The following is a 143,613-nucleotide window of genomic DNA, read 5'->3' on the forward strand; positions in this document are numbered from 1 at the left end:
TCTTTGATTATGTGCTGGATATCATATTATAAAAGCTGATGATAAACATGATTTGAGGTTTATGGGTAATTTTCTCCAAAATATGATTTTTGTTTGCTTCTGCAATGTGCCCATGGGTAGCAGCAAACCAGGATGAAAATAATCTACTTCTAGGGATTGGAAAGTTCTGGGCTGTCCAGTGACTTATAGCAGGGCTGCATTCTGAGCTGACTCTGTCATACTCACAGGGCATAGCTCTTAGGATGCCAAAGAAAAGCAGAGGCAGTATAATGGGGCCCCCCGCTCTTGACAGGCTCAAACTCTGTCTACCACTTCTCATTTCCCTCTTCTGGACTGGCAGATGGCCCTGGGGCAGAAGTAGCCCCAATTTCCAGATTCACCTTTCTGAATTTCCCATTTGTTCTGGATCTTGGCCCAATAATTCTTTATGTTCAGATTAGCCCTCCCTTGCCTTTGGGCTGATGCTTGTTTTATTTGTTTGGTTTTTATTTGTCTTCAGAGGCCTGAGGTAACGATTTCACCATTACGTAAATTAGATGCTCTCCACATAAAATACGAATTGGATTCAAGTCTCTGCCCAGGAACTCACCAATTGTTTTAACCTTCAACAATTTACTCATAGCCTATAGGACTGTTCCCTCATATATAACTTGAGCAGGCTCACTTGGGCCCCTACAATTCAGTTTCTACACAATTAACATGATTTACTCCAAATCAGAGTGGATTTTAGGATGAGGAACCAAAAGAGAAGACTTACAGAAGGCAGTGTTTTTCCTGTAAGTGAGAAAACCTGGAATATGGTAAGTATTTTAAGAAAGGCGGCCAGGCGCGGTGGCTCACGCCTGTAATCCCAGCACTTTGGGAGGCCAAGGCAGGCAGATCACGAGGTCAGGAGATCGAGACCATCCTGGCTAACGCAGTGAAACCCCGTCTCTACTAAAAATACAAAAAAATTAGCCGGGCGTGGTGGCGGGCGCCTGTAGTCCCAGCTACTCGGAGGCTGAAGTAGGAGAATGGCGTGAACCCGGGAGGCAGAGCTTGCAGTGAGCCGAGATCGCGCCACTGCACTCCAGCCTGGGTGACTGAGCGAGACTCCGTCTCAAAAAAAAAAAAAGGGGGTGGGGCGGGGGAAGAAAGTTTGTTGGCAAAAGAGTTGCTAAAATTTTGTTGTTAACATGTGGAATTCCTCTCTACCAACGATGTTGTAAGGCCAAGAATCCCCACTTGTAGTCTTAACCTGTCTAGGATAGGGGAGCAATAAGAAGAGGCCTGAGACCAGTCTGGCTTGCAGAATCCTAGGAGGTTTTATTAATTCATGATGCCCACTATCCTTGTGGAAGCAAGAAAATGCAGCGTTTCAGGCCCCATTCAAAGAACTACATTTGACAAAGTTTTATATTAGTCCAAGAGCCCCCACCCCATCTCCCCACACAGCCTTGCACAATGCTATCTTATTGGCATAACAACCTGTAGGGATGAAGGAAGTCAAGAGCCATAATCAGAAAACATGTGAGAAGGCCAGGCACAGTAGCTCACGCCTGTAATCCCAGCACTTTGGGAGGCCAAGGTGGGAAGATCACCTGAATCAGGAGTTCAGGAGCAGCCTGGCCAACATGGCAAAACCCCATCTCTACTAAAAATACAAAAATTAGCCAGGCCTAGTAGTGCATGCCTGTAATCCCAGCTACTCAGGAGGCTGATGCAAGAGAATCACTTGAACCCAGGAGGCAGAGGTTGCAGTGAGCCGAGATTGTGCCACTGCATTCCAGCCTGGGTAACAGCAAGACTCTGTCTCAAAAAAAAAAAAGAAAAGAAAAGAAAGAAAAAAGAAAATCCATGAGAAGGTGGCTAACAGTAAAACTTTTGTTCAGCAGTTTATCTTACTACATGGTTATTTTTGTAGACTCTTGGCATCTTTTATCCTAAGACACCCAGTGACACATGAACTATATATTATACATAAAGAAGAACAAAAAAGGGAATGCAGGTTATAACCATTGGCCCTTTAATTGAAGAGTCTAAAAACTAGAGGGCTGTAACAGAATACTAATTCTGCAGAACAACGGACAGAAACGTCAGGCAAGGCAAGTTTATCTTCATAACCTGGGCTCTCAGTTGGGGTGCTCTCTTATATTTCAATTGAATATCTGTTCTTAAACCTCCCTTCAACAGTCAGGGTGTCTGTCTATTTCATGGCTTCTAAAATTCTAACTGCAAAATAAATGACCATCTTATCATGTTTTCCCATGGCTATCAGGAGGATACAGCAATTTTATAGATTACTACATGGTCAAGAATCTACACATCTGATGTATTCCTTTCTTCTTCTTTACTTGATGCATTCAAAAGCAACCACTGGATTTTTTCAATGTAAAAAAATAAAAATAGATACCCGTGCCAAAATTCATGGGTGTAAACAGCCAACAGAGCCAAACTTACAAAGAAAATGAAAGATTTGTTTCTGGATAGTGGTTTTATTGGTAAAGATATAAGAAATATTGGCTGTATTAAAAACTCAGGTAATAAAGCACTAAGCTTGATTTTTGTATTGCTACAGTCTCTTTCTTCTAAGGGGAAGAAAATCTGCCCAAGAACAGGATGCTACCTGAGGAATTGTGCCGAATAAAGAAAAGGAATGGATGGTCGGCAGTGAAATTTTCCTCGGGCATCAACATGCAGAAAGTGGCGATGCCTGCTGTGGCAGCTGCTGCCTCTGTTCCCTCTTCATTCACTTCCACAAATGACTTGTGGACAATTTTTGATATAAAAATATCTCTGGCTCCTGACATGCCAGACAGATCAGCCTTGCTACTGTTAAAGAGATCCTGCACACCTAGGCGGGCGAGGTGGGAGTTGAGGGTGTAACTCTCTTCCAGTTTGAACCTGGGCAAGCTGACATTAACTTCAATGAAATCGAGATTCTCAGGTTTAGTCCACTCATGCAGCTTTTCCAAAGTCAACTGTTCCTCAATCTGCAATTAAAATAAGGTGAAAGAAGAAGTGATATCAATTTTACTTAAGTAAGGCAATAAAGTATTATTTGAATCAATGGACCCATAATATCAGTTGCTAGTTAGTTTCCTTCATGTTTTGTGCCAAAACAGTTTCCATTTGGAGCATTTTATTTCATTCTGGCAATTGATGAAATAGGGCAGAGGTGGTGTTCCAAGTCATCAAAGGTTCAAGGGACTTTGTACATTGGGTCCATCATCCACTCACCCACCCATCCACCCATTCACCCATTCAGCCACTCCATCCATCCATCCATCCATCCATCCATCCATCCATCCAGCTACCCAGCAACACAGCCACCCATCCATACATCCATTTATTCACCTATCCACCCACCCACCCATCCAACCATCTATCCACCTATTCATCATCCATCTACCCATCCACCCATCCATCCATCCATTCCCCTATCCACCCACCCACCCATCCAACAATCTGTCCACCTATCTATCATCCATCCACCCATTTACTCATCCTCCACCCATCCATCTACCCATTCATCCATCCATCCATTCATCCAGGGTTTACTAAACCCCTATCACAATGGATTACTGTGATAGGCCATGACAGCTGCTATTACTTCCGGGTTGAGTAGTGCTAGAAGAAATTTAAAATATTTCTTCTATTTAGTCTGAATCCAACTGAAGCTTAAGTAATATCTAATAACTTTAGCTCCTAGGTAAAAATTTAAAAGGAAGATTATGCACTGGATCTAGTTCCTCATCTGCAACGTGATGTGGACATTACTTACATCTACCTTATAGACTGTTGAGAGCATTAAATGAAATGATGTATATAAAGTGCTTGGCCCATAGTGCTACACAAATGTCAGCTATTATCATTACCATTGTTATAGCTATTGGACTGGAACAGAACCATCACTCTACTTGTTCTAATGGTGCTGATAATTCCTTTTTTGAGGCTAGAGATTTTCACTTTACAATCTGGAAAAAAACTAATGCAAAAATACAACCGAAAGAAAGACCACATTGGTTTTTATACAATGTATTAAAAGTCTGTACATGGAAGTGATTAATATTAGACCCCCCTTCCTGATAGCAAGTTTAGTTGGGGAGGAGACAGACAGCACAGAGCAGGCTAGAGTCCCTACATATAATGGAAGCCCCATACAAAGATCATATTAGTAAATAGGCCTAACGTGTCACATGAGGCTTTTTCTGTCCTGTACCCATTGAAAATTTAATTCACTATCTATATGAATTGTGATGAGAACGAACAGTGTAATAATAGAATTTCATAGTACATGATGAAGATATATGCTACACTATTTGGTGCTTTTCAATCTTTTTCCTCAGTAAAACAATCCTCATCTTACTGTAATTTCCTCTAAAGTTAATTCAAGAGCCTTTCCATGGGCTGCTACTAACAAGTATTATATTTAGTATAGATCTTTGATGACCCCATCACAAGTGTCCACTGAAAGTAGCTGGCCATCTTTCTCGAAAAATGAAATGTTAGCCGGGCACAGTGGCTCACAGCTGTAGTCCCAGCTACTCAGGAGGCTGAGGCAGGAGGATCGCTGGAAGCCAGGAGGTCAAGACCAGCCTAGACAACATAGTGAGACCTTGTCTCTATAAGTAAATTAAAAAAAAACAAAATTAACTCTGGGCTTTAGTGTAGTAAGTGTCGATGGGCTACATTTACAAAGGAATGACAAACTACTGGAAAATGCACCATCAGTGAACACTTAACAAGCACCTACCTACCACGCGACACACACACAGGAGGAACCACAAAGCATGAAGCCCAGGAGCCATACCTTCTTCAGGCCCGTGGACTCGTCCTCAATGTCATCTGGCAGCAGGATGACCATGCTGAGCTCCTTGCCTTGGTAAGGCAGTTCCAGCACACGGCACTTAAGGTCCTCGATGTAGCCATATGCAAATTTTTTCTTCTGATACATCATTTTCACAGTTTTTCTGTCTTTCTGAACAGTTTTAAAAAATCACTGAAATTATTCTCTGCATTCTTTTAGAGCAATGCATGACTCTGTACAGTTACCTCACCTCACCTTATTCAATCTGAATGGCGCATCCGTCGTGGCTTCTTTCATGAATTTATCCTGCCAGTTTCCCTTGAAATAGATGGCATTTATTAGCACGAGTTTAGTCATGTTATCAACCATGCCCGAAGCCAACAGTTCCGGAATTTTCCCTAAAAAAAATCAAGTTAGCGTAAAAAAAATACAAATTGGAATTCCAAATTTGAACTGACAACATACTAGCACGGAAATGCAATTCAAATATATACTTTCTACTTAATTTTCATTTAACAAGATATTAACTTAGGAAAGCCCTACTCACTAACATGTCTCTACTTTAAATATAACAACCTGTGGGACAGACCAGGATGACACACAAATTTCCCACAAAGGACTTGATATTTTAAACAAGTCAAATGTGCCGAAAGACTAAAGACAGGAAAAGTCTCATTTTCTGGACTGTATGATAAACAATGAGCCTTATTTTGTAACAACTATTCTTTTTTAGAAAAAAAAAATTCTTAATGAAGATATCTTTAGTCATCAGTAAATCACTTCATCAAATTGCTGAGTAGATGCCTACTCTCACAAAAAAAGGTTTAAACTATATCCAAAAGGCAGAACAAGACCAAGCATGGTGGCGCACACCTGCAATCCCAGTGCTTTGGGAGGTGGAGATAAGATTCCTTGAGCCCAGGAAGTCAAGGCTGTGGTGAGCCACGATCGCACCACTGCACTCAAGCCTGGGCGACAGAGCAAGACTCTGTCTCTTAAAAACAAAAAAACAAACACACAAACAAAGAAACCAGCAGAACATACTCCTTGGAAATAAAGGTCACCTTGGTGACCACAAGTATGGCCGGGAACAGTTCCCATAATGGAGGACAGGCCTTCTGGAGTGGGTTGACTAATACAGGACTATGCAAGAAGAGAGATGTAGTAAAGAAATAAATTGCACCCTAAGAGCAAGTCAGTCCCCACCTACCACAACTTTTTTAATGGACAAGATGTTGGCAAAAAATTTATGACCACGTAGTTTGTGAATATTGATTTCAGATATTTCCATGAAATTCCAGGACATTCCTTTCCATATGAGTATTAGGTAACTTTTGGCAGGCTGGATTCTCCTCAAAATTTTAATTCCTTTTTTGCTGTATTCAGCATTGGTTTTAACTTTATTTTTTATTTTTTATTATTTTTATTATTTTTTTTATGACGGAGTCTCGCTCTGTTGCCTAGGCTGGAGTACAGTGGCATGATCTTGGTTTACTGTAACCTCCACCTTCCGGGTTCAAGAGATTCTCCTGCCTCAGCCTCCAGAGTAGCTGGGATTACAGGTGTGTGCTACCACACCCGGGTAATTTTTTTTGTATTTTTAGTAGAGACAGGGTTTCATCATGTTGGCCAAGCTGGTCTTGAACTCCTGACCTCAAATGATCTACCCGCCTTGGGCTCCTAAAGTGCTGGGATTACAGGCATGAGCCACTGCGCCTGCCAATGTTGGTTTTAACTTTGAAATGTAACTTTAAAAGTTTTGGGGAGCTGATGAGAAAAAAGGATTTAGCTGTTTGAGTTAAATCATGTTTAAGTTTCCACTCTGGTGAACTTCTAACATTTGAGAGCTGTCCAGCAACGTGCAGTGCAGAGTTCACGCACCGGCAGCGTCCTCTGACTGTAACCACGATGTGCACCAGGACTGTGGGAGCTGGGGAGGGAATAACTGCAGGTGGGAAAGGTGGACTGAGGAAACGAATGACATGACCAGCGTTCCATTCTGCCCAGGCTCTCACCTTCTGTCTGTCCTTTGACCCACTGGTTTATGGTCTTCCTTGCGTCTTCAGAGGCATGCTGAAAATCCACACTGGCCAGGTCAGCACCATATGTTTTCTGAGTCGAAGCCAAGAACTCCTATTTAAAAAAAAGAAAAAGGAAACATATATAACTCCTACTACATATAGAAATTGTTTTCTAAAATCCCGAAAAGCAACAGAAATTGTCCTAAAAGGCTACAATTCCATGTAACACAAAATTTCTAACTCTTATAGTTTTTCTTATAGTAGTAAAAATCATTTAACATTAAATTTACTATCTTAGCCACTTTTAACTGTGCATTCCAGTAGTGGTAAGCCTAACCCTTATACTGTTGTTGTTACATAAAATTACCAATCTTTTCTGAACTTTGACTAAGATTTCACAAATACTGATTGTCCTCTTGCTTCAGTAAAACCTCCAGGAGCTATCTTTTCACTAAAAAGACTGTAACACAAAATCGCCATGTCAATTAAAGTTTGCATTCTGCCATGTTTGCCTTCTGTATTGTTTTTCTGAAAGTTTACAAATATTAAAAGTGACTTCCATGACTTGATTGTGCTGGAAAATATCTGCACTGTCTAGTGGGGTTTTAGAATGTGAAGGGTGAAGTACTTACAGGGAGGAAATTGTAAGTTTTCTCTCCATATAATCTATTAGCAAGTTTCAGAATATAAGACGCTCCACGTTTGTTGATATCAGCGTTCAGACTCTGGAATCTTGAATGAACCTCTTCAACCGTGTTGAAATGAAAAGTCTAAAATAAAGAAAACCTTCTTTCTACAACCATTTATTTTGAAACTATAAAGTGATTCCTTGGTGTTTCCTTCTATCAAATTAAATTAATGTGTTTTATTACTAATTATTGATGATCTCAAACCCAATACTTTATTAATTTGTCATTGCAGAACAAACAATAGGAAATCCAAAATTTATGGCTTTGTGAGACAGAATGATTACAACTTTAGACATTGCTTTTACATCACTCTTTGTTATACTTGCAGTTCCACAAATGTGGGTGGTTAATACACTAAATATTTATATATAAGACTGCCTTTTCCAAAGAAAATAATAAATGGTATGTTCATATTTATATTCTGTATCAAATATAATTTTACTGAAAGTTCTCAGAAATGAGCAGTAAAAATAGGACTCATCCTCTATTCAGAACCACAAAGATAGTACAGACTGAGGCTTTTAAAATTTTATTACCCTATTAACATCAGTAACTCACTTATTTTAAAATAACTTCCTTAAACTTAACATTCTGTCAAAAGTTTAATTCCCCATGTGTCAGTTACAAATCAAGAGGCCCTTTGTGATTTTATGAGACCTAGGCTGGTTCCTTTATGATTAAGACACAAAGAACAAAATTGCATAGGGTACAAAGTCCACATTACTCACCGGGATATGGAATGTTTGCACTGTGCCTATGCTCCAACTGCTTTAATGGAAATGCGGGAGGAGTCCTTAAAACTATTATTTGCTGAGGTTTTAAAGTCCCTGGAAAGCCTCAAGCTGGGAACTTATATAACCCAGCAAGAAGCAACTAACAATTAGCAATAGAGGTTTTTTTTTCTAAATGGATTTTAAAAAAATCTTTAAAATGCTTTCATATCTAAAGCAATGAGTAATAGAAGCTTCGCAGCCCCTTTAACTTGGATCCTGGGCTGCACCTTGCCAAGGAACAGGTGCAGTGTAATTTGCGGCAGGTATGTTAGAAGAGCCTCCACTTTTACTACTCCTTTCTGCTGGGCTTTGAGAGAGAGAGCTAGAGTTCTCTTCTCAGAATTAAAGAGTACCAAGCACAGAAGTCCCCTTTATGTCCATTAAGGACAAGAAGGAAGGCTGGGCATGAGAGTGACCTGTCACATCGCCAAGGGCTGGGTCCTGCTCCTGAAGCTGCTGGGTCTCCCCCTTGCCTCTCCTGCAGGGCGTGCTGTGCCACAGCCCACTGAGCCATGCTCTGCACCCTGGGACTATAGAACCACAGGGTCACTTTTTCTCTTTTCCTTGCAAAAAAGCAATGCCACTCTCTCCACTATAATGCATTCCCTATGTCTTATTCCTCTCATTATGCTTGAAAGTAGTGTTATGTAACAGGAAATATTTATGAGTTGCATATCATATGCAAAGCAAAAACTGGAAGCTGCTAGCTCAGGAGGATGTAGTATGGCTTTCAGGAAAGCTGTCAGATTCATCCACTGGAACAGAAGCCTCGCCCTACAGGGATTTTTGTCAGCTTTGCTTACTGCTGTCTCCTCAGCAATACGAAAAACAGTTCCTGGTATGTGGTAAGTACTTAGGAAAAACCTGATGATGAATGAAAGCCTGCATACAAGTGTGACTTTTCTGAAAGTCTGATCTCATAAAAATGCGGTTTTGAAAACACACTGTAAGAGCTCAAAGGCACAACCTTTCCCTACAGACTGTCCATTCGTACGGAGATGGGAGGAAAGCAGACCCTTTTTGTTGTTTCTGCTGACCTTGGACAGCTGTGCTGCCGTGTTACCTCTGGTCCCCAGAAAAACCATGGCCATAGCAGATGAGATGCTGAAGGGAGAGATGAAGATGTTTCCAGCCGGATTGTTCTCACTCAACGTCAGGAACAGGTCCAAGGCGAAGCGGGTGTTTGCTGAGCTCAGCTGCTCCATGGTGAAAACTGCAACACAGAACAGGGTCCCCATGGTGCCCACTGCCCATGCCAGCAGATTAGGCAGCACTATTTCTCCAGAAGCTTCCTCAATTTCTGCCAACCGCCCTGTGGCATCCTGGATCTTGTACTTTCTCCCCGCTTTTTTATTCCAGCAGGGCAAGAACACTTTCCCAGGCCCACAAATGTGGGACCATTCTAGCCAAGGACTCAGCAGTTACAGGGGATTTTAGGGCACCCAGGGTGCCCTAAAGGGCTCTGACCCTTGCATACAGGTGAGTCTGGGGGTGGGGTGAGGGTAGGACAAGCCCCAGCCACCCCACCTTTGGCATAGCCACCGAGCCCTGGGTCCTCCCAACCTATGTGTGGGAGCGCACGTGCTTCTGAGCCTTTGATTCAAGTCTCTGATTCATTGGGCAATGAATCCATTGCCTACCCTCACCTGAACTAACAGCATTCTATCAGAGACTCAGCTACCTACTGTGCATTAAAACTCCAGCAAAGGTATCACTGTAATTATTATAATAATATAATTCTTCCTTATTTTTGAGATTCAAAAGGTATAAGAGGTCCGGTGCCCAGAGCCGGTGTAGGATGTGCCAGTTTGGAAACCCACCACAGTCCAGGGTCTGGCGGTGCAGCATCCCATCCGCCACCCACTAGCCCATCTTGATCTCCACTCTCAGAGCCCTAACTTCCCCCAAGGACAGGCAAAGAAGAACTGTGCTGGCTGCTCGGCATGTAAGTACAAAGCTGATTTCTCCTTGTTGTGAAATCGTCTCTAGAATCGCACGGGGTTCCTCCTCTCTCTCCCTGCAGCTGCAGATAGAGGAGCCGCGGCTTGGCCCTGGGCTGCCTGGAAACTGTCACAAACAGCTCTGGGAGGAAGGGAATTCAGCGAGAAGGGACAACATTCTGATCTCAGGTTTCAGTCTTGCCTTCCGCCTGCATCTGTCGTCCTCCCTCCCTCCCTCGCAGGCTGGCCCGGCCTGTACCCAGGCAAGGGCGGGAGATCAGAGGTCGTCTGTCTCAGACGGCGCGCCCGGAAGGGATGGGGGCGCGAAGCTGGGAGGGAGGAGGGTGCAGGGAGCTGCGGGTCTGATGGGCCTGAGCCCGGGGGGTGGGGCCCGCTGGGCTGGAAGCTGAGCGAGGGAGCCTGGCCTCTCCCACTAGCCCGCCCCGCGCCACCGGTCCGAGGCCCGGACTTACCCGATAGGCCGCCGAGGCAGGCTCCAGGCTCCGGGCTCCGAGCTGGGTGCGGGGTCTGGCAGGAAGCACCAAGGGCCGCTGCCCTTATAGCAAGCGGAAGTGTCACCCGGGCCAGCAGCCGCGGGCGTGGCGGCGGCCCTGCCCTGTGACTGCCAGGCAGTCAGAGCAGCCGAGGTTGCCTAAGTGGAAGCAGAAGTGAGCGTGTCTTCCGGGCAGCGCCCTCCTCAGGGCAGCGGCGCCTTTCTCAGCTCAAAGCCTTTCCTCGAGACTCTGGCAAGGACCTGAAAAGCTTTTTTTTTACTAAGGTGTGAATGACTGAGACGACATATTGTGACACCTCTTAGAGGGCAAATGACTCCTTTTGAGTCCCATCTATATTGGGAGCCCCTTTAACTTGAATCCTGGGGATCTTGCACAGGGTAAAAAGAGGGGCCCCCAGAATCAGATAAAACAGAACCAGTTCCAAACACCTGCCCTCTGTTTCCAAGATGACAGCTTGCTGCTGCATCCTCAATGGTGGAAAGTGGACGGGCGAAAGGCGCCAAATCTCATGTGAAGTCTCTTGTATAAGGGACTAATCCCCCTCTTGGGGAAGGTGCCCTCATGATCCAATCACCTCCTAAAGGCACCGCCTCTTAGTATTGCATTGAGGATTGTTTCAGCATGAATTTTGAAGGGAACACAGCCATTCAAAGCATAGCATTCTGCCCCAGCCCTCCAAATGCATGCCCTTCTCACATACAAAATGCATGCATTGTATCCCAGTGGCCCCCAGAGTTCCAGTATCAACTTTAAAATGTAAGTCCAAACTCTCACCTACATATCTTCTAAATTAGAAAGGCATAAGATTCAAAGTACAATTCATCCTAAGCGAAATTCCCCTCCAGCTATGAGCCCGTGAAATCAAATAGGTTACATGCCTTCAAAATATAGTGGTGAGACAGGCATAGGATGGACATTCCCATTCCCAAAGGGAGAAACAGGCAAGAAGAAAGGAGTATCTGGTCCCAAGTAAGTCCAAACCCGACAAGGCAAACAGCATTAAATCTTGGGGCTTCAGAATAATCTTCTTGGATGCTGTGTCCCCCATTCCAAGCACATGGGGGTGGGGACTGGGTCCCCTAGGCTCCAGGGGATCCACTCCCATGGATTTGCTAGGTGCAACCCATGCAGCCGCTCTCACAGGTTGAGGTCTAGGTTCTCACAGGATAGACTTGCATGCTGGTGGCTGTACAGTTCTGGGTTCTCAGGGACAGCCCTGTTCCCACAACTCCACTAGATATTACCCTAGTTGGGGCTCTCTGCAGTGGCCCCAATCCCACTGCTCCACTAAACATTGCCCTAGTGAGGGCTTTCTGCAGCAGCCTCACCTCAGCGACAATTCTCTGACTGGGCCCCCGGGCTCCCCTAGACATCCTTTGAAATCTAGGTGGAGGTGGCCGTGTCTCCATGGTTCATGCACTCTGTGCACCTGCAGAGTTAGCATCATGTGGACACTGCCGAGGCTTACAGGAAGGGTGGCCTGACAAGGGCCTGCATAAGCCACACCTGGGATGGTGGCCAAAGAGTGATGGTGGGGCGGGGGTGGGGGCAGAGACTTGAAGCAGCCCTAGGCAGCAAGCCCCAAGGTTCCATGGTGTCCTGAGTCCTCCCTTAAAACCATTCTGCCCCCAGGGTCCTGGCACTCTGGGACGGGGATGGGAATCCAGCACCAGTAACCTCAGAAATGCCTTTGGGCTCATTCTTCCATTGTCTTGATAAATAGCATCTGGCTTCCTTCTATACATACTCATCTCATTACCAAATGTGAGCCTGGCCACACTCTTGGTGTTCTCTCCCAAACATGCCTTTTCATTCTTTACATGGCCAGGCTGAGAATTTTCCAAAACTTTAAGCTCTGCTTCCCTCTTGATTATAAACTTCGTCTTTAATTCATTCTCTTTGCCTACATTTTACTATAAGCAGTCAAGAGAAGCCATGCTGCACTCTCAACTCTTTGCTCAGAGATTTCTTCCACCAAATATCCTAGTTTATTGTCTTGAAGTTCTGCCATTCGGAAAACACTGGGACACAGACACAATTCAGCCAAGTTCATTGCCACTGTGTAACAAGGATGACCTGTCCTCCAGTTTCCTTTTAAGATCTCATCAAAACTGTCTTTATCATGTATACTTCTAACTGCATTCTGATCGTGACCACTTAATTAATCTCTAAGAAGATTTAGGCTCTCCCTACAGCTCTCCTTGTCTCCTGAGCCCTCACCCTTAATTTCCCTTAATTATGTTCATGTCTATATAGGCTTTTTCCAGCATGCATCTCCAAATTCTTCCAGCCTCTACCCATTACTCAGTTTCAAAGCTGTTTCCACATATTTAGGTATTAGTTATAGCAACATCCCACTTCTCAGTATCAATTTCTGTCATAGTCCATTTGGGCTGCTATAAATAAATACCTGTGATTGGGCAATTTATTAAAAACAGAAATGTATTGCTCACAGTTCTGGAGGCTGGGAAGTCCAAGAATAAGGGCACCAACATATTTGGTGACTGGTGTGGGCTGCTCTCTGCTTCCAAAATGGCACCTTGTTGCTGCATCTAAGGGGAAAATATACTGTATCTTCACGTGGTGGTGGGAGGGATGGAAAGGGATGAATGCACTCCCTCAAGGGCCCAAATACCACCCATGAGGGTTCTGCCCTCATGACTGAATCACTTCTTAAGGCTCTACCTCTTAATACTATCACATTGCTGATAAAGTTTCAACATATGAATTTTGGGGAGACACATTCAGCCCATAACATCTCTTCTGCCACGTGAGGACACAACATTTGTCCCTTCTGCCTTTCCCATGAAATGAGAACACCGCAAGAAAATGCCCTCATCAGACACTGAGTCTGCACCTGCAGATCTTGAACTTCCCAGCCTTGGACTTCCCAGCCTCCAGAACTGTAAGAAATAGATGTCTAATGTTTACGAGATGTTTTGATAAAGCAGCAGGAAAAGACTGAGACGGGGGCTCTTCTTGAGAAGCTGGCCTTGTTCTTATCCCTCCTGTCTAGGAGAAATGTGTGGACACTGCCACATTACTGCCCCCTGAGTCTTCCTAGCCCATCTCATCCTAGAATAATATGGAGAAGTGTCAGTCTCCTAAGCGTTTTTCCTTATTCTCCTCCACCTTGAATTATTCCTGAATTATTCCTCCTGCCTCCAGCTCCTGAAAGTAGAACTTAGACTTTTTCTGGCTGTTCAAACAAGCTGCTACTATCACCCAGAACTCTCAGAAGCATCTTGAGAAATTTTTTCTTCACTCTTCAAGTCATTTTGAATTAGCTTGTTTTCTTGTTCAGTTTAAGAAACTGCTATTAAGTGAATAGTGACACTTTTAATAAACTTGCAGCATGGTGAAATTAAAAATCTCACAATAGCGTTTTGTAAATATGTTAAATATAATTCTTGTGGGTAAATTATTTCCATGTAGTGCTCACTGGGTAATATATTTTGTTTTAGGTACTCACTTCCTCGAAAGATAAAATGTATAGTAATCCACTAGCAGTTCAGCAATTGGAAACATTTTAAACTCAAAAAAAGCAATTTTTGTGTGCCATAGCCTATATTTACTATAGCAAAGGAGAAATATGAAAATAATAATTACACTTGTTTTTAATAAATAATTTTTTCAGCCTGGGCAACATAGGGAGACCCTATCTCTAAGAAATTTTAAAAATTAGCTGGGTGTGGTGGTACACACCTGTGGTCCCAGCTACTTGGGAGGTTGAGGTGAGAGGATCACTTGAGCCCAGGAGTTGCGTGAGGCTGCAGTGAGCTATGATCGCGCCGCTGCACTCCAACCTGGGTGACAAAGTGAGAACCTGTTTCAAAAATAAAAAAAAAAAAACACCAAAAAACTAATTTGTAACTTATAGACACAGCTAGAAAAATAACACAAAATCATTTTACAGATAACGTTTTCTTATAATAGTCTGAGAATTTTGGGTGAGACTAATTTCATGACAGTGAATAATTTTGGCCCCTGGACAGTGGTTGCAGATAACAAGACGCTTCCAGGAAAATCTAAAATCATTTACATTTTCCTATCTTAGGCAGCTTACGTGATTGAAATGAGAGAAACAGATAAAATAATCTCTCAGGGTTTCTTCTTTTTCTTTTTTTTTGAAACGGAGTCTCTTTGTGTTACCCACACTGGACTGCAGTGGCGTGATCTTGACTCTGCTCACTGCAACCTCCGCCTCCCAGGTTCAAGCGATTCTCCTGCCTTGGCCTCCTGAGTAGTTAGGACTACAGCTGTGCCTCACCACGCCCAGCTATTTTTTTTGTATTTTTAGTAGAGACAGGGTTTCACGATGTTGGCCAAGCTGGTCTCGAACTCCTGACCTCAAGCAATCTGCCCTCCTCAGCCTCCCAAAGTGCTGGGATTACAAGCAAGCCACCGCGCCTGGCCAAGGTTTCTTTTAAGTCTTTTATTTTCTGCCAAATAATGGAAGAAATCTAGCATTAAAATTTCAGCTGTGCAACACAGCTTCATCCTCCAGAGGGCAGAATTCCATCATTTACAAAATACAAATCACTGGCTTCCGCTGAGACAAATGCCAGGACATCATGTAATTTCTCCTCTTCAGTCAAGCTTAGTCCTCCTCACTGGGGTAGCTAGAATGTCTGTAATTTAATTTTCTCTTGCAAATATCCATGTAAGCAGTCCGCTGGGGACTTCCTCTGACCTCCTCTTTCCCCCTCATTTCACCAGCTTCCTTTCAGTGCCTCACCTTAGGAGGCTCATTTTCTTTCAGGTCTGTCCCTGATATTGCCTCTTTCTAGACGACTCACCCCTTCTTCTAATTCTGATCTCGGCTCAATGCCACCTCTTCCCTGAGACCTTCCCTGGTTTCTGTTCTCATTCCGAGTTACTTTCTGTTTGCTTTGTAGCCTCAGTCACCATCAGAAACTGGTTGTCTATCTCCTTCAATAGAACACAACAGCAGGAGAATAAGGCTTTGACCCAGTTGTTCACTGCTGCATCCCCCAGTGTCTAAAACACCTGGCATATAATAGTTGTTTAGGAAATTTTGCTGAATAAGTGAATGAAGGTTATATCTCAGAACAAACTAAGTCCTGTGGACAGATGATATGGCATTGCTCAGTTCAGTTTCTTGATGAATGATAAGGAGAATAAAAAGCTCTCTAAACTGTATGGATAGAATAACTATAATGTGAATGAAAATGGAGCCCCAACAAGAAGAATTCAGGTCCCAGTATAAATAGCAAGATACAGGAAACAAAGTACATGACAGAAACGATCTGCATGGCATAATCACGGTGCAAAAAAGTTTGCCTGGGAATTCAGAACAAAGAAAGAGGCGTTTACCGAAGCCTCCAATTATTACTCTGAGGACAAGATAAACAAGAGTAAGCTGATATTATAATAAAGGATTGGCCGGGCGCAGTGGCCCACGCCTGTAATCCCAGCACTTTGGGAGGCTGAGGCAGGTGGATCACCTGAGGTCAGGAGTTCAAGACCAGCCTGGCCAACATGGAGAAACCCCGTCTCTACTAAAAATACAAAATTAGCCAGGTGTGGTGGTGTGCACCTGTAATCCCAGCTACTCAGGAGGCTGAGGCTCGAGAATCGCTTGAACCTGGGAGGCAGAGGTTGCGGTGAGCCAAGATTGCGCCACTGCATTCCAGCCTGGACAACAAGAATGAAACTCCGTCTCAAAAAAAAAGGGATTCTTAGCTGGCTATAGAAATGACCTAAAATTGCCAGGTGCAGTGGCTCATGCCTGTAATCCCAGCACTTTGGGAGGCTGAGGCGGGTGGATCATCTGAGGTCAGGAGTTCGAGACCAGGCTGGCCAACATGGTAAAACCCTGTCTCTACTAAAAATACAAAAATTACCTGGGCATGGTGGCGTATGCCTGTAATCCCAGCTACTCCAGAGGCTGAGGCAGGAGAATCGCTGGAACCCGGGAGGCGGAGTTTGTAGAGAGTTGAGACTGTGCTACTGCACTCCAGCCTGGGCAACAGAGTGAGACTCTGTCTCGAAAAAAAAGAAATGACCTAAAACTGTGGCTCACTTGGGAGGGAGGTCTCTCAAGGTATACCACAGGGCTCTGCCTGTGTGTGGTCCTGTCTCACCCTCTCACAAACAACTTTGATGGAAGCATAGAGGGCCACAAAGAAGAAATTTTCAAATGGCACAAGCCTATTGCAGTGGATGACAGAATTGAGATTTGAAAGAACTCTGCTAGCTGAAATGTCATCCCAGACCAATATGAAGAAATGTAATAATGACGATATAGATGTTTTAAATTTAGATTAAAAGAAATCAATTCTGCCAATGCCAGAAGTGGGAGGCCTATTTTAGTAGCACTTCACATGAAGAAAAATCTGAAATTTTAACTGACCACAAACTCAATATTCACCAATATGGTGAGGAAGGTTTTAGCACTGATAGAAGCATAGCAGCCACATCCAGTAAGGGGGTAGGGGTCATGCCCCACACTCTGGCCTGACCTGTTTAGAGAAGGCTTTCAGATGTGGGTGCCACCTATAGTCAGAGGGAGATGAGGGTGATATTCTGTGGGGGAATTTCGGAAGGAATTGGATTTGCTTCACTCAGAGGGTAAGACTCTGAAATGAGAGAAAGCCATCAGGTAGATCTGGACAATACAACACGGAAATTCGAAGGAAGCTTTCGTGGCAAGAGGACCTGGGTCTGAATCCCAGTGCTGCCTCTTACTGGTTGGGTCCTTGAGGCGAATTTTCATATCCTCACAGACCCAGCTGCATCATCTATGACTGGGGATAGTAATGGCAATCTCCTAAGGTTTTTGGGTGGATTAAACGAAGTGTCTGTAAAGGTTAGGATCAATCTAGATACAGTCCAGAAGGCGGTTAAGAGCACTTGCCTCATCTGTAGTGCACGTGCAGTACAACTGGTTGTTGGAGCTCAGGCTGCCTAAGTGTGTTTCAGGTGTGGCAACAGGAAGCCGAATGCAAATGAGAGCATGTCGTAGGAGCCACAACCTCTAGCTCGACCCACTAGCGACACACAGCACAGTTCATGACAGACACTTACCAAGCAGTAAGACTTGGCGAGCCTCTGCCCTTCTGGGTGAGGGACAGACCAGAATGTTTGTTCCAACACAGCTGGGTGGGGAACACCTAGTCAACCTTCCATAAGTGTAGATGCTGTCGCATGGAGCACTGTGTCACGGACAGCAGGCTCCTTCTGCATGGCTCTGGGGACTAATGATGGATGTGTCGGAAGCAGTGTGATGTCCAGAACTTTCTCGTACACAGACGGGAAGCCCTCCATAGAAACGCGATGCTCGTTTTTGTCACCGAAGCCAACTTGATAATCTACCCAAGGATAGTAAAGAGGAAATTTCTACTTTGGACCAAAGAGTGCATGAGTTAACATCAAAGTTCTAAATGTTCTTCTTAATTCTAAAGTGTCTATGAATTCAAGTTGGGCTACGTTTTTGTAAGGAACCCGCAACAACCCAGCACTCTGGACAGGTTCAAGGGACAAAGCAGTGGCAGAGGCATCTGCTTTTTAAAAGCATCTGGGGCCAGGCACAGTGGCTCACGCCTGTAATCCCAGCACTTTGTGAGGTCGAGGCAGGTGGATCATCTGAGGTCAGGAGTTCGAGACCAGGTTGGCCAACATGGTGAGACCCCCCGCCGCCGCCCGTCTCTACTAAAAATACAAAAAGTTAGCCGGACGTAGTGGTGCACGCCTGTAATCCCAGCTACTTGGGAGAGGAGAATCGCTTGAACCCAGGAGGCAGAGGTTGCAGTGAGCTGAGATCATGCCCCTGCACTCCAGCCTGGGCAATAGTGTAAGACTCCGTCTCAAAAAAATAAATTAATTAATTTAAAAATTATATATATATATATGTATATGCATCTGGGAGCCTTGATGTAGGACTCTGTGTAACAGCTGCATTGTAGGGATGGCTCAGACCTGAGCTCCACACCAGGGTGCTCAGTTCCCACCCCAAGTGTTGACCTGGGGATCTGCTGGGGGACAGCCTTCGGGACCATTTCCCCATCTCTTCTGACATTTCCTTTACAGGAAAAGCAGAGCAGAATATGTAACTCATTTCATTTCCTTAAGCACTCTCTCCTCAGTATATGTTTTTTAATCGTTTTTAATTTTTATTTTAGTTTTTTGAGACCAAGTCTCTCTCTGTTGCCCAGGCTGGAATGCAGTGGCGCGATCTCAGCTCACTGCAACCTCCGTCTCCCAGGTTCTAGCAATTGTCCTGCCTCAGCCTCCCAAGTAGCTGGGATAATTTTTTGTGTTTTTTAGTAGAGACAGAGTTTCGCCATGTTGCCCAGGCTGGTCTCGAACTCCGGACCTCAGATGATCCACCCACCTCGGCCTCCCAAAGTGCTGGGATTAGAGGCATGAGCCACCGCACCCAGCCTGTTTATGATACTATGAATTTCAAGGCTACTTAGAGTTTCAGTAAGTTCTAGCTAAAATGTAAAAATTTAAGTCTTTTTTTTTTTTCTTTTTGGAGACAGAGTCTTGCTCTGTCACTCAGGCTGGAGTGCAGTGGTGCCATCATAGCTCTCGCTATAGCCTGGACCTCCTGGGCTCAAGTGATCCTTCTGCCTTAGCCTCCTGAGTAGCTGGGACTACAGGTGTACATGCCACTGTGCCTGGTTAATTTTTTTTTTTTTTTTTTTTTGTAGAGACAGTGTCTTGCTATGTTGCCCCTGCTGGTCTCAAATTCCTGGGCTCACGTGATCCTCCCACTTCGGCCTCCCAAAGCACTAGGATTACAGGTGTGTGTCAGCCGCTGTTTTGGGTCCCTATACGCATTTAAAAAAAGACAGAGAGAGAGAGGGACAAATAAAATTTAGCCATGTAACCAGGAATGAACCTCTCCCGTCTGCAGAGGTCGGGTGGGGCTGAACGTTCTAGCCCTTTAAATATGGACTTGATCTCTCCAGCATGGCCAGCCCCTCTTTTGAAGCTCTCTAAAGGCCCACTTTGAGGCACCTCATTGGCATAAGCTCAGGCATGGTCGGAAGGAGCTCTTTACAAATAAACAGACACCCTTATCACTCGGGAAATTCCAGGAATTTTTGAAGCTCTGTGCCAGGAACCAAGGGCTAAGACCAAATATATTTTTATTTTTATTTTATTTGTTATTTATTTATTTATTTATTTATTTTGAGATGGAGTTTCGCTCCTGTTGCCCAGGCTGGAGTGCAATGGTGTGATCTCTGCTCACTGCAACCTCCACCTCCCAGGTTCAAGGGATTCTTGTGCCTCAGCTTCCTGAGTAGCTGAGATTACAGGCACCTGCCACCACGTCCAGATAAGTTGTTGTTTTTTGTTTTTGTTTTTGTTTTTTTGAGAGATGGAGTCTTGCTCTGTCACCCAGGCTGTAGTGCAGTGGCGCTATCTCGGCTCACTGCAACCTCCACCTCCCGAGTTTGAGCGATTCTCCTGCCTCAGCTTCCCAAGTAGCTGGGACCACAGACGTTTGCCACCACTCCCAGTTAATTTTTGTATTTTTTTAGTAGAATTGGGGTTTCACTATATGTTGGCCAGCCTGGTCTCAAACTCCTGACCTCAGGTGATCTGCCCACCTCGGCCTCCCAAAGTGTTGGGATTATAGGCGTGAGCTACCGCGCCTGGCCAATTTTTTGTATTTTTTGTAGAGACAGGGTTTCACCATGTTGGCCAGGCTGGTCTTGAATTCCTGGCCTCAGGTTATCTGCCTGCCTGGGCCTCCCAAAGTGCTGGATTACAGGCATGACCCACCACACCCAGCCCAAATATATTTATATATTTATATATATATATTTTAATATCCCACACCTACAATCCGGGATAACTCAGCTCTTACAGGCACTAATCATGGGTCAGACCAGCCATTATCCAGTTCAGCCCATTTCATTTGACAGACACCTGGTGAATAGAGAACTGCAGGGACTCTTGTCCACATTTGCCCAGTTGGCTGATAGCACAGTGTACAAAGTCTGTCTGCAGCAGGTCATAATTTCACAGCTCTGCCACATGCATGTATATCACTGTGTCAAGCATGTTCACATGGTATTGTGCTGACACATGTTGACGAGGTGTGGTACAGACCCTGCGTGTGAAGCGTGTTCACACAGTGCGGTGCTGACTCTCTGTGTGAAGCGTGTTGACACGGTGTGGTGCTGACTCTCTGTGTGAAGCATGTTCACACAGTGTGATGCTGACCCTCTGTATGAAGCGTGTTCACACGGTGCAGTGCTGACTCTCTGTATGAAGCATGTTCATGTAGTGCAGTGCTGACCTGTATGAAGCAAGTTCACACAGTGCGTGTGAAACCAGAACTGATAGCAAACCCAAGCAGGAGTCTTGACCAAGAACTTCCCTCCTGGGAATGCACCACGGTATCACCACACCAAAGGCCAGGCTGGCAAACAGGGACATTTAAGTGACATTTAAGCTCGTGGTGGCCCTATGAGGAGTCATTGCTGACTGAGATGAGATTTTAAGGTGTTGCCTGCCTGTGTGTTCTCAGAAGCCCTCTCCTGAAGCCCTGCCCCTTCCCCTGATCCTCTCCTGGGACCCCCTCCCCTTTCCCTGACCCTCTCCTGGAGCCCCCTCCCCTCTCCCTGTCCCTCTCCTGAAGTCCCCTCCCCTGACCCTATCCTGGGATCCCCTCCCCTTTCCCTGACCCTCTCCTGGGACCCCTTCCCCTTTCCCTGACCCTCTCCTGGAGCCCCCTCCCCTCTCCCTGTCCCTCTCCTGAAGTCCCCTCCCCTGACCCTGTCCTGGGATCCCCTCCCCTTTCCCTGACCCACTCCTGGGCCCCCCTCCCCTTTCCCTGACCCTCTCCTGGGACCCCCTCCCCTTTCCCTGACCCTCTCCTGGGACCCCATCTCCTAGAGCCCCCTCCCCTCTCCCTGTCCCTCTCCTGAAGTCCCCTCCCCTGACCCTCTCCTGGGACGCCCTCCCCTTTCCCTGACCCTCTCCTGGGACCCCCTCCCCTTTCCCTGACCCTCTCCTGAAACGCCCTGCCTGCACCATTGTCTTATATTTTTCTCATGGTTAGACTGGGGTTATGGTTTTTTTGGGGAAAGGCCACAGAGGTAAAGTGCCATCTCATTGTGTCATATCCAGGGTACATGCCATCAACATGACTAATCAGCACTGACGCGGTGATGACCTGGGGGACGCAGTGTTGCTCAGGTTCCCCCACTGCGCCTCCGCAACTCCGGTAGTGACAAACTGCTCTACCCCCCGCCATCCATTTTCTTAATTGTTCAATTGCTAGTATCACATTTCATCAAGAGACGCCTAGCAGAGTCCAACCAAGACTTCATTATAGAGAAACCAGGCAAGAAATACTGTCTCGTCGCAACTTGAGGAGACAATATTTCTTGCCTGGTTTCTCTATCATGGGAACTGAAAGCCCCGAGTCCCACACAGTTTCGTTTCCTCAATCGAGCTAATTACTGAGGTTGCTTAGCAGCCTCCGGAGTGAGCATAGCAGAAACTATCATTAGGGAACTTGGAACGTTTCTCTGAAATGCCAACAGTAAATGTTTCGGCATTTTCAAAACATTTAGAAAATTCCCTGTTCAGTTACAAAAGTGAATCCAAACCTTACCCTACAGAAGTTAAACTGCTCCCTCCTCCGGATAAAATTACCTTTGTAATTTCTTTTTATAACCTACGGCCTATTGTGCTTGGGTTTCCAAATGGTTTAAAGTTCCCTTGTCCCTTACTTTGTGTCAATGGGGTGTTTGTGCCTTAAAGGGAAGATCCTGTGTCTTAAAGGAAACCAGAACTGATAGTGGAACCAAGCAGAAGTCTTGACCAAGCACTTCCCTCCTGGGAATGCACCATAGTATCACCACACTGAAGGCCAGGCTGGCAAACAGGGATGCGCATGCAGGGGAGACGAGAACTTCTCCCGTGAGAACAGCACAGTCCAGCCATATGAACCCACAGCTCAGGAAGTATTGTTCACTTTTACTGTTCTCTTAGGGAAGGGCATTCTCAAAACGTTTCCGCACAAGCAGACCATCCCTTTTATTTTCCCACATCGTCTGTCTCCTTTCCTTCTGCTTTCAAAATGTTTCCAGTGTATTTACAGGAGTTGAGCAACACAGGCATCTTTATCTGGGGTCTTTATCCACAGAGCAGAGAACAGGAAGTCGTCACTACAGAGATCAAGCGATGTATGGTTTGACCCCGTGGAGGACTTTGTTAGGGTGGAGGTGTGAGTGTAAATATGGGACATCCAGGGCAGTGGAGGGGTAACCACTGGAGAGGAAGTCTGGGGACAGTTTGAGAGCAGCCAAATATAAAATAAGCATTTCTGTTCTAAATCCAAATGAACATTCTACGCTGCTATAATCTCCAGTATACCTCAGAGATCCCAAAGTTTCCTGAAGTTGTCTGAAAGTCACAGCCTCTGTAAAGTGAAAGTGCACACATATCTGTAAGCTCTGAGCTCAGGATTTCACATGAGGTCCTTTGTTCTGGAGGCAGGGGGGTTCTCCCTGCTGCTGGCTGAGGTCACTGCATTCACAGTGTGACAGGAGACAGCAAAACACAGCAAAGCAGCTGGAGGGATTGCCTTGTAGAGTGAAAAACCTTCCGCAGAACAGAACGCTCTCTATCCTGCTGTGCTGGAGAACGAAAAGGGATGGTGGCCTGCGTGAAACCTCTCTATGGGGCTTGCAGGTTCTGACACTGTGAGTGCCGAGGCCACAGCTACCTTTGTGCCTTCCTCTCTGACCCCCATGAAGGGCTGGCACACAAACTTGGACAGGGACGGCTCTATCTCTTCGGTGATATTCTGGAAAAGTCAGTCTTGACTTAGTCAAAGGCATCAGTAATTCCCAAACAGCTGAGAGCAGACTCCATGCTGCAGTTTTCTTCTAACTTGAATCGAGAAGAGAGACTTCCACATCTTTGCTATCCATTGCGCCTGGCTTTGTCCACTCGCTGACTTCTTCATATATAAGCTCATTTTCCACCTGGAAGAAAAGAGGAGAGAGCTCTAGGGCCCCAGCATTGGGTCAGCACCGAGGCCTACACTGCTCCCCCCATTCCCACCTAGGACCATGGTACCCGAGTCCTCTGTCCCTGTGGGAGGCTTTCACAGAGGTTCACATGGGCCCAGGCCACTATGATTTTCTGAGTCTCTTTGCTTAATAAAGAGAATGAAGTGCCAAACATTGTGGTATGTTTTAAAATTTTGTATTTAACAAGTGATCTTTCAAAAATGCAATGCAATCTAATTGTGCTATTCCGAAGTTAAGCATAGGATTTAGAATTATGGCATTTCTTTCATGGAACATGAGCTTAACTTTTATCATTAAAGTAATTTCTGTCCATCTTTTCAGTGTATCTGTCTCTGTGACTCTAAGTATAGTAAGATTACTAAGAAATAATTTCAACATTTTAACTTTGAGGCCCTATGTGAGGCCCAAGATAAGCCCCACGCACCCCCATTCCCAGCCACAGGCTCTGCTGCCTGGCACCTCAAGGTCTGGACCCTGTACAGGGCCCCCATATGTCCTGACACAAGCTCCCATGTGTCACCTGTGCCTAGTAGAGAGGTGTATATTGCAACAAAAACTACAGATCAAAACAGGGCTGCGGCTCAAGAATCTTCAAGTTTCCTGTACCCCACCACTGGTTTAAGACAAGGATCAAGTTCATTTCAAGTAACTTATTAGTTACTAGTTAGTAATTGGTGGTAATTTCTTTTTTTTCTTTTTTCTTTTTTTTTTTGAGATGGAGTCTCACTCTGTTGCCCAGGATGGAGTGCAGTGGCACAATCTTGGTTCACTGCAAACTCCACCTCCTGAGTTCAAGCCATTCTCCTGCCTCAGCCTCCCCAAGTATCTGAGACTACAGGTGCCTGCCACCATGCCTGGCTAATTTTTGTATTTCTAGTAGAGACAGGGTTTCAGCATGTTGGCCAGGCTGGTCTTGAACTCCTGACCTAAGGTGATCCGCCCACCTTGGCCTCCCAAAGTGCTGAGATTACAGGCGTGAGCCACTGTGCCCAGCCGGTAATTTCATAGATTATCAGCTACCCTGCATATACTCATGTATTGCTTGTCAGTTGACAGGAAAGAGTCTTATCTTATTGGCCAAGAATTTAGCCGGCATCTTTGATCCCATCAGCAGTTTTGCACTTGATATTTGAATAGTTTCAAAATGCTAGGAGGCTTTGATATTTTCTTTCACCTCAAAATGAAAATGAAACATGGTCCAAAAAGTTTGCTCTAAGACCAAATGGCCAGTGCAATTTGTACAAGGAGTTAACACTGTCCTTTTGGATTTTCAGAAAAAGAGCACGTAACCTTTATGGAGACTGAAACCATAGCCATTTCCATGGAAGGCTGGGGCAAGAAGCCCTATTTTCAATTTGCTCACACGGAGGCTCTTCATGGGAAGGCCAGACTGCCATGGATGAAACATACAGCGGGGATGTATCTGAACACTGTCTCCTGGCCTGTGAAACAGACCAAGAAGTCCCCTTGGAGCTAGAGGGGCCTCTGTGAGCCCTGAGAGATGCTGGAGCCCAAGGAAGACATGGGAGGAGGCGCTAAACAGCGTCCCAGGAAGTCATATAAAGAAAACATCAGGCCGGGCGCGGTGGCTCACGCTTGTAATCCCAGCACTTTGGGAGGCCGAGTGGGCGGATCACGAGGTCAGGAGATCGAGACCACGGTGAAACCCCGTCTCTACTAAAAATACAAAAAATTAGCCGGGCGTGGTGGCGGGCGCCTGTAGTCCCAGCTACTCGGAGAGGCTGAGGCAGGAGAATGGCGTGAACCCTGGAGGCGGAGCTTGCAGTGAGCCGAGATTGCGCCACTGCACTGCAGCCTGGGCGACAGAGCGAGACTCCGTCTCAAAAAAGAAAAGAAAAGAAAAGAAAAGAAAAGAAAAGAAAAAAGAAAACATCATTGGCTGCACTGCTGCAAATCTGTGTCTGGGAGTTTGGGCCAGGGTGAGAGGGTTGCAGGCTCTGGGCGAGGTTTAGGAAGCAGGAAAGAGGAGTGCACCCGCTGGAAGCCAGAGGACAAGGTGGATGGGGTACAAGGAAAGGGGTCCGCCAAGGGCAGCCTGGGAGGACCCTCATTGATCATGATAAAAATGAGCAAAGGGGCACAAATGTCTTTTCAAAAAAGATGCCAAAAGTTGGCCTCAGCAAAGTCCCCTGAAGCATCCCTTTTGCTTTCCCTGAAAAGCTAGATTCTGCGCGTGGGGTGCGGCATCCGGACTTGGTGGCTTTCCTTCTGAGCTTTCTCCGCCTGAGTCATCTGCAAAGGGCAAGGCTGCAGGTGGGAGAGGCCAGTGTGACGTGACCGCCGGCCACGGTCCCCACACCCCTCTCTGAGGGCTGTCCCCTCCACCTCATGCCATGACAGGAAACTTTATGACCTGTTCACCAAAAAATCACGTAAGGATTGGAAAGCACCTGTCTATAAATAAAGGCAAGGGGGCTGCCATTTTTAAATTGGGGGTGAGACTGGTAGTGTGCTCTCGAGTGGGCAGGGACTTATAGAAACTCAGAGGCAGGGATATCAGGAGCTGTACATGGGCAGAGGCCCGAGTGCTTGGAGGCCGGCCAGCGTTGGTGGGCCTTCCTGAGGACAGAGTACTTGAGACATAGAACAACAGACATAAGCAAGGTTATGATAAAGCTGCAAACCGTTTTCCTGTTTTCATGGGGGCGTAAAGCTAAAGCAGCACTGAATTAAACTTTCGAAGTGGGAGGAGAGATCACTGTTGAGGTAGGAGAGGGGATATGGAAAAGTCTGCGTTAGGACTCAGCTGTGTCTGCAGCCAAGGCAAGAGTAATTAATAGATAACTGGCCTTAAGAATCGCTATCTTTGCTTCTCTTCCTGCCTCCCCCTCCCCCTTCCTCCCTGTTTCTCCCTTCCTCTCACCCCCTCTCTACTTCCTGTACTTTTTTTTTTTTTTTTTTGAGTCAGAGTCTTGCTTTGCTGCCCAGCCTGGAGTGCAGTGGCGGGATCTGGGCTCACTGCGACCTCTGCCTCCTGGGTTCAAGCAATTCTCCTGCCTCAGCCTCCTGAGTAGCTGGGATTACAGGCGCACGCAACCATGCCTGGCTAATTTTTGTAATGTTAGTAGAGATGGGGTTTCACCATATTGGTCAGGCTGGTCTTGATCTCCTGACCTCGTGATCTGCCCACCTCAGCCTCCCAAAGTGCTGGGATTACAGGCATAAGCCACCGTGCCTGGCCTCTTCTTTCTTTTATCATGCTTCTAGAAAAAGAGAGTTCTGCCTCAAGGTCTGGGAAAAATAATTTGGTTTCATTTTGTTTTCTCCAGCTGACAGTGGTTCTCCGAGTGAATGCCCCTTTCTCATGGCCCTGCCTCTGTTTGACCCACCCTACCTCTTCCCCCACACCCTAACCAGCCTCCTTCTGCTGCCAGATCATCCTCGGAGCCAGAGATCCCCGCTGGTTTGGACAATAAACATGTGTTGTGCACTTTCTATTACAGTGCCAAATATCAGGTTAGGTTCTGGGAAGATGAGAAAGGATTAAACAGTGTCCCAGCCTCCAAGGACATCATGTGACTCCACTGATCATAAATGATGGCCCTGGAAAAAGTTCCAACTTCCTCTTCAGTATGGCTCCAGCTGAATGGCTCTGTCCCCTGCCCCTTCTCTGTCTGGGCTGGTCCCTCCGGTAACCATCTTACGGGTCTTCTCTCTCCACACCATCACTCATGCAGGCCCTTCAGCACAGTGCAGCCTCGCAGATGCTCAGCTTAGCAGCACTTTGCTTGAGCTTTTGGGTTTAACCTCCATCCTCTTCCTGTTGTATCTCTGCGTCATCAAACATCTAAATTTAAGTCTTCTATCTGTGTGATCTTAGACAAGTGTCTAGTGGAATATTAAGCAGGTTTCTAAACCTTTGTCCTCCATTCCTCATTTGTGAAGGGAAGATCATGGCTTCCGCTTTGCCCATGGCTTAGAGTTATTCTAAAAATCAAGTAACATGATAAAAAAACAACAACAACAAATAATCAAGATAACAAGGGTTGGTCAGGCTGTGGAGGAAGGGAACACCTGCACACTGTTGCTGGGAATTTAAATTAGTACAAGCATTCAGGGAAACAGTATGGAAGTCCCACAAAAAGTTAAAAATAGAATTACCATATGATCCAGCAATTTCACTACTGGGTATATCTCCAAAGGAAATGAAATCCTTACCCTGAAGTGGTATCTACACTCCCATGTTCATTGCAGCACTATTCACAATGGCCAAGATATGTAAACAAGCCAAGTGTCTGTCCATGAATGAATGGCTACAGAAAGTGTGGTGTACATATATCTGATGGAATATTATCCAATCTTAAAAAAGAAAAATATTCTGTCATTTTCAACGTGAACTTAGAAAATATTATGCTAAGTGAAATAAGCCAGGCCCAGGCACAGAAAGACAAATATTGAGTGATTTCATTTATATTTGGAATCTAAACTAGTAGAACTCATGAAAGCAGAGAGTAGAAGGGGGCTTGCCAGGGGCTGGGGAACATGGGAATGGGGAGATGTTGGTCAAAGTGTATAAAGTTTTAATTATGGGCCAAGCATTGTGGCTCACACCTGTAATCTCAGTACTTTGAGTGGCTGAAGTGGAAAGATCACTTGAACACAGGTGGTGGAGGTGGCAGTGAGCTGAGATCACACTACTGCATTTCAGCCTGGGTGACAGACGGAGACTCTGCCTCAAAAAAAAAGTTTAAGTTACTCAAAGTTCACACATTTTGGAAATCCAAGGTACAGCATGGCTATGAAAGTTCATGAGAATGTATGCTTGAGATTTGCTTAGATCCTGAATGTTCTCATCACATACACACACACAGACACACACAATGTTAAGTATATGTGGTGAAGGATATGTTAATTTGCTTGACTATGGTGATCATTTCACAATGTATCTGTGTATTTCTATGGTTTAAATGTTTGTCCCCTCCCAAACTCATGTTGAAATTTAATTGCCACTGTAACAGTATTAAGAGGTGAGACCTTTAAGAGGTGATCAGATCATGAGGGCTCTGCCCATATGAATGGATTAATGCATTTATCTGGGGAGTGGATTCCTTATAAAAGGACAAGTTGGGCCTTCTTTTGTCTCTCTCATCCTCTCTCGCCTTCCACCTTCCACCATGGGATGAGGCAGCAAGAAGGCCCTCACCAGATGCCAGACCCTCAATCTTGGATTCCCTGCCTCCAGAACTGTGAGGAAATAAATTTCTGTTCTTTATAAATTACTTAGTCTGTGGCACTCTGTTATAGCAGCACAAAACGGACTAAGACATATATCAAAACATCACATTTTACATGGCAAATGTATACAATTTTTGTCAACTATACCTCAAGAAAGCTGGAAAAAATCAAATAGTCAAATGGATCTAAAGTGTTTCTAAGTGGCAAAAGTGATTTACACACCTATTTTGTTACCATGTTCTATGTCATATTGAAGGTGGACTTGCCTTTCCACCTTTGGAGTGGATCGTAAACTCCTTGAAGAATGGTCTTCCCCCAGTATTCAGCACACAGGAGTACCCAAGACATTTCTGTAGACTTCCTCCGAATTAAAGCTGATGTCAGCCACACTTCAGGTGTCACCAGAGGGTAGGCAGGGCTGCAGTCACCCACCTTCAAGGATGATGCTCCAGTCATACCCAATGTGAAAGGTGTCCCCTGGAGCCATGCAAGCGAATGAGGTGGCCCCAAGAACAGGATCCTAACATCTCAGGAAGTCCGTCGGCCTTGCTTGGCCACAACTTGAGTTGCACTTAATTTTTAAACTATCACTAATCTCCCAAAATAGGTGGTGAGAGGTGGGTATTTTATATATGAGTGTAACGGGTTTGTTCTCATTCTAAAAGAAAGCGGATGTTACTGAAATCAGATGACCACAACCAGATTGATGGAAAGGGGAAGGCAAAATGTTTTAACTTGTTAAAAATATAAACTTGACTCAGAATACTCACATGATTCAGCTAAAGAGAAAATCATCTCTGGTGTTTAAGGCACTCATTTGCATTTAAAAACCCAGAAGGGATCATTGTGACTGATTGTTGATATTAATATTTGTATTAACTGTCTAGGGCTGCCATACATAACAAAGTACTTTAGGCTGGGCAGCTTAAACAACAGAAAGGTATTTATTGTCTCAGTTCTGAGGGCCTCAAGTCTAAGATCAAGGTGTCAGTAAGGTGGGTTCCTTCTTGGGACTCAGAGGGAGAACATGTTCCAGGCCTCTCTCCTTAGCTTGCAAATGGCCCTCCTCTCTCTGTAGCTCTTCAGTGTCTTCCCTCTGTATGTGTCCGTGCCCAAATTACCCCTTTTATAAGGACACCAGTCATATCGGGTGACCTAATCACCTCATTTTGCCTCAACTACCCCTGTAAAAACCCTGTCTCCAAATACAGTCACATTCCAAGATACTGGAGGTTAGGAATTTAACATATGAATCGAGGGGAGTGAAGAACAACCCAATTCAGCCCATGACAGTGTCCTAGTGTTTCAAGACAGTTTCTGCACAGACAGATCGTTCTATCCTTACCTTGCTAATTTTAAAAGACTCCCCACCCCACCCCACACACAAGTTGCTGTTGTTGTTTATTTAATCAAACTGTGCAGATCACTTTCCTTTGAAACACTGATGGACAGCTGTGCAAGGTGGGGTATCTGGGATTACATGCCGACATCCAACCTCGCTGGACCTATCCTGCCCCAGGCATTGCACCAAGGACTCAGATACACTCATGGATTTAATCATCCAAACACATCTCCTAGGAGGAAGGCCATACATGATCCCCCCAGGCTGAGGCTTAAGGTTCCCCAAGGGGAGGCAGACTTGACACACTGAATGCAGGATCACTCCCAGTTGCCCTGTAAGCCAAAGAGCTTACAGGGCAGAATTACCTTTTCATCTTTATATCCCCAGGGCCTGGGCCAAAGTCAACATTCCTACATGTTTATTAAACTAAGCTGAACTGGAAGAAACTGCTCCAAATACCACCGGATTCTTTGGCCGCCATGCCCTGAGCTATGAGACATATGCCTCCTCCATCATTTAGTAAGAGATAACTAAAGAAATGTTTGGGTTGGGTGCAGTGGCTCACACCTGTAATCCCAACACTTTGGGAGGCTGAGGAGGGTGAATCACTTGAGGACAGGAGTTTGAGACTAGCCTGGCCAACATGGTGAAACCCCGTCTCTACTAAAAATACACAAAAAAATTAACTGGGCGTGGTGGTGCATGACTGTAATCCCAGCTATTTGGGAGGCTGAGGCAGGAGAATTGCTTGATCCCAGAAGGTGGAGGTTGCAGTGAGCTCTGTTTCAAAAAAAAAAAAGAAAAGAAAAAAAATGATTTGCTGATAACTTTTGTTCTAAAGTTGTTTTTTGTCTCCCAGAATAATTAAAAATTGATTGCTTTTCCTTACCTAATAATTTTCTTATCTACCACATACCAATCTATATGTAGTAGAAATAGTTGTGGAAATAAATTTCTGTCCTTTATAAAGTACAATGCTGTTAACAACAGAAAACATAAAAATTGAAGACCCCACCCTCTGTCGCTTTCACCACCTAAGCATTTGTGTGTGTTGCATGGACACCTCTGCAGCCTCTGCAAAGGATGGCCCCTCTGGCTTGGCCTGATACAATTTCTGGCAAGATTCTTTAAAGTTTTGGGGGAAAGACCCATCCTTCTTATGCCTGCATAGGAATGAGAATTCTATTCATTGCTACAATCTTTCTTGTTTCCCCATAGTCAACAACTTTTCTGAGAAATGAAAACCCTAAAAATTGTCCTGATGAATCAGCTACCAACAATAGCAGAGTGTTAAGGACAAGTGAGGGCAATGGCAGCAACAGACCGGGCATAACCAAATGGAGACGGGGCAGCCTGTTGTGGGGAGGGTCAATCCTAAAATAATCGGCCCATTTGTCCATCTTATTCCATGACCAGATTTTAAGCTCCTTGAAGATGAGATTCTATCATGATTTTGTGACCCCTCCCTTCACCTTGCAACACCTAGGATAGAACTCACCGAGCATTTGTCTCCGAGGAAGAAAGGAATCTTTCTTTCCCTCCCTCCCCGCTTCCCCTTCCCTCCGCTTCTCTTTCTCAGGATCTCACTCTGTCACCCACGATGCAGTGCAGTGGCGCAACCTCAGTTGACTGCAGCCTCCTGAGTAGCTGGGATTACAGGCATGTGCCATCATGCCCGGCTAATTTTATTTTTTGTAGAGACAAGGTCTCACTATGTTGCCCAGGATGGTCTCAAACTCCTGGCCTCAAGTGATCCACACTGGCTTCCCAAAGTTCTGGGATTACAGGTGTGAGCCACCAGTCTGGGCCAGAAAGGAAACTTTTTATCTGAGGAATATGAGCCCCTTTAAGTCATCAGGTCCAGACAGGCATTGAAATGTGACAGTAGTCACATCTCACTCACCGCTCGAGCTATGTATGTAATCTGCCTGCTATGTGGACTCTTGACCCAATGCCACCACCAATAGCTATAAATTAACCTAACGATGGCATATGCTGGACAACATAACTTATACCCTATAGTTCAACTATAGCCAATCACTAATCAATGTTATTTCTGTAAACCAATGAGAATTCTTAACCAACAATGTCGGTAATTGCCTCCTCTCCTGATTCATCCTTTGTTCTCCGGGCACTTCCCAAGACAACGTTGGAAGTGTTTCCCAGGCAGCTGTTCTCAACCCTGACCCAAATAAACTCTCATATTAATTTTGCCTCAGTTTCTTCCTTTCAGTCGACAACTCCTAGTAATTTTCATCCCTTTTCAGGCTTCCTAAGAGGTCACTTTCATTTAGGTTCGTGATATAATAAAAAATATATCTGGTGTTTATCCTCAGTTCCTGGCACAGAGCTCCTAAAACCCTCTGAATGTCCTGAGTAATGCGAGTGTGTTTTGCTATTCAAAATGAGCCGCTTTAGCTACACCTGAGCTTATGCTGATGAGGCGGCTCTTGGTGATCCCCTGGGGAGGGAAGAAGGGCTGGGAATTGAGTTCAGCCACCAAGGGCCAGTGAATTAGTAACACCTATGTAATGGAACCTCCATAAAAATCCAAAAGACCAGGTTGAGGGAGCATGTGGGTTAATGAACAGACAGGTGCAGAGGACGGAGTACCTAGAGAGGGCATGGAAGCTCTCTGCATGCATCCCCCACCCCCCACCCCCCTTAACTTGCCCTCTGCATCTCTTCCACTGGTTGTTTCTGCATTGTAGCCTTTATAATAAACTGGTGATAATAATAAAGTGCTTTCTTGAGTTCTGTGAGTCATTCTAGTAAATTATTAAGCCTGAGGGAGGTTATGGGAATCCCCAAATTTGTACTTGGCCAGGGAGCAGTGTGAATAGCCTGGGTACCCCATTTGTGACAGGTGTCTGAAGAGGGGGCAGTCTTGGGGGCTGAGCCCTCTAACTGGACGTAAGCATTGTCAGAATTGAATTGAATTGTTGGACAGCCAGTTGGTGTCAAAGAACTGATTGGTGTGTGGAAAAAAAAACTCTTAAAGGTCTTTACTCCCACTTACTGGTAGTGTTGCTAAGTTCATAACGCCTTTTTCTTATCAGTCATGGCTTCATTAGGCTTGACTTACTGGTCTTACTTGCCTAGATTGGTCTTGAACTCCTGGGCTCAAGCGATCTTCCTGCCTTGGCCTCCCAAAGAGCTGGGATTGTGGGTGTAAGCTACCATGCCCAGCTTCAGTATTTTTAATACACACAATAAAACTTATTACCTTAAAAATTAAGCTTCTCATGTTAGTCTGAAAGAAGTTCCAAATGAGTTAACGCAAAAACACAAAATTATAAAAGCTCTAAGGAAAAAGACAAGTGAATATTTATATAATCTGAGTGTCAAGACGACTTTCTATGCAAGACTCTGAAGGAAGAAAACAAAAAAATGCTAAAGTGTACTATTTAAATAAAAAGAGTTCTTTACTTAAAACATTAATAACACTAAAATGTAAATTAAAAGCACGGGAATTATCTTGCAATATGTATATAACATTGAGAAAAATCTATTGGTAGAGAGTGCTTAAAAACTGCAAGACAAAAAAATGAATATCCCTGCCGGGCGCGGTGGCTCAAGCCTGTAATCCTAGCACTTTGGGAGGCCGAGGTGGGCGGATCACGAGGTCAGGAGTTCGAGACCATCCTGGCCAACATAGTGAAACCCTGTCTCTACTAAAAATACAAAAAAATTAGCAGGGCGTGGTGGCGGGCGCCTGTAGTCCCAGCTACTCGTGAGGCTGAGGCAGGAGAATGGCGTGAACCCGGGAGGCGGAGCTTGCAGTGAGCCGAGATGGTGCCACTGCACTCCAGCCTGGGGGACAGAGCCAGACTCTGTCTCAAAAAAAAATAAATAAATAAAAAATGAATATCCCAAAGACAAAAGTAGGCAAATAAAAATAGGCTAATTCTAAAAGTATGAGTGACTAATAAATGAAAATTTAAATAATGATGACATGCAATTTTCCTCCCATCAAATTATCAAAGTGATATTTGTAATGGTAAAAATATAAATAGCTGGAATGTCTGTTTTTACATGATTGAATAATACATTATGGTTAAGTTACCTAATGGATCACAAGGTAGCCATTATAAATGATGCCAGAGACACGTATTGACAGACATTTAACAAAGTCCATGTGATTTTCTGTTGCATGAAATATGCACAGGCACAAGAGCTCTAATTTAGCAGCTAAAAACATGAAGATCCAGAAATATTTTATTTCATGCATCTTTTCTTCTCCCAACACTATTCTGGCTGAAATCAACTGAGTATCAATAGCAACCTTGTTCATGGGATATTGTACAAGAATGAGCTCTTAAGTCAATGTGTCAGAAAATGAAGGAGACAGAATGCTCAGAGGTGGTGTTCTGGATTAAAAGAATTTTAAGCAACATCACAATCAAATTTGATGCATAACCCTTGAATGGATTCTTGCTCAAATAAACAAGCTATAAAAGGTATCTCCAAGACCGCTGGAAAATTTGAATATGGATTATGAGAAACTAATTGTTCATTTTAATAAGTATGAGGTATTATGGTTACATAGGAAAATGCCCTTTAAAAAATAAAAAATGCACATTTAGGGGTATATAAAAAATGTATTCAGGGGTAAAAAGTAATGATGTATATAATTCACTTTTTTTTTAAATGTCCAATCCAGTATTAAGTTCATGTGCCAAATGTTTCATTTTAAATGTTTTAGAATTTTTTGAGGGGATGGAGGCTCGCTGTTGCCCAGGCTGGAATGCGGTGGCGCAATCTCGGCTCATTGCAAGCTCTGCGTCCCAGGTTCACGCCATTCTCCTACCTCAACCTCCCAATAATTTTTTTTAAGTTTCTATTTTTCTGTTGGTTTTCTCTGTTCACTCGCTATGCCATCTACTCCTTGAATCCTTTTAACGTATTTCTGAGTTGCATTGCAGTCTTTAATTTCAACATTTGTGTCACTTTAGTGTGTTTTTATTGACTATTTTTTCCTGGTTACCGGTCATACTTACACTACGTAGGTTTAGTAACCTTTTAAAATATGCTGACATTTGGGCATGTAGTTGAATCCAGAGGTCCCAGGCCTCAGGACTAGGGCTAGCATAGCCCTAGAACATTACTCTAAACTATTCCTAATAAAACCAAGCTTCCACAAGATCAAACCAACCACCAATTTCACATACACTGTCCAGTTTACAGTTAGTAACAACGGGAGGATAATTCTGATACTCGTTACTCCATCTTGGCTGGAACTGTAAGTAACAAATTAGGCTCCCAGCCTCGTTACCACCCTATGACATGAAGGATTGGGCTATTTAAGTGTTTCTCCACCCACAGCATGCATCAGAATCCTTCACCCAGAAATTCCCATTCTCAAAATTCCTAGTCTCAGGTGGGGCTTGTAAACTCAGAGATCTCACAAGTCTTCAATTCCTATATTGCCCATACAGAGAACCACTTAATTGGAGCCAGGTTTGATTCAACCCCAGTAAGACATTGAAACCACCCGGGAAAGTTTTAAAAAACACCAATGCCTAGGCTCCAGTCTAAAATAAGTAAAGTAGTATGTCTGAAATTTGTGGGTTGTCTCACCTTAATTCAAGAAGCCACACACCCTAGCAACTAACACCACAGTTTCTAAGAAAAGTATATCCAAAGCTTATTTCTTCTGATAGCCTGGACGCAGCTTCATTTTCTTTCTGCTAGCTCGTTCGTGACCTCACCAGCTTCAAGAATTAACCTGCACACTTTCGTAAAGAACGTTACAGCTCCTATAAACAGTACCAAGGTTTAAGTCCAAAAACCCAAAGACCCAAACCACAACACCACAGGAAACAACCCCAGCAGTTTGCTCTACGGGTTCAGGCAGCCTGCTTTTATTCCCTTATCTAGCCCCACCCACATCCTGCTAATGGTCCATTTTACAGATAGTTGATTGGTCCATTTTACAGAGCGCTGATAGGTCCATTTTACAGAGAGCTGATTGGCCCTTTTTGACAGGGTGCTGATTGGCGCCTTTACAATCCTGAGCTAGAGCTTGACACAGTGCTGATTGGTGCATTTACAATCCTTTAGCTAGACATAAAAGTTCTCCAAGTCCCACCCAACTTACGAATCCAGGTGGCTTTGTCTAGCGGATCCCGCGGCTTGGCTGGGCTACCCACGTCAATGCTGCACTCCTGCACTTGGGCAATTGATGGAACCAAGCGCCGCGGAGCAGTGGGCTGCGCCAGTCTGGGAGGCTCGGGCGCGCGCCAGAGCCCACCACCGGGGTCGGGAGGCTGGGGCATGGGGGACTGTAGGTCCTGAGCCCTGCCCTGCAGGGAGGCGGCTGAGGCCCAGCGAGAATTCTAGCGTGGCGCGGGCGGGCCAGCAGTGCTGGGGATCCCTGCGTGCCCTCCGCAGCTGCTGGCCCAGGTGCTAAGCCCCTTACTGCCTCGTGCCGCCGGCCAGCTGGCTGCTCTGAGTGCGGGGCCTGCTGAGCCCGCCCAGCCCCGCGCCCACCTGCAACTCATGCTGGTCTGCGAGCGTGGCGCGCAGCCCCGGTTCCCGCCCGCGCCTCTCTCTCCACACCTCCTCTCTCCCTCCACACCTCCCAGTAAGAAAAGGGAGCCGGCTGTGGCCTGGCCGGCTCAGAGAGGGGCTTCCACAGTGCAGCGGCAGGCTGAAGGGTTCCTCAAGCGCGGTCAGAGCGGACGCCATGTCCTCGCTAGCGAGTGAGGGCTGCTAGCACGTTGTCACCTCTCAGTAGGATTTTTCTTTGTTTTTTTTTAATACAAGAGCAGTCTTTAAAATTGTCCCATTCATGCTCACTACTGTATCTGGGAGGCCAAAGAGAACTGACCTCATGTGCATACATAATTATTTTCTTTGTATTGACTTAATTATATTGACTGTTAAAACTACGTGCAAGACAAAAATGCAAACACTGCAATGAGTACACTGAAAAAAGAGAAAATATCAAGGCCTAAATAGAATTAATAGCTCCCCCAGCAATTTTTTTTAACGTAGCTGCAGTTGAGAACCCCTGGGCTGGACAGTCTCATATCCATTCAGCTCTGACTTCCTACAATTCCATGATACACAGGGTGGAATTTGCAAAGGGAAAGGAGGGACAGGGAAGTTGCTCATCTGGGGGAGGGAAAGCGAGTTGATGGGACAAGGAAAGTTTGTCAAGTAGAGTCCCCAATTCCAAAAGACAGGACACAGGAGCATCCCAGCAGAGATGGCATCCAAGAGAGGACTCTCAAAACTGCATCAGTTTCAAATTAGGCAGAAGGTCCTCAGAGTCCTGAAGTTGTCACCTACAGTGTATGATTCTGCCCATAGTTAGAATTATTTCTCAGGTCAGGCACATTTTCTCCGTCTACACTATGAGCTTCTAGTGTGAAAGTTGGATTCATTTCCTTGAATGTACTCTTATGCAATCCTGGAAATTTTTTGAGCTAGAAAATTCTCCAGAGATACAGCCAACATTTTCTTGCTACTAGACAAATATATTACAGTTTATAAAGCACTTTCACATGCATATTTTGCTGGATTACAAACACCTCATGTGTGGTAGGCCAAGCTGATATTTTCTCTCTTTTATAAGGCTCTGAGAAGTTACGTGGCTTAGGAAAGATTCCACGGTGAATCAGAGGCAGTACCCGGACTTCAAAGCTCATAGGGCCGGGTGCGGTGGCTCACGCCTATAATCCCAGCACTTTGGGAGGCCAAGGCAGGTGGATCACGAGGTTGGGAGTTCGAGACCAGTCTGGCCAACATGGTGAAACCCCCATCGCTACTAAAAACACAAAAATTAGCCAGGCATGCTGGCGCGTGCCTTTAATCCCAGCTACTTGGGAGGCTGAGGCGGAGGAATTGCTTGAACCCAGGAGGCGGGGGTTGCAGTGAGCTGAGATCACGCCACTGCACTCCAGCCTGTGCGACAGAGCAAGGCTCCATCTTGGGAAAAATAATAATAATAAAGCAAAAAATAAAAAAAGCTCATTAGCTCACTCGAAGCCTACTGCCTTCCCACAAGGCAATGAAACCTTTGAGTTTATATAAAAAAAGAGCCATGGAAGAAATTATCACAGGTGTGCAAAGTCCTAACACATTTTTCATTTCCTTTCCTATTCCAGCAGCACTGGCAAGAGTGCTGATAGTCGCTCCATAACCTGTGGAAGGAAATATCTAATCTGTTTCAGTCAGGAGAAGCTGGATACTCTGTGGTAATAAAGAATTCCCCAAATCTCAGTGGTTGCAGATAACAAGGTGTCATTTGTGCTTCAGGCTACAAGTCCATCATGAATAGGCAGGGACACTTGGGTACCCAAGCAAGTAGAGTAGCTATCACCTCGTATGTTGCTGATGTCATGCCAGAGGAACAAAAAGAATTCTAGAGGATCTCAAACTTTCCATTAAATACTTCAGTGTGTGTCACTTCTACACACAACTTGTTGGCCAGAACTGGTCACAAAGCCCCAAAAGGGAGCCAAAAAGAACCATCCTACTGTGTTAGTCCATTCTTACGCTGCTAAAAAAGACATACCTGTTCTCATGCTGGGTAATTTATAAAGAAAAGAGATTTAATTGACTCACAGTTTCACATGACTGGGGAAGCCTCAGGAAACTTACAATAATGACCGAAGGGGAAGCAAACACATTCTTGTTCACATGGCAGCAGGAAGAGAATGAGAGAAGTGCAGAGCAAAAAGGCGAAAAGCCCCTCACAAAACCGTCACATCTCATGAGAACTTACAATCATAAGAACAGCATGGGGGAACCACCCTATGATTCAATCACCTCCCACGAGGTCCCTCCCCTAACACGTGGGGATTAAAGTTTGGATTACAATTCAAGATGAGATTTGGGTGGGGACATGGACCCAGACCTTATCACTTACCATGTGCTGGAAGGGAGGAAATCCAGAAATTTCTGGCAAACAACTCTAATGTCTACAAACAATTCCTCCTCCTTATGCAGTGGAGGTCTCCTTCCTTGGGCCATTTGGGCAACCACATTTCCTTACACTCCCAGGAAGAACATGGCCAGAGCAGGGGAGACACTTGGGACAGACAAAAGCACATTGCATGAAGGGTTTTCTTCGTATGGCTCCTTTAAAAGATGGTGGATGGAGCTCTTTGCTTCAGAAAGGGTGCTCATGGTGGAGGGTCTGGAAACAGAGCACAGGGAGGAGTGTTTGATAGTTTGTCATCCTCAAGGAGAACAAGCAGCTTCTCAGATGGAGCCAGCAGAATGTTGGAGGGGTTGGGGGAGGAGGAGCAGCTCTTGGCTATTGTACAGCCCAGGGAATTTGGGGGAGGAAGGGGTGACTGAGAAGCAGACTCCTCTCTTCTTCACTCACAGGCAGGGCATTGGGACCACTAGACAAGGCTGGGTGACAGGGAGGCAGGAGGCTATGCTTGCCAGGGGGACAGCAATGCAACTGACAGCTTCCAGAGGCCATCTGGCATCAGGGAGGAAAAGTAAGGCCAGTTAGAGCCAAAATCACTGCTCCTTTTTCTCCCCACTCAACTGCAGCCACACTTCTCCCTGCCCTGCCCAGCACTCAGGACCTTCCCCTACGCTGCCTCTGCTGTCCAAAGACAACTCATCACATGCTCCAGAACCATCGCCTCTGCCCCAAACACCTGCATTAACTAACTCATTAATTAACTGCTTTTTTCTTCCTCCTCCTACTTCTTTTCTTCACCACCTTCCCAGAAAATTTCATTCTCCACTCTCTGTAGTATTAACTATGCATTACGAAGACAGCAATCTGATTAAACTAATTTTAAATAATCACAAACTAGGCCAGGCGCAGTGGCTCATGCCTATAATCCCAGCACTTTGGGAGGCCAAGGTGAGCGGATCGCTTGAGCTCAGGAGTCTGAGACCAGCCTGGGCAACGTGATAAACCCTGTCTCCACCAAAAATACAAAAAAAACTAGCCTGGCATGGTGGTGCGTGCCTGAAGTGCCAGCTACTCAGGAGGCTGAGGTGGGAGGCAGAGGCTGTAGTGAGCCAAGATTGTGCCATGCACACCACCTGGTGTGACAGAGTAAGACCCTGTCTCAATTTTTGAAAATTAAAAGAAAAGAAAAAAATAAAAAATAATAACAAACCTAACATTTATGTCGAGCCCTTACTATGGTCCATGTACTGTTGCCTAAGTACAGTATGTCACAACCTAATTCTAAATACAACCCCTTTGGGGTAAGATGAGGAAATCAGGTATGGGGAGCTGTAGTCATTTATCTAAGAAGGTTTAATTTGTAAGTGGCAGAATGAGGGCCAAAGACAAGCCCTCTAGCTACAGAACTCACACACCTAACTGCTGTGCCACCTCTCAGCCATGCTGACGTTAGGTAGACGTTAGGTAGCATGACAGCTATCATCAAAGCACTCCCAGAGGATCTTGATTTCTGGAATTCCAGGCCACTCGGTGGGGACATTCTAGAGCAGAGGTTTGCTCATGCCCTGGCAGAGCATTCTCAGACCAGGGTCTCTGGCAAACCCCAGCGGGACTCTTTCCATGCCCAGGCCCTTCTTCTCTTTGCCCTAGGTAAGGCCAAAATTTCTCCCCATCCTTGTCTGTCCGGGACCTGTGTTCCTCCCAGCCCTGGCCTCCATTCTGGTCCTCCTGGATGGCTTTGATGAGCTGATGCCTGGCTGAGGGCTCTGCTTCCCCAGGCTTTGGCCAGAGAGACACACAGGGCTCTCCCCTGGGGACCCAACTCTGCTGTCATCTTCAGCTTGTGTCTTGGGATGCTCCACCAACTCAGGAAAGGGTGCCTCCTAGGAGATGGGAAGGGGTCACAGAGGGGAGCCCCAGAATAAAAGTATCCTGGGCACTGGCCAGTTAGAAGAAACGTTGGTGATAACACAGCCAGTGAGGCCATACTGGTGCATATTTGTGAAAGGCTGGCCCATTAGTCAGTCTCCCCCACAGGTGACATATCTTCAATATCAAGTCACTGCTCATGCCAGGACATCACATTGTGGCTCTCATGGCCTCCCCATCCCAGCCCTCCCAGCTTCTACTCGGGGGTTCTGTCTGGCGACTGGGCTCAATAAATAGGAATCGAGCCACGCCCCTAAGACAATGGACACCCATGAGCCGTCCCCGCTGGTTCACCTGTATTTACACACCCAGTTACACATCCAGTTAGACACTCTGTATCTTTATTGTCTAATCCTAGGCATACACCGTATTCCTAGACCCATTGGTCTTTCCTTGCCGTACCCCAAAGGCAAAATGAACTTAGGGTCCCAGGGATCCCTGGGGAGACACGTGGCGGAGGTGACCTAAACCCAAAGCAATGGTCTGGCGTCCCTCTCTCCCTCCTAAGCCTTCCAGCTAAGGGTTCTCTGCTCTTCCAGGGTCAGGGCAGGCCCCAGGCCGGTGCGCTAATCCGGCTAGGAGGCTTCGGGCGAGACAGGCTGGAGACGCCACGGCAGCCCCAGGGCGGCGGCTCATGTCCCCGCGTCCTCGGGCCCTCCTCCAGCCTCCCTTCTCCGCGAGGGCGGCACAGGACCCTAGGGGAGCTCGTCCCCACCGCTAAGCTGCTCGCCCTACCCCGTTCGCCGCCTGGAGGTTCGGGAAGAAGACACACCCGGGCCAGACGCGGTGGCTCACGCCTGTAATACCAGCACTTTGGGAGGCGGAGGCGGGCGAATTACCTGAGGTCGGGAGTGCGACCAGCCTGGCCAACATGGCGAAACCGTGTCTCCACTAAAAATACAAAAATTAGCTGGGCGTGGTGGCGCGCGTCTGTAATCCCAGCTACTCCGGAAGCTGAGGCAGGAGAATCGCTTGAACCCGGGAGAGGCTGCACTGAGCTGAGATTCCGCCATTGCACTCCGGCCTGGGCGACTAGAACAGCTTAAATAGATAGATGATAGATGATAGATAGATAGATAGATAGATAGATAGATAGATAGATAGATAGATAGATAGATAAAGTTACGTCTGTCCAAACCTGGCTGAACTCCAGGCGTTCCCCACCCGCAATACTGCGGGGTGGTGCCCCAGGATCCATCCCTCCTAGGAGACGTCCCGCTTCGGGGATCCCAGCTACCCGCGCCCTCCCCCAGCCCGCCTCCCCAAGAGGCCTCCGAGCAGTTGGGACGCATTCATGTTTGAAGGACACAAGAGGAAGCGCCTGCAGCGCTCGGTTTCCCCCGCGGGGCAGCGCGGCCGCGGGGTGCGCGTGGGTGGGCGGCCGGGGTGGGCAGGGGACCGTGGGCGGCGGGCGCCACAGGGGACCTCCCACCACCCCCCCACTCGCTCTGGGCCCGGGGAGTGCCGGCCTAGGCTACAGGTAGGGAGGACTCCCGGCGGCCTAGTGGAAAAGCTGCCCTCTCTCACCCAGGCACGCCATGGACACGAGCACCGCAAGAGCTCTTTTGTGAAAAATGTCTTTGCTAGCACTGTCTCAAAAGCTTCTCTCTGAATCTGCTCATCTGAGGGGTCCAGAGGATCTGGGCCATTCTTTTCCAATTTGCACAAGGGGAGGGAGGTCAGCTGCACCCTCCCCGTGAAGGACGCCGCCCGCTTTCCTTCCCGCAGCCCTCGCCAGAACTCTCTTGGGCTTCCTGGCGGCGCCCTGGCGCGGCGCAAGCGACAGCTGGACAGTGAGCCTCGAGTGACCTTCAGAGGCCAGGCGCCCACAGCATCCAACCTGACACACTGCTGACCAATGAACTTGGTTCTGGCCCAGTAAGAGCACCAGAGTTCAATGTTTTATTGACACAACCACTAGAAGCTGCCTTTTCCCAGCCTTTGCAAAACTCAGGACTCTGCCTCTCAGCATATTTCTCCAGTGAACCGCTGACTGTGCCCTGGACTGTCAGGTTAATGGCTTTGGCTTTGTTCTTCTTTCTGTTATGACACTTCCATTATATGGGTCTTTGTGGCGAAACTGAAACAGAAAGATTCTCACTTTAACATCCTGTTGTGAGGATTTCAGTTTCATGGCAAAAGGGAGGTGGGACTAGATTGTAACTCTGGCCAGAGCAGCATGCAGAGGCTCACACTGTGAATTTTAGCTCCGGATCAACTGCAAGAACAAACCAGCAATCCTGAGAGGACCCACAGACCCTCTGAAGGAAGCAGACTGCTCCTGCAGGACCCGGGAGACACCCCAAATACTGAGTGCCCCAACTGTGGGAGTGGGAAAGGGAGACCCTCCTCTCCCCAACACACACTCCCACTGGAGAAGCTGAAGGTCTGTTTGCAGAGAAGTTTCCGACTTTACCTGGAGCAGAGTCAAGTTGGAGAGCCCAGCGAAAACCGGTGAGAGGAAGCAGCAGTAAGGCCCTGGGAGCTTGCCGGGTCCCCTAGCAGCCCATTCCTGTCTGGCACCACAGAGATCCTTTGGGAGGGTGGCCTGAGCAGCAGGGGGTAAAACTCCACAGGGAGAAGGAATTCTGTAGCTGAACTTTGTAACGATTTGAACCCCGTGAGAAGCCTCCTGGCGGGGACTCAGGACAGGGCTCGAATCCAGCTTGCAGACTCCGCAGGTGGGGGAAGAACTAAAGCCCGTTTCTTTCTCAGCTGGGAGGTGGAAAGCCTGCAACAAGTTTTCAAATCCATCTTGCTCTTCACCTGGAAACAGATGCAGGGCTGTTGTGGAGGGCACAGTGGGAGTGAGACCAGCCCTTCAGTTTGCATGGGAGCTGGGTAAGGCCTGTGAGTGCCAGCTTTTCCCCATTTCCCTGACCCCTGCATGACTCAGCAGAGGGAACCATAATCCTACTAGTTACACAACTCCAGTGACCTGGGAATCTCACCCCCATTCCCCACAGCAGCCACAGCAAGACCTGCCCCAGGAGAGTCTGAGCTCAGACACGACTAACCCTTCCCCAGCCTGCTGGTCCTTCCCTACCCACCCTGTTAGTGGAAGACACAGGACATATAATCTTGGGAGTACTAGGGCCCTGCCCACCACTGGTCCCTTTCCACACTATTGCAGCCGATGCTTTCTAGAAATCACTACCTCCTGGTAGGAGGCCAACCAGCACAAAAATAGAGCATTAAACCACCAAATCTAAGGACCCTCATGGAGTCCATTGCACCCTCTGCCACCTCCACCACAACATGTGCTGGTATCCACAGCTGACAAACCCATAGATGGTTCACATCACAGGAATCTGTACAGACAACCCCTAGTACCAGCCCAGAGCCAGTTAGACTTGCTGGGTGGCTAGACCCAGAAGAGAGACAACAATCACTGCAGTTCAGCTCACAAGAAGCCACATCCACAGGAAAAGGTGGAGAGTACTACATCAAGGGAACACCCCATGGGACAAAAAAATATAAACAATAGCCGTCAGCCCTAGACTTTCCTTCTGACAGAGCCTACCCAAATGAGAAGGAACCAGAGAACCAACCCTGGTAATATGACAAAACAAAGCTCATCAACACCCCGTGCCCCCCAAAATCACACTAGTTCACCACCAATGCATCCAAACCAAGAAGAAATACCTGATTTATCTGAAAAAGAATGCGGGAGGTTAGTTATTAAGTTAAATCAGGGAGGGACCAGAGAAAGGCAAAGCCCAATGCAAGGAAATCCAAATATTGAAGGAAATAGATAGCTTAAAGAAAAAAAATAAAAAAATTCAGGAGACTTTGGACACAGTTTTAGAAATGCGAAATGCTGTGGAAAGTCTCAGCAATAGAACTGAACAAGTAGAAGAAAGAAATTCAGAGCTCAAAGACAAGGTCTTCAAATTAACCCAATCCAACAAAGACAAAGAAAAAAGAATAAGAAAATATGAACAAAGCCTCCAAGAAGTCTGGGATTATGTTAAATGACCAAACCTAAGAATAATCAGTATTCCTGAGGAAAAAGGCAATTATAAAAGCTTGGAAAACACATTCAGGGGAATAATCAAGGAAAACTTCCCCAGCTTTGTGAGAAACCTAGACATGCAAATCCAAGAAGCACAAAGAAACCTGGGAAATTCATTGCAAAAAGATCATTGCCTAGGCACATTGTCATTAGATTATGCGAAGTTAAGACGAAGGAAAGAACCTTAAGAGCTATGCGACAGAAGCACCAGGTAACCTATAAAGGCAACCTATCAGATTAATGCAGATTTTTCAGCAGAAACCCTACAAGCCAGAAAGGATTGGGGATCTATCTTCAGCCTCCTCAAACAAAACAATTATCAGCCAAGAATTTTGTATCCATCAAAACCAAGCATTATATATGAAGGAAAGAGACAGTCATTTTCAGACAAACAAATGCCAAGAGAATTTGCCATTACCAAGCCACCGCTACAAGAACTGCTAAAAGGAGCTCTAAATCTTGAAACAAATCCTGGAAACACATCAGAACAGAACCTCTTTAAAGCATAAATCACAGAGGACCTATAAAACAAAAATACAAGTTAAAAAGCAAAAACACCACCATGAAAAAAAAAATCACAGAGGCAACAAAGAGCATGACGAATGCAATGGTACGTCACATTTCAGTACTATCATTGAATGTAAATGGCCTAAATGCTCCACTTAAAATATACAGAACTGCAGAACAGATAAGAACCCACCAACCATCTGCTGCCTTCAGGAGACTCACCTAACACATAAGGAGTCACTTAAAGGAGGTAGAAATAGGCACTTCATGCAAATGGACACCAAAAGTGAGCAGGGGTAGCATTCTTATATCAGACAAAACAAACTTTAAAGCAACAGTGGTTAAAAGAGACAAAGAGGGACAGTATATAATGGTAAAAGGCCTTGTCTAACAGGAAAATATCACAATCCTTAACATGTATGCATCTAACACTGGAGCTCCAAAATTTATGAAACAATTTTATAAAATTTATAAAACAATAGACCTAAGAAATGAGATAGACTGCAACACAATAATAGTGGGGGCTTCAATACTTCACTGACAGCACTAGACAGGTCATCAAGACAGAAAACCAACAAAAAAAAAACAATGGATTTAAACTATACCTTGGAACACATGGACTTAACAGATATATATGGAATATTTCATCCAACAACCACAGAATACACATTCTATTCAACAGCGTGTGGAACTTTCTCCCAGATAGACCATATGATAGGCAATAAAATAAGCCTCAATAAATTTAAGAAAGTTGAAATTATATCAAGCACTCTCTCAGACCACAGTGGAATAAAACTGGAAATCAACTCCAAAAGGAACCTTCAAAACCATGCAAATACATGGAAATTAAATAACCTGCTCCTGAATGAATATTGGGTCAAAAACAAAATCAAGATGGAAATTAAAAAATTATTCAAACTGAATGACAATAATGACACAACCTTTCAAAACCTCTGGGATACAGCTAAGGTGGTGCTAAGAGCATAGCCCTAAACGCCTACATCAAAAAGCCTGAAAGAGCAGAAACAGATGATCTAAGGTCACACCTCAAAGAACTAGAGAAACAAGAACAAACCAAACCCAAACACCAGCAAAAGAAAGGAAATAACCAAGATTAGAACAGAACTAAATGAAATTGAAACAAACAAAAAAAAATACAAAAGATAAATGAAACAAACATCTGGTTCTTTGGAAAGATAAATAAAATTGATAGACCATTAGCAAGATTAACCAAGAAAAGAAGAGAGAAAATCCAAATACCCTCGCTAAGAAATGAAACAGGAGATATTACAACTGGCTCTACTGAAATACAAACGATCATTCAAGGCTATGACAAACACATAAACTAGAAAACCTAGCAACGATGGATAAATTCCTGGAAAAAATATAACCCTCCTAGCTTAAATCAGGAAGAATTAGATACCCTGAACAGACCAATAACAAGCAGCGAGATTGAAATGGTAATTTAAAAATTACCGACAAATAAAGTCCAGGACCAGACAGATTCACAGCAAAATTCTACCAGACATTCAAAGAAGAATTGGTACCAATCCTTTTGACACTATTCCACAAGATAGAGAAAGAAGGAACCCTCCCTAATTCATTCTACAAAGCCAACATCACCCTAATACCAAAACAAGGAAAGGACACAACCAAAAAAGAAAACTACAGACTGATATCTGTGATGAACATAGATGCTAAAATCCTTAACAAAATACCAGCTAACCAAATACAACAACATATCAAAAAGATAATCCACCATGATCAAGTGGGTGTCATATCAGGGATGCAGGGATGGTTTAACATACGCAAGTCAATAAATGTGATACATCACATAAGCATAACTAAAAACAAAGTTCACATGATCATCTCAATAGATGCAGAAAAAGTATTTGACAAAATCCAGCATCACTTTATGATTAAAACCCTCAGCAAAATCGGCATACAAAGGACATACCTTAATGTAACAAAAGCCGTCTATGACAAACCCACAGCCAACATAATACTGAATGGGGAAAAGTTGAAAGCATTCCCTCTGAGAATGGGAACAAGACAAGGATGCCCACTCTTACTACTCCTCCTCAACATAGTACTGACAGTCCTAGCCAGAGCAATCAGACAAAAGAAAGAAATAAAGGACATCCAAATCGGTAAAGAGGAAGTTAAACTCACTATTTGCTGATGAAATGATTGTTTACCTTCAAAACCCTAAGGACTCCTCCAGAAAGCTCCTAGAACTGATAAAATAATTTAGCAGTGTTTCCAGATATGAGATTAATGTACACAAATCAGTAGCTCTTCTATATACCAACAGCGACCAAGGAGAGAATCAAATCAAATCAAAAAGAGGAAGTGAAACTGTCACTGTTTGTTGACAATATGATCATTTACCTTGAAAACCCAAAGGACTCCTCCAGAAAGCTCCTAGAACTGGTAAAATAATTCAGCAATATTTCTGGATATGTGATTAATGTACACAAGTCAGTAGCTCTTCTGTACACCAACAGCGACCAAGCAGAGAATCAAATCAAGAATTCAACCCCTTTTACAATAGCTGCAAAAAAACACAAACAAATAAACAAACAAAAACCTTAGGACTATACCTAACAAAGGAGTTGAAAGATCTCTCTACAAGGAAAACTAAAAAAAACTGCTGAAAGAAATCATAGATGACACAAACAAATGGAAACACATCCTATGCTCATGGATGGGTAGAATCAATATTGTGAAAATGACCATACTGCCAAAAGCAATCTACAAATTCAACGCAATCCCCATCAAAATACCACCATCATTCTTCACAGAGTTCGAAAAAACAATTCTAAAATTCATATGGAACCAAAAAAGAGCCCACATAGTCAAAGCAACACTAAGCAAAAAGAACGAATCTGGAGGCATCACATTACCTGATTTCAAACTATACTGTAAGGCTATAGTCCCCAAAACAGCATGGTACTGGTATAAAAATAGGCACATAGACCAATGGAACAGAATAGAGAACCCAGAAATAAACTCAAATACTTACAGCCAACTGATATTCAACAAAGCAAACAAAAACATAAAGTGGGGGAAAGGACACCCTTTTCAACAAATGGTGCTGGGATAATTGGCTAGCCACATGTAGGAGAATGAAACTGGATCCTCATCTCTCACCTTATACAAAAATCAACTCAAGATGGATTAAGGACTTAAACCTAAGACCTGAAACTATAAAAATTCTAGAAGATGATATTGGAAAAATCCTTCAACACATTGGCTTAGGCAAGGATTTCATGACCAAGAACCCAGAAGCAAATGCAATAAAAACAAACATAAATAGCCGGGACCTAATTAAACTAAAGAGCTTTTGCACAGCAAAAGGAACAGTCAGCAGAGTAAACAGACAACACACACAGTGGGAGAAAATCTTCACAATCTATACATCTGACAAGGGACTAATATCCAGAATCTACAAGAAACTCAAACAAATTAGCAAGAAAAAAAGAAACAGTCCCATCAAAAATTGGGCTGGCATGAATAGATAATTCTCAAGGCCAGGTGCGGTGGCTCATGCCTGTAATCCCAGCAGTTTGGGAGGGTGAGGTGGGCAGATCATGAGGTCAGGAGTTCGAGACCAGACTGACAAACATGGTGAAACCCCGTCTCTACTAAAAATACAAAAATTAGCCGAGTGTGGTGGTGTGTGCTTGTAATCCCAGCTACTCAGGAGGCTGAGGCAGGAGAATCGCTTGAACCTGGGAGGCAGAGGTTGCAGTGAGCGGAGATCATGCCACTGCACTCCCATCTGGGTGACAGAGTGAAACTCCATCTCAAAAAAAAAAAAAAAAAAAAAGAAAGAAAGAAAAAATGTTCAACATCACTAATGATCAGGGAAATGCAAATCAAAACCACAATGTGATACCACCTTATTCCTGCAAGAATGGCCATAATCAAAAAATCAAAAAAACGTTAGATGTTGGCATGGATGCAGTGATCAGGGAACACTGCAGTGATCAGTGAACACTTCTACACTGCTGATGGGAATGTAAATTAGTACATCCGCTACGGAAAACAGTGTGGAGATTCCTTAAAGAACTTAAGGTAGAACTACCATTTGATCCAGCAATCCCACTACTGGGTAGTGGGATTCCCTCTACTCAGAGGAAAAGAAGTCATTATTCGAATAAGATGCTTGCACATGCATGTTTATAGCAGCACAATTCACAATTGCAAAAATCCTGGAACCAACCCAAATGCCCATCAGTCAATGAATGGGTAAAGAAACTGTGAGATATACATATACATATATATATATCAGCTCTGCATACTGGACACCTCATTTTTTATTTTTTATTTTATGTGAGCAAGAAATAGATTTCCATTGTGTTACACTATTGAGACTGCAGGTTTATGTTGTAGCAGCTAGGATTACCTAGATTTACTTTTAGGAAAGACTTCTCTGCAAGGAATGTGGAGAATGGGTTGGAGGAGGCAAGAATATATATATATATATATATATATATATATTCTATATATATAAGAATATATATATTCTATATATATTCTATATTCTTATATATAGAATATATATATTCTATATACATAAGAATATATATATATTCCATCATATATATTCTATATATATAAGAATATATATATTCCATCATATATATATATATATATATATATATATATATATATATGATGGAATACTGCTCAGCCTTAAAAAGGAATGAATTAACAGCATTTGCAGTAACCTGGATGAGATTGAAGGCAATTATTCTAAGTGAAGTAACTCAGGAATGGAAAACCAAACATCATATATTCTCACTGATATGTGGAAGCTAAGCTATGAGGACACAAAAGCATAAGAATGATACAATGGACTTTGGGGACTTGGGGGAAAGAGTGGGAGGGGGATGAGGGATAAAAGACTACAAATATGGTGCACTGTATACTGCTCAGAGTGGCGGGTGCACCAAAATCTCACAAATCACCAGTAAAGAACTTACTCATGTAACCAAATACCACCTGTACCCCAATAACTTACGGAAAAATAAAACAAAGAAAATCCTCTTGCAACACTATTCAGAAAAAAATGTGGCCTCTCTTTCTCTTTCCAGCCAAGGATTAGAAAGTTGGGTGTTATCTCAAACCTTAGGTCAATGACAAAAGCCATAGTGGATATTTGGCTTTTGTGATTAGCCTTCTGTAGGCTGAGCTGGCTTCAGGAGCCTGTGATCTGTGTGGTTCCCAAAGACTTCACCCTCAGCAGGGCTCACCCTGGAGTTGATGCGCTGCTGTTGGCGTCCTAAAATTCTAACAAGGGGCCTGTCATTTGCATTTTGGGCCTCATAAGTGATGCCACTGATCCTGGTGCTAAGTGTGGAGGGTACAGCTATGGGGAAACTGCCCTCAAGTTCACGATCATATGCAGGCAGACGGGTGAAGAGCTCATGTTAGTTCAGTGCACCAAATGTTTCTGCTTCAAAAAAATTAAGTACACAGGCAAAGTAAGTATCCCTGGCAAAAGTCAGTGAGGGTTAGCCAGTGATATGGGGTATGGGGCTGGAGGAGATTGGTGGAGGGGGAAGAGTGGAAAAGAAGGGGTTTCCAGGTAAAAGTTGGAAAACGCAAAGCCCAGAGGTAAGAGAGCGTATGGAATAATCAGGAAACTCAAAACAGTTCAGTGAGGTTGGAGTTGAGGGCTGCAGTGGAGAAATGGCAAAGGTGGGAGAGGAGAGCCAGTTGAATCAGGAGCTGCCTTGTTAGCTCCTATAAAGGAGTTTGATGTTTATCCTCAAAGTAATGGGAAACTACCAAGGCTGATCATAAGACCCAGGTTCTCTCCCTGGGCAGGCAGCTGGACCACATGTTCTAGGCTCCTTGCAATCAGGTGTGGACCTGAAACTGAGTTCTCACCAGTGGCATGCAGGTAGATGTGATGTGGGCCAAAACCAGGCATGGCCCTCCACACTCTTTCTTCTTCTGCAGCATCCTTAGAAGGCATTGGTGAATGCTTGTGGATCCTAGGTCTCTGAATCACCACCTGAAACAATCATTTTTTATTTTATGTGAGCAAGAAATAGATTTCTATTGTGTTACACTATTGAGACTGCAGGTTTATGTTGTAGCAGCTAGGATTACCTAGATTTACTTTTAGGAAAGACTTCTTTGCAAGGAATGTGGAGAATGGGTTGGAGGAGGCAAGAAGAGGAAGGAAGACAAATGAGAATACATGTGTTGGAATCAACTGAGTGATTGCTATAGGCAACCTGTAGGCAGTATCAAAAGGTGCTATTTAAATTTGCATGACAGAGTGACAGGGGGAAGAAGGTATCTCATTGTCCAGCTTGGGTAACTGCACGAATTGTCTTGCCTTTCAGTTTAATGCAACTGATAATTCATAAGGAGCAGAAGACACTGAATGAGGTGTCCAGTATGCAGAGCCGATGAAGTGAACTTGATTCCTGCTCTGGTGAATCCAGTCCTAGAGCTGAAAAATTAAAGAAGGTGTGTTGGGAAGGTGGGTAATAACCTTGGCTTTGGAGACATTGAGGTAGAGATACTTGTTGTGTGTCCAAATGGAAGGGTGGGATGAGCAAGTAGAGATTTGGGTCTGGAGCTCAGGAGAGAATGCTGAGCTCTGGGCTGGCAGTAAGGTCATTGATGAGGGCCAGACCAATTTGGAAGAGAGTGGATGAAAGAAGACTCAGGCCAGCCCTGCAAGGGATAGCAATATTTAAAGCATGGGCCAGGGAAAGGGCAGGACAATGAGACTAAGCAAGAGAGGCCAGGAAGGTAGAAGGAAGATCGGACCCAAAGCAAAAAGTGTTTCTTAAGGAAGAAGTCTCCAAAAGGGTCAAATATTGCCAAAAAATCAGGTTTCTATTGAACTTAGGAACAAGGAGGGTGTTGGTGACCACTTATTTAGTGTAATGGTGGAGCACAAACCAGATTGGAGTTGGCTGAGTAAGGAGTAAACAATCACAAAACCTGGAAGCTAAAAGATTCATAAATTTGACTACATAAAAACTCTTCTTTTTAATTTCACATGGTGAAAATACCGTAAACAAGATAAAATACAAATAACAATCTAGGGATATACTTATGATTCATTTCATAGACAAAAGGCTAATCTCTTTCTTACCTTTTTTTTTTTTTTTTTAAGAGATGGGGGCCTCACTACATTGCTCAGGCTGAAGTGCATTGGCTATTAACAAGCACAATCATCGCACACTACAGACTCCTGGGCTCAAGCAGTCCTTATGTCCCAGCCTCCCGAGCAGCTGGGACTACAGGTACGTGCCACTGTGCTTGGCTTAATTCCTTGAATATATAAAATGCTTCTACTCATCCATGCATACTAGACCTATACTCCTGAAGAAAAATATGGGCAAAGTATATGAAGTCAATTCACAGAACAGGAAATAAAAACAGCTTTTAAACATAAGAAAAGGCAGAAACAGACTTTACTCATGAAAAGAGGAAATCAATGTTCAAATGCCATTCTCATTAAAAAAGCTAATAAAAACCAAGGATAAAAAGATATTTTCAAAAACCATTTATATGGATTTTATTTCAATTTCAATACCATGTCACTTAATATTAGACATGTGGTTGTATCATGGAGTTCTTCTTTGTTTAGATTATGTGCAGACTACAGAATTAGATTTTCCTTGTTAAAATTTTAAATATTACAGAAATATAGAAGGCAAAAAATGGAAGGTTTTTTCCCACATCTCCTTCCCCAAACCTATCTCAGAGACAACCTCTGTTAGCAATGAAAAGTGTCACCTTTTAAACCTCTTCCCATAGATTCGTATACGTAAATGTACATACACAGGGTTTTGTTCACATAAATGAGATCATATGATACACATTGCATTGCCAGTTACATTTTTCACTTAATTTGTTTTCATAGTGTTTTACAAGAAGTGCATTTGAACCTATCGTGATTTTTTAAAATTCTGCATAGTAGTTCATACTATAAATTAATTAAATTCTTCTCCTATTGAAGGAAAAATTAAAATTGAATTAATTACACTTCATTTTCTTTGTTTTTTTCCCTCCCTCCCTCTCTACCTTCTTTCCTTTTTCTTTCCTTTCTTGCTATTCAAAAATAATGCTAACTGTACACTTAGAAATGGTTAAGATGGTAAATTTTGTTTTTCTTTACCACAATTTTTTAAATAACCCTGCAAAAATGCCTTTAAAAATACTACAGAGAAAACCTTAACATATCTAAGCACATATGCAAATACTTATGTAGATCAGACATCTAAAAGTGAAATGCTGGCCCAAAAAGAATGTCCATTTAAAATGGAAAGGCTGCCCACTTCCTTCCAAAAACCCTTAATCCACATTCCCACACACAAGGTAAGGATGCCTGTTTTCTCATATGCTCACCAATACTGGATATTATCAACCTCTAAATTAAAACAGAGAGCAGAACAAGAATTTCTGTCATGATTGTGCACTCTGTGTCTTGGTTCATTTGTGTTGCTATAAAAAAAAAACAACCACATACATGAGGCTGGGTAATTCACAAAGAGAAAAGGTTTATTTGGCTCACAGTTCTGTGGGCTGTACGAAAGGCATGGCACCAGCATCTGCTTCTGGTGAGGCCTCAGGCTGCTTCCACTGATGGCAAAAGGTGAAGGGGAACTGCCATGTGCAGAGATCACAAGGCAATAGATCAAAAGCAAGAGACAGACGGCAGGTGTCAGGCTGTTTTTAACAACCAGTTCTCAGGGGAACAAATAAAGCCAGAACTCACTCATTACCTCGAGGATGGCACCAAGCCATTCATGCCCCCATGATCCAAATACTTCCCATTAGACCCCACCTCCAACACTGGGGATCATGTTTCAACATGAAATGTGGGGGGACAAATACCCAAACCACAGAAAGTTGTCTCCTGCCTGGGTAATGCAAAAAAGACAAAGACAAAATAATAAACAAAAAACAGACACTAGAGGCGTATCAGTTAGAAGGATGTCCTCTTTCTTATTTGCATATACTATTACATACGTAGTAAAGATCGTTTGCCTATTGCATAATCATATAGCAGAAACTCCAAGATGATTCACTGAAAATTCTTAAATTACCAAAAGACTATACCAAATTGGTCATGCACAAGATAAATGTATAAACTTCAATGGTTTACTTATATGCCATCCATAACCAGGTCGGGGGAAATGCTCTTGTTTACAATCATTACTAAAATTTAGAAATAACCATTACAAGAAAAAAAAGATGTGTAGGACTTACATTGAAAAAAACAACAAAAAAAGGTTTTAATAAAAGTAGTATAGAAAAGGGCTTGAATAAATGGGGACTGTTCTTATTTTCCTTAATGAAATGACTAAACATTGTAAATACATCAATTTACCCAAGTAATTTATGTGCTTAATGTCATGCTAATCCTTCTCCCGAAAAAAACTCAAAGTTAAAAAAATTACTTTGGGTATTAAAAAATTATTCTAAAGTTCACCTAGAAGAATAAAGATGGAAAAACAGGAATGAACACTAGGGAAAAACAGATTTACAAATAATATCCAGAAATTGGCTAATTAATAAAATTATGCTTTCTCCTGAATGTCAACACAAAATCAAATTCCATATGAATTAGTTAAATCATTACAAAAATGAAACTTAAGAAAAAAACCTTTATTTTACTAGTTTATGAATGGAAAAGTACTTCTAAGAATGGAAGTGGTATCAGAAATCACAAAGGGAAAATCTAGATTTGATTGCAGAGGAAAACAACATTGTTTATTAATGAAAAAACTTAAAAGCAATGCAAGAATGAGAAAAAACATAAAGCAAAGGGATGTCTTTAATAGAAAGATACGTGAAAATGAAGCAAAAAAGGTGTGCATAATTCATTGATGAGAAAACCCAACAGCCAGTAAATGCACAAAAAATTTTCACCACTAACAAAAAATGGAATGAGCGTCTACATATTGTGTCCAGAATCAGTGAGTTCTTGGTTTCACTGACTTCAAGAATGAAGCCACACACCCTGGCACTGAGCGTTACAGCGCTTAAAGCAGTGCATCTGGAGTTCTTCATTCCACCTGGTGCGTTCTGCAGTCTCACTAGTTTCAAGAGTGAAGCTGCAGACCTTTACAGAGAAGTGTTACAGATCTTAACACAGCTGCTAACACCCAAAACTGAGCAGCAGCAAAAACTTGTCACAAAGACTTAAGAAACAAAGACTTCATTCACACTGTGGAAGGACACGGAAACGGATTGCCACTGCTTGCTCCGCAGCCTGCTTTTATTCTCTTATCTGGCCCCACCCACATCCTGCTGATTGGTAGAGCCGAGTGGTCTGTTTTGACAGGGTGCTGATTGGTGCGTTTATAATCCCCGAGCTAGATACAAAGGTTCTCCACCTCCCCACCAGAGTAGCTAGATACAGAGTCTCACACAAAGGTTCTCTAAGGCCCCACCAGAGTAGCTAGATACAGAGTGTCGATTGGTGTGTTCACAAACCCTGAGCTAGAGTCAGGGTGCTGATTGGTGTGTTTGCAAACCTTGGGCTAGATACAGAGTGCTGATTGGTGTATTTACAATCCCTGAGCTAGACATAAAGGTTCTCCACGTCTCCACCAGACTCAGGAGCCCAGCTGGCTTCACCCAGTGGATCCCGCACCAGGGCTGCAGGTGGAGCTGCCCGCCAGTCCCGTGCTGTGCGCTGGCACTCCTCAGCCCTTGGGTGGTAGATGGGACTGGGCACCGTGGAGCAGAGGGTGGTGCTCGCCGGGGAGATTCGGGCCGCACAGGAGCCCGTGGAGGGGGTGTGAGGCTCAGGCATGGCGGGCTGCAGGTCCCCAGCCCTTCCCCGTGGGAAGGCAGTTAAGGCCTGGTGAGAAACCGAGCGCAGCGCCGGTGGGCTGGCACTGCTGGGGGACCCAGTACACCCTCCGCAGCCACTGGCCCGGGTGCTAAGCCCCTCATTTCCTGGGGCCGGCAGGGCCCGCCAAGCCCACGCCCACCCGGAACTCCAGCTGGCCCGCAAGCGTGGTGCGCAGCCCCGGTTCCCGCTCGCGCCTCTCCCTCCACATCTCCCTGCAAGCCGAGGGAGCCGGCTCCGGCCTTGGCCAGCTCGGAAAGGGGCTCCCACAGTGCAGCGGCAGGCTGAAGGGCTCCTCAAGTGACGCCAAAATAGAAGCCCAGGCAGAGGAGGCGCAGAGAGCGAGGGCTGTGAGGACTGCCAGCATGCTGTCACCTCTCAGTGTGATACATCAATGTTGCAGAGGTTTATAATTTACATAAAAGATACTGAACTAGGGCTGGGCTCAGTGGCTCATGCCTGTAATCCTAGCACTTTGGGAGGCCGAGGTAGGCGGATTGCTTGAGGCCAGGAGTTCAAGACCAACACGGCCAATGTGGTGAAACCCCGTCTCTACTGAAAAATACAAAATTAGCCAGGTGTGGTGGTGGGTGCCTGTAGTCCCAGTTACTTGGGAGGCTGAGGCAAGAGAATTGCTTGAATCCAGGAGGAGGTTGCAGTGAGTCCAGATCATGCCACTACACTCCAGCCTGGGTGACAGAGTGAGGCACTGTCTCAAAAGATACTGAACTAGGCACTTGACATCCAAGATGTCCACTTGGCCCTTTTCTAAGTGTACTTCACTTTCTTTTCATTCCTCCTCTAAAGCTTTTTAATAAACACTCTTGTTCTAAAAACAAATGTCTTTCATCTCATTTTTTACTCAGCATTATCTATCAAAGGGACTGGATGTCCCATCTAGTTTGTACTTTAGTTTGTAGCTCATTACATAGGAAATGCAAATAAAAAACACAATGAGATACCACTTTACACCCACTAAGATGGCCATAACTTATTTTTTTTTTTTTAAAAAAAGGAGAAGGAAAATAATAAGTGTTGGTGAGGATGTGGAGAGAAATTGGAATTCTCATACATTGCTGGTGGGAATGTGGAATGGTTCAACTGCTGTGGAAAACAGTTTGTCTGTTCCTCAAAAAGCTAAACAGAATTAACATATGACCCAGCAGTTCCACTCCTAGATATATACCCAAGAGAATGCAAAATAGGCATTCAAACAAATACAGATGCACAAACATTCATAACAGCACTATTCCCAATAGCCAAAAGTCAGAAACAACCCAAAGTCCATCAATGAATGAGTGGATAAATAAATTGTGCTATAAACACATTATACAATTTTATTTAGCCATAAAAATGAAGTGTTGATACATGCCACTATGTAAATAAATCTCAAAAACTTGTACTAAGTGAAAGAAGTCAGACACAAAAGGTCTCATACAATTTATATAAAATATCAAGAATAGATAAATCTACAGACACAGAAAGCAGATTGGTGGTTGCTGGGGGCTGGAAGAAGGAAGGAATGGAGAGTATCTGCTTAATAGGATGGGGTTTCCTTTTAGAGGAGAAAAATTTTTTTGGAACTTTAAATAAAGGTGGTGGTTACACAACGTTGTTAACAATACTAAGTGGCACTGAACTTCTCACTTTAAAATAGTTAATTTTATGTTATGTGAATTTTACCTCAATAAAAAAATTCTTTAAAAAATAAACTCAGTGATATCCAACCATTAAAAAAACAAGTTACGTAGCTCGTATATAATCAACTTACTTATTACTGCACTATGAGGGGCATCCAGATATGTAAGACAGAGTCGCAACCCTTGGTTGTTGGAGGACTATCTAAGGATACAGAGATTAATAAAAGAACTACCATGAAAGAAGTGCCCTCCAAGTACAAAGAGAGTTCAAATACGTACATCTGGTTGCGGAGAAAGGAAAAACTTCTCAAAGAAGAATTTGAAACGAGCTTTAAGGGTTGAATGGAATTTTTACTGTTAGACTTAGAGGTAGAGAAATACAATATCATAAAGAAAGATGTGATCCCTACAAGAGGATTACATGGTAAGTTGAAAGACATTACACAGTCCAACCTGGTCGTTGTCAAAGCTATATACGTTGGGCACAGAACTGAAGACCAGGTGTCAAAGGAGCATGGCTCTGTCCCCTTTTGTGTCCCCAGTGCCTAACGCAGTGTTTGGCGCATGCTTGGTGATTGGTAAATGTCAAAAAAAAAGATAAAAGATAAAATATAAATGTACGTTTTAAAACCTTTTTTAAAAGGCTAAGCACCAGGAAATCTATAAAATAGTAGCAGTATCTAGCACCATTTACTACCACTGAGGCAGCGGGTTAAGGCATGTATTTGCGGTATCAGGAAAGCACAGGGTCGCCAGAGTGAATTGCATGTGGAACTCTAGAGAAGCTTTGCTTGCCATCCTATGGGATTTGGACTGCAATTTTAATACAACAGGGAATCATTATGGTCTATTTTCTCAAGATTCTGATTAAGTAGCACAAATGAGTGGTCAGTATGGAAGAGCTGAGTGTGGAGCATCATGAATTCATGCTGGCAAATCATGAGGGCAGATGGGTAAGGAATCTGCCCTCATCTTTACACGTGGCTTTCTAGGCCCATCCTCTTGGAGCTGTAGTGGGGATCTGGGGACACAGCAAGAGGGAAACGGCCGAGTGCACGGTAGGTGCACCCTTTATGGAGATGAGAACCTGCCACAGAACAGAAGGCTGTTGGCTCTGTTGTGCCTGATGAAGAAAAGGAAAGGGTGGTCAGCACAGAACCTGGGGCCAGATTCCATGCAGCACTCTGCAACCACGAAGCTCGAGGCTGCCGCTGCCTCAGTGCCTTCTTCATTCACCTCCACAAAACTCTTGTGCACGAACTTGGACAGACACAGGTCTCTCTCTGCTGACATTGCTGACAAGTCAGCCTTGCCCTGTTGGAAGGCATCAACAATTCCCAAATGCCGAAGCACAGATTCCATGTCATAATCCTCTTGCAGTTTAAATTTTGGAAGGAGAACTTCAACCTCAGTACTCTTCATACAGTCTGGCTTGGTCCAGGCTGTGAGTTTCTCAAAAGTGAGACTTTTTTCCACCTGAAAGACCAGAATTAGACTTTAAGATTCCGACTTCAGTGCACATCTATGAGCGCACAGGCACTCACACAGTTCCCTTCCTCCTCTTGCACGTAGGTGTTGTTCACATAGGATCAGTGGCCCCTTCATCTGCCAGAAGCTTGTGAGCACTCTTACTTGTCCTATGTCCCATGTGCCACTTCCTTCACAAGGGGGAGAGACACCAAGCAGCCAGAGGCAGGAAGGCTGTGTCTGTCCTCTCCTTATCCAGCAACTCCGGAGACATCTTGTATTGTGACAAGCGTCAATGCCCAGGCGACTATGTTTTTTTCAAACATAGTCTTTTTAAAGACAACAAACCATTGCTAGTAAAGAAAAGGATTGGAAACGAAAGGGCAGGATTATCTGCCCCAGAGAGATTCTGCATAGTTTCTGGAGCAGAGAGGTTACAAGAGCATTATCCACCCCAGAGAGATTCTGCATAGTTTCTGGAGCATAGTTTCAGGAACGTGAGCAGAGGGAGAGCCAATGGCTGCTGCGCACACAAACCTCTTAAGTCATGGGGTTCCACTGCCTGCCGTTTGCCATGGTTGACTCTCTCACCCCAGAGATCCATGCTGAAAGGAAGCCGGGTACCTGGATGCGCCCTCAGAGGCTGCCTCTGGTCCTACCCTCTGAGCACTGGACTTCACACCTCCCTGGATGCCCCCTCCCAGCCTTGTTAGGCGAAAGTGAAGACTTCCTCCTTCTCTATTTCAGGTTCCTAGACTTTAAAAGCATAATGCTAAGAATGATGCTTATAATAATGGATCACATTTGTAGAGAGTTTACTAGTTGCCAGGCAATGTGGTAAGCTTGTTACCTGAATTACCCACATTTTATCCTCATCATAACTCTACGAGGCAATAACCCTAAGCAGTCATTTATGCTTTTAGAGTTAAAAGTCTGCCATTCGTCAAACTAGCAGGATTTTTATGAGCTTCCTCCTACCTGATTTATTTTAAAAGGCATTTTAACCGCCCCCCACCCCTTCTAGCGATGAAAAAACAGAGGACTGAGATGTGTAGTTTGGCAGATCACGCAGACAACATTGGGAAAAGTCAGCCTTGAACAAAAGTTTGATCCCAACGCCAAGTGCCTGCACAGTGTACGTCTGCCGTATCGCCAGCTCGGAAGGTAAATATGAGGTGGAAGTGGCGCTCCAGTTCTGCCCGCAAAGGTGTCCCTGGGTTCTTCCCGCAGCCCAGGTCTTACCGTGCTGAGCTCCACGCCGTCGTCAGGCAGCAGCACCAGCAGGCTCAGCTCCTTCCCGGCGTAGGGCAGCTCCAGCAGCTGCGCGCGCACCTCGCCCACGTGGGCGAGCTTAAACGGGGCCTCCTGATACATCATCTGCACAGGCCTTTGCTCCTCCTGGGGGAAGGATTATTGAAAGACGCAATTAAAAGTTTCAAAGGAGCTGCAGTTGCCTCCAAGAGTGTTTTCAGCACCTGTGATGGAAACCGCCACATTCATGCCCCAGTTAACACTAAAAAAAAAAAAAAAAAAACTCAACGAGTTCCTCCCGATCATCATTGCAAGCAGACAGAGTACCACCCTGGGAAAGGTTTTATTCTGCAAAATAAAATGTGATACTCTACATTTTCCAGAGGAGAAAGATGTTTCTCATTTAAATTGTACTCAGCAAATAGATCTAAGAAGCAATATAATCAAATGAAATTAAATACAAATTTGTTTGGATTTAATTAGAAAAAAATGTGTATTGTTTTTCCTATTTATCCAACCCAACATATGAGAAAAAAAATCATAAAGTGGGATGAAACTTATAGTTCCACAACAGCATGACAGGGAGTATAAATGGATACACTCTCTCAGAAAGAGTAACGACTTACATATGTAGTAATGTATTTTAACCCAATCTTTTCAATTCTGATACTCTAAGGAAATCACTTTTTTAAAATACAGAAGAGCCATATGCACACAGAAGTTCAGCAAAGTATTACATTTATTAATGTAATACTTTTAAAAATTGATACAGATCATTTATTATAAAAATTAAAATAGTTATAAAACCAGGGTTAGAAGAGTTCTCCTCCTCCCACCCTTTGCAACTAGAGAACTAATTTTTTTAAGTTAAAGTACACCTTACAAAAAATGCAGGAGGGTTACCTGCTTTTGTTTTTTAATTGCATTAAAATGGTATCTTTTTATGGGCTGGAGGATTTGGCAAATTATTCTAATGCCTGCCTTAATTAAGTTTTACTTCAATGTCAAAACTAAGGTCTTTGTCACGAAGTTTTAATATTAAAAAGCTGTAAATACTGAATTAATGATAATGAGTTAACAATTCAAATCAAAACTTACTTTAATTTTAAAAATAACTGGCCGGGCGCGGTGGCTCACGCTTGTAATCCCAGCACTTTGGGAGGCCGAGGCGGGCGGATCACAAGGTCAGGAGATCGAGACCACGGTGAAACCCCGTCTCTACTAAAAATATAAAAAAATTAGCCGGGCGTGGTGGTGGGCACCTGTAGTCCCAGCCGCTCGGAGAGGCTGAGGCGGGAGAATGGCGTGAACCCGGGAGGCGGAGCTTGCAGTGAGCCGAGATTGCGCCACTGCACTCCAGCCTGGGCGATAGAGCGAGACTCCGTCTCAAAAAAGAAAAATTTTTTAAATGACGAATTAAAGACAGATTTTCACCTTCTCTCCCTCTACCCTGCCCTATACTGCCTCTCACTCCCACATATCACACTACCTTAACACTTTTTTTTTTTTTTTTTTGGCTTTCTAGCCAAGTAAATTGGGCTTATTGGAAGATCTTTAGTTTCCAAAACTAGGTGGCAGCAATGGTTTATGAGAAATTATCAAAGGCAGTTAAGAGCAGTGATAAAACACTACACATATATATATATATATATATATGCAGCAAATATCTTTTATTCCTTCCGTTTTTTTCTACTGAGTTAAGAAATTCATTCAGAAATACTTTAAGTTTCAAATTCCTTTTGGCTTATGCTTATGTCACTTACGCTTTTACAGAGTTAAATCTTTCCATTCAACTTCTTCATCAAACTAGCAGGATTTTAAAAAGCTTCCCCCACCTGGTTTATTTTAAAGGGCATTTCCCTCGTGTATGTTTCGTCAAACGGTTCATTCCACTTTCCTTTGAAGTAGATGGCATTGACAAGAACCAGCCTGGTTTCTGCATCAATTGAGCTACTCGGCAACAACTCTTCAATTTTACCTTTCAAGAAAAGTAGAGACTACATTCAGTTGCTTTTTATAAGAACCTGATGCATTCGATGATCCTGGATTATTAGTGGAGAAGCAAACTTCTGTTTTCAAATTTGCTGAGTTTGGGTTGTTATGTACAGAAATGAAAACAGCACATATGAGTGGTATTCATGATTACTGACACCTTGAGAACATCCACCAAGTTAAGGATGGTGAAAGACACCTAAGTCACTTGAGGAAAGCAGGTTGGTAGAAAGTAGAAAAATTACACCAGGTTGGAGAACAAGACCAGCAGGAAATGTGACAGGCTGAAGGGGTGTTTGTCTCACGTGGTTAATTGGAGTGTTTGATCCAATCCTTCATGATCACACCTAGTTCTAATACTCTGTGACTACACATGGACATGTCAGAAGCAGCCAGAATGGACGGCTCAAATCAGGAAGAGCTGACATTGGGCACATGGGGAGTTTCCAGAAGCTTTTGGAGGAGATATTCCTGCCGAATCCCCTCAACAAAGCACTAGGCATCCCTGGAAAAGAGGATGTGGGCAAGCAAAGATCACCCCTTCTTTCCCTGGAGATCAAGTGGTACTGTTTCAATGAACTGAGGGCATCCCTGCTAACTCACTGCCTCAAGAGAGCATCCGTGGTAAATACTCCAAGCAGGAATGCGGGAAACAATTGCTGAGACTTTAAGCGAAGAACATCTCCCATTCTTTACCATCTCATTTATTCACAGAAATGGAAATGTTCCCAGTGGTACTAAGCGTAATTGGCGCAGAGGAGTCTGAATGGTTCATCAGACCATCATTGGTCTTCGAGGCCAAGACTGGGAACACGTCACTTTCTGAAATGTAGATGAATAAGGTTCAACCCCAAATGGAGGGTATTTTCAGTCTGTGGAACTGATCAGCCCTGAGAGAGGGTCTGCAGTTAACCAATCAAATGTAGGCTTATCAAGTCAAACTAAAGGAGCTTAAGTGGAAGACATGAAAAGTCAGGAGTGACCTTAGCAGGTAAAGGTAATGGTGATGGAGGTCCCCCAGAACCTAGGAAGAGGCAGCCCAAGTGTATACCTCAGGCAAGATCCGTCCATCAATCTCCTTCTCACAGAGACAATGGAGTCACCTGACATGTGAATGTTACATGCCAGGGAGAGTATATTTGAATGTAAGTTATTAAACTGGAAACGTGGCCTGAGATTCTTTTGACATTTGTTTTTTAGTTTCTTTTTTGTTTCTGAGACAGGCTGGAGTGCAGTGGCATAATCTCAGCTCACTACAACTTCTGCCTCCCAGATTCAAGTGATTCTCATGTCTCAGCCTCCCAAGCAGCTGGGATTATGGGCATGGGCCACCACACCTGGCTAATTTTTGTATTTTTAGTAGAGATGGGGGTCCCACCATGTTGGTCAGGCTGGTCTCGAACTCCCGACCTCAAGTGATATGCTCGCTTCGGCCTTCTAAATTGCTGGGATTACAGGCGAGAGTCACCGTGCCTGGCCGCCTTTTGACATTTGTATTAGCTACTCTGGTCCTGGGAGAATAGACAAAAGTAAATCTCTGTTGCTGAAAACCTGAATGTCTGATCAGAACCTTTATGAGTCCATCAAGGTTCAGTATGCCAGGAGGCCCTGCCAGTCAACACTACTCTGACCATCTGAAACACCCGTGAAATTAGAGGGGGCGGAGTGGAGAGGTGGAGGTGGGTGAGGAGAGAGAGAGGGAGGGATAGGAGGGAGAGGAGGAGGAGGGAGGATATAAGAGGAGGGAAGGAGGAATAGGAAGAGCCGCAGGAGGAGGAGGGGTTGGGAGGAAGGTGGAATAACTTGTCATTCTGACCTTCAGTCTTTTTTGAGACCCAGGTGTTGATGTGTTTCCTGGACTCTTCTGCAGCTTTGATAAAGGAAAGCTCCTTCAGCTCAGCACGGTAGAATTGAAGACAGGATTCCTTAAACGTCTTTGGAGAGAAAAATGTTCAGTGAGGCTGCATTGCTAAATACAAATGTCAGCAAACTTCCAAAAATTCTAAATATGTTATCTTTTTTTAATAAAAAGAATATACATAACTCTTTAAAAGTGATCATATGAAGATATGTTAAAATATCAGAGTTTGTGAATAGGTATGTATTGAACCTTGAATAAGCAGAAATGAACTTGAGAATTTTACCTTTCAAGAAAAGTAGAGACTACTTTTGCAATACTAATGCAAGGCATAATTATAGAATTGTGGTCTTTAAAAAAAAAGAAGTTTAGGCTGGGAGTGGTGGCTCACATCTGTAATCCCAACAGGCAGGAGGATCACTTGAGACCAGGAGTTTAAGATCAGCCTGGGCAACGTAGTGAGACCCCATCTTAGAAAAAAAAATAGTGCAATTTTTTTTAATTGGTTAACATAAATTTCTCAATTTCTCTAGGGTCTTTCTCCCAGACTCTATATCACGAGGTATGTTGAATACAACTTTTATTGTTCTATTGATTCAACTTACTGAGAGGAATTGACAAGTTTTCTCTCCAAAGAGCCTGTTGGCCGTTCTCAGCAGGTACTGTGTGCCAGGCTTGTTCACTTCAGTGAGAAGCGACTGGAAACCCTGGTGAATGTCTTCCTCTGTGTTTAAAGACAGTGCCTGTTGTGAAAAATAATTTTAAAAGTTATCAAGATAGCTCTTTGATGGATGAGGAAAGGAGAGAGAGGGGACAGAAAACAGGCGAGTAAAAGACGTAGCCATCCTGCCTGAATGCATCTCGCTCGTTTAAAGATGAGTAACACAAAAAAAATGACAAGGGTGAGAAAAGCTCAGAAAAGAGGTTGTGATAAAATCTTGCATCCAAAGGAAAATATAAATGCACACTGGTGGGAAAATTACCTCTAAAATTTATAGTAAAAAAAAAAAAAGATGCAGTTAAAAAGTTAAAAGCAGAAAAAATGCAAGGAAAAATAGACAGAAATACAATCATCAGAATCCTCAAAAGGAAACAAGGATATTAAATGAGCAATGTGATTAATAAGACAATAACATGGTTATTAAAATTGTACCCTACAGGGACTATATGTGTGTGTATTACTTAAATATTTCAAAAAATATAACATATATTGGGCCGTAAGAAAAGTCTCAAAGTCTCAATACATTCTGAAATACAGAATTATATAGATTATATTCTCTAACTTCAATGTAGTAACAAACAAATCAGCATTATAAATAAAATGCCAACAAAATGAAAATGACCTACAAATTATTACTGAAAACACTGTTCTAAATATAATTAACTCTTCAAAGTAACAATTAAAATACTCTTCTAGGCCAGGCACAGTGGCTCATGCCTGTAATCCCAGCACTTTGGGAGGCCAAGGCAGGAGGATTGTTTGAGTCCAAGAGTTTGAGGCTAGCCTGGGCAATATTGCAAGATCCCATCTCCAGTTAGCTGGGCATGATGGTGTGTGCCTGTGGTCCCGGCTACTTGGAAGGCTGAGATGGGAGGATTGCTGGAGCCCAGGACTTTGAGGCTGCAGTGAGCTATGATCAAGCTGCTGCACTCCAGCCTAGGAGACAGAGCAAGACCATGTCAAAAAAAAACAACAAAAAACCCTCTTCTAAACAATATTTAAAATATTCTTCTAGGCTGGGCACAGTGGCTCATGCCTGTAATCCCAGCACTTTTGGGGGCCAAGGGGGACAGATCCCTTGAGGTCAGGAGTTCAAGACCAGCCTGGCCAACATGGCGAAACCCTGTCTCTACTAAAAATACGCAAATTAGCCAGGTGTGGTGATGCTTGCCGGTAATCCCAGCTACTTGGGAGGCTGAGGCAGGAGAATCACTTGAACCCAGGAGGCGGAGGTTGCAGTGAGCCAAGATCATACTATTGCATTCCAGCCTGGGCAACAGAGCAAGACTCCTTCTCAAAAAACAAACAAACAAAAAATATTCTTCTAAACAAGTATATGACCCATGATTTAGAAAATAATCAAAATATGGGTGATATATATTCGACCAAAGAGTTTGGCCACAGATAAGTTAAAACATAGCATTATTTTCAATATTACCAAGAAAGTAATAAAATGCTAAAACTTTAAAATTATTACGTTAGAAAAGATACAGAGAAACTCCTAAGGAATTTTGGGACAAACACAAAATGATCAATGAATCCAAGAGCTGGTTCTTTAAAATAAAACACAAATACATACAAAACAGACAGCCACCCACTACATGTAAGAAAAAGCACCCCAAAGGAAACTCATATGTGAAAAAGAGGTTATAGCAATATAAACAAAGGGAATGTTAGAACAAAAACTCTATATAATTATTTTCAGTAAAGTACAGATTGTAAGTTACCAAATGCCAGTCAAAAATATGAATACTAGCCAGGCATGGTGACGTGTGCCTGTAATCCCAGCTACTCGGGAGGCTGAGGCAGGAGAATCACTTGAACTTGAACTCGGGAGTTGGAGGTCACAGCGAGCTGAGATAGCACCACTGCACTCCAGCCTGGGTGACAGAGTGAGACTCTATCTCAAAAAACAAAACAAAACAAAACAAAGAAAAAACAGAATCTATCAGTCACAATGAATGAACCAAAAAAAAAAAAAAAAGAGGGAGAGAGAGAGAATTACTTCTAAAAAGGCTTAGATGATCTTTTGAGGGATTTTTTTTCCTAATATTCAAGCAATTTCTATTTCTCATGCAATACACACTGTTCTATAACATAGAAAAAAGAGGAAGCTACTAAATTTATTTTAGACAGCTCATAGACTGTTGATAAGAAACCCTGTCAAAAATAGAACAGAACCAAAAGCTAAGACCAATTTCACCTAAGGCTGTGACACCACTATTACTATTCATAGCCAACACATGTTGAGCACTGGCTTTGCATGGACTGTCTCACTGAATCCTCACATTAGCTGAAAAAACATTTATAAAAGTAAAGATACCATATAATCACCAAGTACAAAATGTCAAGTGAAAATGGGGAAATAGGGCCGGGCACGGTGGCTCACGCCTGTAATCCCAGCACTTTGGGAGGCCAAGGTAGGTGGATCATGAGGTCAGGAGATCGAAACCATCCTGGCTAACACAGTGAAACCCTGTCTCTACTAAAAATAAAAATTAGCTGGGTGTGGGGGCGGGCACCTGTGGTCCCAGCTACTTGGGAGGCTGAGGTGGGAGAATGGTGTGAACTCGGGAGGTGTAGCTTGCAGTAAGCCGAGATCACACCACTGCACTCCAGCCTGGGCAACAGAGCAAGACTCTGTCTCAAAAAAAAAGGAAGAAAGAAAAGAAAATGGGGGAAATCGAACTGGAGGAAGATGCTTTACATTATCAAGGGTGGTTGTCTCTGTTTGATGGATCCACAGAGATTTTTTTTTCCTCCCTTCTACTTTTATGTTTTTAAAAATTTTTATAGTGGACTTTTACCAGTTATATAATGAAGGAAAAATAAATAATTCTTTAAAATATTTCTGCTGCCATTAATGTTTCCCCGCATGTTACAGGTAGCAACGTGTACTCAGTATGTTTGGTGTCCCACGAGCATCCAGTTGAACACTGGAGCCATGGAGAGAGCTCAGTCTCACAGCTAAGAAGGTACCCGGACAATTTTGGTGCTCTCAAAAAAGCTTTCTACAAGGGTTTATTGGTGAGCCTAAAACATAGAAAAAGATCATAAAGATTTAAGCATAAGGAACTTCAAAATCAAAATGGAGTCACTAATGTTAAAAAAACAAAACCAAAAACCTTTGACAAACAGACAGCGAAGGCCATGAAGAGAGGGTCCTCACGCTTGAATGCCTGATAAAACTATCACAAAGGACTCTGTAAAAACCCACACTCTTGCACAAAGGCCATCACAGCCTTACACAAAATACTTGTGCAAGGACGTCTACCCAGGAACTCCACGTCCAACCTCACACTGGCATCACCTTCGTTATTGATCCTTTTGCCAAAAATAATTATTTCAAAGGAATTATGTAATCCTCTTTACTTTTTCCTTTAAAAATCTTAGTGTTATTTCACCTCCCTGAATATGCACATAGATTGCCATGGCATGCGTATTTTCATTGCAATGCCCTATTTCCAAATATATATATCTCTTTTAGAGAGCCTCTCTGTGCTTATTATTAAGGCTGGTAGCCTCTACACATCAACCTTCCCTTCTTCACACAATGAGCTGGGAAATTATTGAAATGAGTAATTCACTACTGAAAAGTGTCATCAAAGAAAAAGACAGTCATACTGAACAAAGGACAACTCCGATGATGAAGGCGTGTCCAGGGGCCTGTGCTCAGGGATGACACAAGCTTTCAGTTTCATCTCAGGTGTATGTCTCCTCTCCTTTCCACACACGTCTGGGGACAAGCACTGATCTTGAATCATTTCCACAGGTTCTCTGAGTGTTGGTGAGACTGAGCTGAGCAGCACCTGCACAGTGTGCAGCTGTAACTAAGCACTTGCCCTGGGGTCCTTCTTGCAAATTTCTGTTGATGCCCTCCCTGAGCTGTTGATGCCCTCCCTGAGCTGTTGATGCCCTCCCTGAGCTGTTGGTACAGAAACTACTTGAAATAGGTATTAACCTTCCTTACCAATGAAAGCTTATAGTTACAAAGTCTCTTGCTCCAAGAAAGAGGTAGGTCTTTGCAACTTATGTTTCAAATAATTTCAGTATGATTTTCTAAAGAAAGGTTCCGTGCTAGGACAAGACAGCTTGGATGGTCTTTTCCAAGGGATTAACCAAGGGAAGTTTCCCCCGAATAAATCTCGGGGGAGCAGAGTTCCTGCCTCCCTGCCCTGCCCACTTCATCCCCAGTGGACCCCTGCCTCCCCGAAATGGCCAGTGCACACTCGGGCCCCACTCCTGCCCTCCTTTCTCAGTGGCCCTGGAGTGTGAGTGTGAAGCTGGTGACAGAGCACGCAGCCCAGGCCAGTTCCGGCTCCTGGGGGACCGGCAAGCTTACCTGGGCCATCTGGGTTGCGGTGTTTCCCTTTGCCCCTAGGAGAACCATGGCCAGGGCGGAGGAGATGCTCACAGGAGAACAGAACACGTTGCGCGAAGGGTTATCTTGACACAGTATCTTTAAAAGGCGTATGGCAAAAGTACCACTTGCGTTAGAAAGAGTTTCCATGATGCAGGGCCTGGAAGTGAAGAATAAAGAGAAATGCAGTTTCGACACTCCCTGAATGTTACTGACCTACTTACTACAGGGCAATTTTGGAATCGTACTTTTTGTTTTCTTCTCAAAGTTCACAGTATTTTAAATTGGAGAAAAATTTATTTTCTGTTAGTATCCGGCCAAAAACTAAGTCCAAATATTAAGGTAATTAGCTAAGTGTGGTGATGGCAGCAGCTCAAACCAGCAATAGCAACAGAACTGGCTCGCCTGCGGAGCTTGCTCTCTCTCTCTCTCTCTCTCACACACACACACACACACACACACACACACACACACACACACACACACACACAGCTGGAAGCAGTGAACTCCAATCCAATTCTTTCCGTAAGGACCAGATCGTCCCATCTGAGGAGGAGAATGGGGTCAGGGAGGAGGAGGAAAATGCTGTTCTTATTCTTGCATGCATTTACAAAGAGTCCTTGTGAGATTTTCAACTGGGCACCAGCCTGTGGCCTCCCTGTCATTCAGCTGATACACAAAAGACACTGAGATGCTGAATCTGACCCAGAGACAGACAGCTGGGAGGTAAGGAGCTGTCGTCCGCGGAGACGAGTGAGTGGGTCCTGGACAGCCGGGGTGGAGCCAGTCTGCTCCCAGTCAGCCAGCCTGCCCCAGGCCCACACGGCCTGACATCCCAGTAACTCCATTCAGAGCTCCTGCCCATCACTAGCTTCTGGACATCATGTGACCCTTGAACACTGAAAGTGGGACTTAGACAATTGTGTGTTGTTTTTGCTTCATTTTGTTCTGTCTTTAATGTGCTTGTTAACTCAGAAACATCTATTTGGGAGCTTTACTCATTACTCCCAGCAAAAGCCATGAGTGTAGGTTGTGCATGAGAGGAAGGAACTGATCCCTGCAGAACGCCAGAATGGAAAGGCAAGAAACAGCCCAAGGTGAGGAGTAAAACAGGCGAGAACAAGGAGGTGGTGCCTGTGAAGCCACTGGAGGCCAAAGTGTGAATGTGAGGGGGTGGGTCTCTTGGTCACAGGTCTGAAACCAAATGAACCCCCACCCCCAGACTGCAGTTCCCAGTGCACTTGGAAATGAGACCTTCACTCCTCCAGGTGAGCCTGGGAGACCTCCCTGACTCCTTTCCATCTCCTCCTCCTCCCACACCCATCCCCAAGGCCTGCCCTCTACACCCACATTTCTCTCCACTTTGGATCCTGTGCCTGGTCTAATGCCCAGGACCCCTCCTGAGCCTCTGGTCTCCCTAGAGCCACTCTCCCCATTTTTGGGACACCTCATTTATGCTCCCCAAAACGCCACGCAAAGCACTGGAGAGCCTTGGACAATGAACACAACCGACTCCCCCCAGCCACCACCACGCCACAGCCACACAGCACCTCAGAAAGCGGTGTCTTAATCCTCTTGTCCTTCCTCCTAAATCTCCCCGGGCTCTTAGGATCTGCTCAAAGCCACCTTGTTAAAATGGTTTCTTCTCGGCCAGGCACGGTGGCTCACGCCTGTAATCCCAGCACTTTGGGAGGCCGAGGCAGGCGGATCATGAGGTCAGGAGATCGAGACCATGCTGGCTAACACGGTGAAACCCCGTTTCTACTAAAAGTACAAAAAATGAGCCGGGCGTGGCGGCGGGCACCTGTAGTCCCAGCTACTCGGGAGGCTGAGGCAGGAGAATGGCCTGAACCCGGGAGGCAGAGCTTGCAGTGAGCCGAGATTACGCCACTGTACTCCAGCCTGGGCTACAGAGCAAGACTCCATCTCAAGAAAAAAAAACAAAAAACGGTTTCTTCTCCACCTGCCCCCTCCCTTGATCCAGCCTCACTCAGGTCACAGCCTCCACCTCTGGCCATTCTGAACCCCTCCCAAAGTCACCTCTTCGCAAACACTGTTGGTCCCCCTTAGAAGGCCCCACGTCCATCACGGGATTAATTCCACTCACCCTCAAACACCGCGGCCCGGAGGCTCTGATTCCCACCCTGGAAGAGGTTCTCTTAACCCCGCTGGCGCGACCCTCCCCAGCACGACCCTTCCTTCCGAAGGTGATTCCTAATCTTGCTGGCAGGCCCCACAGACCACAGGCCCTGCAGGCGAGGGCTGAGCCTGGCTCCGCAGATTCTCAGGGCCCCATTCGTTTAGCTGAATTATTGAAAGAATTAAGATGGATAAAAGTGCTCAGATTTGAAACTCGAGACTGGTGGCTTTATTTTTTTTTTTGGTGGTGGTGGTGGTTTTTTTGTGTTTTTTGTTTTTTTGTTTTGAGACGAAGTCTCACTCTGTCTGCCAGGCTGGAGTGCAGTGGCGCAATCCCAGCTCACTGCAACCTCTGCCTCCCGAGTTCAAGTGATTTTCCTGCCTCAGCACGTAGCTGACATTATTACAGGCGTGGACCACCATGCCTGGCTATTTTTTGTATTTTTAGTAGAGACCGGTTTTCACCACGTTTGTCAGGCTGGTCTCGAACTCCTGATCTCCAAGGATCCGACCGCCTCGGCCTCCCAAAGTGCTGGGATTACAGGCGTGAGCCACTGCGCCCGGCCGAGACTGGTGACTTTAAAGGACAGTGAAGAAGCAGGACAGACGTCATCCTGCGGATCCCAGAGCAGAGCAGAGCAGTGAGAAAACAGGGCCGGCAGGTGGGGAGGAGGCTGCAGGGGAGGGCTTCGGCCAGGGAAGGGCAGTAAGGAGACATCCGGGAGGGAGGTGTTCGCGCTGGCTGTGGGCCCCCAAGGCGGAGACCGGCTGCGCGCTCCAAGGCACCCCCAGAGACCGTTGCTGACCCCACCGAGAAGGCACCGAGTCCCCGGGGCTCTTGGCTGAACGACCTCTCCTGTCCTCCGGTCCCATCTCTCGGTGGCAGCCGGGGGCTTGAAGCTCGCCACGCCCGTGCTCCACCCCGGCCCTGCGCGGGGACGCCCTCACCTGCCACCTAGTCCAGCGCTGCTGCCGTCTCCGTGCCGCGCTCCGAGCCTGGACGCCGATCCCCGAGGCGCAGTACCCGGCCCTGCTGCTGCGCTCGCCGCGGACTCCGCTAGGGCCTCTGCAGACACCGCTTTTATACCGCAGGTCGGGCGCCTCCCACGCTTTCTGCCTTTAGGCGGAGCCTGGCGGGACCAGCGGGGGCGGCGCGCGTGGTGGCCGGGGTCAGAGCTAGGAGCAGGGTCAGGTCAGGGTCCCCCCAGTCCTCCCGGCCCAGGGCGGTGTCCGCGAATGCTCCCGCCGGTCTGAGGCCAGCCAGGTTCCCAAGGCGCGCGCCCGGCCTCGCCCACCCCCAGCGCCAGGGCCTCTTCAGGACCGGGTTCTGACCCTGACATCCCAGAGAAGTAGGTTGGGAGCCTGCGGCGTCCAGGGCCTCCGCGCGAGGAAACAAGGCGTGTGCGGGAAAGGAGACAGAGCCTGGAACTCTGGGCTTTTCTACTTAAGGAAGCGAAGGTCGGGTGACAGCCGAGCTCCATGTTCCAGTGGGAAGGCCCCATGGGTCTGTGTTCCACGCCTCTTGTCATGAATATGGGGGATTCACTTAGAACCAAAGCATTTGTTCCAGGTCCCACCACTAACTAGTAGTAGTCCTGGACCCAGAACCAGGCGTCCTCACTCCTAGCACCCGAGCCCTTCTCTAGCCACAGGTGCTTGGGCTGCGGTGTGGTGTAAGCAGCCCCATTTTCCCGCAAAGTGATGGGAAGAGACACTGAGTCACACGGGCTCAGGACACTCCTTGTGTCCTCTATCAGGGGGTCCAGAGGCAGGGACTCGGAGGAGTTGATGCGGCAGTTCATGATGTCATCAGATATCCCCCCACCCCCTTCCATCTCAGGCTGGACGCAATTGGAAGCATTTCACGTTGGCACGGTGACATCCAGAGGAAGGGAACAGACAAATGGCTCTCTCTGGAGCACGGAGCATCTCCCAGAAGCCGTGCCCTCCTGTTTCAAATCGACCAGAATTAGAGCTTTCTCCTGAGGGCCTGAATTAGGGAGAGGCAAGTCAGGTGCCTAAGGCACAAAATTTCAGGAGGGCCACACGCATAGGTGCCAACCCTGCATTTGTGCGGCCCTGAGAATCAGAGCCTCCTTCAATTTGACACCCTAGGTACCTAGCTTGTTTTTTAAAATAAGACCTTTATTAAAAGACAATTCACGGACCATAATATTCATCCTTTTAAAGCATACAATTCAATAGTTCTTGGTATATTGACAAAGCTGTCCAACTCTCACCACTATCTAACTCCAGGTTTTCATCACCCTAAAAGGAACTGTGATACCTATTAGCAATTATTCTCCATTTCCTCCTTCCCACAACCCCTGGCTTCTGGGAGAGGCTCCGTCCTCCGGATGTCTTTTCTGGCCCTGCGGGTTGACGGACTGTGAAGATTTCGTGCAAGTTGAATCATACAATATGTGGTCTTCCCTGACTGCCTTCTTTCACTTAGCATAATGTTTTCAAGGGTCATTCTTGATGGTTCCAGGTAGAATTTGTCAGTACTTTCTTTTTATAACTGAATAATACTTATAAAAATATTATAAAATCAAAAGGGAAATTAGAATGTATTTTGAAATTAATAAAAATGAAAATAAAAACATCAAAAGTTGTAGGATGTTATTAAATCAGTACTTTGGGGAAATTTTACAGCATGAAATGCCTATATTAGGAGACAAGAAAGGCTTCAAATCAATGACCTCAGTTCCTACCTTCAAAAACTAGAAAAAGTATAAATACATTGAACAGAAAATCAGTAGAAAAGAAGAAATAATAAAGATTAGAGAATAAATCAATGATATAGAAAACTTTATAATGATAGAGAATTGATTAAACAAAAAGCTGTTATTTATTTATTCATTTATTTATTTTTTTGAGGTGGAGTCTTGCTCTATCACCTAGGCTGGAGAGCAATGGCGTGATCTTGGCTCACTGCAACCTCCACCTCCCAATTCCAGCGATTCTCCTGCCTCAGCCTCCCAAGTAGCTGAGACTATAGCCATGTGTCACCATATCCGGCTAATTTTTGTATTTTTAGTAGAGATGGGGTTTCACCGTGTTGGCCAGGCTGGTCACGAACTCCCGACCTCAGGTGATCCTCCTGCCTCAGCCTCCCAAAGTGCTGGGATTACAGGCGTGAACCACTGTGCCTGGCCATACCCATAAATTTTAAGGCAACAAATGGGGCATCGTTGTCAGTGCCATTGCAAGAAAGTGTCTGAGTAAACGTGGACCATGATGGCATAGTGCAAACATGGTAGCTGCCTCTGTGCCCCAAGGCCTAGAGGAAACATACTTTCAACCCAAATCATATAACCAGCGATGGAAAATGGGTTTAGCAAAGGATAAAAAAACAGAACTATGAAAACAAAAGTTATTTCAGTTTTTCCTTTCCTTTCTCCGCTTTCCCCCGTTAAAAGTTGTATGGGGGGCATGAAATTTTGTTCAGAAATAGCTAAGAATCAAGAGATTTTGCAATTGCGTATATTTTTCATTTAAAATCTCTTCTACTTTATTACTTTAAGAAAGTCACAACATATCACAAAAATATTTCTTTATCTGATTGCTCATAACGGTTTTCCCAGATAGAAGATACACAGGGCCCCAGAGGAAGCATTTTTCCAGGATTTTCCAACACTGTCCAGAGGAAGGGAGTCTTTGATTCTCACACCAGGTCCAAGGATTTTTCAAAAATCACTACTTCATGATCAGACAAGTCCAAGAGAAATAACAGAATCATGTTGCTGGCCTGAAAACCTGGCAAACATGTCAGGTGCTGTCCTCCGTCACTGAGGACCCACCCAGCAGCAACTTCCTTCCTAGCTCCAAGTTCACTGCAAATAAAGTCCTTCACCACCAATGACCCAGCCGTTGTGCGTCTCTGGACTCTTCTGTATCTTTAGCAAACGCCACATTTTCCAGCTCTGCGTGTGGGCATCTGACACACTTCCTTAAAGGCCTGCAAAGAGCAAAATATGGAGCGTGGCCCTACTCATTCTGCAAAGGTTTCCACAACTTTGAAAACATTTGCCTGCCCCCAACATGTTCCTATCATGCTTGTGACACAGTCCAGGCTCCATTCTAAGACTCACGCATTCGGTTAACAAAAATAATTGGCTTCCTGCCATGGGCTTGGCTTGGCACTTGCTGGGAACTTGGTACTAAGTTGAAGACACAGTATCTGGTCCAAGGGGGCAGCAGTCTGGGGGAGAGACGGCGAGCACACCGAGGTACTTCCAAGGTGCCCTGAACACCCCCAGAACACCCCAGCCCAACACTTAAGCTCCATAGGGACTTTCTGCTAAATCTTCTGTCTCCCACACCAGACTGTGAGCCTCAGGACAGCCTAACCCTCCTTTACTAATTTTTATGTTAGCACACTGTACATTTGGCCCCTGGTACCTCAGGTTCCGCATCCACAGATGGAAAATATTCGGAAAAAAAAATTAAAAAAAATCAAAACATAATACAAATTTTAAAACAATACAGTATAATGGCTATTTGTACAGCATTTACATTGTATTAGGTATTATACATAATCGAGAGATGATTTCAAGCGTATGGGAGGATGTTACACAGGTTACATTTGCAAAGGTTATATGCAAACACTACACCATAGTATATTAGGGACTTGAGCATCCGCAGAGCTCAGTGTTCGCTAGGATCCTGGAATCCGTCAGATACCAAGAGACAACTGTATTTGTTGAAGAGTATTTATTGAATGATTGAGAGGCTTCACACTGGGATTAGATGATCAAGAAATAGAGATCTACAAGTGGCCAAACAGGGAAATGGCATTTTAGATCTGCATCACCGAGGTGGCTTGAGAGAACAGAGACAAGGAAGGTCCCTGAAGATGAACTTGGAAGGGTCTGGAGGTTGTGTGTGTGTGCTTGAGTACGTGTGTCGAGGTTGTGTATGTGTGTGTGTGTGCTCGAGTACGTGTGTTGGGAGGGGGATAAGAAGAACACAGCAGCAGGAGATGAGCCTTGAAACGTATGTTGTCAAATCGAAAAGGCCTGTATGCAAACATCTGAAGCCCAGCGCTGACTCCCTTCCATGATCACCTGGTTTCAGCTATAATGGGCTTGGCACTAGCCTCCCATCCTCTGCCCATCTTCCTGTTCTCAAATAATCCTGGTTCTACAGAAGAGGATGTAAAGGGGAGAAGGGGCTAGGCAACGAGAAAGGTGGCAGGTGGCCCCCTGGGTCCCCAGGTATTCTCCAATTATAATAGTCAAAGATCAGGCCAATGTTCAAAAACGATTCCTGGGATCGCTGGTGCTTATCCACCCAAAGGGCCCAGAATCTGCCCCAGTGGGATTTAAGCCCAGAGCAGGCAAACTCCACAGGAGAGTCCCCGGCAGCAGTGATGACAGGGATGTATTTGAATCTTACAGAAGAACCCTTGGAATCCAGCCAGTCAGGTGGCCAGGATCACCCCAAGCAGCTCACTGATCTCAGATAACATCATCCTGCATGCTACCTGGTAGAATTTGTTTGAGCCTCATGTATTGCATTATGGGAGGGTTTTTCTGGACTGTAAGTACACGTTTAAGTAAATAAAAGCCACTGAAATTAAAAGCCTCAGTTTAATGAACAGATTTTTTATTTACAAAAACTATTCTGTCAGTAATGGGGGTTTATGAGACAAAGGGAGGTTTCAGGCTGTGCTTGGAGCGTGGCTAAGAGGCAGTTAGGATGGTAGTGTAGAAGCTAAAGGGGGATTGTGAACCCAAGCAGTAGCAGAGATGACTCAGAAAGGGGGCGAATGTAAGAGGCCTTGAGAGGAAACCAGTCCAGCACCCAGAGGTGAGATGGGGGAGGAGGGCCTGATGGCTGAGCCTTGTGCTGCATGCTGGAAGATGGGGTTTAAGGAGGAGACGCAGATTTGGGTGCAGGAGAATGGACATATTAAAATTGACATCGGAAGAGAGTTATCAAAAAATAAACAAGAGAGATGTAATTTAGAAGCAATATTAAAGATCAAAATTAGACCAGGCCCAGTGGCTCACTTGAGGTCAGGAGTTCAAGACCAGCCTGGCCAACAGGGTGAAACCCCATCTCTACTAAAAATACAAAAATTAGCTGGGCGTGGTGGCATGCGCCTATAATCCCAGCTACTCAGGAGGCTGAGGCAGGAGAACCGCTTGAACCCAGGAAGTGGAGGTTGCAGCAAGCCAAGATCGCACCACTGCACTCCAGCCTGGGCAACGGAGTGAGATTCTGTCTCAAAAAATAAATAAATAAAAATAAATTATAATTACACAAGTGCAATTCTAAGTACATGTGATGGCAGTAAAATTTATGTGTATTCTCTACTCTTCTGTAGTTTCTCTTTTATTTTCCTTTTCATTGATTGTACTACTTACTAAAATGTGTTTTTTTCTCCAAAGCCTGTCAGCAATTCTAAGATATATTCACTTCAATGGGAAGTGACTGGAAGTCTTGGTGAACATCTTTATCTTTGTTTAAACAAAGTGCCTGGTAATATTAAACAGCAATGCCAACTTTGAACATTGCCCTCTTAATTCCCCTAAAGAGGGACCTCCAAATGAATCTCTACACAGAAAATTAGGTAGGCTCCTATCATGAAATGCTTTAATTGTCTAGCGCAGGGTTTCTCAACCGACGCATTGCTGACACGTGGAGCCAGATCATTCTTTGCACTGGGGGCTGTCCTGTGCAATGTAGGACGTTCAGCAGCATCCCTGGCCTCCACCCCCTCCATGCCAAGCATACCTACCCCTCAATGATGATAACCAAAAATGTCTCCAGACATTGCCAAATATCCTCCAGGCCAGGTCACAGTTGACCACTAGGTGAGAACCATGGGTCTGGCAGATTTATTCATGCCAGGAAGCCTTGATAACGGGAGGAAGACAGAACAGGAGTCTTCAGGTTTAAATCTAACATGGCCCCAGGGAGCACAAAAAGAGCAGACATAAAACTGAAAATGTTTCACCAGTAATTTTACAGAAGTTCTCCAGATAACACTATGATTTCAATGTCAAGCCACAGTGAAAATTAAGGTGGTTCCTCTATCTCCGGCCCTTCCACCAGAAGCTGGGAGAAACAGCTGCAGGGGGATCTTCAGCTGAGGTCTGTGGATACAGTTCGAGAGGTCAGCCAGACACCGCTAATGTGACTTGCACAACATTGCACAGGTGGGTAACACGCCGAGACACTGCCCCAGATCACCAAAGAAACCTGAGACTCAGAAAGGTTAAGGACTGCTTCCCTAAAGCAGTGCCCACTACCTCATTTGTACATATGGTTCCCATCAGCCATTTTGGAGCAGTCAAAATATATTTGCCCTCTAAGCTCCAGAAGATATACATTCTCATTTGTGTTTTTTTCTTTTTTCACGTATTCATTATCATCCACTAAAAATAACCCGTTTTATGGAATGTTCATTTACAGCTGCAATTCTATTTTAAACACATTTTTTAGCAAAAGTTTAAAACGTAAAATTGAAATTCTTTGTCTTTTTGTGGAATAGAATTGTAGCTTTACCTTACTTATCAAAGATGCAATTTTGCTGTGATTTATGGATGCTTTTGTCTAGAGAAAATAACTTCGTCACTTGATTTGTCCCACAAACACTACAGGAGATTCCCCATCCTGCACAGTTCACCTTTCTATCCATTTCTGCCCCCTGCTATCATGAGGTCCTTCCTGCCACCTACAGGCCAACCCAGCTTTCACCGGCTGATGTGAAGGTATGAAAAGGCCCGCCTGTGGAAGCACAGGAGAAAAACATGCCATCATTCTCCCCATGTGATAGGTGCATTTCCACCTGTCCCCATGAGCACCATGGCCATGGCACAGGAGATGCTCAGGGGCAAGAAAAACACATTTCAGGGGCTGCTCTCAACACCCTCCTCCTTAATGAACTGATGGCAAAAGTGCCATCTGGGCAGGGCACAGGGGCTCACGTCTGTAATCCCAGCACTTCGGGAGGTTGAGGCAGGTGGATCATTTGAGGTCAGAAGTTCGAGACCAGCCCGGCCAACACGGTGAAACCCTGTCTCTACTAAAAATACAAAAAGTTAGCCAGGCGTGGTGGCACACACCTGTAATCCCAGCTACTCGGGAGGCTAAGGCAGGAGAATCACTTGAATCCAGGAGGTGGAGGTTGCAGTGAGCTGAGATCGCACCACTGCACTCCAGCTTGGGTGAAAGAGTGAGACTCTGTCTCAAAAAAACAAAACAAACAAAAAAAAACAAGTGCCATCTGCACCTGAATTCATCCATCAGGGAAGATCTGGATCAGAAGCACATCAACCAAGCCCTCTATGGCCACCTAGTCGTCAGTCCCCAGTCAGTGCACACTGGGGTGTAGCCAGCAGAATAATGCCCCTTCCCAAAGATGTCTTACCTCCTAATCCCCAAAACCAGTGACTGTCTTACATGGCAAAAGGGATTTTGCCGATGTGATCCCTCTAGTTAAGAATCTTGAGATGGGAGACGTGCTGGTTATCTGGTATTATGTTCATTCTGTTATTGTAATCAGGTTCTTGTGGCCTGTGTGCTAACTTATATCAAAGCCAGAAGGTTTCACAATGACCCGGTAGCCAATTTGCAATGCTTAAGTATGGTTTATTGCCAGAGACTCACACATACCCAATCGATCAAGCAAACATTCACAATACAATTTTTTTTTCATTGTTTCTTTTCCTGTGAGTGATGGGAATGACATGACACAATTACTAAAGGCAGTAATGAGGGGAATGGCAAACCCAGGCAGTGGCTCAGGCCAGCACAGCAGACACTCCTCTCACACAGAACCTCTGGGCAGCCCCTGTCTCACCGGGAGGAGGCATCTAAATTCCTACAGGCAGGAATTCTCAAGGTGCCTCTGACAGTGTCAGTTCCTTGCTGTTTTTATGGTTTTCCCCGGGTGTGTCCGTCATCATCATCTCAGCCACCTTTTGGCTCCATTTTCTATCGGTTGCTTTTAGGTCTGAGGTGGTACATGCCACAGCAAATGTAATCTCATCTGTTACACATATGTTTATCGCCTTAAAGAAAAATAACTTTACTATGAGCTCAGGCTCAGTCTAGTACACATACGCTTACCACTTTAAGGAGTAAACAGCTTCACTGTGGCTTCATGCCACTTGCAAACCGAAAAGTATCTGAGGCAAGTCTGAATCAATTTAGGTTTATTTTGCCAAGGTTAAGGGCATGCCGATGACACGGCCTCAGGACGTCCTGAGAACAGGTGCCCAAGGTCAGGACACAGCTTGATTTTATACATTTTAGGGAGATGTGAGACATCGATCAATATGTGTAAGATGTACATTGGTTTGGTTTGGAAAGGCACGACAACTGGAAGCAGGGGCTTCCAGGTCATAAGCAAACCCAGAGATTTTCTGAATCAATAGAAAGGAATGTCTGGATGATGATAAGGGGTTGTGGACACCAAGCTTTTATCACGCAGTTGAAGCCTCCAGGCAGCAGGTGTGAGAGATAATAAACCGTAAATGTTTCTTATCAGACTTAAAGAGTCTGCTCTACCAGTAATTCCAAAACGGAAGAGCGCATAATGAGGCATGTCCAGCTCCCCGTCCCATCATGGCCTGAACTAGTTCTGCAAGTTAGCTTTGGAATGCCTTTGCCAAGAGGACGGGTCCATATAGAGGACTGAGGGCGTAGAATTTTATTTTTGGTTTACACACATAACACAAGCCACTCCATTTTTAGACATTAGGATCACAAATCATTCTTACAGATCATCTGGGTGGGCTCAGTGTGATCACAGGTCCTCATGAGAGAGGGAGGAGGGTCACGGCCAGAGGAGACGTGAGGACAGAGGCAGAGGTCAGGGTGATCCGGAGCCACAAGCCACGGAACACAGGCGGCCTCTGGAAGCTGGAAAAGGCCAGGAAGCAGATTCTCCCCGGAGGCTTGGGAAGAACTCACCCAGCTGACCCGTTTCGGAGTTCTGACTTCTAGAGCTGTACGGTGTAAAGTTGGGTTGTTTTCAGCCATTTGAGGTGTGAGGTAATTTGTGATGGCAGCAACAGGAAACGAATACACTGGCTTAGTCACAGAGTAGCCAATACGAGGCCTCAGCAACAGGACTGCGGCAGGGCTCACAGGCACCCTCAGAGACCAGCTAGCTGTGCCTGCCCCTAGTGCAAACACGCACTGCCCTAAGTTCTTCACGTGCCTCTCAGCTAACCCTCACCATCACACACTGAGGCCCTGCAGTAAGTACCCACCAAGATGAGGAGACTGAGTTTGTTCCAGATCTCCTAGGTGGCCGGTGTCAATGAAGTCAGGGTTGGAAACTGTGATTTGATTCCACAGCCTGCATCCTTGATCATGCCATAAAATCCCCTGATTGCTGCTAGCTCCTTCTCAATTTGGTGTCACTAATATAATTTATAACCACTGTTCTGTGAATAAATAATGTAATTCTCTGTTAATAAAAACTACATCTTTTTTTGTTTGTTTGTTTTGGAGACAGTCTCACTCTGTCACCTAGGCAGAGTGCAGTGGCACCATCTCAGTTCACTGCAACCTCTGCCTCCCGGGCTCAAGTGATTCTCCTGCCTTAGCCTCCCAAGTAGCTGTGATTATAGGCATGCGCCACCAGGCCCGGCTAATTTTTGTATTTTTAGTAGAGATGGGGTTTCAACATCTTGTTCAGGCTGGTTTTGGACTCCTGACCTCAGGTGATCTACCTGCCTCGGCCTCCCAAAGTGCTGGGATTACAGGTGTGAGCCACCGTGCCCGGCCAAAGCTACATTTCTAAAAAATAAAACTAAAAACTACATTTCTGTCACCAGGTCATGTGAAACAGCTGGACAGATCTCACCAAATCTGAAGGGTCCATTTGAGATGTAAAATAAGGGCTATGTTGAAGAGACGGTTACTTTAAATCTGGGAGCGTCCACAGAGAGGTACCATTTCCCCTGGAGCTGCTGAAACTAGGCTAGGGAGCTGTCCAGGGCAGCCTTGGCATGGACATCAAATATGAAGCCCAAATCCCACGTGGAAACTTGAGTTGGAGGTGTTGATTTGGGGCCAGTGGACACATCTCTTGGGGCAGGTCCAGGAGGTACGCTTCCATGGCTGGAAACCATGTGTACCCTGGAAGGTAGAAGGAAAAGATGTGCCTGAGAGAAACTTTATTACTAAATCAAAAGTTACTACAGGTTACTATCAGCTGTTATAATTTTAGCAAATTTTTATAAGTCTAACATTAATTATTTCTTTTTTTCCTAGACAAAGTCTTGCTCTGTCACCTAGACTGGACTGCAGTGGCACGATCTTGGCTCACTGCAACCTCTGCCTTCCAAGTTCAAGCAAGTCTCCTGCCTCAGCCTCCCGAGTAGCTGGGACCACAGACCTGCACCACCACACCCAGCTAATTTTTGTATTTTTGATAGAGGTGGGGTTTCGCCATGATGCCCAGGCTGGTGTTGAACTCCTGACCTCAAGTGATCCACTTGCCTTGACCTCCCAAAGTGCTAGGATTACAGGCGTGAGCCACCACACCTGGCCTAATTATATCTTTCTATTAAGCCTTACCTAATAATAGTAGAGTAGGATTCTCTTTGGCTGGGTCACTATTCAATAAAATATTAAAGTTCATCTATGTGCCTCTGTTTCCCAAAGTCTCTTTGCTGTTACTATCGAGGACATTTTAGGAAATGAAGAGACGAATCATCCACAATCCAATAACCCTGCAAGCTATTTTTCTATATGTTATCCTCTTTTTTCATATGCATGTATATTTTGCTCACATTTTTTAAAGCCACATAAGAAATATGTTTCCATTTGGAAAGTTAGAAAATATGCAAAGCAAGAATTACGGAAAACTCCATGCAGAGGTAAGGATCATCATGCATGTGCTGACTTTTATAAACAGGTGTATCATCTCCGATCTTGCTTCTTCCACATCCCCAGTGGACTGCACAGTGCCTCACCCTGCAGTTGTGTGGCTATACTACCTGAAGCCTTAGCAGGGGTCTTCTGAGTCTCTCAGGGGCACGGTGGGAAGGAAAAGGAGCTGAGTGGATGGGGCAGGAGATGGGAGACAATTATTTCAAAGAGTGCACCTCCACTGTCAGATGTTTTGTTTTAGCTTCCTGCTAAAATATTTTTTTAAAGGGAGTGCCTCACACTTAAAAAAGGTGTGAAGACCATTTTTAAATACAGAACAACAAACAGCCCAATCAGTGCAAATTCTTTTACATTTCAGTGAGTGGAAATGTCAGCCAAGAAAATGCCATCTAGTGATATTTGCAAAACAGTACCCTACACATAATAGGTCATGATTCTAGAACAAAATGTGAAAGTTCATCCATTGTCCTCAAATAATCAAGCCTCTGGGGAGCCTTCCAGGGCAGCAGCTGCTAGAAGGTTGGTGTCTGTGGTGTTTCCAGCACAGCAGGGTCTGGTCTGTGTCCAGGCTGCTTCTGCCATGCTCAATTTCACCTTACTCTTGAAGGAAATAAAAAGCTAGGAAGCCAGAAGGAACACTCACACTGAGGGCAGTGGCCCACCAGGGATGGCATTAGCAAATGAGACTCAATGAGGAAGAGAAAACAGAGTTGACAGAGACCCAAATACCATTTGAATTTGACTCTACCTGCAAGTGGAGCTTTGCCATCCAGGTGAGGCAGTCGTAAACCTAGGCTGGAGAGTGTGTGTGTGTGTGTGTGTGTAATCATCCTGTCGGAACAGGCAAAGGAATGAACTGGAGTACCCATCAATGTTGACTCTCCATTAAACTGCTCCTAATTCCTTACAATCACGTACTTCTGACCTCTCCTGTCTTCCCTCTTCCTCCCTCTCACTTCCTCGCCTTTCCTTTCCAGCCTGTAGGTACTGGTCATTATCTACCCCATAGCAATGACACACACATGCACACACACACAAGTGTGCCTTGGGGGTGTGTCCCAGCTCACACTGGTTAGGCCGACACTGGAAGGAGACAACAGGGTGACTCTCTTCTCCGCCCCCATCAGGTTCTTCCGGGTACTCCACTCCCATTTGCACATTAAAGATTGTAAGAGAGTTGGAACTTTGGACATGGATGGACCTCTCCCAATAAATCTAGAAGGCATTCATTCCAACAGCATACAAAAACAATACTGGTGGGTGCCCACGCCACAACACTACGGCACCATAAATATACTGCAATAGGAAAAGTTTGATTTCCAGCCATTGAACTTGACATTGAGATTCCAGCCTGGGTGCAGTAGGGTGAGCCTGTAGTCCCAGCTACTCTGGAGACTGAGGCAGGAAGAGCACTTGAGTCCAGGAGTTCAAATCCAGTCTGAGCAGTATAATGAGACCCCCTTCTCTAAAAAACAAATAAATACATACATTGGCATCAAACTAGTTTCCTTTTTACACATAAAAAAACAAGGTGGCTGCACTCCTCTCTCCCCACACACACTCCTGCTGATGAGTTTATTCCAAGAGCACTGATGCAGACCTTCCCTTACATTTTTGTGGGGGAAGAAAATGATCTGGAACTCACACCAGAGGGGAGGGCACATACAGGAATTCGCCGTTGCGGGTCAGCCACATGTTCACCCACAGCAGGAAGAGCCAGCTTTGGGGGAGCCAGTGTCTGCTGTCTCCTGTCAGAGGGGCAGTGGCGAGACCCTCAGGAAGCCCCAAACTTCCCAGGAACCCTCTTGGCAGGGCAGCCGGTTTCAGGCATCTGAACTCTATCTGCCGTCTGGAGAGTCATGAGTGCTTTTAAACAAATGTTGGATGCAATTACTTTGGAGTTTTAGGGAAACCGTATGGACGGCCGTCCGATGTGGAAAAGCTAGGGCGCCTGTCAGCAGTCCACGGCCATAGACCTGCAGCTGCCGGGATGCAGCTGGAGAATTAGGACAAGAGCTGCTGCCACGACTAGCACAGGTCAGCGGCGGGCGGAGGCGAGGACTGATCTGAGAGGCTCCAGCAACATTTACACCCAGGGAAGCCCAGTGGGAGTGGGGGTGTTCCACTGGAGGCACGTGGGACATCCCAGCTGCACCTGTAAGCAAGGACAGCCCAGGACATTCAAATATAAATATAGGTAGGGTCAGAGGACCTGGAACCAGAGCAACTCCATCTTGAACAGGGGCTGGGTAAAATGAGGCTGACACCTACTGGGCTGCGTTCCCAGGAATTTAGGCCTTCTCCGAAGGCCAGCACAAGATACATGTCCCCAAGACCTGCTGATAAAACAGGATGCAGGGCCCAGTGCAGTGGCTCACACCCTTAATCCCTGAATTTTGGGAGACCAAGGCAGGTAGATTGCTTGAGCCCGGGAGTTTGAGACCAGCCTGAACAACATAGCAAAACCCTGTCGCAACAACAACAAAAATTTAAAAATTAGCCAGGCGTGGTGGCACATGCCTGTAGTCCCAGCTACTCAGTGATGGGTCCTGTGCCAAACGTATAAAAACAAAACAACTAGCTTTTCTCTCCATCATTAAAAAATGGTAAATGCAAATATCGGTTTTGGAAATTCAATGAGGATAAATAAGCCCCTTTCACTTAAATAGTATACAACAGAGCAAAGACGAGGTAAAGACAAGCACACAGTAATTTCTTTCCAGCTATGTTTAAAGAGCATCATCCCATATCTCCAAGATTAGTTCCTAGATACAGTACTGAGAACCAATTAAGTAACTTTCACCACTAAAATCTTCAAACCAGCACAACACTTGTACATATTTTTTTCATGTACACATATGAAAGCCCATCAATGGTAAACGGCTTGAGAACAAAAATCACTAAAAAGTCTCACATTCTTTATTAATACTTAATCCAAGTGAATGTCAACACAACTAAATAATGGCCAACACAACTAAATTTTCACAATGGTCAACACAACTAAATTAGTTTCAGAATAATCCTAAGCAATACAATTTCATTAAGGATACAGCCAATCTTTCCTGAACATTAAAATGTTGGACCCATATCACAGTGTTTCCTCACTACCTAAAGGAAAGATCTGAAACCAATTGAAATTATTGACTGAATTGAATTACCTTGGAAATAAACACCATTTAAACATTTTCATTCTCACCCACTTCTTCAAGTAACAAAATAAATAATGTGCTATTTCTGCTCAGAACTTCCAAATGAGTCTTTTATTTTCTTCCTAGGAGCCTTAAAGATCTTGTAGCTCTCCCCATCATCAAGCAAAACCAACCAAAATTTCAATGGCTGATGTCCTTTATCAATTTTTGGATGCTTGACAAAGGGGCTTAGGAATTTTAGATAAATAAAACTAATGATGAATTGTTGGAAATGCATGGGAAACAAAATGACAATTTACAGAACAAAATAAAAGACTTCCATTGGAAACTTAAAAACATCAATGGTTTTATATCTGCATATATATGTAAAACTCAAAGGAGAACAAACAGCAAATAAATGAAAATTAGAAGCAAAAGGAAATAAACAGGAAACCAACCCCAATTGTTCTCCTACTCAGTTTACCTTAGAGGCTGAAGTGTTAACCTGCATCTTAAAGAAACACATAATGGATATTTTGTTCCTGATATACAATTCCATGTATTTAAGTCTATCAATAACATGATATATTTTGTGCAATTAAGACATTCACTTTGGGTATGTGACCAGTAATTACTTTGGTACTAGTACTATCTATGCAGAATTGCAAATATAGTGTGAAGCAGTGCAAACGTGTGAAATTTGGCTCCGTGGTAATCTGGCTTTATGCTTAACTACATTTAAAAAGAATTGCCGGGCGCGGTGGCTCACGCTTGTAATCCCAGCACTTTGGGAGGCCGAGGCGGGCGGATCACGAGGTCAGGAGATCGAGACCACGGTGAAACCCCGTCTCTACTAAAAATACAAAAAAAAATTAGCCGGGCGTGGTGGTGGGCGCCTGTAGTCCCAGCTACTCGGAGAGGCTGAGGCAGGAGAATGGCGTGAACCCGGGAGGCGGAGCTTGCAGTGAGCCGAGATCGCGCCACTGCACTTCAGCCTGGGTGACAGAGCGAGACTCCGTCTCAAAAAAAATAAAGTAAAAATAAATAAAAATAAAAATAAAAAGAATTGCCAAACTGGCAATGTATTTCTTTATAATATTTCTTATTTTACCTTCGTCAAGACTAAGAGCTTTAACTATGAACAATGTTAATTAGCCAAATGTCTTCGATTTTCTATCAGGTTTTAAAGAATATTTTATTATCTAAACTTTTTCAACTTTCTATTTTTTTTTTTTGGTATGTGCATGAAGACAGACACAGAGAAACAGAAAAAATTACATATGATTTACACAGACCATCTATAACATGCTTGGATTTTCTGTTTTGTCCTACATTTTCTCTCTGTTTTTTAATAATTAGTCATTTTACTTTAGGACAAAAATTCACCATACAAGATCCTTTCTCATACAAAATTATTATTTTTCTTTATAACCTTCCTTAACAAAACATCTGCACATACCTAACTTTCTTCCCATCTCTCTTCCCTACTTACTGGTTCCTTACTATGCTTTTCATAAATAACATTTTCAAGTCCATAATTTGAATTAACCTTTAGATAACTTCTAGATCAGACAAAATTACTGTCTCACTAAGAACACATCTTCTCTGGCACATTTTATATACAGAATTATATATTAACTATAATTCCTATCCTCAGTAACCTTAAATTTTAGTGAAAACCTAGGAAGCAAGAAGTCCTGAGCTGCCTATCAGATATTTGCATTTTATAGATGAGAACCATCTGACAGTTTGAAGGGGGCCCAGCCCCTCCACACCTCTATTTATCGTCAGGTGGGACAAGAGACTGAGAAAAGAAATAAGACACAGAGACGAAGTATAGAGAAAGCACAGTGGGCCCAGGGGACTGGCGCTCAGCATACAGAGGACCCGCGCCCGCACTGGCCTCTGAGCTCCCTCAGCATTTACTGATCATTATTTTTACTATCTTACGAGGGGAGTGTAGCAGGGCAACACGTGGGGAGAAGGTCAGCAGGGAAACATGTGAGCAAAGGAATCTGTATCATGAATAAGTTCAGGGAAAGGTACTGTGCCTGGATGTATGTGCACGTAGGCCAGATTTGTGTTTCACTTTACGTAAACATCTCAGTGTAGCAAAGGGTAACAGAGCAGTATTGTCGCCAGCTTATCTTGCCTCTAGCCACGGGGTGGTTTTCTCCTATCTCAGAACAGAACGAATGGGAATGGTCGGCTTTACACTGAGACATTCCATTCCCAGGGACGAGCAGGAGACAGAAGCCTTCCTCTTATCTCAGCTGCAAAGAGGCCTCCTTCTTTCACTGCTATCCTCAGCACAGACTCTACGGGTGTGGGCCTGGGGAATGGTAAGGTCTTTCCTTTCCAATGAGGCCATATCTCAGGCTGTCTCAGTGGAGGGAAACCCAGGCTTTCTCAGGCAGAGAGGTCCCTGCAGCTTTCTGCAATGCATTGTGTCCCTGGTTAATCGAGAATGGAGAATGGCGATGACTTTTACCAAGCATACTGCCTGCAAACATATTGTTCACAAGGCACATCCCACACAGCCCTAAATCCATTAAACTTAGATTCAATACAGCACATGTTTCTGTGAGCACAGGGTTGGGGCTAAAGTTACAGGTTAACAGCATCTCAAAGCAGAAACAATTTTTCTTAGTACAGATCAGAATGGAGTTTCTTATGTCTTCCTTTTCTACATAGACACAGTAACAATCTGATCTCTCTTTCTTTTCCCCACAACAATTTTTAGAAACATGTTTCCCCATATCGTAACCTCTTCTTAATTGGAAATGTCCCAGACATCCAATGAGCACCAAAATAATTTTAAGATTTTAAATTACAAAAAAAGACCACTTACAACATTTATCCTATATACATGTACTCAGTTATTTCATTTTAAACAGTTTACCTAGATTACTTCTGAAAACTGAGATATTAGACACAGCTAGTCATCATTTAAAGTTAGTAATTTCCTTGCAAATAATTTTTTTAATAGCCAGTGAACATCAGGTGCTCACAGAAGTAAGAACCTTAAAGTTAAATATTTGGATATTTTTGCCAGTAACTCAGAAGATTTAGCTAACAACATTAAATTAGTCTCATCAAAAAAGGCACACAAACCAAGATCATTTCATTTTGGCTGGCTGGGTTTATGGTTTTATAACCCTCTATATCAAACTGTGACACCTCAAAATATCTAGCAGAGACAAACATAAAACCTAGGCAGAAATGTATGCTGACAATTCTGAAGACATTTTAAAGCCAACTTGTTTAGTAAAGATTTTTTTTAAGTCACATAAACTTGAAAAAATACTTTGGATTTACTTATGAGCGCTCTTTCATTTATAAGCCAATTTGGTAGACACAACATATAACATAATAAATGTACATACATAAACACATCTAGACATATATACACACACAGAAACAAAAATCCAATAGCTTTTACCTCAGAACTCTAGTCATGAGATAGCAAAATAAACTCACTGGTTTCCATGGCTACACCTTTTTTCCTGGATAGGTAATCCAATGAAGGCTGTGAACCAAAATTTTGAGTAAAGCAATTTTCATGGCAGTTTGATTTTTAAAGGCCAAAACCTCCTCAGACTTCAAAGAACAGTGGGGGCAAACAGCCCCACAGAAGAACATCACCTGAAACCTGCTAACCAGGCCCAACCCTGCTTAGAAACGTCAACGCCTGGATACAGGGACCTCCATCCCACTTTCTCATTCAACAGCAAATTACAGACCCCAAAGACTATTGGGGCTAAACAGTATTACAAAAGAATATTAGTTTATCAAATTCAGATTTCCCATGACTGTATCGATACACACCAAACAATCCCCAAAACACAATCCAACTGATGCAGCAACAAACAAGCCCCAAGTGTCCAAACTGAAGCAGGTGGACCAGCTGGTGCTTCCTGTCTCCATTCGTTGGGCTTGATCAATCCGCAAACAAAAATTCCTTTGGAATTTCTCACTTGAGAGCAGCCAATCCTGCTGTCTGGTACCCACAAAAGACATTCACTTGGCTGGGCGCGGTGGCTCACGCCTGCAATCCCAGCACTTTGGGAGGCCAAGGCAAGTGGATCACTTGAGGTCAGGAGTTCAAGACCAGCCTGGCCAACATGACAAAACTCTGTCTTTACTGAAAATGAACCACAAGAGGTGGTGCGCACCTGTAGTCCCAACTGCTTGGGAGGCTGAGGCAGAAGAATTGCTTGAACCTGGGAGGTGGAGGTTGCAGTGAGCCGAGATCACACCACTGTACTCCAGCCTAGGTGACAGAGCAAGACTGCATCAAAAAAAAAAAAAAAAAAAAAAAAAGACTCACTTTCCCAGATACATACACAACACACAATTACACACAAACCCACAAGAGTGTGTGGCCCAGGCTGGAGTGCAGTGGTGCGATCATAGTGTCACTAGAAAAAGAGGTCCTGATCCAGACCCCAGGAGAGGGTTCTTGGATCTCATGCAGGAAGAAATTCAAGGCAAGTCTCAGGGTGCAGTGAGAAGACATTGTTTATTGAAAGCTATTCAGATACAGAGTACAGTGTCCTCAGAAAGCAAGAGGAGGAACTCATCATTAAGTTCGTCTTATGTAGCAGGTCTTGTCTCTGTAAAACTAAGCTAAGCCATGTCTATGTGTGGGTAGGTTGACAGCATGACAAAATTTATTATTCTGTCGATTTAAAGAAAACTATCCTTGTTTTTTGTTTTTGTTTTTAGTTTTAGTGTGTACGTACATAAAAGCATAAATATAAGTATCTTGAAAGCAGCCAGGCGTGGTGGCTCATGCCTGTAATCCCAGCACTTTGGGAGACCAAGACGGGCAGATCACAAGGTCAGGAGTTCAAAACCAGCCTGGCCAACATGGTGAAACCCTGTCTCTACTAAAAAATACAAAAATTAGCCAGGCATGGTGACGCGCGCCTGTAGTCTCAGCTACGAGGGAGGCTGAGGCAGGAGAATCGCTGGAACCCAGGAGGCAGAGGTTGTAGTGAGCTGACATTGTGCCACTTGCACTCCAGCCTGGGCGACAGAGCAAGACTCTGTCTCAAACAATAATAATAATTATCTTGAAAGCATATATTGCTACGGGCATTGGGACACCTTGACTTTCTGTTGCTGTAGGACTGTGTCCCTGCAGGTGTCTTTAAGCTGTTTCCTTAAGTGTAAATATCTTACAACTATGGGTGGTGACTGGAAAGGAATGTGCCTCGTTAGTCTCAAGATGAAGCTGAACTTAAAATGGCCTTATTCTGGCTCTTCTGGGCTCCCGCTTCCCTAACAATAGCTCGCTTTGGGCTCAAACTCCTAGACTCAAGCAATCCTCCCACCTCAGCCTCCCAAAGCACTGGGATTATATGGGTTGATTTAAATAAGATAAAAACATTGACAAAAGCTTACTAAGCCTTGATGTTTGATTGTCAATCTATGTCTAATGATAATATTTAAGATTTTATATATTTATATTTTTAATTATTTGAAACCAACCAAACCTCTTATTTTTGGAAGTTTTTTGTTTGTTTTTGTTTTTGTTTTGAGATGGAGTCTCGCTCTGTTGCCCAGGCTGGAGTGCAATGGCACAATCTCAGCTCACTGCAACCTCCGCCTCCCACGTTCAAGCAATTCTCCTGCCTCAGCCTCTCAAGTAGCTGGGATTACAGGCACATGCTGCCACGCCGGGCTAATTTTTTGTATTTTAGTAGAGATGGGGTTTCACCGTGTTGCCCAGGCTGGTCTCTAACTCCTGAGCTCAGGCAATCCATCCGCCTCGGCCTCCCAAAGTGCTGGGATTACAGGCCTGAGCCACCACACCCAGCCCTTGGAAGAGTTTTTTAAAGGTTATAAAATTACACTTCGAAGTGTTAAAAATGAGTATATGAGTTTTAACATCATTTTGTAGCAATAACATCATTTAACAAGGCAAAGAAAAACTTTTAAATAGGTGTTTTAAAATGATCACTCCACCCTCTTTCGAAAAGCAGTTCTTGATAAGATGCATCTTTACCTACAAGGGCAATCAATTATAGTTTTTCAAAAATATTTGCTAGGTATTCTACTAACAGCCACTTTTCACAGAACAGGTCATTACATTTGGAACTCTTGCTATTCAAAAAGAAAAAAAAATGTAAATATCAAATTAACCAACCCTCTTTTTAAAGATCATTAGCAGATGAAAGCAGGCCACTAAAGGGAAATGTTGGAGAATGCTTGCTGACCCAGGAATGTGTGGAACCCAGTGGACCTCAATTCGAAAAGCATCACATTAATTAGTTTGTCTGATTCTTCTGTTTGAAGGAGCTTGTGAGAGAAACAAGTGTTTCGAACATGATCCCACCTGGAAGCTGCCATTAGTGTGTCTCCTTAGTGCCTTGTCGAATGAGAAACCCTATTAATTCCAGGGGCATTACCTGGAAATATTAAATGACAAGGAGTTGGGTGGCAGTTACGGAGGCCTGTTTGTCTTCTAAATGTATCCATTCCTTTTTGGGGTGCTTTGATTGCATGCAATGCAGACAGGAAAATTAAATAGGAAATATAATCCTCATCTCCTCTTGGAATACGGCATGTCAGTAGGATGACCATACAACTAACCTTGTCTGGGACAGTCCCAGTTATACCTGTTGCCTTGGTGTCCTGCCTGGGTCAGCATTTGTCACAGGCTTTTCATTTTCAATGAAGTATTGTTAGTAACAGCTACAGGAGGGGGTTGGCAGGCCTTTACTTTGTACTGTGAACTCTCACTACAGTTACACTTGTCAGGGTCCGCTCAGGAGACAAAGCCACATCAGTTATGTGAACAGAGGAGAATACAAAGGATTGTTACTTAGGAAAAGGGGCACAGAAGCAGCATGTGACAAAGGGGCAGCTGTTACCCACAGGCCCAATGAGAGTGGATGAGGAAAGACTAAAGTGTTAGGAGATCTTTACCCCACCCCCACCCCACACACACTTCGGGCTGAAACTCAGATCTTTTTGAAGAGGATGCAGCTGCCACAGAAACATGCAGCTGCCGCTGGCAGAGGGCATGGGTCAGAGTGGGCTGCCAGGAGCTGTCTGCCATTGCCAGAGGGTGTGGCAGGCCAGAGCCATCTGCAGAAGCAAAAGGCCAGGTAGGGACACAGCTGCCTGAGGTTACAGCTGTTGCGACTGCAGAAATGGCTGCTGCGTGGAGAAAACATGAGCATGAGGCTAGAGATGGTCTGTGTGGGCTGCTGGACCCTGCACTGAGTGGTTACAGGAGAACCAGAACCTGGAAGGACAGGTGTCTTTCTACTGGGCTTTCCTGGCAGTGTCTCACTGGCGTCCTCTAGTGACGAAGCGTAGCATTGTGCCATCTAGGGAAGTGATGGCAACTCCAGGGTTACAGATGTGTCATGAGAGGAGGCTCTAGAGCCAAGAGACAATAAATTGGTAAGTGACTCAGCAGGTGTAGGATGCTCACTGTAATCTGTGGTTAAATCTGACAGGCAACTTGTGAGTCTGATCCTTTCCAGAAGTCTCCCCCTTCAAGGACAGGACATAAGGAACTCACTCACTGATAAAACAACTTAATCCTTGTTCACAGGCAGCTAGGGACAGCTACGTCCTTCTGGACTCTAGTACTGAGGAGATAATTATTTGGGACTGCTTTCCCCTGACAGCCACTTGGTTGTAACATGGCTCATGCTGTGGCTTTTGAGAAGCCATCATTTGGCAGGGTCAGTTGGAAACGTGGAAAAGTAGTTTAGGTACATAGTTTAAACTATAATTTAGGCATATTTAAAGAGGTTATATAAAATAGAAGCATATTTAAATAGAGGAAATAGAGGCTATAAATTATTATAGAAATAAGCCCAAACTCTCTTGCTACAGTGGTTTTGTTATTCATTATATAGGAAAATCTACAGCCATTTATTTATTCTATTGTTTGACTATACTTTTTTACTTAATTTTATTTATTTTGAGACAGAGTCTCACTGTGTCACTCAGGCTGGAATGCAGTCGCACCATCTCGGCTCACCACAACCTCCACTTCTCAGGTTCAAGCGATTCTCCTGCCTCAGCTTCCTGAGCGCTGGGATTACAGGCGCCCGCCACCATGACTGGCTAATTTTTTGTATTTTTAGTAGAGACACGGTTTCGCCATGCTGGTCAGGCTGGTCTCGAGCTCCTGACCTCAGGTGATCCACCTACCTCGGCCTCCCAAAGTGCTGGAATTACAGGCAAGAGCCACCGCACCCAGCCTGTTTGGCTATACTTTAATTTTTCAATTAATCCTTTTAGCAAACAGTGAGCTCAAAAATTAAGTACTGAATTTTCATATCACAAGCGGTGGAATGTTTAGTGTGCACAAAAGGTTGCTGTTTACCACCCACCAGTAGTACCATAGTGCTATCTCTGACCATGTAAAAACTGTAAGATGCTAATCTATAAGGAAATACTAGCACCTCCTTCAAAAGCTAGAAGTTATTTTAAGAAAATTCTGGCCAGGCGTGGTGGCTCACCCCTGTAATCCCAGCACTTTGGGAGGCTGAGGAAGGTGGATCACAAGGTCAGGAGTTTGAGACCAGCCTGGCCAATATGGTGAAACCCTGTCTCTACTAAAAATACAAAAATTAGCCAGGTGTGGTGGCAGGTGCCCATAGTCCCAGCTACTCTGGAGGCTGAGGCAGGAGAATCGCCTGAACCCGGGAGGCAGAGGTTTCAGTGAGTCAAGATAAACGTCACTGAACTCCAGCCTGGGCGACAGAGTGAGACTCAGTCTCCAAAAAAAAGAAAAAAAGAAAATTCTGTCCAAAGATAACAATCTATCAAGTGCATTGCAGAGGATATATTTATATATTAGTTTGTAAAGCAGGCTGTTCATGTGATCAAATGACTGCTATTTGAAGTTAATTTCTGTCAGTTTCAAAAAGTAAAGCAATACATGGAAGAACTGGCTCCACTAGCAGAAGAAAAACTTTCATTTTGTTCAAATAGGTTTCATCAGATGTTTCAAATTAAAAAGCAGTGTAAGTTTTTCATCTAATTCATGGATAGAATTAAAAATAGGCTTTTAGAAGTTCCCTTTCCCACAGGGAAAATATATATTATGTTGTGAATAAATGCTGTTAAAAATTTAGTTAAGCCTGGGCAACAGAGTGAGACTCCATCTCAAAAAAAATTGGTTAAAATGTGTATCAGGGAAGGTTTTCATACAAATCAAATTTTGATGAGTCACAACCTAGGAGTTGGTTAAGATGAACACACATTTTGAATTTTATTAATCAAGCTGTAATATCCTTCTTTTCAAAATAGCATTTGTAGTTATCAAAATTTATAAATTTTCTTTATATAGTTACAACTACAAAATATTTGTGATGAAGTTGCTGGGAAATACAAGTATTATATGATATTGATGATGTATTGATGGCAGCACCTGCTTTTCCTCTTTGCTGCCCACGAACAATTGAAATGTAGCTGTGTGTGCTCTTTTGGAGAACGATTTTAAATCAGCCTAAATGTTCTGTAATGTTATTAACCTTCTTTGAACTGAGTCCTCTAAATTTCGGGTGCATTTTGTTCAAAATCAGTTAGAAATATTTAGTCAAAATACTCAGAATGAAGCACCCAAAAATGTAATTTTGGAGGCTTTTAGTTACTTGAAATCACTGAAAACAAAGTTTGCAAACAGGAAGATATTCAAAGTTCTACAAAACCAAAGGAGAAACTAATAAAACAGCATCAGCTTAATAGTGAATAGGACTTCACTTTCTGAAATTCTATAATTGAATTTTGGCATATCTTGACTTGGAGGAAGAATCTTTAGATGGACTTCCTATTTTTAATTGGATAAATTTATAGGCTATATTAGAATGCAGTGAAACTGGGATGTCCAGAAAGTTTGCTGCACAAAACTTTGGTGAAAACTTCAAAAGGATTATTTAAGTAAGTCATTTGATAAGCTTTGTCTGATAAAAGTATTTGGAAAAGAAACACATTGTATGCAGGCAAAGATTGTAACTGTGGAAATATTCAGACTGAAATACTTGTACATTTTAATATGAGAAAAATTAGAATTGAGACAGTTCTTCATTTGTCATTTTTGCTCTGGGCTTACCACGTCTCTCAGCTCCTGAAGGATGTTTTCTCCATAAAAATTCCACAGTCTAAGAGCAGGAACAGCTACATAATTTACAAGGCCCATTGCAAAATGAAAATGCAGGATCTTCTGTTCGAAAACCATAAATAATTTCAAAATGATGACAGTAAAACATCCATTCAAGTGTCCCTGTGAATGTGGAGCCCTGCATGGCTGCATAGGTCACACAGGAGCTATGGTCAACAGACAAGAGTCAATTGACCATAATAGTAATTTTACATTTATTGACAATAAAGTGCATTTTATAAGAGTTTTCTTAATAAGATCCTATTGAAAAATACCTTATTGAAGAAAAATACCAGTGATGTTTGATAGACGTAGATTCAGTTAATAAATGAATTACAGTATATGAATATGGACCAAAAATAATGTCTTAGTAAGCTTAGGCTGCCATACAAAATACCATAAACAGGGCAGCTTAAACAACAGAAACGTATTTGCTTACAGTTCTGGAGGCCAGAAAGTCCAAGATCAGGATGCCAGTGAGAGGTGACAGCATAATGGCAGCTCTCGCTCGCTCTCGGCGCCTCCTCGGCCTTGGCGCCCATTCTGGCCGCGCTTGAGGAGCCCTTTAGCCTGCCGCTGCACCTGGGAGCCCTTCTCTGGGCTGCTCGAGGCCGGAGCCGGCTCCCTAGGCTTGCGGGGAGGTGTGGAGGGAGAGGCACGGGCGGGAACCCGGGCTGCGCGCCGCGCTTGCGGGCCAGCTAGAGTTCCGGGTGGGCGTGGCCTTGGCGGGCCCCGCACTGGGAGCGGCCGGCCAGCCCTGCAGGCCGCGGGCAGTGAGGGGCTTAGCACCCAGGCCAACAGCTGCGGAGGGAGCGCCACGTTCGCCAGCAATGCTGGCCCACCGGCGCTGTGCTCGATTTCTCACCGGGCCTTAGCTGCCTCCCAGCGGGGTAGGGCTTGGGACCTGCAGCCCACCATGCCTGAGTCTCCTCCCTCCCACCCCCGCCATGGGCTCCTGAGCGGCCTGAGCCTCCCCAACGAGGGCCGCCCCCTGCTCCACGGTGCCCGGTCCCATCGACGGCGCAAGGGCTGAGGAGTGCGGGCGCACGGCGTGGGACCAGCAGGCAGCTCCACCTACGGTCCCGGTGCGAGATCCATTAGGTGAAGCCAGCTGGGCTCCTGAGTCTACTGGGGACTTGGAGAATCCTTATGTCTAGCTAAGGGATTGTGAATACACCAATCGGCACTCTGTATCTAGCTTAAGGTTTGTAAATGCACCAATCAGCACCCTGTGTCTAGCTGATCTGGTGGGGACTTGGAGAATCTTTATGGGTAGCTAAGGGCTTGTAAATACACCAGTGGGCACTCTGTATCTAGTTAATTTGGTGGGGACTTGGAGAATATTTATGTCTAGCTAAGGGATTATGCATACACCAATCAGCACTCTGTATCTAGCTCAAGGTTTGTAAATGCACCAATCAGCACTCTGTGTCTAGCTGATCTGGTGGGGACTTGGAGAATCTTTGTGTCGGGCTAAGGGATTGTGAATACACGAATCAGCACTCTGTATCTAGCTCAAAGTTTGTAAATGCACCAATCAGCCCTCTGTGTCTAGCTGAGCTGGTGGGGACTTGGAGAATCTTTATGTCAAGCTAAGGGATTGTGAATACATCAATCGGCACTCTGTATCCAGCTCGAGGTTTATAAATGCACCAATCATTACCCTGTGTCTAGCTCAAGGTTTGTAAATGCAGCAATCAGTGCTCTGTGTCTAGCTAATCTGGTGGGGACTTGGAGAACTTTTGTGTCTAGCTCAGGGATTGTAAATGCACCAATCAGCATCCTGGCAAAACGGACCAATCAGCTTTCTGTATAATGGACCAATCAGCAGGATGTGGGTGGGGACAGATAAGGGAATAAAAGCAGGCTGTGCCTCCCCGCCCAACGGTAGCCTGTATCAGATATGTTTTAATGTTGTGGAAGCTTTTGTTTGCTTGTTCTTTTCAATAAATGTTATTGCTGTTGGGGCTCATGCTGCTAGTATGAGCTGTAACACTCATTGTGATGATCTGTAGTCTCACTTCTGAAACCAGCAAGATTACTAGTTCACCTGCAGAAACGAGCAACCCCAGATGTGTGCCACGTTATAGAGGTGTAGCGCTCACTGTGAACGTGTTGAAGCTTTATTGTTGAGCCAGTGAGATCGCAAACCTACCAGAACGAAATAAATGTAGAATATGTTGCCTATAACAATTGTAACATGGCAAGGGTCTGTGGCTTCATTGTTGAAGTCATGTGCGACCCATAAACCGACCATATTCCACACCCCTTCCCTAGCACAGTGGTTTTTGGTGATACCTTTGTTTTTGGCCACCTTGCTGTGTTCTCACATGACAGAGACTCTTCCTCTTATAAAGCTGTGTATTATATCACATTAGGGTCCCATCTTACCTCATTTAGCCTGGGTTATCTTTTTGTGGGCCCTAACAACACGATTACATGGGAAGTTAAGGCTTCAACATACGAATTTGTGGAGGGGGGATGGGCACAATTCACTCCATAGCAAGTAAATTATTCTGTACTTTTAAAATATTTATTTTTAAACTTTTTTATTAAACTTTTTTAAAAAACGTACTTTTAAAGAACTATTTGGCAATTTTAGATCCTCTAATAAAAATCGCAGTAAATTTTTAAAAAATTGACAAGTGAAAGTTGTAGAGACTTTTGCAATGTGACGTTTTGATATATGGATACATGGTAGTGAAACGGGGAAAGTTCCCTTGTTCCTTTCACAGGACGTGTGATGGGGGTGTGGCACTTCAGTGTCCTGTTCCAACCTTTAGGGGAGAATACAGACAGGCAGGCTGTGGGGCTCCAACCCCACAGCAGTGTCTAGGGGTGAATGTTTACACCTCCTGAAGCCCCACTGGGCATGTGTTACAGGGTGCTCTTTTAGTTAAGCCATCCATAGGTGGCTTGTGTTAACCAGTTCCATCAGACCCCTACCTTATTGCAAGGACAGAGGGCTTTCCGTATCCCGCGGTTCTTCCCTTGGTGTACTGGAAGAATCGGTTCACATGTGGGCTTGGAGAATGAGTGCAAGCTAAGTCTGGCGGCCCGGGCTGTCTTCCAACTGGCCCAGCCAAACTCCGCGTTGTTCTGCCGGTGGATGGCCTGCCTGCATGCCAGCGCCTGCTGATGCATCCCATTCCTCTCAACGTCCAGCCGCTCGTGTGTTCCTCCACTGAAGTACTCCTCTCGATGTCCAGCCACCTGTGTGCCTACCTGCTAGCGTCTCGGGGTTTTACAGGCACAGGGTAGGGGCGTGGCAGGCTAGGGTGGTCTTGAGAAATGCAACGTTGGGGCAGGAAAACAAAAATGCAAACTTCCTGCTCAACTAGGTCCGTGGGCACAGGCTCAGTGTTGGAGCCCTAGCCAGGGACCACGCCCTTTCCCCCCTCCGTGTCATTTAAAGGAGCACACCCTTCCATGTCAGTGGAATGGCTAAAACAAGCTAATTTCCATATGCATTACCTCATCTACATATTTTTTGTGATGAGAGTATCAGAGTAGGCTGTTAGACGTGAGCAGGACGTGCGCGGGCCCCCAAGAATGTTGGACATTTGTCAAGCCACGGTCAATTATCAATCTGTCCCTCTGAAATAATGAACAAGACATGGAAGGGACCCCAGAGCTGTCTGGTTCTCATTGGGACGGGCACAGAAGGGCATAAAACTATCTCTCTAGGGTAACAAGTGGCTATGACTGGTGCTGGGAATAACAGGAGTCTTGCAACAGATAGAAGACACCTGGAGTTAGCAAACCACAGTCCCAGACAAGGTTTTGAGCATGTGCAGTAATAGCAAAGTGTGAAATTTACCCGGTATATGACTTTCCTCTAGGGGCACTCGACCAGTAAGGGAGAATTGCATCTAATGGGCATGCGCACAACTTCAGTAACTATACTGCTCCTGCGTCTCCTCCCAAACATCCTGCGCCGACTGAGAGGGCTACTGGGCATGCGATAATTGAGGGACAGCCCGCGAGGCGAAGAACAAAGAGTGGAGACAGCCTGGAAAAGAGTAAGGGGTATAAAAACTCTAAGCAGGCCGGGGGTGGTGGCTCACGCCTGTAATTCCAGCACTTTGGGAGGCCGAGGCAGGTGGATGACGAGGTCAGGAGATCAAGACCATCCTGGTTTACACGTGAAACCCTCTCTCTACAAAAAATTAACCAGGCCTGGTGGCATACACCTGTAGTCCCAGCTACTTGGGAGGCTGAGGCAGGAGAATCGCTTGAACCCTGGAGGCAAAGGTTGCAGTCAGCCGAGATTGCGCCACTGCACTCCAGCCTGGGCGACAGAGCGAGACTCCGTCCAAAAAAAAAAAAAAAAATCAAAGCGGAAGAAGCACTTGATTTTTGAAGTCTCCTGCTTGACCCTCTTCCAAGCCTACTTTCTCCAATAAACTTCCACATTGCTTAAAATAAACGTTCCCGTGCCTGTCTCTCATTTGAATTCTTTCCTTTAAAAGTACAAAGTGGGCCGGGCGCAGTGGCTCACGCCTGTAATCCCAGCACTTTGGGAGGCCGAGGCGGGCGGATCACAAGGTCAGGAGATGGAGACCATCCTGGCTAACACAGTGAAACCCCGTCTCTACTAAAAATACAAAAAATTAGCCGGGTGAGGTGGTGGGCGCCTGTAGTCCCAGCTACTCGGGGAGGCTGAGGCAGGAGAATGGCGTGAAGCCCGGGGGGCGGAGCCTTCAGTGAGCCGAGATCGTGCCACTGCACTCCAGCCTGGGCGACAGCGAGACTCTGTCTCAAAAAAAAAAAAAAAAAAAAAAAAGAGGTGACAGCATGCTGGCAGTCCTCACGCTTGCTCTCAGCGCCTCCTCTGCCTGGGCTCCCACTTTGGCTGCATTTGAGGAGCTCTTTAGCCCACCGCTGCACTAGTAGGAGCCCTTTTCTGGGCTGGCCAAGGCCGGAGCCGGCTCCCTCAGCTTGCAGGGAGGGGTGCAGGGAGAGGCGCGAGCGGGAACCCGGGCTGCGCGCGGCGCTTGCGGGCCAGCTGGAGTTCCGGGCGGGCTTGGGCTTGGCGGGCCCCGCACTCGGAGCAGCTGGCCGGCCCTGCCAGCCTTGGGCAATGAGCGGCTTAGCACCCGGGCCAGCGGCTGCGGAGAGTGTACTGGTCCCCCAGCAGTGCCAGCCCACCGGCGCTGCGCTCGAATTCTCATCGGGCCTTTGCCTTCCCGCGGGCAGAGCTCGCGACCTGCAGCCCGCCATGCCTGAGCCTCCCAACCCCTCTATGGGCTCCTATGCGGCCCAAGCCTCCCAGATGAGCACCGCCCCCTGCTCCACGGCGCCCAGTCCCATCAACCACCCAACGGCTGAGAGCTGCGGGCACACGGCTGGGACTGGCAGGCAGCTCCACCTGCAGCCCCAGTGCGGGATCCCCGGGGTGAAGCCAGCTGGGCTCCTGAGTCTGGTGGAGACGTGGAGAACCTTTATGTCTAGCCCAGGGATTGTAAACACACCAATCAGCACCCTGTGTCTAGCTCAGGGTTTGTGAATGCACCAATCAACACTCTGTATCTAGCTACTCTGGTGGGGCCTTGGAGAACCTTTGTGTCAACTCTGTATCTAGCTAACCTGGTGGGGATGTGGAGAACCTTTGTGTCTAGCTCGGGGATTGTAAACGCACCAATCAGCGCCCTGTCAGAACAGACCACTGGGCTCTACCAATCAGCAGGATGTGGGTGGGGTCAGATAAGAGAATAAAAGCAGGCTGCGCCCCCACCCCAGGCAGTAGTGGCAACTTGCTTTAGGTTCATTTTCATGCTGTGGTCAGCCTTGTTTTCCTCTTTTGCGATAGCTTTTGCTGTTGCTCACTATTTAGGTCCACTGTGTCTATGAGCTGTGATACTCAGTGTGAAGGTCTGCAGCTTTGCTCCTAAACTAGCATAAACCACCAGTTTATCAGAAGGAAGAAACTCCAGTATGTGCTACGTTAAGAGCTGTAACACTTAGCGCGAGGATCCGTGGCTTCATTCTTGAAGTTAGTGAGACCAAGAGCCCATCAATTCTGAACATGTAAAGGTCTAAGATCCCTACGAAGTCAGCACTCTCCGGTTCACCATATAGCTGCAGACACGCGGTTAACAAGAACATTTCAAATCTTCGTCATTTTCAAGTGTATGTTTTTACTTTACGAGCAACGTGATTTACAATAAGTAACTTTAAAAGATAAAACCTAAGTTGAGTGGTGGCACATGTCAGTAGTCCCACCTATGTGGGAGGCTGAGGTGGGAAGATTGTTGGAGCCCAGAAATTTTGAGACCAGCCTGGGCAAAGAAACAAGACCCCATCTCAAATTAATTCTGTTCATTTTCCCCTTTCATTTTCAGATTTCCCGTTTTGGCTACACTTCAGATGCAGCACATTATATGGAAGTACACAGCAGATTCACCCCCTTATCTGCAAAGGACATGTTCAGAGATCTCCAGTGGATTCCTGAAACAATGGATAGTACTGACTCCTATATATACTGTTTTTTTCCTTACATATTTATATGATAGTTTATAAATTAGGCACAGTAAGAGATTAACAACTCAAAATATGAGTTATATGCAATATAATATATGCAATAAAGTTGAAATATGGTCTAACTCTGTAAAGTATTTGAAGAGATTTGTTCTGAGCCAAATGTGACCATGGCCTGTGACACAGCCCCAGGAGATCCTGAGAACATGTGCCCAAGGTAGTGGTGGTCGGGGGGAGCTTCCAGGTCACAGGTGGATTCCAAGATTTTCTTGTTGAAAGTTCATCTAAAGATCTGAAATCAATAGAAGGGAGTGTGTGGGTTAAGATAAGGTGTTGTGGAGACCAAGGGTCTTATTCTGCAGATGAAGCCTCCAGGCTTCAGAGAGCAGGCTTCAGAGAGCATCTGTTGTAAATGTCTCTTATCAGACTCTCCTGGATCAGGAGAAAGACCCGGAAAGGGATGGAGATTCTCTACAAAAATGTAGATTTTCCCCACAAGAGGCAGCTTTGCAGGGCCATTTCAAAATATGTCAAAGAAATATGTTTTGGGGTAAAATAATTCAATTTCTTTCAGGGCCCGTTATCGGTCATGTCGGTAGCTTATTGCTAGAGTCTGTTTTGTCAGTGTTAAGGTCTGTTTTAACGTAATGCTGGTCAGCTGTGCCTGAATTCCAAAGGGAGGAAGGTAGAATGAGGCATGTCTGAGCCCCTCCTCCGTATTTCACATCGTGGCCTGAACTAGTGTTTCGGGTTTACTTTAGAATGCCTTTGGCTGAGAGGAGGGGTCCATTTGGTTGGGGGGCTTAGAATTTTATTTTTTGGCCAGGCACAGTGGCTCATGCCTATAATCCCAGCACTTTGGGAGGCTGAGGCAGACGGATCACCTGCATTTGGGAGTTCGAGACCAGCCTAACCAACATGGAGAAACCCTGTGTCTACTAAAAATACAAAAATTATCCGGGCATGGTGGCGCATGCCTGTAATCCCAGATACTCGGAAGGCTGAGGCAGGAGAATCGCTTGAACCAGGGAGGTGGAAATTGCAGTGAGCCAAGATCACACTGCACTGCAGCCTGGGGGACAAGAGCGAAACTCCGTCTCAAAAAAATAAGTTATGTAAATATGATCTCTCTCTCTCCCTCACACCCACAGTACTGTACTCACCTATTTTTGGACCATGGGTAACTGAAACACTGGAAAGTGAAACCTTCAATAACTGGTAACTACTGTGTAGGTGCCATATAGGATTCCTAATGAATCCTAATGAATTGTGGATTCCTAATGAAGAAAAAGGAGTTAGGCTGGCAGGACCAGGGGAAAGCAAAGAGACAAAGCAGATAAGCTACAGGTTCTCTTTTCTTTATGGCCCAAGACATATGACCCACCTGTGCAAATAATGTACCTAACTCACAAACTTCCTGCTTATCATCAAACACTTCAACTTATCATCAAACACCTCTGCTGACAGAAGAATGCAAGCAAGCTCCCTACTGCCTTGGCGTTATCAATCAGCCCGAGAACCATCCTCTAAAACCCTCAGCAAGCCTTTGTTCCCTTGCACTGAGCTCTCTTGCTGATTCTGCCCATTTTGACCTTACGACGTATATCGTACTTTCTCTAATAAATCTGCCTTTCTTTACCTACAACTGTCTTTTACCTCAGCACCTATGGCCCTGGTAGGTGCTGCTCACCCATGACAGGGTTCGCATACTGAAAAAAACACAAGTTCTGACTATGTTTTCAGAAAAAAAAAATGCAGGTTGTTCTTTAATCAGATTTCCGCTGAGCGCTTATCTGTTTCCTCTAAGAATAAGGGGGAAAGGAAGTGTTATTTCTAAAAAGGATATTTTAAATGACCTCCAAGTTCACTGAGAAGCCATAGCACTTACTTTCAACTTTAATTTCCCTTTGCAGCCCGTCACCTTTTAGCAAAGTCTCATGAGCGTGCATCTGGCTGCCCTGTGCAGAGAGACAGGGGCTGGGGGGCAAGCATAGGAGGGCCTGAGGAGCTAAATCCCCAGCTGCCCTTGACCATCAAGCGGGTGTATTTTAAGAGCTAAATTAGGAGGTTCTGGGTTTTAAGTAAGAAAGGGGAAATTGGCCAGACGCAGTGGCTCACTCCTGTAATCCCAGCACCTTGGGAGGCCAAGGTGGGTGGATCACTTGAGGCAAGGAGTTTGAGACTAGCCTGGCCAACATGGCAAAACCCTGTCTCTACAAAAACAATACAAACATTAGCCGGGTGTGGTGGCCCAGGCCTGTAATCCCAGCTACGTAGGAGGCTAAGGCACAAGAATCACTTGAACCTGGGAGGCGGAGGTTGCAGTGAGCTGAGGTCGTGCCACTGAATTCCAGCCTGGGTGACAGAGTGAGAGTCTGTCTCAAAAAAAAAAAAAAAAAAAAAAAAGAGGATATTTTACTAGAAACATACATAAAGTTACTGTGTTTCCAAGTTTGCCAAAAATTGAACTTAAACTTGTACGCGTGGCCAGATGAAACGGCCAGAATAGACACGATTACTAGCCTAATGGCTGGCCTGTCCTTCCAGAAAGTCTCCAAAAATGACACAGAAAAGTGAAATCAAACTTCGTTTCATTTATTCTTCCCTTTAAGATATAGTTTTCTGTCCCAAGTGTATAATTTTATAGTTGTGAAATTCGAGAATAATGGTAACATAATTGCCCTTGATTCTATAAAAGTATCTAAATGACTAAGAGAATAGGTTAATTACTTAGACTGGGAACACTTTTGGAACGATAAAAAAATTCATCCAAACTTTTGTCTACAGATTAAAAACAACAACAATAGAGCTGATATCCACCTCAAAAGGTTGCTTTGGAAATGTAATTTTATTCAGTGTATGTAAAGCCTTTTGCATTTGGCAGGGCTGACTGAAAAAACAACCCTATCAATTAATGGGACTGTGGCTTGTGTCTATCAGCTGCCGTGTTCTCCTTTAGAATGAGACAGCTATTTCTGCATCAAGGGATATGACCCTACGATCTTGCTTCTTTATTCTATAATGGAACAGATGGCATGCATTTTATCATGCTGCATCCACTTCATATTACTGGGTTAAGCTTACTTCCCATACATCATTCCCTTCCCATACATAATTTCCAAACACAACCTTACCAAGCTTGTGCTCGTCAATATGCAATGAACTAAAGAGTGTTTCCTCCCTTTTATTTCTTGCATCTGTTAAGATTGGAATGATTTGTGCCCTGAGAGCCACATGCAGTATCCACGTGGGAACTGGATGTGTGCCCTGTTCACCCAGATGCAAACGGTCTCAGCGCGTGAGTGAATGGAAGCAAGGCCCAGTGTGTGCGCAATCTAGGCGGGCCTGAGCCAGTGATTCCATTCTCCTTCCCCAAGACTATCCACCGCAGCTTCAGGAGGAACGCTAAGAGGTCCAAGGCCCTTATTGAAAATGAGTGCACCCAAGGATCCTGCCACCATCTGCATGACCACGGTCAGCCGCCTGGCCGGGCTCAGAGGGCCATCCAGCCCAGAACCATGTCTGCACAGACTGGCGAAGGCTGACTCCTTTCAGGGAGAGTGAATCGAAATGAGAAGAACAGCATGAACCCAGGGGAGAGAAGGGTAAGGGTGGGAGCCATATGAGGAAGAGCAGGTGAGGATACAGTGAGCTGCAGAGAAAGAACAGATCTCCCTGGCACAAACAATCCCACAGGATTTGCGTATAATAGAAACCCTTACTTCCCTGTACACAGTTGAAAAATATTTTTCTGGCCAGGCACGGTGGCTCACGCCTGTGAGGATCATTTGAGGTCAGGAGTTTTAGACCGGCCTGGCCAACAGGGCGAAACCGCATCGCTACTCAGAAAAATACAAAAATTAGCCAGGCGTGGTTGTGCATGCCTGTAACCCCAGCCACTCGGGAGGCTGAGGCATGAGAATAGCTTGAACCCAGGAGGCAGAGGTTGCAGTGAGCCGAGATTGAATCATGGCACTCCAGCCCACATGATGAAGCAAGATTCTGTCTCTAAAATCCCCCCAATGTCTTCTTGTGCCATTTCCTAAAAGATGTAGAGGCATTACTCAGATGGTTGTGCCTTATACTGTATTATAATCAAATTAAGAGTGACAGATAACCCTTCAAAGGTGATGTCACAGACAGCTAAGGGGCGGTAACTCAGCAGGGACCAGGGAGCTTTCCAGAGCGTGATGTGTGATCTTGGTTGTTTTCCTCCCGTCAGAGATCAGTAACACATATTGAGAGGTGACAGCGTGCTAGCAGTCCTCACAGCCCTCGCTCGCTCTCGGCACCTCCTGTGCCTTGGCTCCCACTTTGGTGGCACTTGAGGAGCCCTTCAGCCCACCGCTGCACTGTGGAAGCCCCTTTCGGGGCTGGCCAAGGCCAGAGCCGGCTTCCTCAGCTTGCAGGGAGATGTGGAGAGAGAGGCGTGAGCTGGAACCGGGGCTGCACGCGGCGCTTGCGGGCCAGCTGGAGTTCCGGGTGGGCGTGGCCTTGGCGGGCCCCTCACTCAGAGCAGCTGGCTGGCCCTGCCGGCCCCGGGCAATGAGGGGTTTAGCACCCAGGCCGGCGGCTGCGGAGGGTGTACTGGGTCCCCCAGCAGTGCTAGCCCACCAGCGCTGCGCTCGATTTCTCACCGGGCCTTAGCTGCCTTCCCACGGGGCAGGGCTCAGGACCTGCAGCCCGCCATGCCTGTGCCTCCCACCCCCTCCATGGGCTCCTGTGCCGCCGGAGCCTCCCCGATGAGCGCTACTCTCTGCTCCACGGCGCCCAGTCCCGTCGACCACCCAAGGGCTGAGGAGTGGGAGCACACGCCGCGGGACTGGAAAGCAGCTCCACCTGCAGCCCTGGTGTAGGATCCACTGGGTGAAGCCAGCTGGGCTCCTGAGTCTGGTGGAGATGTGGAGAACCTTTATGTCTAGCTCAGGGATTGTAAATACACCAATCAGCACCCTGTGTCTAGCTCAGGGTCTGTGAATGCACCAATCAACACTCTGTATCTAGTTGCTCTGGTGGGGCCTTGGAGAACCTTTATGTCTAGCTAAGGGATTGTAAATACACCAATTGGCACTCTGTATCTAGCTCAGGGTTTGCAGACACACCAATCAGCACCCCGTACCTAGCTCGGGGTTTGTGAGTGCACCAATTGACACTCAGTGTCTGGCTGCTCTGGTGGGGCTCTGGGGAACCCTTATGTTGATACTCTGTGTCTAACTGATCTGATGGGGATGTGGAGCACCTTTATATCTAGCTCAGGGATTGTAAACGCGCCAATCAGCGCCCTGTCAAAACAGACCACTCGGCTCTACCAATCAGCAGGACGTGGGTGGAGCCTGATAAGAGAATAAAAGCAGGCTGCCCAAGCTTAGCAGTGGCAACCTCCTCAGTTTTTTTTTTTCCATACGGTTCCTGCTTTGTTGTTTTACTCTTTGGATGCATGTTGATTTTTATGAGCTGTAACATTTGCTGTGAAGGTCTGTAGTTTCATTTCTGAAACCAGCAAGACTGTGATCCCCCCAGGAGGAATAGGCAACTTTAGCTGTGCTGTGTTAAGAGTTATAATACTCACTCTGAATGTTTGCAGCTTTATTTCTGAGCTAGTAAGTCCATGGACCCGCCAGCAGGAAGTTAAATGTAGAACACACGGTCTTTAAAAGTTTAACTCTCACTGTGAGGGTCTGTGGTTTCACTTTTGAGGGCACTGAGACTAATGAAACCCACCAATTCTAGACCAGATAGGACCCTGAAAGTTCATCTTAACTCACTTAGTGATACCATCCTTCTACTGGGATAAAGGGAATGATACCTGAAGGATTAGAGACTATTCCATTTACCCCACTCCCTGGCTCTAAGCAACGATGTGGACTGTCTGTCTCAGCCCAACAGCTGGACACGGTAGCGGCTGCCACCTGCAGTGCAGAAACTGTCTTCTTCAGGCTGAAAGCGTCACATAAACGGATCCTGCCCCATATTCAGAGCCTTTGTTTCAAGTCCCCTTGTCCCCATTCTTTAAAAAATACCAGGAATGGGCTAGGCACGGTGGCTCATGCCTGTAATTCCAGCACTTTGGGAGGCCGAGGTGGGAGGTTCACAAGGTCAGGAGATTGAGACCATCCTGGCTAACACGGTGAAACCCCGTCTCTACTAAAAATACAAAAAATTAGAGTGTGGTCATGGGTGCCTGTAGTCCCAGCTGCTGGAGAGGGGGAGGCAGGAAACTGGCGTGAACCCTGGAGGGAGAGCTTGCAGTGAGCTGAGATCATGCCACTGCACTCCAGCCTGGGCGAGAGAGCGAGACTGTCTCAATAAAAGAAAAAAAAAAAAACAGGAATGAGCCAGGTGCGGTGACACGCCTATAATTCCAGCACTTTGGGAGGCCAAGGTGGGTGGATCACGAGGTCAGGAGTTCAAGACCAGCCTGGCCAACATAGCAAAACCCTGTCTCTACTAAAAATACAAAAGATTAGCTGAGGCCGGGTGCAGTGGCTCACACCTGTAATTCCAGCACTTTGGGAGGCCGAGGCGGGCTCGATCACCTGAGGTCAGAAATTTGAGACCAGCCCGGCTGACACTGTGAAACCTTGTCTCTACTAAAAATGCAAAAATTGTCTGGGCGTGTTGGCGCATGCCTATAATCCCAGCTACTCGGGAGGCTGAGGCAGGAGAATCGCTTGAACCCGTGAGGTGGAGCTTGCAGTGAGCCGAGATTGTGCCACTGCACTCCAGCCTGGGCGACAGAGCGAGACTCCGTCTCAAAAAAACAAAAAAAAAACAAAAAACAAGAATGCTGTGCAGAGCAGGGAGTATGAGGGACAAAACCAGCACTGCCTGGCCCTTCTTTCCCCTGCTCTCCCACTCATCCTTGCCACGTCTCCTGCTGCTCCTGAGTGCCATCTGTCACCCCAGCCTGGACACTAAGTGGAAAGAGGACCAGGAAGAGTGAGAGCACATGAGAGCACAGTCGCACCAGGTAAAGGAGGAGAGGCCAGCCTCCCACTGCCTGCAAAAGAAGTCCTTCCTGCCTCCCTGGAACACTGTGCGGCTCCATTTGAGCCTGACCCGTCCTTCTGCTCCTGAATGGCTGGGTGCAGGGATCGCATTTCCAGCAAGTAACTCAAGTGGCCCCAGAAACCTTAGCTGTCTTTTCTGTCTGCAATACTTCAGCAAAACAGAAAGGCACCTGGTGCTGACTCGTGAAGTCGCTGTAAACTCCGTTACTATAAAGGGAACACTACCATCATTTGACATTTTTGGAAGTGGGCAGTGTGTGTGTGAACAGGCATGTGACCCACCACTCCCCAGGGAAGCAGAAACACCCACAGGGCAGGGGACTGCTGTCACCCTCGTCTGGTTCACCTGCTCCCCCCACCTCCGTGGCAGGCTTCCGGAGAGCTTGCGGTAATTTTGGAATTGAGCTCCCTGCACCTCCCTGTAGCACCCCATTTCACCCCATTCTCTCCCTAGAAGTGGGATGAGACTCCACTACTGAGTAGAGGAGACAGAGAAGCACCATTTGTCTTCTTGTGCCCAGGAAGAGTCACCACACCACCGACCTCAAGGGCAGCTGTCTGCCCACAGTGAAGTTGTGGGGTCCCCATGGCTGTGGGGGGTGGGCAACACCTCCCCCAAGCAAGGGTGAGCGAAGTGGTCATTGCCGCCCCTACTAACATAACCCAGACCCAGAGCAGCAATTTCAGATCCTAGGCAACATCTCCCACGCAGACACACAAACGCACGGAGTGAACACGGCATCCCACAATTGGGCCCTTTATTTTTCAACTGCCACCACTGCACGGATAAGGTACTTGGGTTGCAGGCACACTGTGGAGTGTCAGGGGACAGAGAGGAGAGGGGCTGCACACAAAGACTGCCCTGTCCTCACGGAGAGGAAAAGCGGCCACAGAAGAGAATCCCGTTGGTCTTGCTGTGCTGGATGAAGAAAAGGAAGGGATGGTCCGCGCAGAAGCGGGGGAAGAATCTGGCGCACCGCATCATCATGATGGCAGCTGTGGCAGCTGCAGCCTCCGTGCCTTCCTCGTTGACCTCCACAAAGGACTTGTGCACGACCTTGGACAGAGATAGGTCTGTCTGGGACATTCCAGAGAAGTCTGCCTTGCCCAGCTCGAAGGCATCAGTCATGCCCAGGCTGCACAGGACACTCTCCATGTCGTAGCTCTCCTCCAGTTTAAACCGCGGGAGGGACACTTCCACCTCCTCTTCATCCATCATGTCCAGCCTCGTCCATTCTACAAACTTCTCGTAAGTGAGTTCTTTCTCCACCTAGAGGGAAAGAGTTGAAGACTTTAAGACCGAGGGTGCTGCTGCCCATCAGGGCCCTGTGCTATGCTGTGGATGCCAGACGCCAGCGGCAGCATGGCTATGGTCAGCAGCGGTCCAGTGTTAAACGGCTGACCGCAAACTGGGGACAGCAGCCACAGCAGACACCCCCGAGTGGCTCCTCGCCAGCACACCTCGCTCGCAGCTTAGCTGTTACCGTTCTCAAGTCGGTGGTCTCGTCCGGAAGCATGATGATCATATTCAGTTCCTTGCCAACATATGGAAGCACCAAGATTTGGGTAAATATTTCTCCTATATAGGTCTTCTTAAAAGTAGACTGCTTAAACATCATTTGCACAGGTTTCTCCTCATTCTACAAAGAAAACAGATAAACATTAAGTTGAAACAAGACCCCACTGACACATGGGACAAATTTGTCGGAGCCGGCCACTCTCTGCAGGGAGAAACGGAGCTCGGTTTCTCCCCAGCTTCCAGAACACCCAGCAGCGCCTGCTCTGCCGTCTTCACTACCTCAACCTCCAGAAACTGGGGTGCCCAGGGCCCAAACCCAACGTGTCTTTCCTCTCATTGATCGCATTCAGTCTCATGACTTTAAACACAGTATCATACCAAACTTACCTCCAGCCTGGGCCTCCGCCCTGTCCTTGAGACTCCTGCATTTTACTGCCCACCTGACACCTACGTTTGGACATAAAAGAAACTCCCAATGCCACCTGTAATGCGGCACTCCGTAGATCCTCCAAGTCGGCTCTGTCTACTACAACTCTGCCCATCTCAGCTGAAGACAGTGCCACCGTCCAGTGGTCAAAAGCCCTGGAGTGCCCCTGACTCCTGTCTTTCTCTCACACCCTGTGTCTGACTCACTGGCAAATTATATTGGCTCTACCTCGAAAATATAACAAAATCTGACCTGTTCCTTCCACCTCTGCTGCTACCAGCCTAGCCCTGGAATATTGTGATAATATGATTGATTGTTCCCGGCACAACGGCCAGAGGGACCCGGTAGAACCTAAGGCAGATCACATTGTTCTTTGGCTGGACACCCTTCCCTGGCTCCCTATTTACTCGGAGCAGGAGCTGAAAGTCCCTAAAAAGCCTGGAATTGTGATAAGAGCTTGTCCCCAGTTCCCTCTCCCTTTGCTTATCTGCTACAGTCACTGAGGCCTCCTCACTGCACTGCCAGCAAACCCAGTTCATCTCATCTCTATGCAGTAAGCTTGTCCTCCAGAACCCGGAGAGTGAACTTCTGCCTCTTTATGGTCTTTGTTCGAAAATCACCTTGGCAGAGAAGCTGTTCTTGATAGATCTAACCTGACACTACACCCCTACACCAAACACAGCTTCCTATCCCCTCCCTTGGTATGTCTCTGTACCATTTGCCACTGTCTAATATGCTCCTATTTTCTTATTTATGCTTGCTGCCTCTCCCCCAAGAAAACACAAGCTTCACCAGGGCAAACATGCTTTGCTGGTTTTGTGCACGACTGAAAAATACCTAGCACCATGCCTGATGCATAGACGACACTCAGTCAGGTTGGGCATGGTGGCTCATGCCTGTCATCCCACCACTTTGGGAGGCCGAGGCAGACGGATCACCTGAGGTCAGGAGATCGAGACCAGCCTGGCCAACATGGTGAAACCCCACCTCTACTAAAAATACAAAAATTAGCTGGGCGTGGTGGTACGCTCCTGTAATCCCAGCTACTCGGAAGGCTGAGGTAGGAGAATCACTTGAACCCGGGAGGCAGAGGTTGCAGTGACCCAAGATTGCACCACTGCACTCCAGCCTGGGAGACAGACCGAGACTCCATCTCAAAAAAAAAAAAAAAAAAAAAAAAAAAAAAAAAAGGCACTCAGTCAATCTCCGCTGAATAAATGATAAATGCATAAACAAATTAATGAGCTGGGATGCTGAAAAGGCCAGGCAACATTTACACATCTCACCAGAAAAACCTGCACTGGCCAGCAACCCCAGCCAGCCAATGAGAAAGACTAGAGGCCAGGAGCCACACCGCATCCAACAATCCTCCTCCGTTCCTAACTCCAAGCTGCTCCTGTGAGTTGAGGAAATACCCTGCAATAGGCACAGTCGAAGACGCCATATGGTCCCCAGTCTCTGGTGTAGCACATTCTTCTGTGTTAAATGGAATAAACAAAATACACTGCGGCAGCAGCTTTCTGCTTTCCCGTGGTAGAGGCTCGCCTGGGCTGGCCCTTAGCCTTTGGCTAGAGCAGTCTCCTGGGCCTCGGCTGCCCCACTCATTTCCTTGGCCAGCAGCTGGCATGTTTCTTCCATAAATGATCAGACAGGAACAATTTTCCAGTTTGTGGCTACATATACCGTCTCTGTCACAACGACTCAATGTTGTTACAGAATGAAATAAGTAGGTAAATAAGCATGGGCCAGGCGCGGTGGCTCATGCCTGTAATCCCAGCACTTTGGGAGGCCGAGGCAGGTGGATCACCTGAGGTCAGGAGTTCGAGACCAAACTGACCAACACGGTGAAACCCCGCCTCTACTAAAAATGCAAAAATTAGCCAGGCGTGGTGGCACACACCTGTAATCCCAGCTGTAATCAAGAGGCTGCAGCAGGAGAATCACCTGAACCCGGGAGGCGGAGGCTGCAGTGATCCGAGATGGCACCACTGCACTCCAGCCTGGGCAACAAGAGAGAAACCCTGTCTTGGAAAAATAAAAATAAAAAAATAAGCATGGCTGTGTTTCAATAAACCTTTTAAAAAAAATTAGGTGGTGGGCTGGCTTTGCTGTAGGCTGAAGTTTGCTGGCCCCTGCCTTCAGTAATTCCTCCCTGCACCCCTTCAGGGTCCAAAGCCTCCAGTCTTGTAATATAAAAAGATCTAACCTTAGTGACTGAATGATTCTCTAAATACACAATTATATAGACAAGTTTCAGTTTATATGGAAGGAAATGAAATTAAAATAAGAATCTGTATCAACTCAAAATCTGTGCCCTTGGAGGTACACCCCTGCCCTCAGGCTGGTACACTCAATACTGCAGCCCCTTCCTTCACCCTTCTTCACTGCAGAGCTCAGAAAGCATGACAGGATTCCACATCTCCCCAAACCCACAAGACCTATAGTTCTGGCCTACACCATATAGAAAGAAGCTTTCCCTTTCTGAAAGCCAGAACCACTAAGGGGAAGGTTTAGGCTCTCCTCCCCTCCCCTTGTTCCTCCCCCTCCCTGCCGCCCGGACTGCTGATGCCAGCTCAGCCACCTTGTGACCATGAGGAAGAAGGCCACATGCTGAGGATGGTAGAGCCGGCTCCCTGGGATCATCACCCCAGTGCCAGACCAGCCCAGGTCTCACCTGCCTCCAGACCTCCTGGCAGGGGAGGTGAGCTCCTAGGAGCTAAACCATGGTGAACTGGGGTTTCTGTTATCTGTAATCAAACAAAGCCCTCGTACATCTTATTAATCATGAAATTTTAAAGAGAGAAATTATTTTGCCAGGGGAAAACAGGACAGTTCATTTCAGAATAAATCTTCAAAGAAAATAATTCTTTCTGAATTGCGAGGAGAATAGACAATGAAAATAAATTTCTTGAGAAACTGAAGGCTCAAGTTCAAGTTAGCCTGGAAGATCTAACTATGGTCAATGATCAAGAATACACTGTAATTAATCTATTCTGTCTACTTTGTCTATGTTCAAAAATCTCTAAAGAAAAACAAAACAAGAGACAATGAAGAAGATTCAGTGAGAGGAAGATAGAGGGCCATCAGCAAATGACATCTTCCAAGGGGAGGTGGTTAATCTCAGGGTCTACATGTTTGGTTTGGTTGTTTTAAAACAAATATCTGTACTTATCCTTACTATCAAGAGAGGACTGAATATCACTCATTGGTTCAGCATTTACTAAGCACCAGCTACGTGTCTGGCACTTGTCAGACAGTCCTCTCTGCTCAGCCTCAATTCAGCAGGGTGAGTTGTTCCGCTCCTGCAGTGTGGCACGGAGGCCAGCAGGAGGCGCGGTAGCTTCCCGGGATGCCTCCAGAAAGAAAGGAGTGTGTAGGTCCTGATGGGAATGAAGCTAGAGGAAAGGAGGAAACGTCCCCTAGAAGATGGCACACCATATCTGGAGTCTGAGCTTTAAGACCTTGATCGAGCCTGAGGGCTGCAGCTTCAGGCTTGCCCTGTAGGTGGCAGGGCGGATGCCAGGAGCCCAGGGACACGAGGCCACCCGATGGATGGCAAGCAGGAGGGGTAGGGACAGAAAGGCCCCACGGGTGCAGACGCGAGAGGCGGGCCTGCAAGTAGGAGACGCTCGTGTGAACACAGGCGCTGCTCCTGTCACGGCACCTTACTCGCCTTGCTGACTTTAAACAGTCTCTCCTCAGTGTTCTCCTTGTCAAACTGTTCATTCCAGTTTCCTTTGAAATAGACAGCATTCACCAGAACCAGCCTTGTCAATGGATCCACTGAGCCCGGAGAGAGCAACTCCGCAATTTTACCTGAGCGGAAGAATTAAAGACCGCGTTAGATAGGAGCGGCTGCTGATTCTCAACACATCAGGAATTGGCTGGGGCCTTCTCCTTCAGCAGTCAAGTGCACGGATAGAGAGTTCCACTGTCCCCCAAATAGAAAGGGATACGTGTCCTGAAAGCAAAGCAACAAAATCTCCTGGTAAGAAAAATATCATCATTTGAATAAAACACACAAAGTGAACAAATACATGTTAATTGTGCAGGATGAGTTCATAACACGAGACAGGAAGCAATCATGGGTGCCTATGACTTAAAGACAGGAACTTAAAGGATTATCAAAAAGGTGGGCAGTCAAAAGATGTTCTTTGCAAGCTTAAAGAACAGTTAGGCCAGACACAGTGGCTCACACCTATAATTCCAGCACTTTGGGAGGCTGAGGTGTGAGGATCACTTGAGGCCAGGAGTTTGAGACCAGCCTGGACAACATAGTGAGGCCTTGTCTCTTAAAAAGGAAATTTATTAAAATTAGCTGGGCATGGTGGTGCTACTTGTAGTCCCAATTACTTGGGAGACTGGAGCAGGAGGACCGCTTGAGCCCAAGAATTGAGGCTGTAATCCCAGCACTTTGGGAGGCCAAGGTGGGCGGATCACGAGGTCAAGAGATTGAGATCATCCTGGCCAACATGGTGAAACCCCGTCTCTACTAAAAAATACAAAAATTAGCCGGGCATGGTGGTACATGCCTGTGATCCCAGCTACTTGGGAGGCTGGGACAGGAGAATCACTTGAACCTGGGAGGCAGAGGTTGCATTGAGCCGAGATTGCACCATTGCACTCCAGCCTGGGTAATAAGAGCAAAACTCCATCTCAAAGAAAAAAAAAAAAAAGAATTGAGGCTGCAGTGAGCTGTGATTGTGCTACTGCATTCCAGCCTAGGTGACAGAGGGAGAACTTGTCTCAAAAAAAAAAAAAAAGTTTAAGAACCACAGATGGGCCGGGCGCGGTGGCTCATGCTTGTAATCCCAGCACTTTGGGAGGCCGAGGCGGGAAGATCACGAGGTCAGGAGATCGAGACCACGGTGAAACCCCGTCTCTACTAAAAATATAAAAAAATTAGCCGGGCGTGGTGGCGGGCGCCTGTAGTCCCAGCTACTCGGAGAGGCTGAGGCAGGAGAATGGCGTAAACCCGGGAGGCGGAGCTTGCAGTGAGCCAAGATTGCACCACTGCACTCCAGCCTGGGCGACAGAGCGAGACTCCGTCTCAAAAAAAAAAAGAACCACAGATGGACCGGGGCATGACCCAGTGTCCCACAGCAATGCACGAAAACTGTAGACTGTACTACCCAAGAGGGAGGCAGCTTGAGATCCATACCGTGAATTTTTTATGTTATTTTTGAAAGGAAAAACTTAACATTAACACATTAACCCCCTCCTCAAAATTAAAATGTAGATTGGTCCAGAAGAGGTGTACCAAACACTGAAAGACATCACGGGTACACCAAGGAAACAGGGAGAAACCAGAAAGAACAGAACACATTGAGCATTTCCAAAACGTCAAATAATGGCAACTGATATCAGAAGCAGATTTTTTAAGTTTGCAGTTATTCAGAGAAAAAAAAAACATTCCTGTTTACCATTGACAGTCTTGTGAAGGAACTGACAATAAAATGGATTAAGATGCTATTATAAAAGTAGAGTAACAATACATTTTCACCTTCTGTCTTTTCAGCTACCCAGGTGTTTATGTGTTTTCTGGACTTCTCTACGGCGCTGATAAAGTCAAGCTCCTCCATCTCTGCTTGGTAGAATTTTTGGCAGGAATCTCTAAAAGACTAGGATAGACAGAGTGACATAACTGCCTGGCTACAAAAATGATGAACACCAACGGCCTACTTCTTCATTGCACCAAATCAGAAAATCTATAATTTTATGATTGACATACATAATTTACAAATAAATATGAAGACTTAACCTAAAATACAACTTCCTACCTTTAGCTATATTTAATTCTAGCTTAAAAACTAAGTCAAGCTCAGGTACTGTGGCTTACACTTGTAATTCCAGCACTTTGGGAGGCCGAGGCGGGTGGATCATGTGAGCTCAGGAGTTCGAGACCAGCCTGGCCAACATGGCAAAAGCCCGTCTCTACTAAAAATCCAAAAAGTAGCCATGTATGGTGGCATGCACCTGTAATCCCAGCTACTCGGGAGGCTGAGGCAGGAGAATCACTTGAACTCAGAAGGCGGAGGTTGCAGTAAGCCGAGATCAGGCTACCACACCACACTCCAGCCTGGGTGACAGAGCGAGACTCTGTCTCAAAAAAAAAAAAAAACTAAGTTGAATCAGTCTCTGAATATCAAACAAACTCCACCAACTGCTGGATCCTTTAAGGGAGCAGTCATGCATCAAGGAGCTGCCTGAGAAGATGCTGACAAGACAGTTCAAAAGCGTGAAGTAGATCCACCTTACTGAAATGCAGAGAATTTAAAACATATTGGCAGGTGAAAAGAAACAAATAACAAAAGCCTCCGTATGGCATAATGGCATTTAGAGCCACACACTTCCTGCTGGACCCCAGCCCCCACCACCTGGCCACCTTTATTTCTTTAGTGAATAAGAGCAAGTATGACTTACTGAGAGGAAATCACAAGACTTTTCCCCAAAGAGCCTGTTGGCCATCCTAAGCAAGTACTGTGTGCCAGTCTTGTTCACTTCAGTGAGAAGAGACTGGAAGCCCTGGTGGATGTCTCCACCACCACCACTTTTATTGAAAGAAAGTACCTGAAATCAAAAACAGAATGAAAACACATCATTTCTGTATGCTCTGACTTCAGGAAATGGGGCAACCCCAAACAGCCTAACAACCATCCAGACCCTTACTACTGCTTAAAAGATCCATCCAAGGCTGGGCGCAGCAGCTCACGCCTGTAATCCCAGCACTTTGGGAGGCCAAGGTGGGAGGATCACCTGAGGTCAGGAGTTCAAGACCAGCCTGGCCAACATGGCGAAACCCCATCTCTACTAAATACACAAAAATGAGCTGGGCCTGGTGGTGCGTACCTGTAATCCCAGCTACTCAGGAAGCTGAGGAAGGAGAATCGCTTGAACCCGGGAGGCGGAGGTTGCAGTGAGCCGAGATCGTGCCACTGCACTCCATCCTGGCGACAGAGTGAGACTCCGTCTCAAAAAAAAAAAAAAAAAAAAAACAGATCCATCCGATTAAAGGCCAGAAGGGTCTTGAAAGCCCCTCCCTGTACCCTGTCAGTGCTGGCATGAGCTGCAATGCCCTCCACAAACCCAGGCTCCTGATGCTCAGTACTTGGAGTCTGGTGGCAAACAAGGGTGCCAACCAGACCTCCCGTCTATGCACATGCAGGCCGCTCCTGGTGTCAGAAGGGGCAGGCTCCCTCCTGCCCATGGGTCTGGAATGCCCGTCACTGGCTCTGACTAATGATACAGTAGGTAGAATTCAATAGAAGTGATGCCGTTCCAGGCCTAGGCCCTTTTTAAGAGGCCTGACAGCTGCCATGTTCACTCTCTTGTACCCTGGCCACCACGACAGAAGGAAGTCCAAGCTATCCTGCCGAAGGCCACATGGAAAGCCCTGGAGAAGGTGCCACCACCTGTGGGGAGAGTTGCTTGAAGAATCGAGGCCTCCAGCCAGGTGCGGTGGCTCACACCTGCAATCCCAGCACTTTGGGAGGCCAAGGCAGGTGGATCACCTGATGTTGGGAATTTGAGACCAGCCTGACCAACGTGGAGAAACCCCATCTCTACTAAAAATACAAAATTAGCCTGGCATGACGGTGCATGCCTGTAATCCCAGATACTCGGGAGGCTGAGGCAGGAGAATCGCTTGAAGTTTGAACCCGGGAGGCGGAGGTTGCTGTAAGCCGAGATCATGCAATTGTGCTCCAGCCTGGGCAACAAGAGCAAAACTCTGTCTCAAAAAAAAAAAAAGAATCGAGGTCTCAGGCGTGAGAGAGGCCTTCTTGAACCTTCCGGGCCAGGTGTCCACTGAAACTGCTGCATGAGTGACCCGCACTGCTTCCTGGGAGCAGTCCTGCCCACTCAGGCCACGGAATCTGAGAAATAATCAATCACTGTTATTTCCAGCCACTAAGTTTGGGATGGTTTGTTTTGTGGCAACAGCTGACACATGCAGCCATCCAGAAGTGGAATTCTGCCATAACCAAAACCTAAAACATGTGGCCCCGGCCTTGGACCCAGGCAGCTGGCAGAGTCTGGACGGACAGGACGAAATGACTCCTGGGGGCTGGAGAAAGGGGGGCTGTGTGTGTACCAGCTGAAGAAGTGGAAAGAAGGTCACCTGCAGTGACAGGGAGGATGGAGTGTCTCCCCCGTGAACTCCTGCATCTGGCTAAGGGGTTCAGGAGGAAGCTGGCTTCTTTTTGCTGCCTAGGATAACACATGGGAAGAGAAAGATGGAGGAATCTGGCTTCTTTTTGCTGCCTAGTATAACACATGGGAAGAGAAAGATGGAGGAACTGTTCCATTTTCAAGCAGAATTTAAAGGAACTATTTCCAATCCAGGATGTACTGGGTGGAGAATAAAAATGTTTCTTCTTCCCAGCCTCTCCAGCTGGCAAAAGATTCTAAAAGAGATGGCCTCAGGGCAAAGATCAAATCCCAGATTTGATGGCCTCAAGGGTGAGGTCCAAATCCACTTTGTTAAACCTTAGAAGATTCAGACAGCATCTTACAGACCATCTGGCAGGCTCTCCCTTGGCACCCTGACTCCCAACCCAACACGGAGCACTCAGGATGGGGGTGGGGTTCAGTGGGGGTGCTTTTGTCCAGGGAAGCAGAATTTTAAGTTGATAGAAATCCCACAGTGATTTTCAAGCACTTATAACAGCTTGGACTAAATGGGAGAGACGGCTCAAAGTGCAGGGAGGCCTCTGGGTGCCCACGTTCTACAGGTGGGAGGTAGGCTGGGAGGGCAGCAAGCACTGGCCATTTCTTACAGAACAGGAAAGGAGCTGCCAAGAGCCAACACCAGGACACAGAGGGCAGAGCACAGCCAGGGCAGCAGCAGAGAAGGGACAATTCTGGGAAGCTGCAGTGGAGGCTCATCAAGGCTCATCAAGGAACACCCTGCACCCAGGGCTGAGAGGTGGACAATACGTGCCAGGCTGGGTTTGGGAATTGCCACTGTTTGGTGACGGCCACATGCCTCCCACACCTACTGTGATGGGCTGCATGTGTCCCCCCAAATTTACACACTGAAGTCCCAACTGCAGTGTCTCAAGATGGAACTGCATTTGCAGAGAGGGCCTTTACAGGGGTGATTAAGGTAACATAAGGCTGTTAGGCTGGGCTTTAATCCAATAGGACTCATGTCCTTATAAAAGAGAGGAGACGAGGACACAGACACACACGCAGAGATGATCACGTGACGACACAGGGAGAAAACAGTGTCTACAAGCCGAGGAGAAAGGCTGCAGGAGAAACCAACCCTGCCTACACCTGGATCTTGGACTCCCAGGAAACCACCAGGTCCAGAGGGCAGACCACAGCAGTCACGGGTGGCCCCGACCAGCCACGTCTCTGGTGTGCACACCCTCGCTCAGCCCCTCTCAGGTGCGGAGATGCGCCTGCCTTTAGCAGTGGGGCCTTGGCAAGCAGGGCACACGTGGAGGCTTGATAGGCACTTGTTTGAAGCCTGTGTTCTGCGAGCACTTCCTCTCAGAACCCAGCCGCCTGGCCTACGGGAGCCAAGGCAACTCTGCTGAAGGAAGCATGTGGAAGGCCCCGGTGGAGAAGGCCACAGAGAAGAACCCCCAGCGCCCTGCTGAGCCCCCGCTGAAGCAGCCCCACAAGGGACCCACCCAGTGCCGAGTGGTGCAGAAGCACCACTCAATCCGCCCGGATTCAACCACCCGAAAGCTGCTAAGCTGGGAGAGCTGGTTACACAACAACTAACCAGAACACTACTGAAAACATGTTTAGCTGACAAATGCCATTCTAAGAAGGCTTTACACATAAATGAAAAAACAAAGACTCCTAACCACCAAAAAGCAGATGACAGTACCCAAAGATCATCACAGGACTCAACCTGAACCTTGTGACTTTACAACCATCTACAAACTCGCGAACAAGCTAAGCCATGTGATAATGAAATCATTCATTCCTCTGAATCGGGCACCCCCTCTCCACCCCAGTGGGTCATTCAGGGTGTTGTCCCCAGGGTGCTCCAGCCTGGGTGGCATGCCCTTCCCTGTAAACTCTCCACCCCCACCCCGCAATACTGCACAGTCATCCGTCTCGAGCAATCCCTTTGGGATTTGCAATGTGGAGGACCAGCTCACTTGACAGTTAACAGCACCTGTGGCTGCCCTGAAACTGTACCTGGGCCATCTGTGCAGCGGTGTTTCCCTTTGCCCCCATGTAGACCATAGCCAGGGCACAGGACATGCTCATGGGTGAGAAAAACACATTCTTCGAGTTGTCTTTACCCAGCGTTTTCAAAAGGTTTAAGGCAAAGATGCCATTTGCTTCTGCGAGAACATCCATGATGGCAGACCTGGAACAAGATTTAAAATCAGTATCACATAAGCACAGCTTCCACGCGACTGCATCTCACGCGCCTTACTGACAGTCACCGCCGATGCTGTGGTTCGGCGGGCAAGCAGAAACACACACAGAACTCTGGGTGTTTCTTTTTAGGACCCTCCACATTATTTTGTGTGTTTCTAATGTTAAGTGTGGAAAACGAAAGACTTCTATGTGAAATGCAGCCCTGTTTTGTGAGGACTCCTCCCTGCACGCCTGCCCGCGCGTGGAGAAAGTGCGGGAGGAGGCACCCTTTCCTGGAGTCACTTCCTTGGGGCGGAATTACAGAAGGGGCATGTATGGCTTTTGCTTCTATGTTTGTATTCTTTGCTGTGTTTTGTGGGCTTAAATATACTGTTTTAATTTGAAAATTTTTTTTAGCTGTCACTATTGAATTGTGCTTCTCAACTTCTATTAAGGATGTCTTTATTGCCTACTAAATTTAACCATTTAAAGACTGGTTTAATGGAAACTTGGACTTCCTGCTTTGTCCCTCTGTTTCCTTGTGCAACGTGTATGTGTCTGTGTGTGTGTGTGTGTGTTGTGTATGTGTGTGTTTAATATATCTGAGCAGCGTAACATATAAATGGGAGTTAAACATTATTTTCAGGCCAGGCGCAGTGGCTCACATCTGTAATCCCAGCACTTTGGGAGGCCGAGGCGAGCAGATCACCAGGTCAGGAGTTTGAGACCAGCCTGGTCAGCATGGTGAAACCCCATCGCTACTAAAAATGCAAAAATTAGCCAGGTATGGAGCCTGGGAGGCGGAGGTTGCAGTCAGCCGAAATTGCACCACTGCACTCCAGCCCGGCAAAAAAAAAAATATATATATATTTTTTTTCTTTCTTCGGATGCCTTGGCCTAATCCCAAGTGCGGTAAGCCTGGAAATGTAAGGTGTGTGGTCTTCCATGGGACCGTACAACATCTGCTTGGGTGCCCTTATTATTACATATATGGAAAAGAATGTTGGTTCTATTCATTCTAATTTCACTCTACTGTTACTGGTCTGTGTTAACTGTTTCATGCTGAATTGTAATAAAATGCATTGGAATTGGCCGTAACTTAAAATACTTAGTTTACATAGTCGAGTATGACCAAAGTACTTTTCTCTTTGGTGGCACATCACAATGGATGCAATTACTCAGATACGGTCCTGAAATGAGAACAAACGCCCTCTATGCTGATAACAGCAGTCACTGGTGTTAATCCCAGCACACATAAAAGCCCCAGCAATACAAGGCCGGGCCAGGACCTTAACTAGAAGGTCACTGAACACATCAGATCTCATCGCATCAGGCCTGACCCCCACCAGAAAGGATGCAGCAGCTGCAGGGCTGTCCTTAGGCACGAGAGCATCCCAGAAAGCAAAAGTGCCCAAAAAATGGACTCAGGTGCCCCCACCCCTCGCATCTGAGTATTCCTGACAGCATGTGAACATTAATTATTAATTTTCTGTACCTCAGTTTTCCAAAGCCAATCTTTAGGACAAAAAAAAAAAGGAAGAAAATAATTTAAATGCCAATTTGTAGTTAAAGTTTCCTCTTTGCCTTGAAGACATCAAAGCTTGTAATAGTTTGCCTGTAGGGAGTTTAACTCAAACACAGAGCGGTAAGGAGATCCCGGCTGCTCCACACGATTGTCTCCACAGGTCTGGGCGACCCGGAAAGCGCTGCGCATCGGCCAAGCCCAGCACGGCCAGTCCAGTGAACACACGCAGGGGGCCCGGATGACCGCGTTTGGCGCCGACCCCTCTGCCTCTCTCCGCCTCCCGCCCGGCTCCCAACACTCGGCGACCCTAGACTGAGCACGCGTCCTCCGGGTCGCGGGGCGGGCGAGGGGTCACCGAGGCCGCGGGGCCGACTGGGGTCACCTGTGGCCCGGGAGGCTCTGCGCCGCCCCCATCCCGCGCCGGCCGCCTCTTCCGTGGCCGCTGGGCCTATGCGCCCGGGGTCCTCGGGTCCGCGGCGTCACCGACCGGGCTCGCGGCCACACACGACTCACCCGGCCGCGTCGCCGTTCTCTGCCGCTGCGAGGCTCCGGAAGGGAATCCAAGCCGGACGCTCGCCCGGGCCCCCGCCCCGCTGGGACTGCTGGGGTCACAGCCCCGCGCGGCCACGCCCCATTCTCGGGGCTCCTGCGTCCCCGCGCGCCGTCGACCCACGCGCCTTCCTGGCCCCGCGCGACCCCCACCGTGCCCCCTTCCTCCTCGTGCCCCCTCCCCCCTCGCGCCCCCGGCTTTCCGGACTTGGGAGCGACAAACCCAAGCCGGCGTGTCCGAGCGGCTCCCAAGCCAGACACGTACTCCAGAGCGGGAAGCGAGCGAGCACAACGGCAGGCAGAGACGCCGGAACCGCCCCGGACCTCAAATACCCGCGGGGAGGCGGGCGGAGTCCCGGGTCCCGAGCTAGCGTCGCCCGTCCGGAGCGCGGAGGGAGAGGCTGGGCGGGACGTGCGGGTCAACCCCACCCGCCGGCCGGAGGGGCCGCGAGTCCTGCCCGGAGGCCTTGACTTTGACGACTGTGCAGGGCCCCACCAGCGTGTTTATGGTGCCTCTGTAGAGACTGAATGCTGACCTGTTTCCAGAAAAGGGCCAGCTCCTGATCCATGGCCATTCATTGGGGAGTGCAGAACACGCATTTAAAAATGAGCAGACTAGAGACAGGTCACAAAGACTTTGCTGATAAAACAGCTTGCGGCAAAGAAGCCAGCCAGGGGCGGGCGCGGGACTCACGCCGGTAATCCCAACACTGGGAGGCCGAGGCGGGCGGATCACTGGAGGTCAGGAGTTCCAGACCAGCCTGGCCAACATGGCAAAACCCTGTCTCTACTAAAAATACAAAAATTAGCCGAGTGTAGTGGCGCGTGCCTGTAATCTCAGTTGCTGGGGAAGCTGAGGCAGGAGAATCACTTGAACCCGGGAGGAAGAGGTTGCAGTGAGCCGAGATGTCGCCACTGCACTCCAGTCTGGTCCGTCTCAAAAAAAAAAAAAAAGCAGACTAAAGAGCTTTTGCAAGGCAAAAGGAATAGTCAAGCAGAGTAAACAGACAACCCACAGAGTGGGAGAAAATCTTCACAATCTATACATCCGACAAAGCAGTAATATCCAGAATCTACAAGAAACTCAAACAAATTAGCAAGAAAAAAAAAATCCCATCAAACAGTGGGCTGGCATGAATAGACAGTTCTCAAAAGAGGATATACAAATGGCCAACAAACATATGAAAAAATGCTCAACATCACTAATGATTAGGGAAATGCACATCGAAACCACAATGGGATACCACCTTACTCCCGCAAGAGTGGCCATAACCAAAAAATCAAAAACTCAAAAAATAATAGATGTTGGCGTGGATTTGGTGAAAAGGGAACACCTCTACACTGCTGATGGAAATGTAAACTAGTACAACCACCGTGGAAAATAGTATGGCGATTCCTTAAATAACTAAAAATAGAACTACCATTTGATCCAGCAATCCCACTACTGGGTATCTACCCAGAGGAAAATAAGTCATTATACAAAAAAGATACTTGCACATGTTAATAGCAGCACAATTCGTAATTGCAAAAACATGAAACCAACCCAAATGCCCATCAATCAAAGGGTGGATAAAGAAACTGTGGTATGCGTATACGATGGAATGCTACTCAGCCATAAAAAGGAATGAATTAATGGCATTCGCAACCTGGATGGGATTGGAGACCATTGTTCTAAGTGAAGTAACTCAGAAATGGAAAACCAAGCATTGTATGTTCTCACTCATAAGTGGGACCTAAACTATGAGGATGCAAACGCATAAGAATGATACAATGGACTTTGGGGACTTGGGGGAAAAGGGTGGGAAAGGAGTGAGGGATAAAAGGCTACAAATTGAGTTCAGTGTATACTGCTAAGGTGATAGATGCACCAGAATCTCACAAATCACCACTAAAGAACTTACTTGGCAGGGCGCGATGGCTCATGCCTGTAATCTCAGCACTTTGGGAGACCAAGGCAGGCAGATCATGAGGTCATGAGTTCGAGACCAGCCTGGCCAGCATGGTGAAACCCCGTCGCTACTAAAAATATAAAAAATTAGGCATGGTGGTGCACACCTGGAGTGCCAGCTACTGAGGAGGCTGAGGCAGGAGAATTGCTTGAATCCAGCAGGCGGAGGTTGGTTGCAGTGAGCTAAGATCATGCCACTGCACTCCAGCCTGGGCAACAGAGCAAGACTCCATCTCAGAAAAAAAAAAAAAAACTTGCCGTGTAACCAAATACCGCGTGTTCTCCAAAAACCTACGGAAATAAAAAACTAAAATATATATATTAAATTTAAAAATAAATGTATATAAATGAGCAGAGCCCACACTATTGAGCCATGTGTTCAAGGACTTCCAGTTCTCTCCAGGCCCATAGGAATTAGACCCCAGGGTACTGACAGGTTAGCCAAGTATGAAAACTCCATCTGCCATCTCAGACGGAGCAGTCTTGAAAAACAGAAACATCTAGTGTAAATGGAAGTACGGAAAATGCTAGCCAGGTGTTTTACATGAGTTCAATTTTGAGAACTCAAGCTCTTTTACTCCCTCTGTCCTTACCCTAAGGCAGAGTTTCTCAACATCGACACTGTTGACCAATGAACACGATAACTTGTGGTTGTGGGGGCTGTCCTGACATCACAGATGTTTCACAAAATCTCTGGCGGAGATTCACCAAGTGGATGCCAGTAGCAAACCACACGCCCCTCCCTAGTTGTGGCTTAATTAGTCTTTAGTGATATAAATTGCGAATATTTCGCCCAGCTTGTCATCTGTTTTCTGACATTGCTTCTGGTGATTTTGGCATACACTCTTTCAATGTAGTCAACTTTAATGATTTTTCCTTTATTGTTTTTGAGTCATCGTTAGAAAAACTTTATTCACAAGGAGCAATCTCTTTAAAAACAAAAAAATTCTCTAGATTATAGAGTTCACCAATGTTTTCTTCTAGTATTTGTACAGTTTTATTTTTTATATTTAGATTGCTGAACCCTTTAAAGTTTATTCTGGTGTATGGGAAATATAGATCCAATTTTAACTCGCTTTCAAGTGACTTTCAGTTTTTCCACCTGTTTATTGAAGAACCATTTTCACTAATGTCTTCACATGCCACCTATGTTATATATCAAATAGGTACATATACTTCGATCTGATTCTGAACTTTCTATTTGGTTTGTTGGTCAGATTCTTTCGATTATAAAGGTTTTCTCATATGATTTAATATCTCGTGCAGCGCGTTCTCCTTACTGCTCTTCTGCTTCAGATTTTCCTGGCTATCCTTGTTGCTTTTTCTCCCATACAAACTTTTTTTTTTTTTGAGCTGGAGTCTCACTCTGTCACCCAAGCTGGAGTGCAGTGGTGCAATCTTGGCTCACTGCAACCTCCATATCTGGAGTTCAAGTGATTCTCATGCCTCAGCCTCCCCAAGTAGCTGGGATTACAGGCGCCCGCCACCACACCCAGCTAATTTTTGTATTTTTAGTAGAGATGGGGATTCACATGTTGGCCAGGCTGGTCTCAAACTCCTGAACTCATGATCCGCCCTCCTCAGCCTCCCAAAGTGCTGGGATTACAGTTGTCAGCCACTATGCCCAGCCTCTCCCATACAAACTTCAGAGTCAACTTGTTTAGCTCTAAAGAAAAAAATCTTGTTGGCAAGGTATGGTGGCTTACACCTGTAATCTTAGCACTTCGGGAAGCCAAGGCAGGCAGATCACTTGAGGTCAGGAGTTTGAGACCAGCCTGGCCAACATGGTGAAACCCCATCTCTACTAAGAATACAAATTAGCTGGATCTGGTGGGGTGTGCCTGTAATTCCAGCTGCTCGGGAGGCTGAAGCAGAATTGCTTGAACCTGGGAGGCAGAAGTTACAGTGAGCCAAGATAGTGCCATTACACTCCAGCCTGGGTAACGAAGCAAGACCCTGTCTCAAAAAAAATGTAATTAAAAAAAATAAAACTATAGCAAAACACACCAGGTGCAGTGGCTCACACCTATAATCCCAGGACTTTGGGAGGCAGAGGTGAGTGGATCACCAGAGACTCCGTCTCAAAAAAATAAAAATAAAATCTTGTTGGTAGTCTATTAGAAACACTAAATTTACATATTACCCTGTTATAAATCAACATTTGTACTATTTAGTTGTTCTACCCAAGAACATGCTGGGTCTACTCATTCAAGTAATTTTTTTCCTTTAAAGTTTTGTGTCAAATTAATTGATGGGTTCTTAGTCTCACTGACTTCAAGAATGAAGCTGCAAACCCTCACAGTGATGTGCCTGGAATTGGCGGGTTCCTGGTCTCACTGACTTCAAGAACGAAGCCACTGGACCCTCACGGTGAGCGTTAAAGAATTCTTAAAGGTAGCATATACTGGAGTTTATTCCTTTTGATGTCTGGATGTGTTTGAAATTTCTTCTTTCTAGTGGGTTCGTGGTCCCACTGGCTCAGGAGTGAAGCTGCAAACCGTTACAGTGAGTGTTACATTTCTTAAGGGGGCCCATCTAGAATTGTTCATTTCCCTCTGTGGGCTTGGTGGTTACACTGGCTTCAGGAGTGAAACTAGGGACCTTCAACACTGAGTGTTACAGCTCATAAAAAGCAGTGTGGCTGCAAACAGTGAAAGAACAAAATTCCCACAGTGTGGAAGGGGACTGGAACAGATTGCCGCTGCTGACTCTGGCAGCCTGCTTTTATTCTCTTATCTGGCCCCACCCACGTCCTGCTGATTGGTAGAGCCGAGTGGTCTGTTCTGACAGGGCGCTGATTGGTGCGTTTACCATCCCTGAGCTAGATATAAAAGTGCTCCACATCCCCATCAGGTCAGTTAGATACAGAGTATTAACACAAAGGTTCTCCAAGGCCCCACCAGGGCAGCTAGTACAGAGTGTTGATTGGTGGATCCACAAACCGTGAGCTAGACACGGGGTGCTGATTGGTGTGTTTACAAACCTTGAGCTAGATACAGAGTGCCGATTGGTGTATTTACTAATCCCTGAGCTAGACATAAAGGGTCTCCAAGGCCCCACCAGCGCAGCTAGATACAGAGTGCCGATTGGTGCATTCAACAGACCCTGAGCTAGACACAGAGTGCTGATTGGTGTATTTATAATCTCTGAGCTAGACAAAGGTTCTCCACACCTCCACCAGACTCAGCCCAGCTGGCTTCACCCAGTGTATCCCGCACCAGGGCTGCAGGTGGAGCTGCCTGCCAGTCCCGCGCTGTGCACTTGCACTCCTCAGCCCTTGGGTGGTCAGTGGGACTGGGCACTGTGGAGCAGGGGGTGGAGCTCATCGGGGAGGCTCGGGCAGCACAGGAGCCCATGGAGGGGGTGGGAGGCTCAGGCATGGCGGGCTGCAGGGCCCGAGCCCTGTCCCGGGAGAAGGCAGCTAAGGCCGGGTGAGAAATTGAGCACAGTATCCGTGGGCTAGCATTGCTGGGGAACCCAGTACACTCCCCATCCACTGGCCCAGGTGCTAAGCCCCTCATTGCCGGGGGCCGGCAGGGCCTGCTGGCTGCTGTGAGTGACGGGCCTGTCCAACCCACGCCCACCTGGAACTCCAGCTGGCCCGGCAGTGTGGCACGCAGCCCGGGTTCCTGCCCCCGCCTCTCCCTCCACACCTCCCTGCAAGCTGAGTCAGCTCCTGCCCTGGCCAGCCCAGAAAGGAGCTCCCAGTGCAGTGGTGGGCTAAAGGGCTCAAGTGCCACCAAAACGGGAGCCGAGGCAGAGAAGGTGCCAAGAGCAAGCACGGGTTGTGAAGACTGACAGCACACTATCACTTCTCAGTGAGTGTTACAGATCTTAAGGTGCCGCATTGGGAGTTGCTCATTCCTTCTGATATTCAAATGTGTTTGGTGCTTCTGTTAGGCTTAATGGTCTCGCTGACTCAGGAGTGAAGCTGTAGAACTTCATGGTAAGTGTTACAACTTTTTAGGTGGTGCCTCTGAAGTTGTTCATTTACTCCCGGTAGGCTCGTGAATCTCGCTGGCTTCAGAAGTGAAGCCACAGACCTTTGTTATAAGTTCTATAGCTCACAAAAGTAGCGTGAACAATAGCAAGATTTACTGCAAAAAGCAAAAAACAAAACTCCCATACTTGCAAAAGGAAACACAAGCATGTTTGTCACTGCTAGCTCGGGCAGCCTGCTTTTATTCTCTCATCTGGCCCCACCCACATCCTGCTGATTGGTAGAGCCCAGTGGTCTGTTTTGACAGGACGCTGATTGGTGCGTTTACAATCCCTGAGCTAGACACAAAGGTTCTCCACGTCCCCACCAGATTAGTTAGATACAGAGTATGGACACAAAGGTTCTCCAAGGCCCCACCAGAGTAGCCAGATACAGAGTGTCGATTGGTGCATTCACAGACCCTGAGCTAGATACAGAGTGCCGATTGGTGTATTTACAATCCCTCAGCTAGACATAAAGGTTCTCCTCGTCTCCACCAGACATGGGAGCTCAGCTGGCTTCACCCAGTGGATCCCGCACCGGGGCTGCAGGTGGAGCTGCCTGCCAGTCTTGCGCCATGCGCTCAGCACTCCTCAGTCCTTGGGTGGTCGATGGGACTGGGCGCCCTGGAGCAGGGGGCGGCGCTCGTCGGGGAGGCTCGGGCCGCACAAAAGCCCACGGAGAGAGTGGGAGGCTCAGGCATGGTGGGCTGCAGTTTTGAGGCCTGCCCTGCGGGAAGGCAGCTAAAGCCTGGTGAGAAATGGAGCGCAGCACTGGTGGGCTGGCACTGCTGGGGGACGCAGTACACTCTCCGCAGCCACTGGCCCAGGTGCTAAGCCCCTCATTGCCCAGGGCCGGCAGGGCCAGCCGGCTGCTCCAAGTGCAGGGCCCCGCCAAGCCCATGCCCACCCGGAACTCCAGCTGGCCCGCAAGCCGCAAGCGCGGCGCGCAGCCCCGGTTCCCGCTCACGCCTCTCCCCCTACACCTCCCTGCAAGCTGAGGGAGCCGGCTCTGGCCTTGGCCAGGCCAGAAAGGGGCTCCCACGGTGCAGTGGTGGGCTGAAGGACTTCTCAAGTGCTGCCAAAGTGGGAGCCCAGGCAGAGGAGGTGCTGAGAGCGAGCGAGGGCTGTGAGGACTGCCAGCATGCTGTCACCTCTCAGTTTTGTTCATGTAAGATTTGCACATTTCTTGTTTAGTTTATTTCTAGTTATTTTATCTCTTTGTTGATATTGTATGTAAGCAAGTTTCTTATATTTTCCAACTAGCTTGTTTGTGGATGAGAAAATTAATTGTTTTTATATATTAACTTTATAACCTGCTGCCTTACTGAATTTTTTTTCTATTTGTATTTTTTATTGATTCTTTTAAGTCATCTATAGCTATATCACCTATAAATATAAATAGTTGTACTTCTTTCTCCAGTGTTCATCTCTCTAATCGTTTTCCCTTGTTTGATTGCATTGGCTGATACCAACGGAGCACATTGCCTGACCAATTGTGGTGTTAGTATCTACAAAATGAAAGTGTGATCCCATATGGCTTCACCAAAGGGCAAGTCGTTCCTAACCTCAATGGCTTCTTCTCAAAATATGTTTACTGGGCAGGGAGACCTAGGAAGGGGTTCTGTAGTCTGGCATTCTCTGCCATCCCGCCTGGATTTAAATAAGGTTGAAGAACTATTTCCAAATTACGTAGGTCAATAATTCTGAGCTCAATATCCTCCTAGAGAGAAGTATCTGGCATAAAGTTGTTTCATACATGTCTATCCCATTTTCGTTACATCGTATTCTAACAGGCTTATAATGAAAAGCAACCAAAACCAAAAGTAACCACGTTTTTAATAATAAATGAGATGAGTGCACAGTTGGAGAACTACTCTGATGAGTGGTTCTGATGCTCATGGGACAAAGGCCTGGGTTTTCGTTGTCTGTAATCAAATGTGAAAAAGCAGTTTGATGTGGCACCACTGGAAATGCGCACAGGCCATTTCTTCCCCTCTTTAGCCATTTTCAGAGGGGAAAGGAGAGGGGATGCTGGCATTCTCCAAAAAAAGACCCCTGGAAAACCCGTCTCCAGAGCCTCCTGCCTGAAGGTAACATTCAGGCTCTTCTATATTTTTCTCTGTCCCGTCTTTATCATTTAATAAGGAATTGGTCAATTATGCAATATACCCTTGGGGTTAACCTCCCGGTGGAGAGCCTTGCCCTCTCTCTGGACCCAGAGTGAGGAAGGAAAGATGAGCAGGGGTGAATCAATGGACTTCTGAGTCTCATTTTAGTTTTCCTCAGAACTTTTCAGGGACTGCGCCTTCACTCAAGAAATTTCCCAGGCAGCTGTCTTGAAAACTGAGTTCAGGGTGCCTCTAAGCTATCAGTGCCAGGTGGTGGCTGGAGGAGAGGTTAACACCACTGTTAGAGGACACTAGAGAGCTGAAGGCAGGCGTCTCATTGTCCGTTTGCAGAGGATCACACTCGCAATTGTTATTGCATGGAACTCGGTGATTCATTGGTGTTTAATGTTCAGAAAATTCATTTCAAACATAAGATGTCATAACAAAGACCTGACTTCAGGGAAAGTCTTTTTCTTTCCCACCTGCTTAATTGGTCCCTGCTGCTAAGCATGACTGAAAACACATGGGTTTTACTTAGTAATAGCGTGACATTTTCTTTTCTCAGACTTCTCCGGATGCGGGCTAGTTCAGTTTTGGTTTGAAAGGACTTCAGTGCTCCATGTAAAATAAAAGTAAACAAAGCCTTTTTGGTGTGTGAACCAAAAAGTATCTGAGACAAGTATCAGTTTAGAAGTTTATTTTGCCAAGGTTAAGGACGTGCCCGTGACACAGACTCGGGAGGTCCTGAGAACACGTGCCTAAGCTGGTTGGGGTACAGCTTGGTTTATACATTTTATGGAGACATAAGACATCAATCAATAGATATAAGATGTACATTGGTTCGGTTTGAAAAGGTGAAACAACTATAAGCGGGTGGGGAGGCTCCAGGTCATAGGTAGATTCAAAGATGTTCTGATTTGCAATTGGTTTAAAAGAGTTTATCTGAAGACCTGGAATCAACTGAAGGAAGTGGCTGGGTTACGTTAAGGGGTTGTGGAGACCAAGGTTCTTATTATAAAGATAAAGCCTCCAGGTAGAAGGTTTCAGAGAGGATAGATTATAAATGTCTCTTATCAGACTTAAAATGTGCCAAACTCGTAGTTAATTCTCTCCTGGATCAGGAAAAAACATGGAAAAGGGAAGGGGATTCTCTACAGAATTTAGATTTCCCCCACCAGAGACAGCTTTGCAGGGCCATTTCAAAACATGCCAAAGAAATATATTTTGGGGTAAAATACTTCAGTTTCTTTCAGGGCCTGCTATTTGTCAGGTGATGCTATTCTAGGGCCAGGCTGGAATTCGGTGTCTGCTACAAAAAAAAAAAAAAATGTGTTTCATTAGTATTAAGATCTCTATTTTAACATTCATGTTGGTCAGTTGTGTCTGAATTCCAAAGTGAGGAAGGCATGTCCTGCCCACACTTCCCGTCATGGCCTGAACTAGTTTTTGAGGTTAACTTTGGAACGCCCTTGGCCAAGAGAAGGGGTCCATTCAGATGCTTGCAGAGCTCAAGAGTTTTATTCTTAGTTTACAGCTGTTTACAAGACAGTCTGAATTTACAATCAGGAAATGGAAAGAGAGATTTACCAGCTTCAGCATGTGTCCCTGAAGCTTAAAAAAATAAAAATAAAAAAGATTTACTAGGGATCTTGGTCATGGGTACTAAACACATCTCATTTACTTTTGAATTTGGAATTGTTACAAGTAAATATTTTGTATTGCTCCACTTTATTTTTTAAAACAGTTCCCCTTTCAAATGTTAGAAATCATAGATTGAAAAAAACACATTCAAAAAGAAAGTGCAACCCACAACCAGCTCATCTAACACAAATCAGGTTTGGTGTAAGAACACAGCACTGTTACTCACCCATGACCAAATCAAAGAACAGCAGCTAAGAGATCACTCTGAATGAGTGCACTCTGTTCTGCTGACATATCAGCTCTAACACAAAAAGGGAGAAAAGAAGTTCTCCTGAATAACTGTGACTATTGCACTGTGACACTTACATTATGTAATACTATCATTCTCCTTGTAACTTTCTCAGAATTTCATGGATTAACAGACTCATAAAACTTGAAGAGCAATTCTACCTTGATGTTAATGGTAAAGATGGATTTGAATTTATTTAGCAATACTTAAAAAAAAACTAGGTCACAGTGAATTGAACCAAGGAAGGCTCAGTGTCTAAATGGTAAATAAATAATAAACTGGGGCCATGGATGAGTAAAAAACTTACCCTAATGGATTAAACCATCCATGATTTGGTCAATTGCTTAGTTTACTGTATTTGATTAATTGAATATTTATCATACAACTACAATGCAAACATTGAGATTGGTCCAGAGCTAGAACCCCTCCCCTCCAACAGAGGACATAAGTTCCTAGGCAACTACCTACACCGAATTTGTTTTCCTTATAGATAATGTGTAAACCAAAAATAAAATTCGAAGTACCCCAGCCAACTGAATGGACCTCTTCACCAAGGGCATTCCAAAGTTAGTGTGAAAAACTAGTTCAGGCCATGAGGAAAACTGAGGCCAAACATGCCTCATTCTCAAGTACCTGCCTTTGAAATTCTGGCACAATTCCTCATCTTAATGCAGAGATTGTCTTCTATTGATTCTATCTGCATGACAGGAACCTTAGTCTCCACAACCCCTTATCTTAACCCAGACACCCAGACATTCCCTTCTACTGATTCTAAATCTTTAGATAACAACTTAACCCTTTTCAACTAATTGCCATTTAGAACTGTTTGTTTGTTTGTTTGTTTGTTTTGGAGACAGGGTCTCACTCTTGCCCAGGCTGGAGTGCAGTGGCATGATCTTGGCTCGACGTCCCAGACTCAAGCAATCCTACCACCATAGCCTCCCAAGTAGCTGGGACTACAGTCACATGCCACCACGCCAGACTAATTTTTTTATTTTCTGTGGAGACAATGTCCCACTATGTTGCCAGGCTGGTCTCGAACTCCTGGGCTCAACTGATCCTCCTGCCTCTGCCTCTCAATGTGCTGGGATTATAGGCGTGAACCACTATGCCTGGCCAGAAAATTCTTGAATTCACCTATGACCTGGAAGCCCCCACTTCTGGTTGTCTGCCTTTCTGGACCGAACCAGCATACATTTTACATGTATTGATTGATGTCTTATGTTTCCCTAAATTGTATAAATCCAAGCTGTAGCCTGGCTACCTTGGGCACATGTTCTCAGGATTTCCTAGGGTTGAGCATTTCCTGCATCAGGAGTCATTGGTCACTCATATTTGGCTCGGAATAAATCTTTTCAACTATTTTACAGAGTTTACCTCTTTTCATCAACAATAGTAAACATTGCAATGTTTCCTAGGTACAACAGAAAAATTATCCAAATGATATATAGCAATGCCAATCAGCAATGTTTCTATACATTTGTCAGAGGCATTTGGACCAGACCTACTCCATCTTGAATACGGGTAGGTCAAATAAGGCTGTGCTTTAATAAGTATCATGGATCATCAAATATGAGAGCTACTGGGCTGTATTCCCAGGAGGTTGGCATTCTTAGCCACAGGATGAGATAAAAGGTCAGCACAAGATACAGGTCACAAAGACTTTGCTGATAAAACAGCTTGAGGTAAAGAAGCCAGCCAGAACCCACCAAAACCAGGATGATGACCAAAGTGACCTCTGGTCCTCCTCACTGCTCATTATACAGTAATTATAATGCATTAGCATGCTAGGAGACATTCCTGCCAGCACCAGAACAGCTTACAAATGCCATGGCAATGTTAGGAAGTTACCCTATATGCTCTAAAAAGGGAAGGAACCCTCAGTTCTGGGAGTTGCCCACCTCTTTCCCGGAAAACTCATGAATAATCCCCTCCTTGTTTAGCATATAATCAAGTGATAACCATAAGTATACTCAGTTGAGCAGCTCTTGCTGCTGCTCTGCCTACAGAGTAGCCACTCTTTTGTTTCTTTACTGCTCTGATAAGCTTGCTTTCACTTTACTCCATAGGCTTGCCCCAAATTCTTTCTTGTGAGAGGTCCAAGAACCCTCTCTTGGGGTCTGGATTGGGACCCCTTTCTGGTAACAGAAACCCCTTTCTAGCTCTCATATCTGATGGCCTATTTTAAAAAAATGGTAGCAGCCACACCCAGTGACTCGCTTGGTAAACCTGATTGGGTCATGGATCACTTCTAAAGGAAACCTAGCAGGCAGGCAGCAGAGAACCTGTCATGAGGCCATGAATATGGACAAAATGCATGTAACCTCTCCTGCCAGTGTAAGGAAGTCAAGGAGGAGTGTTTAAAATCAGATGCTGTTCAAAGTGGTGCAAGATACAAGGAACAGAGATTGGATGAGACCACAGGCAATAGGCAAATAAAAGATGCACTCTCTTCCTCTGAGAGGTGGTGACCCACTTTCCTAAGAGAAAAGTGTTTGGAAGACTGAGGTCCCAATGTTTTCTGCCCCAGGAAAGCTTCTGGAACAACACTTTAGGGGCTGCTGACAGGCTGCTCTGCTTCTCACCAGCCATGAGCGTCTAACCACAAAGCAGGCCCCAGGCTTCTCTGTGTCTCCTCTATAAGGACAGGCTGGGGAAGACCCTAAGCTCCACTCCCTGCACCATCCCTAGCTTGTGAGAGCAGCCACCACGCTCCCTGCTCCTGCATTTATTGCAAAGAGCCCAGCTTCCTTCCAGAATTTTCTGGGACTAGAGCAAACAACCTGCCTTATTTTCTGAAATATCTTAGTGGAGGGTTGAGGGACACTGGAACTTACTTTTCTGAGTGGTCACTCCCCAGCTTTCCTTCCAGATTTGCAGGGACTATAAGTGCTAGAGCCTTTCTTCTCTTACATGTGAGAGTAGACCTGGAATTGGGGTAAAGCCATGGTCCTTCAATCTAGCCCTAATATTGGCTTTGCTCTCTGCTCCCTGGAATTTTGAGGCAAGTCCATGCTGGACTTGCCTCTCCCACTCATACAACTCAAGTAGTTCATTGAAGTGGGTGAAAGACCCAGAAATGTAACGAGGCCACACTCTCCTATGCCTAGAATTTGTAAACCCTTCCCACAGCAAATGCATATACTTGAAGTCCCTCCCTCACTAAGTAACAGAGCTGGAAAACCATATGAGACAAATCAGTGACTAGTTCCCCATAACTTCATGCACTAATCTTTGTTGCATGAGCATTGTATCAGATCACTGAGAGTTGAGAAGTAGAATTGCAGGAAACATGGTCCTTCCTTTCTCAGGAGCTCAGATGGCTGGGAAAGGCACTGTGCCCACAGAATGGCATGTGCCTGCTCTAACAGGGCACGCACGCACCCGTGAGAACAGAAACCTGGAAGAACGGCCCTGTGGGCCTCAGGATGTGTTCCCTGGGGCATCAGCTGAGCTCAGTCTCGTAGGAAGAGTAACTTTCCAGAGTTGAGAAAGAACAAACAAGTGACAAAGATTCCTAGCTTGACCAAACATTAGTCAGGTTTCTTTCTTTCTCTTTCTTTCTTTTTCTTTCTTTCTTTTCTTTCTTTTTCTTTCTCTCTTTTTCTTTTCTTTCTTTCTGTCTCTTTCTTTCTCTCTCTTTTTCTTTCTTTTTTTCTCAGTCTCTCTCTCTTCCTTTCTTTTTGAGATGGAGTCTCGCTCTGTCACTCAGGCTGGAGTACAATGGTGCGATAGCGGCTCACTGCAATCTCTACCTCCCAGGTTCAAGCGATTCTCCTGCCTCAGCTTCCCGAGTAGCTGAGATTACAGGCATGCACCACCATGCCTGGCTAATTTTTGTATTTTTGCTAGAAATGGAATTTCACCATGTTGGCCAGACTGGTCTCGAACTCCTGACTTCAGGTGATCCACCCATCTCAGCCTCCCAAAGTGCTGGTGGCGTGAGCCACTGCGCCTGGCCTATTAGTCAGGTTTCTGAAACTTCTATTAGGTCTACCTGTGCACTTCCATGTAAAATCTAGTTTTAGCAAAGAACTGCCCAGTTTCAGTGTGCAAGCACCCTTGATATCTGATCAGGCTCCTCATCCTCCACCACCTCCCAGGGACTGTCTGATCACCCTGACCTGTCTTCCGCAAGAATTCTGTGAGGTCAGTTTAGCCAGAATCCCTCTGACCCCTGATGTCTCCTCTTAGTCACTTTCCATCCACTGACCCACCCCCGCTCCTTGGCTATAAATCCCCACTTCCTCCGGCTGTATTTCTGGTTGAGCCCAATCTCTCTCCTGCACTACAAGACTCTGTTACAGCAGTTTCTAACCCTATCGAGCTGGTCCTGAATAAAGACTTCTTTACTGTGCTTTAATAAGTATCATGGATCATCAAATTATTTATTTATTGATTGATTGATTGATTTCCAACGGCAACAGAAAGGTGCAGTGTGACAGCTCACGGGGCAAAGGGTGAGTATGCTTTAAGGGAGGAGAGAAGGGCGTGGGCTGGGGAGAGGCCCCCAGGGAGGTTGGGTAGGGCTGGATGGTGTGTCAGGGATGGGCTGGGAAAGCCCATCTTGTGCTGTTCTAGGAAATTTGGGTTTTATCCCTCAGACATTGGGGAACCAGCACAGGATTTTAATAAGTGGAGAGGATTGCTCTTTTTTCCCTTCCTTGCCCCCATTTTTCCATCCTTTCTTCTTTTCCTCCTCCCTCCCCTGCCCCAACCCCATGTCTCGCTCTGTAGTCCAGGCTGGAGTACAGTGGTGTGATTATAACTTGCAGCAACCTCTACCTCCTGGGCTCAAGCAATCCTCCTGCCTCAGCCTCCAGAGCAGGGACTACTGGCATGTGCCACCACACCACACCTTCCTTCTTTTCTTCCTTCCCAACTCCAGCATCAGGCCTTAGGATGGGCAGGGTGGAGAAGACAGTGACAGCAGGGGGTTGTTTAGAAATTGGCCTCAGGGGCCCAGAGCACAGGTAATTTGGGCCTTAGCCAGGCACTGGCAATGGTGATGCCTGTGAGGCAGAGAGCTAATTAGGGGGCAGAAATCATAAGCTATACTGAACAAGTGGATTTTGAGAGAGAAGGGCAGAGTTCCAGTTCCAGATGGTTTGTATTTATTCTAACTCAGAACTGGGTACATGAAAGAGAGTATATAGGGGGAGGAGGATCAGATTTAGGGGTCAAATAATCAGTTTGAGTCAAAAGGGGCTTAGAGTACTGGTGAACATTTAGGTGAAGATGTCCAGAGGACAGGTAGAAATTACGACAAAGGTAAGAGCTATCGATGCTAAGTGAAGCTGGGGGAGAAACTCCTTGATCCAGCAACAAACATTTTAAAAGACAGCTTGAAAAAGAGCACATGGCAAAAAGGACAGAGAAGGAGAAGACAGAAGAAACAGAACCAGGTCAGCCTCCGCTGCTGGTGCTGAGAGGAAGAGGAGAGTCAGAATTGAAAAGGACATTTCTCATTCCCAAGTCATTAGTTACCAAGGGACAGTAGGTGGGATGAGCAAAAACTGAGTCAGATCCAGGCCTGGAGACACATGGAGAGAGCTGTCTTAGAATACTCTTTCAAGAAACTTATCTGGGATGAATGAGAAGGCGAACTAAAGCTGGAGGTGGGACTGTGGCTTTTGAGATAGGAGCCTTGGCTGTGACCCATACAATGTGTGAGGAGAGGCATCACACCTCTTCCACACCTAAAAGTTGATACTCTCCTATTTAAAATCTCAGTTAAGGCCAGGTGCGGTGGCTCATGCCTGTAATCCCAGCATTTTTGGAGGCCGAGGCGGGCGGATCACTTGCGGTCAGGAGTTTGAGACCAGCCTGGTCAACATGATGAAACCCCATCTCCACTAAAAATACAAAAAAGAAAAAAAATTAGCCAGGCATGGTGGTGTGTGCCTATAATCCCAGCTACTCAGGAGGCTGAGGCAGGAGAATCATTTGAACCTGAGAGGTGGAGGTTGCAGTGAGCCAAGATCACACCACTGCACTACAGCCTAGGTGACAGAGTGAGACTCCGTTTCAAAAAATAATAATAATTAATTAATTAATTAGCCAGGCGTGGTGGCAGGCACCTGTAATCCCAGCTACTTGGGAGGCTGAGCAGGAGAATTGCTTTAACCTGGGAAGCTGAGGTTGCAGTGAGCCGAGGTCGCGCCATTGCACTCCAGCCTGGGTGTCACAGCGAGACTCCATCTCAAAAATAATAAAAATAAAATCTGAGTTAAATTTAAATAATTGTGTTGCTCTGGAGATTTTTTTAAAAATATCAGTGGTTATAAGAATTTGAGGAATAGCTAAATAACAAAAGAGAGGTTCTCGCTCTGTCTCTCCTCCTTTTTCCATAACAAGAGAAGCTCATCTTCTTATCTGGTCTGGAATCACTTGGGTGACATTTCAAAATGCAAATTAAGAGCCAGGTGGGCAGGTCCCCAATGCCTTGGGATGGGCCGCAGCTGACTGGGCAGGCTCCCTTGAGCTCCCAGGACTTTGCTGAAGGGAGTGGGGTCAATTTGCATGAGGAGCTCAGGAAAACTGCTCCTCAGGTGCCAAGTTAGAGACACCTAGTGAGCGTCACCAGAGTAGTTTTGACCAGGGATACAAAGCTCCTGTGACAACAAAGCTCCTAAAACTGAAAAGGCACGAAAATAAAAATGGTTGTGAACAGGGCTCAGCGATTATGAGGCTACATTCAGCCGGTGTGTGTCTGGTGCCATGGTAGACACACCCCTGGGACCCTGCCGCCCTGGCACAGGGGGTGCTGTGGGAGACACAGGCTGGAATTGGACTGCATTGCAGCCAGGTGGCCTTGGAGACCCAGAAGGGTGCCTCCTTGGGCAAACTTAATGTTCTCCCTAAAGGGATCCCTTTGAAGATCCGTGTGGCTTTCACACAAAGGGCCTGGGGTTTAATTCCAAAACGTAGGCTTGGGTATGACAGAATAAAAGCAAAAGAGGGCACAAGATATGCATTTTCATTATGTCTACTTAGTGAAGGGTGGGCAGGCATTTTCATTATTTTGGGGGTTTTTGTTTGTTTTTGAGACAGAGTCTTGTTCTGTTGCCCAGGCTGGAGTGCAGTGGTGAGATCTCGGCTCACTACAACCTCCACCTCCTGGGTTCAAGCGATTCTCCTGCGTCAGCTTCCTGAGTAGCTGTGATTACAGGTGCCCATCACCGTGCCTGGCTAATTTTTGTATTTTTAGTAGAGACGGGGTCTCACCATGTTAGCCAGGCTGGTCTCAAACTCCTGACCTCAGGTGATCCACCTGCCTCAGCCTCCCAAAGTGCTGGGATTACAGGCATGAGCCCCCATGCCCGGCCCATTTTCATTATTTTTAAACAAAGGCAAGCAATTCACTTTCTTGGTGCCCACCTGAAGTAGAGAACCCCAACCCCTTACCATGAAAACAGATCATCTGTTCACTGAGCCCCAACGACAAAGCAGCCAGGGTCGATTGAGGGGCTACTGCAGCCTTCCTCTCTGACTCCTCCCACCTAACCATTCCCTCAATACACACACTCCTTTCTTTCCCAAGTCTATTGCCTCTTCCGAAGGCAATGTAAGATCCGCCCAAGAACAGTGGGGATTTCTTATCCTTTCTGTTACCTAAGCAACCTGAGGGCAAAGTCCTTTAGATCACTGGCAGTGCTGTTCTTTGGGTAACTTGATCTTTGTTTATCAGCTTCAATAACTTTATTATACGAAATATCTAGCCTTGATGAAATATCGATGACTAACTGTGGTGTAACTAATTGTTTCATTCATTCTACAAACTTTTTTTTTTTTTTTTTTGAGACGGAGTCTCACTCTGTCGCACAGGCTGGAGTGCAGTGGTGCGATCTCAGCTTACTGTAACTTCCGCCTCCTGGGTTCGAGCAATTCTCCTGTCTCAGCCTCCTGAGTAGCTAGGATTACAGGCGTGTGCCACCACACCTGGCTATTTTTTGTATTTTTAGTAGAGATGAGGTTTCACCATGTTGGTCAGGCTGGTCTCAAACTCCTGACCTCGTGATCTGCCCACCTTGGCCTCACAAAGTGCTAGGATTACAGGCATGAGTCACTGCGCCCGGCCTCATTCTACAAACTATTATTCTGCACTCACTATAGGCTGGGAGCTACACTAGGGACTGGGGACATGAAGACAGGCGTCATGGTCCCTGGGCTCAAGATGTCAGACAGATGTGCGAACAAGTGAAATATGATGTGATATGTGCTTTAATGGTGCTAAGGATAAAAGGATAAGTGGTAAGAAAAAGTAGCAACAATACATCTGACTGGAGAATCAAGAAAGGTGTCATAGAGTCCCTAACACTTGAGCTGAGAATGAGTAACAGCATGAGCTGACCAGGTGACACACAGGAGGAGCATATGCCAACCTAGAAGACTGGGAAATGGGCCCAAATATATACGTTTGAGGAAACAAATAGCTTACTATATAATTAAATATGAGGCAGTTTAGACTGGGCACTTATGGATAAGTCACACCCATAAGTTTTATTTCATCGTATAGGCAGTGGAGAGCCTCTGGAAGATTCTGAGCTTTGTGGTCTCATCATCAGAACTATGTATAGCAACCATCCCAACCTTTTTGGCACCAGAGACGGGTTTTGTGGAAAACTATTTTTCCTTGGACAGCAGAGGATGGTTTCGGGATGATTCAAGCACATTACACTTACTGTGCACTTTATTTTCAGTGGTAGCCCTGAGCTTGTTTTCCTGCAACTATATGGCCCCATCTGGGGGTGATGAAGACAATGGCAGATTATCAG

The 143,613-nt window shown here is 45.7% G+C and overlaps 3 protein-coding genes and 1 long non-coding RNA gene across 9 annotated transcripts; all 4 read right to left on the reverse strand.

The window, feature by feature from the left end:
• Positions 1 to 1,982: 1,982 nt before the first annotated feature.
• SERPINB1 (serpin family B member 1) lies at positions 1,983 to 10,895 on the reverse strand. Its single transcript, XM_003272192.4, has 7 exons — positions 10,686 to 10,895; positions 9,310 to 9,485; positions 7,443 to 7,580; positions 6,805 to 6,922; positions 5,045 to 5,187; positions 4,793 to 4,960; positions 1,983 to 2,972 (listed from the first exon to the last, which is right to left on the reverse strand). Exons 2-7 carry the CDS (start codon positions 9,475 to 9,477, stop codon positions 2,568 to 2,570), a joined length of 1,140 nt encoding a protein of 379 aa, XP_003272240.1. The 5' UTR covers positions 9,478 to 9,485; positions 10,686 to 10,895; the 3' UTR covers positions 1,983 to 2,567.
• An 11,779-nt stretch (positions 10,896 to 22,674) lies between these two features.
• LOC105740190 lies at positions 22,675 to 42,857 on the reverse strand. Its single transcript, XR_004031333.1, has 2 exons — positions 42,640 to 42,857; positions 22,675 to 23,707 (listed from the first exon to the last, which is right to left on the reverse strand). It is a non-coding gene; the product is annotated as an uncharacterized LOC105740190 (long non-coding RNA).
• Positions 42,858 to 57,788: 14,931 nt separating this feature from the next.
• SERPINB9 (serpin family B member 9) lies at positions 57,789 to 72,955 on the reverse strand. Of its 3 annotated transcripts, none has more exons than XM_003272195.4 (7): positions 72,854 to 72,955; positions 69,749 to 69,926; positions 65,291 to 65,428; positions 64,644 to 64,761; positions 62,671 to 62,813; positions 60,827 to 60,982; positions 57,789 to 59,593 (listed from the first exon to the last, which is right to left on the reverse strand). In XM_003272195.4, the coding sequence occupies exons 2-7, from the start codon at positions 69,914 to 69,916 to the stop codon at positions 59,189 to 59,191; spliced, it is 1,128 nt and encodes a 375-aa protein (XP_003272243.1). In that variant the 5' UTR covers positions 69,917 to 69,926; positions 72,854 to 72,955; the 3' UTR covers positions 57,789 to 59,188. The 3 variants fall into 3 exon arrangements, with proteins under 3 accessions (XP_003272243.1, XP_030673095.1, XP_030673096.1); XM_030817235.1 differs by lacking the exon at positions 72,854 to 72,955 and adding an exon at positions 71,874 to 72,204 and having other exon boundaries at positions 59,189 to 59,593; XM_030817236.1 differs by lacking the exon at positions 72,854 to 72,955 and adding an exon at positions 71,317 to 71,428 and having other exon boundaries at positions 59,189 to 59,593.
• A 38,295-nt stretch (positions 72,956 to 111,250) lies between these two features.
• Positions 111,251 to 125,767, reverse strand: SERPINB6 (serpin family B member 6). 4 transcript variants are annotated; one of them, XM_030817237.1, is made up of 7 exons: positions 125,135 to 125,767; positions 122,628 to 122,802; positions 118,890 to 119,036; positions 117,970 to 118,087; positions 116,140 to 116,282; positions 112,005 to 112,160; positions 111,251 to 111,790 (listed from the first exon to the last, which is right to left on the reverse strand). In XM_030817237.1, the coding sequence occupies exons 2-7, from the start codon at positions 122,790 to 122,792 to the stop codon at positions 111,389 to 111,391; spliced, it is 1,131 nt and encodes a 376-aa protein (XP_030673097.1). In that variant the 5' UTR covers positions 122,793 to 122,802; positions 125,135 to 125,767; the 3' UTR covers positions 111,251 to 111,388. The 4 variants fall into 4 exon arrangements, with proteins under 4 accessions (XP_030673097.1, XP_004088765.1, XP_003272245.1 ...); XM_004088717.3 differs by having other exon boundaries at positions 124,834 to 125,767; XM_003272197.4 differs by having other exon boundaries at positions 124,703 to 125,363.
• Between the last annotated feature and the right edge of the window lie 17,846 nt (positions 125,768 to 143,613).

The sequence above is a fragment of the Nomascus leucogenys genome, chromosome 8 (genome assembly GCF_006542625.1).
Source record: "Nomascus leucogenys isolate Asia chromosome 8, Asia_NLE_v1, whole genome shotgun sequence".
NCBI lineage: Eukaryota > Metazoa > Chordata > Mammalia > Primates > Hylobatidae > Nomascus > Nomascus leucogenys.

Coding starts and splice junctions, on each gene's coding strand:
- SERPINB1 (XM_003272192.4), bottom strand. CDS start 9,477: ATGGAGCAGCTGAGCTCAGCAAACACCCGCTTCGCCTTGGACCTGTTC. Junction 7,581..9,309: donor CGGCAGCACAGCTGTCCAAG/GTCAGCAGAAAC, acceptor TCTTTATTTTAG/ACTTTTCATTTCAACACGGT. Junction 6,923..7,442: donor AAACTTACAATTTCCTCCCT/GTAAGTACTTCA, acceptor TTTTTTAAATAG/GAGTTCTTGGCTTCGACTCA.
- SERPINB9 (XM_003272195.4), bottom strand. CDS start 69,916: ATGGAAACTCTTTCTAACGCAAGTGGTACTTTTGCCATACGCCTTTTA. Junction 65,429..69,748: donor CCGCAACCCAGATGGCCCAG/GTAAGCTTGCCG, acceptor TTTTCACAACAG/GCACTGTCTTTAAACACAGA. Junction 59,594..60,826: donor ACGGCGTGGAGCTCAGCACG/GTAAGACCTGGG, acceptor CTGGTCTTTCAG/GTGGAAAAAAGTCTCACTTT.
- SERPINB6 (XM_004088718.3), bottom strand. CDS start 124,390: ATGTCTTCAAGGCAAAGAGGAAACTTTAACTACAAATTGGCATTTAAA. Junction 119,037..122,627: donor CCGCTGCACAGATGGCCCAG/GTACAGTTTCAG, acceptor TTTTGATTTCAG/GTACTTTCTTTCAATAAAAG. Junction 118,088..118,889: donor AGTCTTGTGATTTCCTCTCA/GTAAGTCATACT, acceptor TGTCTATCCTAG/TCTTTTAGAGATTCCTGCCA.